Genomic DNA, 136,093 nt, shown 5'->3' with positions numbered 1-136,093 from the left:
AGGACAGAGCCCTGTGGCACACCACAAGACAGTGGTGAGAATAAAGATGGAGAGTTTCTAAGATGAAACCTCCGTCAATGTGATGAAAATAAAAACGGTGTGATGCTATACCTGATATACTGGATCAAAGGGCTGCCAATTCATTCAAAAACCAAAATAAAAGCAACAACAGACACTGCTTCAAATCAAAAGATAACGTGCTGTAAAAAGCCAAAGGAACTGTATTTACAGCAAACACACAGCAGATACACTTATGTAAGCACTGCAAAGTAAAAACACACAAACCCAGAACACAAATGCACAGAGGTGGACAGTAACAAAAAAGATTTACTTGAGTACTGTACTTAAATACATGTTTTGGGTATCTGTACTTTAATTGAGTCTGTACCTCGTGCGTCTCCATGGTTGAACGTCACTCAGATCAGGCAGTTCATTAGGAGGCGGTAATGATGGCTACGGCAGAGAAGGATGACGACTGAACACGAATGAACTCAACTGTAGTTTCAGTTCTTGTTGAAAATGGGTCATATTTCATGGAGAAATGTTTTCTGGTGTTAAGATAGCTTTGCTAATGTAACCTTCACTGCTAAGTCTAGCTGCTGTTAGCTAACTACCTTGGTTAGCAGTGCAGCTAGCTTAATCTGTCCACTCTGGTAGCACTGAACCCCGGGGGAATGTTTTTGCTGACACCTCTGACTGGCACAGAAGCTTTGGACAACAGGGACGATAAAATACCACCAAAATCAAGGTAAGCGCCCTCTACAGGCCTGGAGGACCTGCATCCTGTTGCAGGTTGTTTCCTGATGAAAATCTTGTGGGTCATTGCAGTGTGTTTGCCCTTGTCTGCCACTGCTGCCCTTTGTACTGTATCAACAAACAACTGTATTAATTAAATCTAGTCAATAACATTTAACCAAAGGACTCCTATATATGGACTCATGTGACCCCTGTTAAGCTCTGTGGAGCACAATATCTGGCCTCCTGACAGTCCAAAGGCCCATTCACTTCCTCCTGCACACTTTCCCAGGCATTTGAGCCACCAACCTTCCAGCTTCCTCTGTTCTCTCACCTCCAGGCTACCAGCAGCTCTCTGCGACTGTCTTCTTCTATAAGGTGAGAGGGAATTTCCCGGGACATTGTGAATCCATCCTCCCGGTGTCCAGCAGCAGTAACATGTCTGTAATGATGCCCTCAGGCCTCAGCTCCTGTGTGTGTGAACCAGCTCCACAGCAGCTACAAAGACTCTCATCACTACCTTTCTACGCTTCTTCTGTTCGCTCTATTGTGCTCAGAACACTGGAGCTAAAGGTCATTTCCTCTTTCTACTAATATAACCTAAACCTTTACTGCTATTGTGGCTACACTTGATGGTGTTACATGATCTGGGGACCTTCAATACTCACAAACTTGTGCGATATCATGTAGTATTATCTGGATATGCAACATATTGTTAAGGTCTGCTGGAGAATGCATGGCATGCTGTTGTCAGCCATGTGTTAGTCCCGGCCTGGGGCTACAGGAAGTTTCATTAAGGAGGAAGCTGAACTGGTTCCTGAGCATCACACTGTTCAAACCCTGTCTGCCACTAAATATGTTCACATACACTACTACCAGATACATATGATGATGATGTCCTGCGTTCCATTTGTAAGAGCCAAACCAACAGTGACTGTGTCCTACTGAGGCAAAAAGGGAAAACGGATAAACCATTAATGAGTGCTCAACTGAGAATAAAGGAAAAGTAACCAGAAAGCACACAGCTGGACCAGGACCGAGTGAGGTTCCGTTTGATGTCAGTGAATACGGTAAGAAGGTGATCCAGTGCGGCTCTGACACTGACTTCTAGGATGATAAAGACAGGTGTCGTTCAGGTGGACACAAGAGAGGAGGAAGGGTCCAGAACCAGCCTTTGGAGGCCAGAGCAAGTTTACAGGGTGCCAGGACCCAAACCTGGCAACAAACCCACCTCAGCATTGTAGAAACATCCACCTTAACTTTGTTAAAGTATGCTAGAATGGCAACCATGGCAACGGATCATGTCTGATTATTTACCATTCCCTTGTCCTCTGTTTGAAAAGAAAGTTAGCCGTAAACTGAACTTTTACTCCTCAGGGAGGATTAACATGCACTTTAACACCCGTACGTTAGATTAATAAGCTTTGAATGTAATAATAGTAATAACAATAGCTATAATAAAAATACAACAAAGTTTAACAGACTTTTTTAGTATTCAGTTTAAGCATGGGGTTCAGACAAATGGAAGGCCTCTGTTGTGGAGGTGAGAATGAACTGATGGGAGCAAACTTGTCCAGGTGAAGTGGGAAACTTTGAGGTGCAGGTTGTCCAGCTGGCAGACAGGTGCTGAAGGCTGAACAGAGGCAGGAAAGAGGTGGAGCCCAGCACTACGACTTCTACAACTTTTTGTTTTTTCTTGTCCTTTCTTCTCTCTGTGTGCTCGCCGCTCTGTAATTACACCAGCTGCCTGGAACCTGTGGCTCTTTCTCTTTCTCTCTCTGCCTCCCCTCTCACCCCCGTTTTATCTCCCTCTCTGCTGCTGAAATTCTTTTAATGTTCCCTCTCCTCCCTCACCGCTGTTCATTCCCACAAAAAAGTTTAGCACCTGCCAAGTGACCACACCTTTGGGCCTACAGCTTGTCTTGAATGTGATTACTGACAGCAGTAACTTTGAATGGGACCACTGGGGACAAGGTGCTGCTGTAGTTTCATGATGTACCGCTCTGACACAGGTGGTTCTTTGACTCTGCAAACTGTCGATTCAAATGTTTAAGCAAACAACTCTGTGGGTTTTATCCCTGACAGGCTAAATGTTATAATGCCTGAAAAAATTGACAAAAAAAAAAATATATATATATGTTATTAGACAGAATTATCCTTTTAGAAAAAGTTCATCCAAGAGTTTACAGAGTTAATGACGCTCATTGAAAGCTGCAGTTCCTCTGGTGTCCACTTGAGGCTGTCTCCAGCAGTGAGTCAGTCCCCATAGAGCCCCATGTTAAACTTTACAGCAGAAATAAACATGTTTACAGCCTGGTACAAAAAACAGTTCTCTATAGCTCATTTCTCTCTTCATGACAACTGTACGGGGAGAATCTTTATACAACTCACCTGTTTACATTTTATTAAGGCTTAAAGTGATGCAGCATTAGGGGCGTGGCCTCTTTGAGTGACAGCTGGGAGCTGCTAGCTGTCTGCTAGGTGTCCCCTCAACTAACTCAGTCACTGAACGTAACCTCTGGGCCGTGTTTGTGCTGTTGGAGCCTTTTGGAGGTTTGTTCATGTAAATATCAGACAGATAATCTGTGTGTGCACTTTATTGGACTAACAGACCGTCCAACACGTCTCACACACTGTTTTAACACTCGTTATTTTATCTATATGTTAGCACTGATCAGCAGCTAGCTGTGTCTGCGCTCACCATACCTAGCTTGTTTCATGCAGTGTTTATCATACAGTGATTTATTTGTGGCGGCCCGAGCATGGTGTCGGACTGTTTGCAATGTTCCACGAGCTTTCTTTGTGTTTTTGTTGCTAAATTAACAAATCCAGCGAGCTACCAAAGAAGCTCCTTCTGTTGAACCTGCCATGGTAAACTGTCTGACTGACCAGCTAATGTATTAGTCACAGGCACACACTGTACGACTTAATGTTTGCTAACCCCTCACTCCGTTTGATCTATGCTCTTGCCCAAATATGGTCACTTCCTGCTTCAGAAAAGATGGTGTAAAGAGACAAACTTGGGGCTTCAAAACTGACTTCAGTCTATGATTCATTCCAGTAGTGCAGCTGCAACCTGGGAGGATGAAGGTGATGAGTTTTTTGTGTTGATTTCAACTTTGGTGAACTTCGACTGCTGAAATTTCTCCTTCGAACAATAGCAGGGCAGCTTGACACTACTTACGTAGCTCTATATCTCCATCCAGCTTATCAAACCTCCTCTTTCAGGGTAAAAACTCTCCACGACAGAGACACAGTTTGCAGAAATTGGGCACATTTGTCTTCTGAATAAATTCTTAAGAGTTTAGTTTATCCTGCAGCGGAGTTATTGTAAGCAAACATTATTCTATTGTCCTGCTAGCAGCTGAGCTAACATGCATGCTAACTGAGAGCCATCTTAGCAAGCTTTTTTAGCATGGAGAGCTTTAACCTCTTCAGGAACCCTGAAGTGAATGAAAGGATCCTGAGCACAAAATGTGAGGGGGAGGGGGGGTGAACGGCCGAGTGCAGAGACAATAGAAAGAAGCTTAGGAGGCTATTGTGACTGAGGGGCCTGCATGCCCCGGCTGGTTAGAGAGTTAGCCATTACCCTGCTAACTACAGTTTATTGTCACAGCTAGTTGGTGAAAGAACAAGGTGTGGGGCGAGTCACTACATCACCACACTTTAAGAACATTTGGCCTTTTATCCAGTTTCCTGATGACCTCGTAAAGTGATAATGTTTTTGAGTCCTGCAAAATAAATAAGATAAAACCAGGAGGTAATGTCTGACTGTGCAAGCACGTCACAGAGACACGACAAGGAGGTACAGAGTACCTCTGGTTAGTGACCTGCAGGGAAAAGGAGCTTTGACGTTCCTACCTGAGGTTCCCACACTTCTCTCTGACCACTTTCAGACAGACACCCGCTGAGGCTCTGAGGTGTCAGAGAGGGAGGAGGGTCTGACTTTATTCAGTGTAAGTAGAGAGGGAGGATAAAGGCAGATCACATGTTTCCCACAGAGCTGGGACATATGGAGAGAACGATCTGAAACTCATCATTAGAGCGCTGAGAGGCTGATGGGACAGAGAGCTGCTGGAGTTTACATCACTCTCATGTTTCCACTCTGACGGACAGCAGAAGAAGATCTGCTCATTTACAGACGACATGCTCCAGGTTCAAACAAAAGGATTCAGGAAGACCAGGGCAATGTTAAAGATTTAGTAAAGACAACGTGTCATGTGAACACGCTTTACTGATGTGAAATAAATCTATATAAGAAGTGGACACAACACAAACACCTGCATCTTTTCTAATGTCCTGCAGGAGGAGACTCCACTGTCTGATCCTATAGAAGTCTATGAGAAAATGCTCCTCCTCCTCTCCTGATGTATTCCCTCAGTAAACATGTTCCTGATGAGTTTATGGTCTCAGTCTCTAGTTTCAAGTCTTCTTCAACACAGCATGATGTTCATTTAGTCACTGATGCTCCCGTTTAGAGTGAAAAGGAAACAATATCTTGTTTAACTATTGTTAAACAGCCAGGAGAGAGGTGTAGCAAAGACTGTCCACCTTCTGGTCCAAATGTGGCTCCACAAAACCAAAACGACGATGGCCAAAGTTCAGAACTCAAAGCTTCACATCTGTTGTTGAAGTCACAATGACTACATCCACTTCCTCTAAACTATGAGAACATCTTACGACTAACTTGAGTGATTAAACCATGAAATGCAGCTGAAGTGGACAGTTTGACAGCCAGAGGCATTGTAAGGATGTTGAAACACTGGGGGCTTAGGCCATCCCTGATAACTGAACCTTTTTCAGGTCATTTCATAGTAAAAGGAATATAAGATGTGAGACACTGTGCTCTGCCAGTGTGCAACACAGTTATCCAGAAGAGGCCTGATTATTAGATTTAATATTGCGATGAAGATCGATCCAGCTTACCAGAGTGTGGGAGGATATGAGGACATTGTGGGGCCTTGGACCACAGTCGGGGATTTTTATGATTTTTTTTTAATAAAAGGTTTTATTTTGATGAGATGTGAGGCTCAAGCCAGTGCCCCCCCAACGTAGCGCCCTAAGGCGACCATCTATATTGCCTATGCCTTGAGCCGGCCTTGAGAGGAAGCGTTTGTGTCTCATGGTGGATTCATGTAGGTAAATAATATAACAAAGAGTTCGCTCTAGACCCGCTCTGGTTGTAAAGAGTCTCGAGGCTATATTACTATATCACTTTTATGTCATCAATTAAGAAAGATGAAGGACTCTGTGGTCTTTATATGAATTAATTAAGTGTGAAAGAGATCTTTGCAAAGGCTAACCATTTTGTTGAAGTTGACACAGGACAGCTTTGGTCACATAAAATTAGTCACGTCAAATCTCTTAAACCAAGAAGAACAGAAGCAAACTTCAGTGATGAACTTGTTTACATTTCAAAAGTATGATTTTACTTCCTTGTTACATGATCCTTCATGTTTGCATATCATTAAAGCTATAAAGCTGAAGCCTCTGCCCTCTCTCTTACCTCTGGCCAGCTGGGGCCGACTTCCTGTTTGATGTCTGATGGCTCTAAACATGACGACGTCTCCTCTGTGAGATTAGGAGCTGACCCTCACCAGTATCTGTCACTCACAGACCTCCAGCTGCTGGTGACAGGATGTGTTTGTGCTGCAGGTCGTTACAGATCCACACAGACATTTTAAGGTCTCTCTTCAGTCTACATCACACATTTATATCATAATATTTATTATTAAAAAATGTATATGACGGTTATTGTAGTTTCTGTATGACTGACAGGACGTGCAAAGTGTCGTTGTGTTAAGCCTGAGCAGACGTCCGTCCTCTTGATGTCAGACATGAAGGACTCTCACACCTGCTGTGTGTGGCAGAGCTCCTCCTTCACTGTGTCCACCTGAAGCTGTGACATCACTCAGACCACTTCTTCAGGACTGACCTGAGGAGGGGGGGGCTGTCAATAAACAACCACCAAACACCAGCAGAGGGTGGAGGGCTGCAGAGGTTTATCCCTAGACGAATAGAGAAAATGAAAGGATCAAGATAACCAAATGTAGCATAACAGTCAGTTGAACAGCAGGTTGTAGACGTAGTTACAGCCTCCCCCTGTGTTTGTGCTAAGCTAAGGTTAACACACTCATCTTGATCTGTTGTTGTTGTTCAGATTAAGACAACAAACAAATGTTTCCCAAAGATGTCGAGCTGTAGCTTTAATTCCCTCTGAGTCCTGGTTCTGGGCTCTTGTGGACTGTTGTTTCAGACAGGTGGGAGGTTTGTGTGCGCGTGTGTGTGTGTGTTTGATTGAGTGTGCTTGAGACCAGCTGATGTGCTAGTGTACCATCTTTATCTGTCGGAGGATGAAAGGCTTAAAACAAACACACACACACACACACACACACACACACACACACACACATTGATTCTGTGTGTATTTTAGAGATTCTCTACCTGACCTTTACCTACCTACTTGACCAGTACTTTTTTCAAATTTAAATGACACAGTTTTCAGTTTTAATTTGAAGATTTGAAGATTAAAATGTTATTTCTGTAAATCCTCCTTCTTGCTCTTTCTGGACTTGTGACCACAGATGAGGTCAGAGTCTGCACAAACAACTGCTGATGAAGTGTGAGTGGTGAGGTTGACCTGTAGCAGCTTTTACAGGATTTCCTTTAATATCCTACGCGCAGGTGTCGCACATATTCTGGAGATGTTTTCACATAATGAAGGTTTAAATGATTATTATGAAAGAAAGTTTGTCTCAAGATAAAACTGAAGATTTGATTTAGATTTAGACTTTTGGTGCAGACGTGACCATATATGGACAAAAGGAGGAGCATAAGAAGTTATCAGCTAAAGCTAGCCTTAGCTTGGTTAGCACCATGCATCCTTAAGTCACTGTACCGGTGGTCTTAATTGAAGTGCTTAATTTGGCTACAAACAAAATGTACATGTTGAAAAAATGACGTCCGACTCCTCAGGGTTTTTTAACCAATCACTGAACATGTTAATCACAGGTAGCCCCGCCCTAAACCCTCCCCTCTTCCTGGTCTGTGTGACTCTCAATGGGAGCATCAGTGACTAAATGAACATCAGGCTGTGTTGAAGAAGACTTGAAACTAGAGACTGAGACCATAAAGTCATGAGGAACATGTTTACAGAGGGAATACATCAGGAGAGGAGGAGGAGCATTTTCTCATAGACTTCTATAGGATCAGACAGTGGTGTCTCCTCCTGCTGGACATTAGAAAAGATGCAGGTTTAAGACACTTCTGTGTTGGCTTCACTTTACAAACCCGGGAGCTACGTCCACGTCTTATAAACAGTCTGTGGTTTGAGGTTTAAACATGAGAACGAACTGTTCCTGCTGGAAATAAATCACTTTATTTGTTCTGATATCAAATATATATTTGTCACTCTGATCAACCTTTGACTCACGAAGAAGTCACAGATCATTTTACAGCCTATCGCCAGCATCATAAGTGAAACATTGACTGTCTTTGAAGCACATGGAAGCTCTAATATGAAGTGATACAGTATTCTCCAGCCTCACTGTATCATAAAGCAGATGGGCCGTCAGCACAGGAAAGATCTCTATTGAGATGTAAAGCAGGAAAAGATTTCTCTGATACATCCACAATAAGCTGTCCTGGATCTGTGAAAGGACCAGATGTCCACATGGTGCGCGCAGAGCAGCAGGTGCTTCACTCAGGCTGGAAGTGTGTCATCTTACTGTATCTGAAATACATACAGCACACAGCACAGGCTTCCTCTACGTGCATCTACATGAGCACTGACACGCGGGATGAAGCAGAGACACATCGGAACAAACATGTAATCATGATGTTGCTTTGCTGGTAGTAAATATAAGTTTGTCCTGAGGGGGCACCAGTAGTTATTGATGATGACAGTGTGATAAAAGGGGCAAGAGATGCTTCCTGCTGTTTAGTGACTGCAAACAGAAGTGAAGCAGCAGCGGGCAAATTATACCAACAAGTAGGGCTGATTACTTATCACAGGGATGCTCTCAGATCAAAGCCCGTTAATCATCCGGTCATGTTCTCAACAAACATCCACACACACATGCATCATAAATAAATCAGGAGCAATTAAAAATATGCTTTCATTTTTGTTCCGATGAATGCAGAATCTGAACATGAGAATCAATCCATCATCTACACCACTTATCCTGTTCAGGGTCGCGGGGGTCACGGGGGGCTGGAGCCTATCCCAGCTGTCATTGGGGGAGAAGTCACCTGTCAATCACAGGGCTGACACACAGAGACAGACAACCTTTCACGCTCACACTTACGGGTGATTTAGAGCCAGTGAACCTAACGAGCATGTCTCTGTGGGAGGAAGCAGGAGGACCCACACAAAGAAAGGCGCCCTATCTGTACCGGGATTCGAACCAGGAACCTTCTAGCTGTGAGGCGACAGGACTAGCCACTGAACCACTGTACAGCCCCATGAGAAACCGTTTCATAATAAAAACAGTCCTAGAGACCCTTTCTTTTTAAAACACATTTTATTGAATGATTTAATAATTTCAATAAGTGTGATGTTTTAAAGCTCTCTTATTGAAGTTTTTATTTGTCGTATTCATTTAATTTATTTTAGATCGTGTGGATCAATGTGATTGGCTTATTGACATCCAATAAAAAACATGCTTTTGGGTGGATTCTGATATATAATAATTAAAAAAACATCCTAGAAAAGTTTGGTTAAAATAGTTCCATAGAGCTGTAGCTGAGTTACTTTCAGAATAAAGGCCAGTGTCATGTTTCCCTCTTAGTCACATTACTGAATTTAACAACCAGCAAGAGGCTGAAATACTTCACTGAGCTGAAGAGAACTGTTGAGAGTTATCTAGCATTACAGATATTAACTGCACTGTTGCCTCACAGCTAGAAGGTCACTGGTTCAAACCCCGGTTTGGGCAAAGCCTTTCTGTGTGGAGTCTGCATGTTCTCCCCGCATGCGTGGGTTCCCTCTCCGGCTTCCTCCCACAGTCCAAAGACATGCTCGTTAGGTTCACTTGCGATTCTTAATTGCCCGTAGGTGTGAGTGTGAGTGTGAGCGTGAAAGGTTGTCTGTCTCTGTGTCAGCCTGTGATTGGTCCGGGGTGTACCGCCTTTCACCCAATGACCGCTAGGATAGGCTCCAGCCCCCCCGCGACCCTGAACAGGATAAGCGGTGCAGATGATGGATGGATTGTCATATGGACAGTGTAGATAACAGATATTCTGCAGGTGCCCGTGTGCCTCTGCCTCTGCAGCTGGCCCTGCAGGTGTTCAAACTGAAAGTAAAAGTCTTCTCTTATCTCACAGGTTGTTACAGTTTTTCAGGTGTGCTTTGAAACACCGCCGTTACTCTTTGACCCGCCAAACTTTTCAGAGGCCACATTGCATTTATAATAAACCCATAAATCTGTATCTACTGTTCATTATTGACTACACCTGAGAGTTACCTGGCACTCGTTTGGCAGCCTGAAAATAACTGTGTAATAAGTTTTGTGATTTCAAATGTACAACTTGAATATTTACTGGGTAAAGAAAAACAAAACCACAGATCAAACCTGGAGGATCAATCATGCTTTAAACTTTGAACAGCTTCAAGTTTAAACAGAACAAACATCAGAGTGTGTGTGGTGCTGTTTTATAAATTACAGTATAATGTCCCACCTGGTGCAGTCAAACATTTCCACATTTATGAGCAGGAAGTCATCCTGAAATGGACGACGGGCAAAGTCTAAAAACTGCAGGTAATCTGTGTCGACGTTTACAGTCTGAGTGTGAATTATTAGACAAGATGAAAAACTAGTGATAGAAAAAGAAAGTATTTCCCAATTTAACGAGCTGATCAGCCAACCTGTCTGAAGTAGGGCCTGTACTGTCCTCACCTGGGTCAGGTGGGCTTCAACATGGACTGGTGTTGGGACCCACATGGACAATACTGAAGAATATCCCTGGGCTACAAATGAGGACATCATTTAGGACATCTTTTCCAGCCAACGTAGCAAATATACACGGTGGAGGACTCTCCATATGTGCTCTGTTTGGAGCCCATCAAGGAGCCTTTATCACCCACTCTGAGTAAACTACTGCGGGCCCTCCATAGAAACTTAGGACAAAACACTCTGGGCAATGACTGTATATATAGATGGACAACGCGTCTCCATCTGTTCCCATTGTACGAAATTGGGAACAAAATAGCCCCTGTGACAGGCGCTGCCATCTTGCGATGGCGACGTCATATGGAGTCTGCGCAGTAGAGATCGGCGGGTGAAGCAGCCGTAGCCACTTCCGCTAACCCAAACACACACTTAACTTCACTTTTAGGGAGCTGTCATGTCGTACATTTTTTTATACAGTCTATGATTCTGGGCCCAAATTGGGCGTCCCATTTTGGTCCACATGCTGGTGTGCTGGTTGAGGACCACCTTGCACCGTCATGTGACTGACCAGAAACAATGGGTTATAATGGGTGATCCAACTGAGAGATAATTTTCTGTCAATGATCTAATTTACAAAAAGATTTATTTCCATATGTCTGGAAGAGGAGACAGGAGCTCGGTGTGTCAGATCCCCCCGGCAGTCTAAACCTATAGCAGCATACCTCTGGGCTAGTCCCAGCCTGAGCCAGGCCTAACTATAAGCTTTATCAAAGAGGAAAGTTTTAAGTCTACTCTTAAAAGAAGAGAGGGTGTCTGCCTCCCGGACCTTGACTGGTAGATTGTTCCAGAGGAGGGGGGCCTGGTAATTGAAGGCTCTACCTCCAACACTACTCTTAGAGACTTTAGGTACCACAAGCAGGCCTGCATCCTGGGAGCGCAATGTTTTAGAGGGGTAATATGGCACTATGAGCTCTTTAAGATACGATGGTGCATGACCATTAAGAGCTTTGTAAGTAAGAAGAAGGATTTTAAATTCTATTCTAGATTTTACAGGAAGCCAGTGCAGAGAGGCTAATACAGGAGAGATGTGATCTCTTCTCTTCCAGCTGAAGAGATGTAACTTATTAGAGCAGCCTGATAGTAACGAGTTACAATAATCCAGCCTGGAAGTCACGAATGGACCAGTTTTTCTGCATCGTGTTGAGACAACATGTGTTTGGCCAGTTGGGTTTGTGGAACACAGCAGGAGGGCTTCTTACTGGTATTAACAGACGACATCACATCTTTCTTTCCCACATTGGCTTCCTGTTTGTTTTAGAATTGATTTCAAGATTTTATTGATCACTTTTAAAGCACAGGGGTCTGGCTCCAAGCCACCCTTCAACCGTCTCTGCTTCCTTCACTGTTGGTTTTGTGGTTTGTGTTTAATCAGAGACTCGGTTTGTAAAGTGTGCAGCCTGTCATGCTGTTACACCTGCAGTGCTTTGTGATGTTTCCCTCTGGACGTTTTAATAGACCAGTTGGTAGACATTGTGTAAACCTTCTGCCAGACTTTTTGCAATGCTATATTGATATATTTTGTTGTGTTCTTTTTTTGAGAGCCTATTTCAACATCTGGGGACTACAGATGTAAACTAGCCTTTTGGCTAACTCTGACATATTTACAGATGTGTTGATTGATACGCATGGTCCCTGTAAAATAAACATGAAAAGGAGTTCCTTGGGATTTGTTTGAGGGAGTTAAAGGACATGCACTCACTTAATGTGGACAGAGCTCAGGCAGCCAGTCAGGTGATGGTAACACTTTGTCTCACTTGGAACAAAAGTGTTTGATCAACAACCTGTAACACCATTTGTTATTCACTTGTTGGATGTCACAGTCAGTCATGCTGGCTGTCTCTGCGGATGAGGACGTGTCTTTGTGATGTCATCCTGCAGAATCCTCGGTGCCTTCTGTTTTTAATACTAATCCTGGGATCGTCGAGAAATCTGAGGTGTGGTCATTTACACACAGCTCACTATAACTAACCCCTCCCCCCCATGATACAGAAACAGTGTGTACAGCAAACACAAACAGGAGTTTCTTTGAGTTCACACCAACAGAATGTAAACCCAGCCGTATACAGCCAGCGACGGTCTGAACAGTTGGTGTTACGTTCTCTGAGAGTACAAAAGCTGCTTCATACATATTTGTGAAGCTTCATCCAACTGCCTTTGAGACCCTGAAATTTCAAACATTTCTAAACCTAAAAAAAGTTTTTAAAACTTTTTCAAAACTTCCAACTTTGATGTCCAGCTGTAAATCAATTATCCGAGCCATGATGTGTGAAATGCAAATACTCTAATCTTGTGAACAAAGGATCATTTGGCCTACTTCATCGCAGAGTCTGTGAGCTATGTGCAGCATGTGTGTGTGTGTACATGTCGCACACACACTGCAGCGTACGCCATTGTTCAGTGAAATCTGTCTGGCCTGTATTGTCCTTATGTGATGGTATTGTTGCTGGTATTGTTTAAGCCAGTCAGTTTGTGCCGAGTTCCTGTGTATCTTGAGGGCCATTATGCCGCTGGAGGCCATGCCATGTCAGATCGATCGAAGCGTAGGGGAAACAAAGAGACAGCACAGCTTGGCTTGAACCACGGGGTAATGGGCTGAGAAAAAAGAAAGACGATGAGAAAGCAGAATGTTTGAGCTGGACGGGCAGAGGCATCATGTGGGTGAGAGGTGACACAGGCAGAGTGGGACCTGCTGCGGAGAGCCAGGACACGAGATAACACATGAAGTTTTAATGACACGTTATCACACGCAGAATATGAAGGAATGAATGGTGAGAAAAAGTCTTAAAATCATCAGAATTCAGACTTTAAAGAAGCGATCATGTTAAATGCAACTTTGTGCTAACCAGACTCCACTATCAGCTGAACGCACAATGCATTTGTCACTGTTTTATTATTGTTGGTTTAAATGACATAATGTCTGTGAGGAGTCAAAGACTCTGATGCTTACACAGAAACACTGAACCCCAAGATTTACAGCAATCAACCAATCAGTCAGTTTTTATTTATATAAAACCAAATCACAACCAAAGTTATCTCAGGACACTCGCACCATGCAGGTGTAGACCGTACTCTTTGTTATATTATTTAGAGAGACCCAGCACCATGTTTTTCACCATGAGACGCAGAACCAGACTCATGGTGAGCACACATCTGCTGTGACAGGCTGGGTTAAGAGAGGAAGAGAGGTCTAAAGCCGGAGATATACTCACTTTAACGATGCCTTTACGTGCACATGATGGCTGCCCCGTGTGTCTGTTTGGAGCGTCGGCTGTGCACATCCTCAGACATTAACGAATCCCCTTTCACACATGCAGCGCACACCTGAAATTAACATTGTCTAAGAGGGGCTGCCTGGCTCATTTTTCACCCCAACTTTATGCAGACTTCTTCATGCAGCCTCCTGGTAAAATGTGTCGGGGTGAGCCGATAGCAGCAGGTAAGAGTGGCGGAGGGATGAGGTTTATATTAAACAAATTACTGAAAAGATGTGTCTCTACTTATCTCTTTAGCCCTACTGACTGCAATGGTGATGATGATGGATGATGTGATAACTACTGCTTGCATATTTAGTGACAAAAAACCGAAAAGATGTACCTGCCTAATATCGTGTAGCTCCCCTTTAGCCACCAAAGCAGCCCTGACCCATTGAGGCATGGACTCCACTAGACCTCTGAAGGTGTGCTGAGGTATCTGGCACCAAGACTTGAGCAGCAGATCCTTTAAGTCCTGTAAGCTGCGAGGTGGGGCCTCCATGGATCGGACTTGTTTGTCCAGCACGTCCCACAGACGCTCCATTGGATTGAGATCTGGGGAATCTGGAGGCCAAGTCAACACCTTGAACTCGTCGTGTTCCTCAAACCATTCCTGAGCTTTGTCTGCAGTGTGGCAGGGCGCATTATCCTGCTGACAGAGGCCACTGCCATCAGGGAATACTGTTTCCATGAAGGGGTGGACTTGGTCTGCAGCAATGTTTAGGTAGGTGGTACGTGTCAAAGTAACATCTACATGAACGGCAGGACCCAAGGTTTCCCAGCAGAACATCGTCCAAAGCATCACACTTCCTCTGCTGGCTCGTCTTTTCCCATAATGCATCCTGGTGCCATGTCTTCCCCAGGTAAGAGACGCAAACACACCTGACCATCCACATGATGTAAAAAAAAAACGTGATTCATCAGACCAGGCCGCCTTCTTCCATCGCTCCGTGGTCCAGTTCTGATGCTCACGTGTCAACTGTAGGAGCTTTCAGTGGTGGACAGGGGTCAGCATGGGCACCCTGACCGGTCTGCAGCTACACAGCCTCATACACAACAACCTGTGATGCTCTGTGTGTTCTGACTCCTTTCTATCACAACCAGCATTAACTCTTTCAGCAGTTTGAGCTTCAGTAGCTTCTGTTGGATCAGACCAGGTGCCATTGTAACGAGATAATCAAAGTTATTCACTGGACCTGTCGATGGTCATAATGTTATGGCTGCTCTGTGTATAGTCTCAGTGATTTGTTCATGATTCAATGATTTCTATCCGTCACTCTGGGACGTATTACACCTTTAGAGGGGACCTGATGCTGGTGTATTTTTACATCTGTCTCACAACAATGACGTCAGTGGGAGTGAAAAACAAAATGTGGTTATATAAATGTGGACATAGACAATAACGCCGGCGAACATTAAGATGATGGCGGCGGCCTCATCAGAAGGAAACAGTCTCTGAGAAGGAGAAGGAGCGCTTGGCGTCAGAGGTCGCTGCTGCTTGTTTAGCCTCAGCGGGTGGCATGGCCTGCTTCATCGTCAGCTGAATAACGTCAGATAAAATTAATGTGTCTTATCAAGCATAGACGGCAGCATTGTGATGGACTGTGGATGCTTTTCCCATGCCTATCCTCAGCATGCACGCACACACACACACGCGCACACACACACACACACACACACACACACAAAGAAAGTCCTGAAGTCCAAGAAGGTTTGGTGGCATCTTCGGAGCCCACCCACACTGTTCCTCTCTGCAGTCTGAATTAATTAATTATTCAGAGCATCAAACTCAAACTGTGTGCTCTGAGCTCTCCATGACAGGCGATGACAAGACATGTTAGTGACAGTTCTGTTTTTAATACTTTGAATACCAAAAATGTAAACTACAGCATTTACCCAGAATTCATCACTAATTAGTTCTGTTTAAAGGGCAACTGTGTTCTGGGCCCCATTCTGACATACTTTGGGGATTGAAATGACTGACAGCTGCATCAAGTTCTGGATCTTTTCTCGAGTTTTCATTGTGGCTGCAGTTCAGTTCTTATTCCAGACAGGGGCTATGAAAGGTTTGCAGTAAAACAGCTGAAGGTTATTGACAGCTCACCTGGTTTAACATGAAGGCCACAGAGACGCCTGACCAAGCCGAGGTCATCGTGTCATTTTAATCTCTGTTGGCTTAAGCTAATCTTGCATGTATGATTCTTAAGTGTACCTTCACATCAAGCTGTTCTGGTACAATAAAAACGACCTACATCATCAAACAGAGAGCGGACATACAGGAGATGAAGGGACGAACACAGTTACATTCATACGCACAGGCGTGGACAGTGTGAGTGAGGTCACTGAGGCCATGGGGCTTCACTGTATGCACGGGATCTGTGGTGAAGACAAAGCAGCACCTGCTGTCAGCAGCACTGAGCAACACTTCCCTGTTTATCAGCCCGATGACACATCAGCCCTCATCTTTTAATATCATAACATTAGAACTTTTTCTATCACTGGCAATTTTATTAGATTTGTTTTCTTTTACTGTTATGCTTTGTGTTAATTAAAGGAACAGGTCAACGTCATGGGATTCACTCATTCAGAGAGATTTTCAGATCAATTTCAGTCTTTTGTCTGCTCGTCAAAGGGAGCTATTTTTAACCTGGGACATATTTTTAAATATTTTCAGGTCTAAATGTCTAACAGGAACACACAGGTGTGTGAATGTCTCCAGTCGACGTGTTCATCCTGCAGCAGTGAAACAGGCTGTAATGGCTGCAACATAATCCTTGATGGGTCAAAGGTCGTCCACTAAAAGTTCTTGTTGTTTCCACTGACAGGCTCAGATTGTTATTCTAAGTGTGTGACAACATTACAGAAAGGATCCTTACAGAGATAGACCTTTTTGTTACAGAGGAAGATGATTGTTTTAACCACAAACAGACGTTACAGCGCTCTCTGCACACACACCAGACTCCATTCATAAAAACACTGATTTAAGCTCACAGGACACAGGAGCTGCTGCTCTGCTGCTGCCTCCATCACTTAGTTAGTGTTATGCTGAGACATCAGTGTTTTAAATGTTTGGTTTGTGTTTCCAATTTTCCAACAAAGTCTTTAAATTATATTTTAAGTATATCTTGGAAGTATATTTTGTGCCTGTAACACATGACAGACATTTCAGTCATCACAACCACATTTATTGGTGGTGTCAAAAATGACAAGCTTAGGCAGCCTTCGGGCCGCTCTCAGGAGAGCTCTGTTTGTGTAAAACCAAAAGTCAACTTTTATTATTATTAAGTATTTTAGTCCAAAACATGATTTTTCTCAAAACCTAACCAACTCAGTTGGTGCCTTAAAGTATGTGAAGTAAGATTTGACAGATAAATTTGTTTTACTTTTTTACGTTGTGGTGCAACCACAGCACCATAACGAAGCTCCGCCATCTTGTCATCTTACATTGGACCAAGCAAGAAGCAAAACATGTGTGAGGTGTAAACAAGCAGAGCGTGCTTCAAATACACACACAGCGCTTTTCCACCCTGCCGGCTCCGCTGTTTACACAGGCGCCGTTACGCCTCTGTTACCACCTCTGATGCCGGCTCGGAGACGGGAAGACTTCACCCCACTGATTCCCCTCCGTGTGTTTAACATAGAAGACGAAACATAACAGAGGCGTAATAATCCTGCCTTGAACTGGCAGTGTAAAAGGAGCTGATGTCAAGTCAAGTGTTTGTTTGGCCCATCCATCGCCTACCAATCAGCAACCTGCAGTGGACTCTATGCTCCATACCACCTCACCTGACTTCCTAAAGGCTTTAGTTTAGCACCTTAATCTATTGTTTCAGCAGAGACCATCACTAGCTTTCAGTCTACTGAACACACTGGATACTGTGTTTTTAAATTACGTTTACAATATAACTTGAGAGGGTGTTCAGTCTCACACAGTCTCACACACACACACACACACACACACACACACACACACACATACTATTAAAGAGGCAGTGATCCCCGTGTTCAGCATGGTAAACCCCGCCATGGTTCAGTGGACAACCATAAAAGTTCTTCTCCTCCACATTTCATGCCACAAGCCCGGCTGGTTGCCAGGCAGGCAGCTGGCATCAGCTGGCATCATTGTGTGTGTGTGTGTGTGTGTGTGTGTGTGTGTCCTCTGTGCTCTGAGCGTTCAGCTGCTCCATGAGCACACACGTCTGTGTTCACACAACAAAGAGCAGAGAGCGGCGGGGCTCGAGCAGGGGAACTGTGAGGCTCAGGAACACGTCATTAGATGGTGAGCTGAGCGGTGACACAGCTGAGAGTCTCTGTGAACACAGAGCTGGTGTATTACAGATACAGCGTTTATACAGCAGACTGAAGTATGTCAGGGATGGAGGAGAGGGTTAGACAGAACAGGAAGGAGGCACACCAATGATTTTACAAATAACGTCCAAACTTTCTCTACTTGTTTCACGCTCACACTCACACCTACGGCCAATTTAGAGTCACCAATTAACCTAATGAGCATGTCTTTGGACTGTGGGAGGAAGCTGCACATGCACGGGGAGAACTCCAAACACAAAGGCCCACTACGTCTGAACCGCGACTCAAACCAGGAACCTTTTCTTTTAAATGGGTCATTAATATGATCCTTAAATCATCTGAAGGTGAGTTAATGTTACAAATATGTCTGACAACACACCTGGACAAAGAACAGAATCCCTGTTGAAACATAAACTCAGTGATGCTGTGATTTGATGTTAGCATCATAGGTTAGCATGTTCAAAATGAAGGGGTGTAGCATTGTAGCTTCTAAGGGATGCTGTCAGAGACCAGTGGCTGTTTTGTTGTTGCACATATCATGTAATAGTGTATTTAGTGCATTTAAATTTGAACTCTAGTTGAAATGTTAGCGTACTCACTTCCTGTCTTAGGTAAAGTTTTAGATGAACCTGTTGTGCAGTTTGTGGCTCATGTTCGTTGTCTGACTGATTTGTTCTGTGAAAAGCAGAAATAAGTAATAAAGACAGTATGACTTGAAAAGGAACTCCATATATGGGCTTCCTGCCTGGCCTTAGAAACCAGCAGGTATAAAGTGGGTTTGCTATTTAAACTTCAGCCTGTCTGACAAACATGCCGGCTGCTCTGTGATCCATTTAAAGGATCTGTTTTATGAATAAAGGTTATTTACAGGGAGCTGATAACAGAGATAAGATGAAACACGCCGGCAGTTTCCCTTTGTGACTCACTCTGCTCTCCCGCCCTGGCACTCGCTCTCACCCCTCACCTTCAGGATTAGCTCTGACACTTATGGCTCAGTTACTTTCCACACAAGACGTGAGAAATTATTCACTGTTTTAAACACTTAAACTTTTAATTAAAAAACTAGAGACAGGATTGTTCTCATTATATGCAAAGATATTTATAACAACAGCAGCGGTTCTGTCTGAAAGGAAGGAGAGCTTTCTACTTTGCTACAGAGCTACATTAGCTTATGTTGGCTACTAGCAACAAACTTATTACTGTATTTATTCAGAACTATTAAAGAATACTTCCATCTTAAAACTGGGAACACAAAAACATTAAAGGGTCATGTTGTGATTTTTAACCTTGGCGTTCACGTTTTGTTGTAGATGTTTGATGAAGCCGCAGCAGGTTGTAGATGCTGCCTGTTTCACTGCTGCAGGATGAACACATCTACTGGAGACACTCATCTGCACACTGAAAAGGAACCTGGTTTAGATACTCCGGGTTGCAGCCTTTACTTTCAAAGTGTTGGAGAGGAAGAAATCCTGGACTAATGGTGGAGTTAGAGGAGAGGTCAAAGGGTCAGCATTGACCTTCAAAATCTACAGACCATAAGATATCAGCATCATCATGTCTTCCTCCCTGGCCTGAGTTCACCCCCAACTCTACCCATCTTCTACCCCCTCCCCCTCCCCCTCCCCCTCCCTGCCTCGCTCTCTCTCTCTCTTCCCACAGTCTTGTGTATGTGACCTTTAGTCTGTCTATTGTTCTGTAAGTGGGCCAAGAGGAACCAGTCATCTGCTTATTGAACCAGTGTTGAGGCAAATGGGGCTGTGCTGAGTGCCAGTTATGGACTGTGTGTGTGTGTGTGTGTGCGTGTGTGTGTGTGTGTGTGTGTGTGTGTAGGATATGAAGCATATGCTGTTGGGTCTTAATCCCCTGAGGATATCCTGTTGTTTATTTAAGGATTATGGATAAGGAGCATGTGCATATGGTCTGTTACATAATTCTGTGCGTAGTGACAACTACACTAATCTGTTGTCTGATAAAATGAGATTTAACAGATTGTAAGACATGTCGTCACTTCTCTAACCACTTTTACATTTCAGCACATCTGTCATGTTGAAGAAGTGTCAGTGTCAGAGCTCACTGTGGGATGAAACTGAAATGTGAACCCACTGAGGGCCGTTTGCAGGACTGATATGCTCCTGACTTTACATCTTTTATTCATAGGGCCCTATCGTCCACCCGGAGCACAGCGCCACAGCACGCAGTGCAAGTGTCATTGCTATCTTCCACCCGGCGCAGTCCTCATTTTCATGCCCAGCGCCCACGTTGTGTAAATAGCAACTGATCTTGTGCCCACGTTAGCGCCCACGGGCGTGTTAGTCTTAAAATGAGGTGTGGTCAGGCAAACAGGCGTCGCGTCTTCAGGACGCAGAAAGTGACTGCAGCACAGACCAACAAAAACCTACCTAGTCTAAAGTCTATGGTGAAAACTCCTAATTATATATATATATATACATATATAAACCCATACAGACACACATGTGTATATATATATATATATATGTGTCTGTATACATATGACATACAGTATTTACACTCACTGTGTGTTGCGTGCATGGGCACAGTGGACAGAAAACTTGGTAGAGCTCCGTTTATAAAAGAAGAATGACTGAAATTTATGCCGAAACCACACCTATGAATAATCCAGGAATTTAAACCAACCTCTTTGCGCCTTGCACCCAGATTGTGCCCCGTGTAACCAGCAAAAGTGGATCGGACAAGCCCTAAATAACTTAGCACCATGCGCTTCAGACTGTGCGCCTTCCCCCATGTAAATAGGACCCTTGGTGTCACTAAATCCAGTGATCATCAGAGTGCAAACACTGCCATACTGCATAATGCAGCTAAAAATCAATGTTGGCGAATACAATAAAAAAGTCCAGACGCCGATGGCAGGCTGCTGAATTTCTGCAGTGTTTATTAATCCACTCGTCATTTACCCTACCACTCTTTAACTCACATCACTACAACGCGTGAAGAATAAGATACCATTTAGATTTGCATCAGCTCTGTACACTGGTGGCAGTATGCAACATATGACCATCATTAACTGCGTCGCAATTTTTGGACTGACCCTCGCTGTGTTTGTGGTTACACTGAAGCCGCTTTCCCACTGGTCAAAAAAAACACTAACACCCGCTTACACCCGCTAACACTCGGCTTCTTTACTTAGTGGGAAAGGCTACAATCAGCATTCAGACCCGGGTCACATGACTCTGCAGTAGATCCGGGTAATTATCGCGTTGGCTCCGTATCCTCGGTATTGATGGGAACATACCGATCTGCGACTCCTCGTCATCTTAGCTACAAACTCCGCCCGTCTCCGTCCAAGCAGCGCTCGAACACCGTTCCAAATTTGTCGCCGCCCAGTTTGATAAACAGACTGAATGAGTAATAGATACAATAAAGACCTAACCACCGTAACATCTACACTGGTTACCAACCCTCTCTCCGTTTGTGACGTCAGACGGTGACGCAGCAGAAAAGAGACCGACAGGAGGATACTTCACTGGCAATGGGAAAAGAGACAATTAGCATCTATAAGTGGGTCTTCCCAGGTCTGAAAAACCTGCGTCAACACGGTAAATTTAGGTGGGAAAGGGGTATTACTCTATTTGGTGAGTGGTAAATACTTCAATACACAGTCTTCTTGCTAACCGAGGAAGAGAGGCTAACTTTAAGAATATATCTGGTGTATAATATCTTAAAAGGAAGAATGAAGATCAGGCTAAAAGAACATGACGTTTCATGGACAAGAGCTGAGGAGAGATCCTCTTTTGTATGACAGCAACACTAACGGTGAGCTGCTGTGTTAGCCGCAGGTACTCCACCAACAGAACCTGCACGTTTGTGGTTGGGACTCACTGTCATTGTCATTTTGGACCCTGCTGACAAGTGTGTAAAAACACAACTCCATAACATCAGAAAATCCACACTAAACTATGACATTAAACAGGATCGTATTTTATGGAGACATTTTTGCTATCGGACAGAAAGCTTTGTAAGTAAGCCCTGCTGCTGTAGCTGCTGTTAGCTCAGTTAGCCGTGCAGCTAGCGGTAATGTTAGCTGACTCTGCTCGATGTCATGGCTGTGAGGATCAGGGAGGTGTTTGTGTTCACACCTCTAACTAGCACAGGAGAGAATGAGGTGGTTGGGCTCAACGAGGAACACTGCTGTAACGTTAATGTGTCAGCAAACAGGAGATTCACAGCGCTTCTTCTCGCCCTCGTTATTTATTCTCTCCGTAAAATGTTTCACCAAATCCAGTTAGCGCCTGCAGTTTACTTCTTGTTGTGTGTGTTTTTTAGTTTTTTATTGTTTTGTATCTTTTTGTGTGTTTTTAAATGTCTTTGTTTCTGAATTTGCTGCCTGTGTTTTTGTGTTGCAGCGTGTCAGCCACCGTACTCCACACTGTCACTGTACGCGACCTGCTCATCAGTAGCTAGTGAACTGTTAGCTAACACGTTCAACAAATAAACTATAAGAGAATCATATATCCTTGTTTTTGGCTTTGGCTTTGATGTTTTTGACAAAGTGTGTGAAGGACTCTCTCCCCTCCCGTGCTGCCGTTCAGTGGTGGGTCCGGACAGGAGGGGGGGTGACCTCTGACCTTTTCTCTTTCTCCGTCTAATCCTTGACAGCCATGAATCTAGGAGCTGAGAGAGATACATGGCTGGAAACCCCCTCTGCTGCACTCTCTTTACTCCTCTCCTTCCTCTTTCTGCTCCCGACCCTCCCCTCCTCCTCCCATGACCCTTTACTTCCATTTTCCCCTCACCTCCTTCTCCTGCACTCTGACCTCCTTTAGCCCCCTCTTCATCACCGACGCTCTCTCTCCTTCTCTTTCCCCACTGACAGGATTAAACTCCTTTAAATCAAATCTCTATGAACAGAATCCAAGTGACGTATTTACGGTTTGTGTTTTAAGACAGTTGTGGACTTGTTGCTAGTTGTGCTTTTTCTTTTTGACAGTGCTAAGCTAGCAGTTAAACCATGCTTCCTGTCTTTGTGCTAAGCTAGGCTAATTCTGTGTGGGACCGACAGAGACTCAGATCCATCTGATATTAATTACTTCACCTTTTAATGATGGGACGAACGGCACTTTTATTTTATGTCTGGTCATCTGGTTTTCTCTGCTCTTTGTTCTGAGTCATTCCACTGAGCTGAACTGTTTAGGGGGGATGCAAATCAGTTCACACACTTTTGTAAGTTTTAGTCACTTAGACCCCAGAATATGTGAAAATAGGGCCTGGTTTTAATCATACCAGAAATGACCTTTTTAATCTGTCTAAACATAACATTATTTCTCGATTTAGGAAGAATTTGTGGCTAAATGTTTTAGCTGCTATAAAAGGTTTGACTGGATTTTGCAGGTATACTTAAAAAAAAGCCAATTTCATCACACAAAACATTGTGCTCTTGATATCTCCTAGAAAAGATGGATATGCTAAAAGTGCATCATGTTATATTTAGCAGAGATGTTCTGGCTGACTGCAGCAGATCTGTATAGACCTCATTCACAGGCTGCTGGACTCCTCCTGCTCCTCCCGGACTCCTCCTGGACTCTTCTGGGACCCAAACTCTCCCTCTGTGTGTCTTTTTGGGGGGTAGAGACAGAGTGTGGGGCACCCACTGAGGACTGTATTGTCTTGGGGTTTTCCTCTTGTTAGCACCCTTGGCCTCTCAGTGAGCTGTGTCACACACACACACACACACACACACCGCCTCCCTCTCCACCCCTCCCTAGCCTGTCTTTTCGGATCACTTAACAGGACAATTACTCTATCCATCTTTTCATTATGCTCCATTGTGTTTGTACCCTCGGTTTAGAAAGCTTTTATGGGGAAACCATCTCTTTCTCTTCTTTCAAGCCTTTCTTCTTGGCTACATTCACAGTGTACCGTTTAAAACAGAGATGATACTGATTTAGGTTCAGGGTCAGAGGCAGACTCCTCAAGATTTAGTGCTGTCTTAGAGGCATGTTTAAATTATTATATCACTATTTCGCTTTCTTCTTCTGTTTGCATTTCTTGGGTGAAACAGTTGCAGCAGGGAACATGCTAACAGGTGGCTGAAGGTAGCAGTGCACTGCTAAAAACTCATGTATGACATTTTAGGAAAATGTCAGATAATAACATTGACATTTTGCATCACAGAATCCAAACATCTGCAGCTGAAATGAGCCTAAAAGTTAAAACTTTAATGATTAGCTCTGCACCTGCTAACTGCTGACCAAATAATGTTAGTCACTCTGGGCATGCAGCTGCATGGGGTGCATATTTACCGTTACCCTGTTTAAATTGATTTATTTAAAATTAAATTATTTTACTTTTATTGCAGCAAAATAAAAATAAGTCTTCTGTTTTCATTGAAAGGCCTCTTGAGTTCAGATGATTTGTGATAAAGTTGTTTAAACTTAAACTTAATTTAACTTAAAATGTTCTGTTGGTTGTTCAAAGTTCTAAAACACATTTGTGTTACGAGTGGAAACAGAGATCTCACAACATCTGAAGAACTCTTGTAAAACTGCTCTTTAAAATGTTGGTGCTTTCAATTGTTCCCCAACAGGTTGGAGCGAATTCTTCAGTTTAAACCCCCCACAACACAGTCCCATCCCCCCAGTCAGGAGCAGAGATGGGGGCTGGTGGCTGAGGGATGAAGGGCAGCGTCTCTGGGAGGAAGCCCTGGTCATTCTCTGGTGTCCGCAGTTGATAGCCGTGATACGAGGCCTTTCAGAGACTTAAAAGGGGCTGACGCACGTATCAGCCAATGGGAGCAGTCCTCTCTCAGCACACACGCAACTACATGCAGGGTGTGTGAGATGCTAACTGTTGGGTAGCACTTCTAAGTCATTAGCAGCTAATAGCCTGCTATTATGCTGCTAATGCTGTTAAGTGCTGTGTGCTTGCGACAGAATTGTGTTGAAACATTCTGCTGTTATGATCAGCTGCACAACAACTCCTCAAAATAAGGTAAAAAATGGTCATTTGTTTCTCGTCTTTGAAAGACACTTCTGATGTGACGGCCCAATCAAAGAGGACATCAGAACCTTTAATGAGTGTTCAAATGATGTGTGCAGCGTCACTCAGTCATAGTCACTGCAAAGACACAAATAGATGCAAGTCACGTGCTGTGAAAAAACAGATCCTGCTGACGTCCTGATGTTGCATCAGAAAATGTCGAACCAGACTCCATTCAAAAAACAGTCATTTTAAAGTAGTGTTCTTGTCGTCCTGCAGACAGACCTGACAGAGCATGAACTCAAACCTGCATCCTGATGTAGTTATCTCAGCATCCTCTCAGCCTGTTTATTGTCATTAAATCTCAGTAACATCTGTTTGTTTTGGCTTCATAGCGCTGTCGTAAGACAGATCTCAGCCCACGTGTGACTTGCTAGATACAGTGAAACTGCCACTCAGCGGAGACAGATGGACAGGCGCTCCACAGCTGAAACAGAACGCTGGTAGTTGGTGTCCATCAGACACATCAAACATACATTAAATGTATGTTTGACGTGTGTGTGGTTAGAGAAAGACAACGATCACATTATTGACTACGTGCTTCAGATTGCTGAGAGATCATTGTCATAAATAACTTAACCTGTGTTGACTCTCTGTAAGAAACTACAATTAAACCACACAGTCTGTGTTATTGACCCATCCATCCACCAACCTCCTCCTTCAGCAGACTCTACAGTAACGTCACAGGACTTCCTGTTACGATGTAAACGTTAGAAAAAGTACGAAACCAAATGTGATTGTTTTATTAAACCATACAAACTTTCAGTGTCTCAATGTGTTAATACAATTTTATAGTTTGTAGAAGAAACGATGAATATTTGTCAGTATTTTCATGTTACTCATGTAATGGTGATCACCATGGAGATCTGCAAATAACTGTTAGTCAACTGAATTCAAAGCTCGAGCAGCCAGCTGACGATCTCTCTCCCTCTGTGTCTCTGTCAGCTCTGTGTGTTTCATTAATCTGCAGTGAAAGATGGAGACCTCTGTGTGCTCTCTGACACATTCATCTTCAGCATTATCCCCGGGTTCACACACTGCAGCGCCGTCTCTTTCTCTTTACACCTGCTCTCATCCCAGCCACATCTCTGTACAGCTGTGAGTGACCTTATGTAGACTTCAGGTGGAGAGAACATTTAGATTCATTTAATCAGAGGGCTTGTTTGTCACACAGTTTTAATAAATCCATTTGGGTATTTAATCTAAAATCACATCAGTGAGCGTGTAGTCACAAGAAAGTTGATAACACTAAAACATTTCTTCTAACCTACACACTTTAAGGCCGTGATACTGTCTCCTCTGAGTGTTCAGCTGAAGCTCTGCAGGTCGAAACCCGTCCAGAAACGTTAATGGACGACGTGGCAGAAGGCGAGCGAAGCCGATCAGCACAGATCAGTGTCTATTGTAAGAGGGATCAATCACGACGTATCAATAGAAGCTATAGACTGCTATTGTATGCTGTGTCCAGAGTATGACCCTGGACCGGGCCACCCTGAGAAACTGAGGTGAAAGGTCACACACACAGACAGAGACAGAGACATGGCTACATAGATCTCTGTCTCCGTCTCTCTCTGAACACCATCTACACCCTGAGATCATCTGAGCACAGACGTGTGTGACGAGCAGCGAGATGTTCAGAGACATCAAACAGTGAAACGTAAAGGGAATCTGGTGTTTATAAACCTGGGACATATGACAAATTAATGAATGTAAAAAATCTTTGTACGTCTCCCGTAGGTGTGTTCATCCTGCAGCAGTGAAACAGGCTGTAATGGCTGCAACATAATCCTTGATGGGTCAAAATGCGTCCACTAAAAGTTCTTGTTGTTTCCACTGACAGGCTCAGGTTGTTATTCTAAGTGTGTGACAACATGACAGAAAGGATCCCTACAGAGATAGACCTTTTTGTTACAGAGGAAGATGATTGTTTTAACCACAAACAGACGTTACATCGCTCTCTGCAAACACACCAGACTCCATTCATAAAAAGAGACTCACAGGTCCACCACTGCTGAGTTATTCTGAGACTGCTGTTTTAAACGGTTAGTTTGGATCAGACACAATATTTTTGTGATGCACAATAGCAAAGACAAACTAACCGATCCAGGCAGCATAGACCTGAAACTCGGAGGTTCTGTGAGGTAAAATTATTATTATTAGGCTTTGTAAAGAGCCCTGTATCAGCTGATTGTGGTTAAAACATTTTCACGCTATTTGATCTCGTAAAAGTGAATTTTGCAGACATTAAAACATTCAAGAATGAAAGTAAAAGGTACAAACCTGTAAACAGAAAGGGTTTGGACTTATAGCTAATTATGACTTAATGACTTCTTGTATTTTGACAAGAACCATCCAATCCACTTTAAGTTCTGGGTGGATCGATGATGAAGCTGGTGCAATATAAATAAGTATATTTTATCAAGTGCTAAGGCAGACTTTTAAGGTGCTTTACTTAACTCAGTGAGTATTCTCAATGTATGCTATTTTACACTTTACACCACAACGCTTTGAAAAATATTGTACTTTTAAGTGCACTCCTTTGTTCCTCTGATTTACACAAAATATATTATCAGCTTGTTTGATGCATCATTATAGATTTAAGCCTTGTGGCTGTTCAGACCTACTCAGATTGGAGTTTTTTATTATGCGAGGTCACTGAACTGAGAATATAAACTAGTTTGTCGCCCAGCACTACATTTTATAGATGCTATATCATTGTTCTATATTTATTTATTTATATGTCATTATATTCCTATATTTAGATTTAGTAGATGTAGTAAACATGAAGGGGTCTCTGAGGAGGGTGCACCCAGTGTTAGCATGGCACGGGTTAGCTCCTGAGAACCAGTGAAAGTTCTAAAGACGGATAAAGGCAATGCCCACATAGATGCCTGCTAGCTTGTAATGCTAACACAGCTAATGCCTTGGCCTCAATCAGTGCAGATAACACAAACCACTGTTCGTTTCTCTTCTTTTTCCACCAGGTGCATGATGGGAAATAATCTCTGAAAGATACCCAGTGTTTGTAAAATCTTATCTGTAACATCTTTAGGTCCGAGGTGTGTCAGATGTTCATGTTTTTAAACTCTTTTCAGAGTCTTCTCGTCATCAGCAGAAGAATCTGTCTCATGATTTTGTGTATAAGTTTTTTTTAACATTGTCTGAGGACGGTGCTCGGGGCTTAATTCATGAGTACAGTGACATAGTGAATTAACTATGGATGCTATTGTCATGTTAAAACTGTGAGGCACACACTAACAATGTCCTTTAATGAAATTAATAAAATCATATAAAACAGACAATCCTGTATCATCTGTTGTCCGCTAATGTTAGCGAGTGAGCTAAAGTATAACGTTCTGTCTGTGGAGTCTGGACCTCTTCCAGAAATGTTTAAAGAGTGAGAGAGAGAATAAATGATTACGTCACTTAATAACGTTTTGAACAGAATAATTTGAGTGTGTTGTTTTGTCACATGACCCACATTCTCTGACTTGTCTTTGCCTGTCCAACCAAACTAGATGATTAAATGTTTAAACTAGGACGGAGTCATAATGTGCTCGTATCATTGTTTGTAGAAACAGAATTTATCCTCTGTCCACAAAGTCCCAACTGTTCTTTTTCTAAAACATACTTTAGTGTGATTTTAGAGTTCCAGCCAGAACACTGAAGTCAGAGTCTCCTTTCTGCCACCAAACTGCTTCAATATTCTGAAGAGGTTAATAATCTACATTTAGAGCTTTCACTTTAATCTATTGATTTCATGTAAGTCTCTCTCTCTCTCTTTCTGTCTCTCTCTCTCTGTCTCTCTCTCTCTCTCTCTGCTTATATTCAGAATCAAGTTAGCCAAGCGTAGTGCTCATACCGAAAGTAAACTACTTTCTACTTTAAAATAAGGAAAGTAAGAATAAGTTAGAGATTCATGAACAATAGGTAGAATAACAATAAACATTGTTGACATACAGTTCAATTCTTGCCTAAAACGTATCATATTCATGTCATATTAATCAACATTTTACGAAGTATTTATAATAATTAATCATATTTGGGTGAGTGAAAATACACAAGACCAGAACTAATCATCAAAAGTAAACAGTAGGCTATGAAACAGCTCAAGCATGGACCACATTTTTAATGTAATTTCTCAATAATTTGTGTAACAAAAGTGCAAACTTCTTAAAATGGTCTTCAATTAATATAATTTATCCCTATAAAAAATAAGGAATAAAATGTTGACGGACACAGGACGAGACAAAAAAATATACAACCTGTATGTAGGGGTTATTGTGAAGGTCGGACAAGCAACAAAGAAATATAATGTTTGACAAATGTCAACAGTTTTTATTGCTTACCATTCTTAAGTAATTTTTATTTCAGTGTCCGATTAAAAATGAAAGGGCCAGACGCAAATTTGAGTTCTGAGACTAAAAAACACAAAACAAGTGTATCTCTATCCTCTTTCGTAACTTTCGATATAAAAATAAAAGGTTCTTTATAAACGGTCTTTCAAACAGAAATTACATTTTATTAATCTCAGTATTTTGTATTGATGAAGCGAGGATGTTTTAACATTTCCGCACAAAACACCAGAATCATCTTCATAGCTGGATATCACACAAGATAAGAGGAAACGTTTAATAATGTATGATAGTTTTTTACTGTTTCATATACTTCAACAATGTGCTATACAGTGCTAGCTCTTTGAGGTTTTGTGTGTATACGAGTTTAATTATGGAAAAATAATAACCTTGAATAATTCAAGTATTAAACAGGATTTAAATTCACTTTCAAAAGTCATCTCATAGCCTGCAGCGTATTTGTGATCTTCGGTGATTTATGGGAAAGGTTGTTTTATTTTGAAATGATTCACCGGATGTGATACGCTGTTATCTGATTGTTTGACGCCATCCGCATATAAATAGGCGCAGCAGCAGCATGAATGTAGTAAACTTCACTTACTTCACTCTGCCGGTAGAAACCACCAACACTCCGGTCTGTCCGGTAACCGTGTGAGTGCAACAAAAGAAAGAAAGAAAGAAAGTGAAGAAATACCGGGGGAGCAGGAATAAGCGGACACACTGACACACCGGAGAGAATCAAGGATTAATTTAGTTTACCGGTAACTTTATTAAAGTAGAATAAAGTTGGAAGACGCTTTTGTCTCTAAAATGTTGAGCGGTTAATAAACGTTCATTTTGAGCTAATTTAAAGCTTGTTTCAAAGCAAACAGCTGAAACACTCAGTGTTACAGTGCTGAGGTAAATGGAAGCGCAGTTGTTGTGTTGTGAGGGGGACAGGCCTGCCATCCGGAGGGCCTACCGGGACTCCAACCTGTTGACTGACCGGGTCCTGAACGCTCTGCTGCGGACAGAAGACAAGTACCTCCCCGCTGCCAACTACTTCAAATGCGTCCAGAAAGAGATATCTCCGTACATGAGGAGGATAGTGGCCACCTGGATGCTGGAGGTCAGTGACTAAAGCCAATACTTTATGTTATACGATAGAATAACTTTCTCAAAGCTTCTCTATTTATCTGCAAAGTCATATTTTAGTTTTCTGAGCAATTTAATACCGCTGATAAATTCGGCATGCATGCCATAATAGAATTCATTATATAATCCTAACTTCAGGAATAGATTCAGACTGCTCTCTAGCACTGCTGTTGTGCCTGTGAAAGGGGACAGAGAGAAAAAAAGGTGTAATGACATGAATGTGAAAGTAAAGTATGCCGAATTGAGCTTCTTGTACTGAAGATTCTGAGGGACCAGAAAAGTTACATATAATGAAGCGTTGTCGTTAAACAAGCAGCATTGTTTTATTTACCGTATTTTTTCAATGGAGTTTGGGATGCTTTCGTGGAACGTACTGGAGTTGCTATCAAAAACATATGATAAACATTAGCTTGATACAAGTCAGCAATGTGTATTTAGTAACAATGTGTAGCAAAAGGACATTAAAACGGATGATGCCATGAGTAAAATGTTCGTTTTAATCAGTTTATGGAGTTAAAAAGTAGTCATTGCTTCAACAAATGCCCTGTCGTCGCCTTCTTTACCTAAAATAAACTTTCATACGCTCACATGCACGTTTTTCTTAACAGCGTAGAAAGCCGTTTCAAATCCATAGAACGAGTATACTTTAACGGTGAAACGATTCAGGAATATTTTAAGTCTGTTTTGAAAAAGTTGCGAGCTTCAGGCTGTGCAGACCACGCGCTGCCTTTGTGTTGGGGGCTCGTGGGGAACTAAAGGGTTCTCAAGTTTTACTGAGGCTCCTCAGACAATGCAATTAACATGATTTAACTTTACAGCCCGTATACAGACACAGAGACACATCCTGTGTAAAGCAGTCCTGTTGTTTACTGCTTGTTTGATTGATTTTTTTTGTAATAATACATCAGCACCATTTATCTATGAGAGTAACACTGTTTTTTCTTACTTTACTTACTGTATAGTTTTCTTATGTGGCTTCCAACAACTGAAAAAAAGATACAAAACTTCCAAGAAATATATTAATTCTGGAACTATGAGTAATTACCTGTTAATAATGTGAAACTAAGCTCGGGCAACCAAATCTGACAGTAATGAAACTGCAACTAACTTTGGATTTTGGTCGTTTATTGACTGAGATTATTAATTTGTTTAATATTTAATTTTATAAGTCAAGTATTATAAGTACAAGTTCTGTTTTTTTAATGACATTTCTCTCATTGTGACATAAATGTCCAGACGTCAGCCATATTTTGCACAGTTGTCATCACTGCACCATTCCCAATCTTTTTTAAAGGGTAAATGAGGCTGCAGTGACAAGAGTGAGTGTTGTCATGATATTGGTTAATACACAGTAATAACTAACAGTGTGGTTTGTTTGTGCAGGTGTGTGAGGAGCAGAAGTGTGAGGAGGACGTCTTCCCCCTCGCCATGAACTACCTGGACCGCTTCCTTTCAGTAGAACGAACAAACAAGACTCACCTGCAGTTACTGGGAGCTGCCTGCATGTTCCTGGCATCCAAACTGAAGGAGACAATCCCCCTCACTGCGGAGAAACTCTGCATCTACACCGACAACTCCATCACACCAACACAGCTGCTGGTAGGTCATCAGGAGTGGACAGAGCCTGAGCCCGATTCACACATGTTTGGGTTTATTTCACCTCACAGAACACAGGTGTCTGTGGTCTACTGCTGCCTCCATCAGTTAGTTTGTCTTAGTGTTGGATTGGATCTTAACTAAACATTTTAAAACCCTAATGTGACACAGTGACACAACTAAACCTGCCGATTGTCAGTGGAGTCTGGTGTGTGTGCAGAGAGCGATGTAACGTCTGTGTGTGGTTAAAACAATCATCTTCCTCTGTAACAAAAAGGTCTATCTCTGTAGGGATCCTTTCTGTAATGTTGTCACACACTTAGAATAACAATCTGAGCCTGTCAGTGGAAACAACAAGAACTTTTAGTGGGCGACCTTTGACCCATCAAGGATTATGTTGCAGCCGTCACAGCCTGTTTCACTGCTGCAGGATGAACACATCTACTGGAGACGTTCACACTGTTTGTACCTTTTAGTCAATTCGACCCCAAAATATGTAAAGTCAAAGTGGGGGCTCTATAATTTTCCCGCCTGCTGCACTTTACTTTAGATGAAGATTTCTCAGCAGCAGAAGGCTCTGGATCTGCGGCCCCTGGAGGATGCCTCCTGATCTTCTCCTGTATCCCTCTCTCATTGATCATCACTTTAGGCCACTGTTTGAAAGAAATGGCTGCACGATCTTCAAGTTATCTGTGTGCACATGGTCCCCTGAGGAGGAATCCTAACAGACTCGGCGACCCTCTGAGCTTTTCCTTCAGTGCTACCTTAAAGCCAAAAATCCCCTCATGCAGACAAAACCTAATGTGTGTTGATCCGTGCATCTGTCCGTGGATCACACTTGAACCTGGCCTTCTGTCCTCTCTGTCCTCACAGCAGATGGAGCTGATGGTCCTGAACAAGCTGAAGTGGGACCTGGCTTCTGTAACCCCTCTGGACTTCATCGACCACTTCCTGTCTCGGCTGGCTGTCAGGAGAGAGCACAGGCCGATCCTCAGGAAGCACGCGCAGACGTTTGTGGCGCTCTGTGCGACAGGTACGCATCACTCTAAACCTCTCGTGTTTGTATTTAAAGGGGTTTCTTATCCATGAGCTCTGCTTAGTATTTGTTTTAGAAGTGTGCAATCAAACATGAAATATGCAGAAAGTTGGGACATAATAAAGGTCACTTTCACTAGATAGTTGACAGGACAGCAGACGGAGCTTAAAATAAAATGCAAAAAAATACAAAGAAGGCAAAGATCGTACATGACAAAAACAAGATAGGATGAATGCACATGTAATATAGTAATGATGCTGCTGCAAAAATGAAAGTAGTAACCCTTCCAACCACACTTTGTGCCTCACTTACGGCCTGCATTAAAGGTATGTTTGCTTTTAAAGGACGACACTTTAGTCTGTACGTATGTTATGTTCTTCAGTATGTTGGAACTGCTGCAGGAGTTTGTTCAATGTCCCAACATGTGTTAGCTTATTACATTGTGAATGCTGTGAGTGTATTTGGACATCTTTAGAGTTGTGTCCCCGCTGCAGCTGTTCACAAAGTTTTAACTACAGTATCAGTGTGGATGCCTTTAAACCTTACCTGAGGTGCACCTTTAATAGTAGCAGGAACTATCCTCAACCTTGCTGATAGGAAACAAAACAAGTTCTGGTCGAGCCATGCAGTTGAAATGAGGCACAAGCACACATTCATAGTGGAGCACTTATATTTCTAGTTATGTATGTTTTTGTGTTTCCTTTGTGATCTCTAAACATAACAGATCAGATAATTGCCGCCATGATCACGTTTTAGTTTCTTTCAAAGTATTAAAAACATCCGTGAGTTTCTTTCTCCTTTAAACACAGAATCTGGACTTCTTGTTTCTGATTCATGTCTCACATTTATCTCCGTTTGACTCCTGAATGTTTCGGTTTCTCTGTCTAAAAGTTTCATTTTGACGTCCTGCAGATGTGAAGTTCATAGCCAGCCCCCCGTCCATGGTGGCTGCAGGCAGCATGGTGGCAGCAGTGGAGGGTTTACAGATGAGGATGGAGGGAAACACCACCATCTCTCAGAAACTGACGGAGCAGCTGGCTCAGACCATCAGGAGCGACCCGGTGAGCCCACCTGTCCGTCACATGATCGCTGTGGTGTAAATAACATGTCTGGTTATCAAACTAACCTGTCTGTCCCTCCTCAGGACTGTCTCAGAGCGTGTCAGGAGCAGATCGAGTCGCTGCTGGAGACCAGCCTCAGACGGGCTCAACAGCAGCAACACTCGGAGAGCAAGAGCGTCAGCGAGGGGCAGGACCTCTCTGCTACGCCCACAGACGTCCGGGACATAAACATCTGATGGAGGATGGGAGATGGAACAAGTCAAACTGATACAGTCACACACACACGCAGAAACACACATGGATTTGTTACACGTGATGTGGTGTGTGTGGTCTGGAGCGCTCTGAAGAGACTGGACTCAACGGTGTGTCCGACTGTTAATGTGACGTCCAGTATGAACTGTGCAGAGAGCGGGAGGAGGTGACCGGACACCAACACGTCCAGGACAAACTAAAGACTGATATATAAAGCAACAGTGAAGACGGCTGACAGAGGAATGTGTGTGTGTGTGTGTGTGTGTGTGTGCAGCTCTTTATCTGTGAGGAGCAGGTGGAAGCATGCAGACAGGTGTTTTAAAACCTGCGTGAACCTTCGGGCTCCTAAAGTGAATCTGTGTAACGCCTGAGACTGAAGCCAGGCTGCGTCCACACTGGTGTGATTTTGTTGTAAAAGCAGAACTCTTGTTTGGTGTTCTGTCCTGTTTGTTCACACCCTCATCACATGACCACCCGCACACAGAAGACAAACATCAGCCTTTAGTAAACATGAAGAACTCTCTACAGCTCTGCTGACCTTGTTCTCTTTGCTTGCTGCTGTTGGACGTCACGTGCAGGACGGAGGCTATGATTGGAGCTGTTCCATTCACACGCCAGCTGAGCGTTAGTGGTCATGTGATTTCAGGTGTGTAAGTTAGAACAGGTATGGTGTTCTGACCAGAGATGGTTTTTGTTCTGTAATAAAGCCGTAGCAGTGTGGCCTCAGCCTGATCGGTGTGTGTACATGTCTGTGGGCCTGTATTGATTCAAACATTAAAAATAACACATCAAATAATGAAGTCTGTGCTTCACATTGTGACACCGTAGCATGAGCGGGTCTGCTCACTGTGGGGCTGCTGTGTCTGTCAGGAATATGAAACAGAGCACGGTGTCATGAGAGAACTGCTGCTGTGATTTGGCACTAAAAGAAAAAATGAATTGATTAATATACATTTAATGTGAGATGTATTTAACAGTCATTTAGAACAGAGCTGAGGTGTGTGCTCACTCTTTACTGCAGCCACTTAGAGCCCAACTTTACGAGCATTTTAAAGGTAAATAAAAATGTATTCTAGTTTATATTTGGATCTTTAAAATGCAGAAGTGATTTTTACATGTACGTTTGTCTTACAGCAGTCTGATAAATACAGGCCCTGTCAACATGTAAAGTAACAGCTTCATGTCCAGACATTTTCCTCTAACAGAAAATTAAATGTAGAACATTTGGCAGGGCTGCACGGTGGTGAAGTGGTTAGCACTGTCGCCTCACAGCTAGAAGGTTCCTGGTTCGAGTCCTGGTTCAGACGTAGTGGGCCTTCCTGTGTTAGTCTGCATGTTCTCCCCGTGCATGCGTGGGTTCCCTCCGGGTACTCCGGCTTCCTCCCACAGTCCACAGACATGCTCTTTGGGTTCATGGTGACTCTAAATCGCCCGTAGGTGTGAATGAGAGCGTGAAAGGTTGTCTATCTGTGTGTCAGCCCTGTGATTGACAGGTGACCTGTCCAGGTGTAACCCCGCCTCTCGCCCAATGACAGCTGGGATAGATAATGGATGATAGAACATAGATGTTTCAAACCAGTGGTTCTGGTTCCTTGATTGGGCTCTGCAGCAGTTTATTCAATCTAACTTAATCAATAAGCAACAGAATGAATGTGTGGCTGTTTAGGTCATTGCTTTTATACACCATCATTAATAACACACCTCACAGGGAAAAGACTCTTACTAAGCAAGGGTCTGTGGCCCAGTTAGTTTCAGTTGAGGGTCATTGATGATATGTTTAAGATTGTGTTCTGTGTTCTCTCAGAGGTTTGGCTTCCTGAACTTTGGACCCCAAAAGGCTCTATAGAGCCACAGTGTAGTGCACAGGTTACACCACTAGAGGGAGCCACCTCAGCATCGTTTTGGTTTACCAGATGAAAACAGACACTGAGCTGAAGCTTTGTCTGATGAAATGATGTCTGACTTGGATTCTTCAGGCTGCATGTCACATGTCATTTCCTGTGTTCGTTATAAGTAAGAATCCAAACTCGCTGTCTGAAGCGTCTAACGGGGGCTGTGTGACTCTGCTTCTGATATTTATTATTCATACTCGTACTGGAAGTTTACAGCGTACAGTTCTGCTGCTCCTTCAGACACACCACAGGATGGGTCTGAACGGATCGGACAGCAGCTTCTGTCTGGTTCATGTTGGTGCTTTGTCGTTGTTTGAAGGACACTGAATTAAAGGTCTGATAAAACTCTTTGTGATGTTTGGATGATCTCTTTTCCAATATTACGAGCTGAAATCTTCTGTCCAGTTGTGTCCGAGATGTTGTTGCAACCTAAAACCAGCAGCTTTGCTCCAAAAGGTACGACTGCATGGTGACAGCAGTTGGCAGGTTCACCTTACCACAAACCTCTGCTCAGTGAAACAGCAGGTGGAGAGGGTGTGAAATACATCAGAGCCAATGCTTCAGTCATGGACCGACCCTCAAACCCCTGCTCTATGTCATGCAGAACACTGACACACCTGCAGCTGCTTGAGTTCTTATTAGCAGCGTCTGAGCTAACTGTAGCTAACAGAAAGACTTTCATGCATATCATACCAAACTACAAACATGTCAAGTTTCAACCATAAAGTTTGATCAGGTTTCTTTCTCTTCAGTCTGCAGACTTCAGGGTGACTTTGCAGAGATGGCAGCCATCTTGTTTTTACACTGATTAGTGTATTGTGCTTTTGCCACCACTAGATGGCACAAACAGGTCTAAGTTAAACCATGGAGTAAAGGATGTCCATCCATCCTTTATCGATACCGCTTATCCTGTTCAGGGTCCCGGCTGTCATTGGGCGAGAGGCGGGGTTACACCTGGACAGGTCAGCTGTCAATCACAGGGCTGACACACAGAGACAGACAACCTTTCACGCTCACATTCACACCTACAGGTGATTTAGAGTCACCAGTGAAGCTAACGAGCATGTCTGTGGACTGTGGGAGGAAGCTGAAAGGTTTATTATTGAGTTAATGGAAGAAGACAGCGTGCAAGACTATTATTGTTCTGTTGGTCCACTGATAACTGGTCGTTCAGTGTGCTCGTAGGTGCGGCTACCTGTCAGGAAAAGGTAAGTACGGTTTTAAAAGAAAAGATTTCCGAAAGAAACTGTTTCCAGAAAGGTACACTAAAACAATATGATGACAACTGAACATTTTTGTTTCAATTATATTACACACAACCCTACACCTGTCTTAGGGTAATTTAACTCCTCTCAGGCTCCGCCCTCTTGTCCAAATATGGTCACTTCAGGCTCAAATGATGGACTCAGATTAAACTTCTGTGCTTGTTTAAAGCCATGATGCAACAACATTTAACTACACAGGAGGATGTTGTGTCTTCAGCACGGTCAGCCTGTCCACAGTTACAACATCGTCCCTGCAGACAGGAGGAAGACTGTAGTGTCTTCAGTGTGCTAATGTCATTTTCCTGCAGCTGTGGGTAAAACCACAACCTTTCTACATCAGCTGACATCATCGCGAGTTTCTTGTTCTCTGTGGGACAACACGAAACTCTGAGAGGACTGATGGACACCTGTCTGAATAAATCTTTATACGTTCAGGAGCCAAAAATGTCACAGCAGGTTTAACAGGATGGCTGAGAAGGAGATCAGATACATGATGAAAAGAAATGAACAGAGTTTTTTATCCACACAGACGTGAGAGGCTCGGCCCGGCCTTCCTCAGAGAACACACCTTCACCAAGTGAGTGACTCACACAGCAGGAGCGTGGCAGCAACACTGAGCACACACACGTTCAGTCAGTGTCACAGCAGAGAGAGAGAGAGAAAGAGCAGACAGACAGACAGACAGACAGACAGCTGCTTGGCTCTAATCCACCAACATGTCACAGAAGCTGGACGGGAACATTTTGGTGACTGGGACCAACAGAGGGATCGGACTGGAGCTGGTCAGACAGCTGGCTCAGCAGGCCGGAGAGGAGACCCACCTGTACGCCAGCTGCAGGGAGCCGCAAGGGAGCCAGGCTCAGGTGAGACTCTTTCACACCTGACAGAGTTCTGAGAGCAGAAGAAGAGCTGAACATGTGACGATCAGAAGCTGTGTCTGTGTGGTTTCATGTTGTCTGAATTTAACCTCTTCAGAAACATATTTTTGTCTCTCGTTTTATCTCTAACTCTGAATTTAAAATGCTCATTTTAAGTGTGACAAACAGTTTTATGGCTTCAGCTTCTGCAAAGAAAGTGTTTCATTTGTTTTATCACTTTATAAAAAACAAGGTGCTCACACGCTGGATAAGTCAGTTGAGTTAAAAATGTAGCCACACACATACACACCCACAAAGCTGTGTATTAATCTGCAGCGGCATTAAACATTAAAAACCTCAACATGTATTTCAACAAAGGAGTCAAAGGATGAGGAACAGCTTGGTGGCCTTAAGTAATCAGGATGTTTACAGTCGTACGGGGTCGTTGTGTTTGTGTCCGCTGCAGCGTTACATTTTTTTTGATCACACATGCTGATGAGCGGGATGAAACCTTTGGTCACTTCTTTCTCCAACAGTAAGAGATCACTGTTGATGAATAAGAAGTCAGAATGAAGTCACAAAGGTATCGTAAACGTTTGGTTTGGTGTCAGTTTCAGAGACGTGCTGCAGTTTGGGTTCAAATAAGGACTGTGTTGTTTTTTTAAACAATAATTTTTGGGTTATTTTCAGTTGTAACACTGCATGTTAAATTTCATCAAATGAATAGGCAAGTGAATAAATGATAGTAATTAAACCAGCAGTAAAACGCAGATGTTACAGTAATGATGGAAATATTAAGTCACAAAGCAAACACGTCTCACCGGGGTTCATTTGGTATTAAATATCAGATGTAGAACATTCTGTGCACACTGATGATTTAATAATAATATATAATATCCTCAGAGTAACGTGCGAGTGTTGGATTACAAAGTGTTTTGAACACAGAGTTGAGTTACAGCAAATGTTCGTGTCATTTACCAACATAACAGCTGTTTGTGTAAACACATCTGTTAGCAGCAGAGACAGTCTGACTCTGAAGGCCTTCAACACGCACTCCTGATAATCTCCAGAAAAATGCAGGAAGTGAAGACGGCAGACACTGAGTGTAACTCTGATCAGCATCAGAGTCCAAACACACTGAGTGAGGCGGTCCTCCACACGCTGTCATTAGGTGTTAGTCCATAGTTTATGATGACATTTATGTTATAACATCTTCACCACTGTTTACCAGTTTCAACAAGAGTCTCATTTACATGTTCACCACCAATAACTCCTGGAGCCAATGAAGCTGTAAAGGAACATGTTATCTACATCACTGCAGATATCAGCTCCTCTGATCATCCTGTACAGACAACGTGAGGACGTTTCAGCCCCATTTAGCAGAATGACCAGAGGCAGGCAGAAGCTGCAAGTCTTCATCCATCAGAAGTTAAAGGGTCATTCAAACCTGGAGCTTTTTTTTACTGACTCTGGGACTGAAATGACCAAAACATTTTAAAACGTCTCCAGTAGATGTGTTCATCCTGCAGCAGTGAAACAGGCTGACGGCTGCAACATAATCCTTGATGGGTCAAAGGTCGTCCACTAAAAGTTCTTGTTGTTTCCACTGACAGGCTCAGATTGTTATTCTATGTGTGTGACAACATGACAGAAAGGATCCCTACAGAGATAGACCTTTTTGTTACAGAGGAAGATGATTTTTTTAACCACACAGACGTTACATCGCTCTCTGCACACACACCAGACTCCATGCATAAAAACACTGATTTAAGCTCAGAAGTGCTGGTCAACCGCTGCTTCCAATGTTTTTTTTATTGTTATTGTGTGACAAATATTGTGTTTGATCTAACTGAAACCATTTGACCATCAAAGTCACAAGTTTTGGTACACACGTATATTTCATTTTATTTATTGATCTAAACACATAGTGAGTAGTTAGTCTGCTTCTCTCCAGCCTGTTTCTGATACATGTCCTTATTTGTGTAATGAAGAGAATAAATCTATCTTCTGTCTTTCTCACGCTCCATCATGTCTCCCTCTTCTGTCTGTGTCCTGCAGGAGCTGAGAGACCTCGCCGCTCAGTATCCTGGAAAGATCACGATAATCCGAATGGGTAAACCCACTCTGAAACATGTTCTGTCACTGCCTCCTCACACTGGATCAGAAACGTCTAAACATCACAACTTTTTTATTCCTTCAAACATCTGAGACAAAAGTTACATTTGAGCTCTGCTCAATCAGCACACATTCATGTAGTTTGACAGACCTTTATAATAGATTCATTTATGTCGAGATAACAAAGCTGCTTTCCTCGTGATAATGGAATTCTCTGAAAACTGTTTTGTGGTTTTGCAGCTCTGGAGAGTAGCTGTGCACGCTACAGTGTTCCCGCTTTGTTATCACGAGATAACGAACAGGCTGAGGCCTGCCCGAGATTTAATCTGCAGATTCACTCAAAAATCGGCTTCAGGAAACACTCTTTGTTTGATGGTTTTGCTCGTTATTCAAAGAGTGAGGAGACAACTTAATGTGAAAACGAGCATCAAGTGTGCATTAATCAAAATGTTGTAATCATTAGCATTATAGCTAGGCTGCATTTAACACACAGCTGCTATTAGCTTTTAGCTTTACAATATCTGATCATATAAAAAAGGTCAGTGGTGTTGAGTTGAAGGAGCTGTCATGCAGGATATCTATACAGAATAACACCAGAACCAATGCAGTCTCATACTTACTTTAACACTGGTATTTATTATTATGGAACAGGGGCTTATAGTGATTTATTAGTTTTATTAAACAATATAGACAATGTTAAATCCCTAAATGTATTTTTGGCTACTGCCACTAGAACAGAAGAGGCCCGGGGATGGATCCCTGGAGAACTCCCCGAGTCACTCAACACAAAGTTCTGTTGTCTCTGGGCTCAAACAGAGCCCAACCCTGTTTACCAGTCTGTATATAAGCAGAGAGAAAGCGACAACATGTTTTGTGCTCTGCAAAGACCCTTTTTTATATCCTCAGCATGTCATTTTTATTTTATTTATAAAAAATAATGTGGACGACACAAATATAATCTTTAAGCCCGAACCCTAAAGAGACAGTGTTAGTGCTCGATGTGCTCGAAACCCTGTCTGGAAAACATCCAAACATTTCTCACTTCCAAGAAGGTATTTAGCTGCTGAAAATGAGACGTTTTAATGTTGTTATATTCAAATGAGGTTTGATATGAGCCTGCATGTGTTCATTGGTGTTGGAAATATCCTGAGGGAAAGGATTTGATGCCATGCAGTTAAAAACGTTGAAACAGCCGAGGAGGATTTTAGTTCGATTGTATTTGTTCTACTTTTGATTGATATGAACAAATGATATGATCTCCCCACAATTCCATACCATCAGTATATGTATATCTCTTTGATTATCAAGCGCCTCTGCATGTGGTTGAGTGTGTGTGTATGAACATCTGCAGACTTGTCAGATGAGGAGAGTATCTCAGCTGCTGTCCGGGCTGTGAGCGAGCAGATCGGAGACGATGGGTTGAACCTTCTCATCAACAACGCTGCTATAAACAAACCAGCCGCATCAGCCACGCTAGCGACCACCGGGAAAAAGGACATGATGGACGCATTCGAAACCAATGTGGTCGGACCGTTTCTGCTTGCAAAGGTTGGTTAGTCTGACTCCTGACAGGATCCACATCATGTCCTCATCACTGCTCAGGTGTTACAGATCAAATAGTAAAAGCACAATAAAAAAAAGACAACAAATTAGACAGTAATAGATTGTGGAGAGCTCAGCACATGCAGTTACTTTATTTTAAACGATTGAGATAAAAAAAACACTACTTGTTCACCAGTCAGTAAATGGGATCTCTCTCTTTGTCTTCAGATGTTTCTTCCACACCTCCAGAGAGCAGCTGAGACATCACCTGAGAAGGACAAAGGTAAACATCTCCATCATGTCGTTCAGTCTCAGACACAGTTAGAGCATTATATGAATACAAACAGGGGTTAGAGCCCCACTGATCAGAACCGTTGTGTATGTATTGTTTGTCTGCAAGGAGGGCAGATTACAAAACAATCTTGTTGATATGCAACCTTCACATATGGACCATCTACGGTGGCCCTGTAGTTCAAAACACTACAGCATCTCAGAAAACACACCAGCAGAACAAGCAAGACTTAAAACGGAGAGGTTAGGTGCGTGTTGGACATCGATCTTCGTTCTGATTTGATGCACTGTCTCTCAGTCCAGAGAGCGTCTGATAGGCTACACTGTCCGCAGTGTTTAAGTTCAGTTTCAGTCCGGTTGATAAGTGGTGACGTCACATGTCTGCATTGAACTGTTTCTGGTCCAAGCCGCTACAACTTCTCCTATCCACAAAATGCCTCAGTGCTGTTTTCCTCTCTGTGTTAACTAAGTCTAAATTATACCTTCAGTTGTCTTTTATTGATCTCCATGTGTTTGTGACGTGTCTCTGACGGGTTTGTTGTCACAGATGGTAAAATAGATAAACTACGAGGCGAAACAACGTTTGGCTTTTAGCGGTGGATGCTACCGTTAGCTAACTTTAGCTTAAAAGCACAGAAATGTTTGGCAACCCAAACATGAAGAATGGGTTCACAGCTTTTTATACAGTCTGTGGTTCACAGCAAAAACAAGCCTTATAGAAACGTTCAGCCTTATCAGGAGTGGGTCAGCTGATTACACGAGTCAGATTTACTCCTACATTTTAAGATAGGTGGAAAACAAAGCCAAACAGGAAGTCAACATCCAGACAACTTGTGTTTAACTTTGTTCTGTGTTAGCCGAGCTAGCGCCTTGTGCTAGTGTAAACCTTTACGGTGTTGGATGAGAAATGTTCCTTTTTCTACAGGCATACATCGTGCATGATAACATGTTGACTTTATATGTAAGTGCTCCTGAACAGAGAGCAGGGAGAGGCTACGTAGTGACAATGATTTACACCTGAGCTTCATAAAAGTATCGATAGCAGACCTGCTCACATCTGAGCTACTACGGTCTCTAACTTAGCCCCGGCCCGGTACCCATCATTTACATCATTTATAACTCACTTACCCTCCAAAACCTGGTTGTTCAAACTTTGTTTTTCATGGATGCACAGATTTCTATCAGTCCTGAATGTTTATATTATAAATACATTAACAGGAACATCTGTGGAAGGCATCTCGTTAGCTTGCTAGAAGAGTTGTGAGAGGCTTTCATGGAAAACAGGGTTGATGTGAGCTAGCTGTTACAATGAAACGTGTTTAGTTCCTGTTTGACTCTAAAAGACGCCTCAGTATAAAAAAGTGATTCACAGGTTCTGCTCGTGTTTACTTGGTAGTGTCATAGTGACTGATGAAGCGTTTGGACCCAGGAGTGGATTCACGTCAGACTTAAGATGATGCATACTCTTTCTGTTTGAAGTCTGCTGTGTTTTGTGATTGGCTGTAGTGTTTTGCCCTTCAGGGCCACCATAACCATCTAACATGCCTCTGACTAAAGAAGATTACGTAACTCAGCCATAATAAACTCCATAGATTTACTCATAAACTGGTCTTGAATACAGCAGCATGAATGCAGCATTTTAACTGATACGCTGTTTTTTTTGCTGCTCTGAAAAATGCTTTCAAAACTCTCACTGACTGGAGGTATCAATCTGAGCGCAGTGTCGCTGCATCCTGACACTTTTTACTCTCTCATGGCAGAGTGGTTTTCATGAGTATCCTCCTGATGTACAATTCTTTTAAAATTGATTAAGATTGTGTTTTTTGTTTCATTAAAATGTTTGGAGCTGCTTGGATCCTGAGAGGGCTCCCTCCCTCAAAGAGAGGAGCCATGTTCATCAACTCTTTTGAGTGTCTCTGACTGAAATGTTTTCTGTTGAGCTTTTCCAAAAGGATCTGATCTGGGTGAAAACCTTTCAATCATCCTTGACTCCTCACCCAACCCCGCAGTAATCCACAAGTTATCGCCCGCTGCACGCCCTCCCCCCATCATCCCAACATCCTCCCTACATTTAACGTTCTGGACGATCGTGGTTTGGAACGTTCTGTACCGCGGAGGCGGGATTGTGAGAAACAATCCTCTTTCACTGACGCCTCCTGTCCCAGACCTTGCCCACGCTCTGTTGGCTAAACAGATCAAAGAAGTAAGATAGGCCCATTTCACAATCCTCCTTTAACTCTGTTCCTTAAAAGCCCGTTGGCGTTGCCTCTACACAACATACTCCTCTACTCTGCAAAAAGAGACTAATACTAGCTTTACCTCTTTAACAATCAAAGCCTCAACGTCATCATTCCTAGTCCAGACCTCTCCTTGAATATTTGATTATGGACCACGCCATCACCCTGACCTATAAGGCCATGGATCTCTTCTTTCAAAACTGCACGTCACTGCTGCATTAAAGTTTTGTCCATCCACCCAGGCTTCGAAAAGAGCCTGTTGTTTTGCAGTACGCCTCACTTTGACTAGTAGGCCTGTAGCAGCTTTCAGAAGTCCTGTCTGATTCTCATTTACAACTACAGACCCCTCACATTCTCCACGTTTTTCACAATGCTCGTGTCTGCCCCTCATCATTACCTCGGGCTGACCAATCCCACGGATCTTTCATGAATCTCTTTGTTCTTCTTATGAGAAAGCCTTAGGGCCCTACTCTCTCATACAGCTTTAGGGACATCTCCTATCGGGGATTCGAACACTCAAACTAGCTCCAAGCTGCTAGCTCGTTGGCCATCGCAATTATGCCACACACGCACACACACACACACACACACACACACACACGATCCCTTTGAGAACACTTTGTGTAAAATCTCCTAACCCAAAGCAGTGTTTACCATTCTTATACCTTTCTTATGACTGAAGTCTCCACGCCTCTGTCTGTGTCTCTCAGGTGATAAGATGTCGTGCAGGAGGTCAGCCATCATCAATGTCTCCACGCTCATCTCATCCCTACAGAAATGTCCAGAAACCTTCCCCTATGCAAAGATGTATCCTTATAGGAGCAGCAAGGTAACATTGACTTATTATTCCTGGATTTATTGGCTAATTCAAAATGATCGTTTGAAATATGACAGAATCATTGTTATTAATGTAGAGGAATTATAGAAGACAAGGCTCTTTTATTTGACATCATCAGGCAGGATCAAACCACAAGACAGACCAGGTTCAGGATCCACGTCAGCTGAGGTTGTAATCAATCGATCAAATCCATCCATTTTATTTATATATATATATATATATATATATATATATATATTAAACCATGTTTGACAAAAATATGTTTGACGTGTATTTTGATTTTATAGTTTGACTCATGTCCCATCTGTTAACATGGAGGAGGCGGGCTTTATGAGCTATACTGCAGCCAGTCAGCAGGGGGCGATAGAGAGGGTTTGGCTTCACTTTCAGGGAGCTGTCATGTTGTCCATCTTTTTATACAGTCTATGCAGTAGACCAGCTCCTGTGTTCTGTGACTTAAAATTGCTGTTACCAATGGAGTCTGGTGGCTTTGAGGAGACCGATTTAACAGCCGCTTCTGGTTTTAAAAAAAGGATCTTTACTCCTAAAGAAAGTCTGCAGGGAACGGGCACTTTAAGTGGACGTACTTAGCAAAGGTACAGTTCCCTACATGAATGAAGAAATCAACTGGAGCAATTCAGAAACTTTTTGTACCTTTTAGTCATTCAGACGACAAGATCTGAAAACATTGGGCCAAAGTTAAAAAATAAATGGATTTCCTTTCAGGCAGGATGGGGCTTTTTTCAGATGAAACTTGAACTTGAACTTTGACATAAGACATACTGTGCAGCTATTTCATTATTCCAGGTTTAATCATGCCCTCGGCAGAACAAATAAGGAAGTGTTGCAGAATGTTGTCTGGCTAAGGATGACACGAGCGCTGTGGGTGTGGAGGAAGGGAAAGTATGTAAAGTCATTGTGTCTGGGCTCTAATCCACTCACACAGGTGTGTTCACCTGTCAGCTGTGTTTGTGTGGTTACACTGCAGTTAACAGTCAGTGTATGAATAAATAAACAGCTATTGTTGTGCTGCACTGACATCTCCCTGCCTCTCCTATCGGTTCTGTTGCACCTGTTAGGGCAGAACAACTTTCACATTCATCACTGTTGTCAGGACAGAGTTCAGAGAGTCCACAGCACCTCCAGCCTGAGCCCAGCTCAATCAGTCTGAATCAATCACTGCTGAGTTTAGAGACTTTAGTCTCTGCATTTTATCCATCCTCACTGCACTGATTAACATGATTACCTTACTGCTGTAAGCTTGTTTGGAACTAATAACACGACTGCTGGCATCTCACCAATGTGTGAGTAAACCATGCACCTCAAACCAGCCAGGGCCGTGGAGCCGACACGCCTCAGTGAGAAGCAGCAATTGATGTTATTAGTGCAGAAATAACTCAGTGTGTGTGTGTGTGTGTGCGCGTGTGTGTGTGTGCGTGTGTGCGTGTGTGCGTTTGTGCGTGCGTGTGTCTCTGAGGCTTAAGTGAAAACATGACAGAGACACTTGAACTTGCACTGTTACACCAAATACTCATCTGTTAAAATAATTAGCTGCACTAGTGAACACAGAATATGATCTGCTCTGATTGAAATGTTAGTGAGAGGCTTTAGAAACCCTTCTTCAAAGAAACATGATACTTTACTTTGTCATGCTTAAATTGTTGAACTGCTGTCGTCACAGGTGGCGCTGAATATGCTGACTTGCTGTCAAGCCGAGGACTTCAAAGAACACAACATCCTGGTGACGGCCATCCACCCAGGCTGGGTCCGCACTGACATGGGAGGAGAAAAGGTGAGGAGTATTTAGTTTAGCTTGGAATCTAATCCCTATTTTAAAGTGTAACATCATCAAACAGTAATGTTAGTCAGGAAGTGGTTGCAGCTAACATTAGCGGTTTCGAAGGATAGTAAATAAGTTAACTCTATTTGTCCTGTCTTGTGTCTGTCGTCTCCTCCAGGCTCCGATGAGCGCTCAGGACAGCGTGATCAGGATGATCAGTGTGATGTCATCCCTCAGCAACAAAGACTGTGGGAAGCTTCTGGACTGTCAGGGCAACACGATCCCCTGGTAGCAGGCGGCAGGACCACCACAGCAGGACCACCGCAGCAGGCCTACCAGACTGAAGATACTTCCATATGAATATAAACAACATAAATATAAACAGCAAATATAAAGCAGGCTATTAACCAGGTAACAGCCACCTTTGTCTGACACCAGGAGTCACATTATTTTTTGTATCTGTATGTTGTTGGTAACTTCACATTTTGAAATACATATTTTTTTGACCATCTTTCTTTGATCGCGTCCTGGATGAGCTCTTTGATTTCAGGTGAAGAGATTCTTTAAAGCAGCAGTAGATGTGATGCAGTGCCATCTAGTGGTGAGGCTGCAGATAGCAGCTTACTGCTCCCTGACCCTCTCCTTCCAAACATGCAGGAGAAGCTGGAAAATCAAAGATCCTCTTAAGCGCCCTACATCTTACTCACTGGACATGTGATTGTTTTTCTCTCTGCATGGATGACACTGTATGCATGAAGTTATTGTGATGTTTGTTATTCTGTAATCAGCCTCCTGTCCTTATTGGCCATGAAGCGAGTCCTGAGTAGACAGTAGGGTCACTAAGCGATGGGGATGAGATGAAATGTCCTTTTTCTTTTTTATTCAAAATTTTTGCTCAAGCTAAAGTAGGTTTCAGTGATGTGAGAATGAGAATGAGAATTGTGAATCTTACAATGTTAGTCAGTTTAATATAAACTTCTGTTGCTGTGCTTCACCAGAAAGAGCCCTTGTTAGGCTGCGTCAGGTGTAAACATCCGGCACACAACTGACAGAAAGAATACACCTTTAATCCGTCCTTCAGAGCTTCACATCGCTTAGACTCAGGACCACAGGTCATCAGAGCGTCCCTACTTGTTATTCAGTCAAATTAAAAACACTGAGAAGAGGAATGTCGACACTGATGCTACATTAAAATAACTATAGCAACATCGTCTGCACCTCTGCTCGTGTTGCTGTTTAACTGTATTTGCTTTTTACTACAATAAAGTATATTTTTAAACATTGTACATTGAAAGACTTTTATTATTGTATGATTCCTAACAGGTATCCCGAATGCCCCCCCGGGGATCAATAAAGGATTATCTTAAAGGGACCTTGAAAACCTTTTAGCCAACTCGGCTGTATTTTTATCTGTTTTGATTTAAATTAATTCTCCCTTTTTAAATGATAGAAAATGTAATTGTAGCTGTAAGAACACCTTTGTTTACAAGTTATTTTCTCTGTTTTGACCTTCTTGCTCGTGTTTGGTGCACTTCAACCCCACATTTCAGGGACCTTCATTTAGTCACTGATGCTCCCATTTAGAGTCACACAGACCAGGCAGCAGTGGAGGGTTTCGGGCGGGGCTACCTGTGATTGACAAGTCGTTACCACAGCAACCTGAAAAATGTCTTATGCAGTGTTGAGTCGTACATAAAGACGCTAAGAGGAGTTGACTGGTCATATAATTTAGCATCCCAATTATCATAGCAATATACAGTTACCATTGATCATGGATTCACTTTGCTAATCAAGCTAGCGCTGGTGGTAGCAGATTCTTTAGAGTTAGCTAATCCCTCACATCTCACCACCTCCACCGTCCAAATATGGTCACGTCTTGCTCCAGAAAAACAGGATGGCCAACATGCCAAACCTGTTGACCACAGCGACCTGAAAAAGTTCAGAGTTCAGTTTGACCTAAAGACACTGTTAGCGGTCTAACATTCATTTTTAGGTGCTAGCCAAAATTAGCATCCCAATTAATAACACAGTTACATGAGTGAAAGATGCTAACCATGCTAGTACTAGCATTTTTGATAACCTCTCGCTCACCTTTAGCTCCACCCTCTCGTCCATGTATGGTCACTTTGGCTCCAAAAAAACATGTTGATGGCAAACAGACTTCAGAACAAACCAATGTGTGACGTTGTGGTGGCCACGCCCACTTCTTACATACAGTCTGTGATTACTTCAGTTAAGATAATGGTGATAAAAGGCTCCTGTGCATCATCACAGTGTCTTAATAAAAACAGAATATCAGCGTCAGAGAAAAGAAGGAAAGCAGGTTTAATTTCATTTGTAGTTTTTAACCTTGTACACTCCTTTCCTCTTACACATGCCTCTTACAAAACAGCCTACGTATATTCCCCCAAAACAGTTATCTGGACATCTTTTGGCAGCAGTGATGCCTGCACTGAGTTTTAATCATTGTGGACGACTTTATTGATCCACAGGCGCCGACACACAGAGGCGGCATGTCGAGCTGTCAGTCTGTCATCAGGTGGAGGTTAAAGACGGGGTGTGTGTGCTCCAGTGTTTCTTATCTGTAAAGTGTGCCTTTGTCAGGGTCGGAGAAGAGCGTCGACGTACTACAACATACAGTCATACATATCATCTGGAATTTACACATCCATAACAAGAAGGATACAAGAATCAGCCATAATTATATGGTATAGTCATAATAATAACAATTATTGATATTGTCTAAAAACTACACTTATGTTTTCATCTTCAAAAAAACAGAACCATATATTTATATTTATGTACTGAAGTCTTTTTCTGACTAAATATGTAACTTAAATATTTACAATGATTATTTTACAACCATTGGCCCAGCCCACTGAAGATAAAATGTTCCTTTAGCTTGTGAATAAAAAGTGTGGAGGAAGGAGGGATGAGGGAGGAATAGTCCCAGTGAGGGGTGAAACATAAGGTCAGTGACCCCGTTCCCAGACAGGGTCCAGCAGACCCCCAGGATCCAGGCCGCACAGGGTTTCCCACGCTACATGTCAGGAGCATTAGGGACGCAGGGTCTCGGTGCTCCAGGGGAGCCCCGGCCCTCTTCCTGCTGTGGGGGCGCACAGGGTCTCCCACCCCTTGTTGCAGGGAGGGTTTGCTCCCCGTGTTTCTCAGTTTGTGTCACTGTTTGGTGTCTCCGCCTCCTCCCCCCTCCTCCCCCCTACATGACCAGCAGCTGTCCCAGCACCATCCTGAACTGCTGCGTGCACCCTGCCAGCTCCCTCACCCGCTCCGTCATCTCGCGGGCGGCTCCGGGGGAGGGGTACTGCAGCGCCGCCGTCTTGGTGCTGATGACGATGTCTTTGAGTTTTTCACAGAGCGTGTTGCTGCTCTGGGCCACGTGCGCCCTCACCTCGGGGGACTTCGCCTGCCGGGACAGCGTGTCACCGATGAACACCAGCTTGTGCGCGCTGAGGATGACGAACTTGCTGTGCGCCACGAAGATCTTGGGCGGCTGGTTGGAGTTGACAGAGGTGAAGAAGGCGTCGATGGCGTTGGTGACGGTAGTGACGTTCTGCTCGCACTGCTCCTGGTAGAAGAGGAGGAGCTGCCGGTCGCCGTGGCACAGTTTGGAGGAGGAGGGGCCTCCGGAGCCGTTCTGGCCCAGCTGGTTGGCCATAGGGTGGTGTGGGGGCGGGACCCAGCCCGTCATGTCGTTGTTGATAGGCCGGCTGACTTCCTGTTCGAGCCGCTCAAACTGTTTGATCTGGAAGAAGAGAAGAGGAGGAGGAGGAGGAGGAGACATTTACTACTTCATCACTCAGACAGAGCTGGAACAATAAGCCAATCATTGTTAAAATAAGGATGAAAAGTCTTTTATCTTGTAAAATCAAAAGTCAGGACGTGACTGCAGTTTGTGTCTGTATGATGGTTTTAGACCAAGTAAGTGAACATGTCTGCCCCCTGGTGGTAGGGCATGGACTAAAGCAGCTTCTCATTATGACACATTTTTAAAGTGAGTGTGATGAAGGATGAGGACACATACACACACACACACACACACACACACACACACACACACCTGTTGCTGTGCCAGTTGTGTCTTGTGTCTTGTGATGTTTCCTTTCTCCAGCAGCTGTCTTTGGTTCTTCTCAAACTCTTCCTTTCCCTGACGGACAAACACACACAGAGTTACAACACTGTCAATAACGTACACGAAACGTTGATAACACATCTCACAGAGCAGCCTCTGACTCCCTCTGGTGGTCACAGACAGGAACTATAATAACATTAGTGGATCTGACGCTCCCTCCCTTGAATCGACTACTGCTGTGTTCGAAATGCTACACAGGCAAAGTGACTCTTTCCTGCTGCAGAGGATTGTGGGTCAGAACAGAGCAGAAAGCATGCAGGCTTGAATGCTGCTGATGGCTTTCCCACCGTGGATAAATAAAGTCTTTCTGATTATGACTAAAAAGTATGGCATTATGTTGTTGTTGAATTGTAACGCAGCTCATTTGTCACTTAACCTTCTGACATACACAGACTTTTCCAGCTCCTCACCTGGGCTCAAGCACACAGAACATCACCTTTCATGTTGCAATAGATAGTTTCAGCCAAACACAAGCATATTGTCTCTACTCAACTTCTGACCAAATGAAATGTCCTCACGATAATGTAAAAAGAGGGATGTGTGAGCGGTGTGTGTGTGTCTGTGTGTGTGTGTGTGTACCTGTAGATGGACATAGTCGTAGTCCTCCATCCAGCCTTCCTCTGTGGTCTCGTACGGCCGGTCCACGCCCTCCTCTTCCTCTGCAGCTGTAAACTTTGGCGGGGAGGGGAGGGGCCGTGACTGAATGTTGGTCTTCTCTCCTCCCTGATAGCTCCCACTTCCTGATCCTGTCATGTGACCACTGACGTCCCCTGGGATCGGAGGAAGTGGCAGCTGCTGCTGCAGCCGGTTGGTCCGTTTGAAGAGCAGCGAGGCGTTACCGTGGAGGAAGGAGGCGAGCTGCTTGGCGTCGTCTGGGATTCCTCTCGCCGTCATGATTAGTCGGTCTAAGTCGTCCCCGCCTGGTGGGGGCGCTGTGAGCGCTGCGTGGGACCAGGAGATGGTGTCTAAGCTCTGACTGTGTCGAATCAAACTCTGGAAGACCTCCTCCATCTTCCCCACCTGTCGGCCCAGTTTGGTCTGCAGAGAGCGGTCGGTGGCCTGGGCTGCATTCGCCACAGCACCACGGGCGAACTCCAGGAAGTCCCGTACAGTGGCACGGACCCGGTCAGCCGCCTGATGGATGGCCGAAAGGTTCCCCTCCAGGTGAGCCGGGCTCCTCCAGTTGCCTGTGATAAATGACATCATAAGGGACACGCTGGACTCCACAGCCTGCTGGAGGCGAGACAGACGCTCCATGGCCTGCTCCAGGTCCAGGATGAGGGGTTTCCCTGCAGTGGAGCCAGTGGCAGGAAGTGAGGAGGAGGTGTCGCGGACCGGGACCATGTCTAAGGATGAAGCAGAGTGGTTGCTCCGTGTGCTTCCTGTGCTCGAGGCCGACAGACGCTTAAAGGACATGGTCAGCTCCTCACTGGTGGACTGAGCATCACGCACCACCTGACACACACAAACACACACGTTACCATACATCACCACAAAATAAACGGTTGAGACAATCTGATATAAGAAAAAACTAAGATGGTGATGGGTAGTCTTATATCTTAAAACCTGAGCCTGATTTTCACAGATTTTAAAGTCTAAATGACTAAAATCACAAATAAACTAACTGATGGAGGCAGTTAGACAAACAGCTCCTGTGTGCTGTGAGCTTAAATCAGTGTTTTTCTGAATGGAGTCTGGTGTGTGTGCAGAGAGCAATGTAACGTCTGTCTGTGGTTAAATCAGTCATCTTCCTCTGTAACAAAAAGGTCTATCTCTGTAGGGATCCTTTCTGTAATGTTGTCACACACTTAGAATAACAATCTGAGCCTGTCAGTGGAAACAACAAGAACTTTTAGTGGACGACCTTTGACCCATCAAGGATTATGTTGCAGCCATTACAGCCTGTTTCACTGCTGCAGGATGAACACATCGACTGATCAATTACAATCTTTTTGTACATTAGTCATTCAGACCCCAAAGTTTGTAGAAATGAGGCCCAATGAGTTAAGTGCAGGTTTTATCCTTTAAGGCACTTTAACTGTCGTACCTGTGGCGGGACGTCGTACACATACTGGTCTCTCTCTCCTCCTTTCTCCTCTCGCTCTCGGGGGAAGTCGTACACGTCCTGGGTGTGATGCCCTCCGGTCCGCAGGCTGGCCGGGATGTCGTATATGTCCTGGCGGGCCTGGCTGACTCCGCCCCTGTCTCCATGGTACAGCTTGTCAGTCAGGATGGGCGGCGGGACGTCGTACACGTCCTCTGGGATCGGCGGCTCGTCGTCGTCGTTGAGGTTGTTGTGCAGGTACTGACCAGGGGGGAGGGGTGGTTTGAGTTTGGCAAAGTGGGGGGGCACGTCGTAAGTCTCCTCTCTGATTGGCTGTGAGTCAGGGACGTCTTTACTGACAGACGGCGGGAAGTCGTAAACCTGAAGAGAGACAGAGGGAGAGAAATATCCTGTAAGTGTTACATGAAGTCGTTTGGTTTGTACTTATTACAGTTACAGCTTCAGCCTCATGTCAGGAGCAGATTATTGGCTGTTTGAACACAACGCCCGATATGCATTTAGACCATGCACTATAGAAAAGGTTATTCTTATAAATATACATTTATTTCCCAAATCCAGGGAGAGAACAAATCTATCGTTCTGTCCCTTAGAGCCTGACACATAATCTTATAAATATACAGGATGTTTTAAATCATATTTACACTGAAAACTACTGAATTAGCCAAAGATGCTAGATTGTCAAACTGTTCTCCTTCAGGGCAACAGAGGGACTAAACTCTATGTGATCACTTAACTTAACTTATCCTGAAGTAAAGTTGGCCAGAAGTGATTTAAATCATGTGACTGAACATGACAGTAGGAGTACACAAACACGGACACAGTATATATTTAAGTTACCACCATGAATCTATTATAACACTATCTCATTGTTCATAAAGTAACTGTGACGTATGAAACATGATTATTTTACCGTCTGCTGTGTGTTCTTGTCTGTGCTTGGTGGGGTGTCGTATATATCCTGACCACTAGAGGGCCCCTTCACCACCATGGGAGGAGTGTCATACACCTGAACACAGAGGAAGAAGACAGACGTCAGTAACATGTTCCTATCAGTGCACTGACACACACTGACCTTGTCTGCTTTATTTTGAAAGCCTAAAAGGACGTTGCCTATTTATTAATGGACAAATTTATTTTGAAAGTCTAACCTTACCTTTTGTATTTATAATCACTAACTTGCCCGCTTTATTTTGAAAGGCTAACTGGACGTTGTATTTTGATGATTGCTCAGTTGACTGTGAAGCTGTGAGTGCAACACAGACTTTCAGGCCTGACTGCAGAATCATATTCTGGAGCTTTGGGACACAGACTGAGCTGCTGTATTTGAAGAGTGTTTCCTGGACAGGTGTGACTCTGCGTGTTGAGTCCACCAGCTCAGTTTGTCTCCCTGAGAGGAACAAAGAGCCGCCGCCGCCTCCCACCCGGCCCACATCGTGATGAGCTGAGTGTTCATTCTTCTTCCTCTGACTGCTGACGTCAAAAAAAGCCCCTCAACCACATCTGTTTGCACAGCTCCTCCTCCTCCTCCTCCTCCTCCTCCTCCTCTCCTCACATCCTTCATCTTTTTCATCGTTAACTGTCCTATCATTTTTCTCCACACTTCACTTCTGTCTGTGCTCCTCCTCCTCCTCTTCCTCCTTCTCTTTCCCTCCAGCTCATTCTCCTCCTCCTTCTCCTCCTCGCTCTCTTTCCCTTCAGCTCATTCTCTCTTCCTCGTCCCTCTCTTTCCCTCGTCCTCCTCGTCCTCCTCCTCGTCTCATTCTGCTGTGTTTGTGACCTTTCTCTTTTGACTCGTCAGCATCAGGATTCTTTTATATGTACATTTGTGTGTGTGTGTGTGTGTGTGTGTGTGTGTGAGAGTGTGTGTTTGTGTCAAGTGATTACTAAGCAGAAAACATTGTGAACAATATGTGTGGAGTGAAATTTAAAGGCACATACACTCTTACAGTAGATGAATAACATCAATAATCTTCTTTAAAGGGGAAAATAAAGTTTGTCCCTGTGGAGACACACACACACAGACAAACACGCACACAAACACACACACACACACACACACACACACACACTTGACCTTCACTAAAGATAGATGTAATATTTAGAGAGGGAGAGGCTGAATGTTACATCACATTAAATATTAATATTGAACAGGAGGGAAGATGACTTGGTGCTAGACAGAACCTGTGTGTGTGTGTGTGTGTGTGTGTGTGTGTGTGTGTGTGTGATGGATGAGAACACTGTGCTCTGATATGACACTCCATCATTTATAAGTGTGCACATCCTCTCACATATTTAAAGCTCTTAAACACGGGCCTGTCACTGAGTCCACGCCTGCAGCTCTGCATGACTAACAGTGACTGAACTCATCACTTCATCAGACGCATTTGGCTTTCAGAGATAACAATTAAGATGTTGGTATCTTGTGCTAAAATACTTTATGCCTAGGATCGATCATACAATACACACAAACACAGACACCTACATAATCACACAAACACACACACAAACACACAGCGGGCCTACCTGTGTGTTGTACTGCTGGCGAGTGGGCGGCACGTCGTAGATGTCCTGCTGGGTCGGAGGCTGATGTCTGGGCGGGACGTCGTACTCGTCCTGCTCGGGTTTCAACGTGTCGTACACGTACACCTGTCCAACCCGAGTGGGAACGACCACCTGCACACACACCCACACACAGAGGAGAGGCAGGTGAGTAACACAAAGATACAAGGGCTCAAGCAAACATCACTGCCACCAACAGACGGTTGAATTTAAACAGAAAGTATCTACGCCTGTGCTTTTGAGACTACGGCAGCCTGCAGGGGTCACACTGTTCCACTAAGTCTCTCATCAGACTCTGAAGTGAAAACGCCTTCTTCACCTTTAAACGATAATTTATTGCCTCTTCACACTGACTGAACAAAGACTGTAGGTTGTTGAGTTTCATTAGAAGAAAAAGCTGCTGACACACGGCAATAAAAACAGAGCAGGGGTCCTGTCAGAGCTGTCGTGGGAACCGGGCTGCCCTATTGTGAGCCTGTTTAAACTGTGTATTATGTGTGTGAGTGCAGAGTCAACCAGCCAGTCTGGAGCACAGCAGCTGTGAGACACAACAAACACAACAAAAGCAGCTAGAACACAGCGATCCATCTGAGTATCACTGCTTAAACTAAATATTAACAGCATAAATAAAACGCTACAGTAACCACCTTATTAGCTAGCATGCTAATTAGTTTATTGAGACTGCATCCATAATTCACAATTTCCTACTTTACAAACCCTAAATAATTTCCTCTGTAAGAAGCACGCAACAGAAACTGAAAATATATCTTCCTTACTTATATCTTTCCTTTATAGTTGACTTTTATCACAATCAGAATCAGAAATACATCATTAATAATTAAAATACCTTAAATATGTAGTTCACTTACAGCAAAAAGGGATCTAAATGGACAATTCTGAGATGCTACAAGGAAAAACAGCAGTTAGCGCTCTTTTAAGAGTTACCAGACTCCATTAACAAAAACAGTTATTTTACCTTGTGAACACTGAAGTTGATCGCTGCCTCAATCGCTTGGTATGTTCGTGTTACTGTGTTACTTTGATATGTAAAATGTTAGTTCAGACGCAACATAATGTTTGTGTAATACACCATCGCTCAAACAAGCTAAACGACCCAGGCAGCGGTGCCCAGCAGCTTCTGTATTCTGTGGGGTTAAATTGCTGTTTTTTTCAGTGGAGTCTGGTGGCTTTGAAGGGAGCGATGGAACAGATGCTTCTGGATACAAAGAAGGAAACTTACTTTCACAAAAATGTCCATCTCTGTAGGGATCCTTTCTAAACAACATTTAAATGAGAAATTCATGCATATTGTTGTGAGCTAGCCTTGTAGCGCCCCCTGCTAACCTGTATGTCAGCGAGACTAGATGCATCTTTATCTGATGCTGAAATCCAGCCAACTTTCATATCACCATACTAGCCACATGAATGTAAATATACAACACAATTAACAGAAGAAGTATTTGATGATGTATTCTGTGCAGATGTAATCTAAATGTTTAATTCCACACACATTCATCATCATCAGAGCTAACATCCTGTATCAGTCACATCAGCGTGTAATCCCCCTCAGCTGCGTCTGATGGATGAAGCTCTCTGATAATATTTGCTCAGCTCTGCGGCTGTCAGACGAGCGCCGAGTGTGAGACAGACAGAGACAAACGATCAAACCCTCCATCTGACAGCCTGTCTGCGCTCATCTGCTCCCACTCACACACACATTAACACACACACACACACACACACACACACACTGCTTCCTCACACAGGACAGTTGAGCTTTGTTTTAATAAGAACAAATTCATAAGAAGAAGTGAAACATTATAAATAATTAAATTAATAAATTAATAAATATGATTATTTCACATCTCTGTGTCCTGGTGTCTCCCGCTCCTCACACACACACACACACACACACACACACACACACTCATGTAAACACCCACTCCTCATTGTCAGAAAGCTTTCAACAGTATTGACGACATTTGGCTAAGTGCCAGATGTGTCCTGCGCGCACACACACACACACACAAACACACACACTCTCTCTCTCTCTCTCTCCCCCGCCCTGTGTCAGATTGATTACCCATGTTATTGATCGCCTGTCTGTGTGCACCCGAGAGAATAGACACACACTCACACACTAACGCTAAGTGATCTGTGTGTGTGTGTGTGTGTGTGTGTGTGTGTCCAAGGACTAGTCATAGTAATAGCCTGCTGAGCCTTTTAATCCATCTACGAGATCAGAGCTTAGGGTCAAAGGTAACCACTGGAGAGACATCCTACTCTTATGATGCGTGCGTGTGTGTGTGTGTGTGTGTGTGTGTGTTGTGTGTGTGTGTCACTCCTGGGACAGTCACCACTATTAACTAATAACATGACTGAACAGCATCATCAGTGCTCCGTGTGTGTGTGTGTTACGTGTGTTTGATCATGACGGTGTTCTTTGAAAGCATCATCCTGCACACACTGCTCAGCTCTTCCTTCACTTATTGATCTGATGTATTATTGTTGTTGTTGTTTTTTTTTACATATTTTTATTGTTTATTTATATTTCTGATGCAGCCAGTGAAGACAGCCTATATGTTTTAATTAGTGAGATTTAGACGCTCACTCTGTCACCTCCTTGTGTGTCCCTCTGTCTCCTGTCTTTATGCTAAGCTAAGCTAAGCTAAGCTACACCTGGCAGTAGCTGCATATTTACTGTACAGACACTGTACTGTACTGAGTAGTATTGATCTTGTCACCTGACTCTTCTAAAGAAAGCAATAAGCACATTTCTCAAACCTATTATTGCAGTCATTATTGCAGTAACTAACGGCACTCATTTGGCAAACAGGAAGTGATCAAACTCCTTCAGCCATGTGGAAGTTCAGTTTTACCCAACGCTTCAAAATATGACGCTGCAGGTTCTCCTGTAGGCTTATCTCTGCACGCTGCCCTCGAGCCGTTAAAGTCAGGAGGCGTAGTATGGAGAGACGTTCATCCAGGACACGGGTTCAATCAGGGTGAGAAACAAACAGTATGTTAGTGTGCTACATAACCTGCGTACACTGACACCTATTTAAACCAGAACCATGATCTTTTTCCTGAAGTGAACCATTTCACAACTTTAACCTGGTGTAATCACTGTAACATCCATCAACATAAAATGTTCTCATCAAGCTTTACTCTGAAAGTCTTTCTGGCCGTTGCTTATTTGTGATCGCTCCTTTGGCAGCATTATTTTTAAAGTGTTACCAGATAATGCAAATATATGTCCTCTAACTTAGCTGTGAGACATGTGCTCGCGAGACGGATACCTACGGCGTCACACTGAAGCTGTGTTCACTGACCAAGCTGCCATACTGGACGATGTGGGAGTGAGAACGTGTTGCAGAAGAACACGGAATATATTTTGTCTTCTTGCACGTTCTGTGCTTTAAACGACAAATAAAATGTCAGTTATTAAAAAGAAACGTTCCTTTTCTAAATGTTTTTCTTGCCTCTCTCCGGGCTGCTCTTCCCTTGTCGACATGAACGTCTGATTGGCTTTGAGACACCTTGACTGGATCATGTCGACGTTCAGTCTGAGACTCCAGAAGTCTTACAGCCCGCTCTCTGCACTCAGCTGCATCTGCACAGCCTCGTCTCTGCTGCCTCCTCACAGAAAGTCTGTCCTGAGGACAGCGGTTTACTTTCAGATTTACTGACCTACATATCCACCAAAGAGAATCTGTGTGTGTCATGTTCTCAGAATAAATCAGTGGCCTCATAAAAGCTGCAGCGACTCTGACCCACCAACAATAAAATGCCTCCACACACAGTTATTTATGAGGCTTCAGTGAAGGAAAATTCCTCTACATGCACACACACACACATGCAGTATGACAGAGAGGCCATGTGTGGCTCAAGCTGGGATGTTCACGCTTTTGTTCCGTGTGTGAGATGACGTCAAGCAGAAGTCATTGTTCAACAGATGACCTTTGCCCTGAGCGATGCCCCTCCCCGCTGCACCTCCTCCCTCTCCCCGTCTTCCTCTCCTCTCCCTCTCCTTCTCCCTTTCTTTCTTTTTCTCTGTTTAACACTGAACAGGACAGAACATGAGACAGCAGGCGTGGGCTCTGGTTGAGAAACAGAAAGTAGGCTGAACTCTCCTCCGCAGTATCTGGTGGTCGATGCACAACATCTCCAAATGAAGCGACCACGGTGACCACACACAGAAAATGGACTTTCTATACATGCAGCTGCATCAGAGAGAAAATACATCCTTACACACACACACACACACACACACACACACACACACACATGGAGTTCAAAGAGGACGGAGGTAAAAATAGAGAGAGGCATAATTACAGTAGGAGGGTGGTGGACATACTGAGCTCTCTAAGAGGAGAGATCCAGAGCGCAGGGTGGAGAGGCTGAACAAAACCTCTGCTCATACAGCTGCTGCTGTTCTCAGTGAAGGGAAAACATCCTGTACTACACAAGAGCGCTTTGTTAGCATGTACGTCTAAATGTACGTACTGTCTTCTTACTTTGTTCTGTGTGCTGATAGTGAACACTGACTTGGAAATATATTTGACTTCATTATATTACTTGTGTTTGAATACAACATTTTCTTTAGTTATATACAAGGCAAGAAACGTACATGTCAGCTCTGGAAAATGTATCTCTGCGCATGACCTTGACTGAATCTTATTTAACCACAATTGTGTGATTGTCTCTATCCTCGTGAAAGAGAACCAGATGTGACATTTGTGGACTACAGATTTCACATTTTGGCCGTCACCATCTTGTTTTTTGGAGGCTTAGAGTTAGGGTTAACTCAGGGTTAACCCAGGGTTAACACTAAACCCGGCATTGCTTGGTCCAGTGTAGACTGGAAAACGCTGCATGATGGCGAGCTTCGTTTCGGTGCTGAGGAGGAACCACAGTGTGGAAAGGTTTGTGACTCTAAACGGGAGCATCAGTGACTAAATGAACATCATGCTGTGTTGAAGAAGACTTGAAACTAGAGCCTGAGACCATAAACTCATCAGGAACATGTTTACTGAGGATATTAGTTCTCAGCAACACGTATTCAAACTCACTTTGACTTTAACGGCCGCAGAGGTTTGAAGTGTGACGAGTTTATGTCAACGAGCACAAAGACAAAGAAGCAACAACAAAAGCAGCTACAGGAGAAACAATGAGCGACACAGAGTCAGAGACAGACTGTGAATACCATGCCAGCTATGTGGGGCATGTGGCAACACAAACACACACACACACACACAGAGGCACCAAGAGGCAGTGCGGGGGGCTTAACAGATTAGTGCAGTGGGGGGGCATGTCTCCAGGAGAGCACCAACACACTCTACCCCCCACTGCACTGGATTCCAACACCACATGGCACGACTGGTGTGTGTGTGTGTGTGTGTGTGTGTGTGTTGGGTCCATGTGTGCATGCTCAGACTGGCTGTCTGGTAGCTCTGGCACAATGCAGATAGACTGATTCACCTCGAGGCTGCAGGACGATGACAGTGTCGGGGTGTCATCATTGTGCATGATGTTGGTGTCAGAAGCACAACACATATCAGGGGCACACAGCAGACACTGTGCTGCTTCATGAGTCTGTATGTTAACCTGTAAACCTGCAGAGCACCTCACTGTGAACGGGACACCTGTAAGAACCGTCCTGCAGCAGGCTCTCTGTCAGCGTCCTGTACACTGTCCAACAAGACAATCATCACTTCCTGTCTGAACAGGCATGGAGACATTTAAACTCTGACTGACGGAGATATACTGCACGTAAACTATGAGCAACACAGAGGACAGAATTTCTCCTACTGCAGTGTGTGTGTGTGTGTGTGTGTGTGTGTGTGGACATGGTCAGATATGTGTGGGAGTGTGCCAGACAGCTGTGTTGGCTTCATTAGTCTCCTCTTAATCTCTCAGCATGTGGTGCTGCAAAATGTAGCCTCACCACTCTCCACAGCTTCCAGCAGCAAATCCACTGATACGTTTCATCATGTGAAAGTGGGGTGTGTCAGTCTAATCCATCAGCTTTGGTCAATTTCAGCGACTATCTCCTCATGGACCCTTCTCTGTGTGCTTAAAAACAACTGGTGTTTGTACGCAGCCTGGCTCTGTGGATGGTTAAAACAAAGATGGCCGACTCGTCTCTCTCTGTGTGAACTCTCTGTGATCTACAGAGTTTCCTGAATGTTTGAGTGAACCTGCAGATTAAAGAGCTCAGCCTGACTGTAACGTCACACACACATCATTCACCATCTATTGATGAAGACACTCTGAACTTTACTGCTGCACGGCTGCAACAAGACCAGACTTCCTGCAGATTTTCAAAGTAAAGTTACCTGACTGTTGATCAGTTCTCTCACTGACCATCAGAACGCTGCTCAAAGCTGCAGAGAAACATTAAGCACACCATTTAATAATAGAAACACACACACACACACACACACACATATACAGATTGTCTTCAGCTGTTCCTGTGTGTATCTGAGTGTTAAGATCTTGGGGTAGCCACGGCACGTGGCTGCTGACACACCCTGCTAACACATCAATGCCTTTGATGACAGCTGTGTCAGCTGACAATACTGCAGACATCATGACACGCACACACGCGCGTGCACACATGCACAGCTTTGGAAAACAATCCTAAGTTTTTCCTTTAAACTACGTCTGCCAAGGTCACGACTAAACCTTAGAGCCAAATGTTTGACAATGAAACAGTAAATGTTTTCAGGGCTTCTCCAGTATTTTCAGACCTGGGCCATGTTTTCATAACTTTTAGCATCTAAATGGCCCAAAGCTACGCACAGCTTTGAATGTGTTTGATACTTGAATGAAAGTGTGTGAAGACAAACTCCTGCTGTGAGCTGCACTCTGTCAGAGGCTTCCTCACCTCCCTCGTCCTCTCTGCCTCCATCGTCCATGTTGAAACAAACACGTTTCATCACTCTGCAATTACTGCTCATCCATCTGTGTGTGTGTGTGTGTGTGTGTGTGTGTCTCTCTCAGCAGGAATTATTTATCTTAATGACTAACTGACACAACTCTCTCTCTCTGTGTGTGGACTGGGAGGTGAGGGAGGTGTAATAAGAGCATAAGAGCAGCTCTAACAATGAAGGGCATTGGCAAGGTAAGTACATAAAGCGTTGGACACACACACACACACACACACACACACACACACACACACACACACACACACACAATAGAAGGTCTAAATACAAACGTTAGCTTGGTCTTTCTTCTCGTTGTCCTGATGGGAAACATCATGCAGTCAAAGGAGCACTGATAAATGATCTATATAGTTTGTCTCTTGGTGTCACCTTTACACCTGTCCACACATCCACAAACACCTCATCTGTCAGAGTGAAGTTGGCATTTAAGGGTTAAAAAAAAACATTTCTCAGACTGGCATTGTTTAGAATCGGAGCAGAGTTTCTCTCCCTGTCTTTCACTTTAGCAGCACATTGAGCACACAACACAAAGCTCTCTTGTCCTTCCTTACTCTGATCTGACTGTCAGTGAGATCAGCTCATGTGAAACTCTCATCCCTTCATAACATCTCAAACAGGCTGTAAAACACAGCCTCTCACGTCTGATGATCTTCTTCTCACCTCGGCGGCTCTAAGCGGTCCGTCTCCCTCACACACCTGCAGCCTTATTTCTCCATCACGTCCTCCACGCTCCCCTGATGTCGGTTCCTTAACTACTCTGCATTATTATGACCTTTTTTTCATGCACGTGCACGGAGAGGAGGACAGCTCTGTTTATGCTTTCTGCTTCTCTTTCACTATGACGCCATGATTACCTGAGAGCCCACATCACGTCTGTTTGTCCCCTTTAAGAAAACCCTGTTACGGTTATGTTGTTACAGTTTATAGAAAATAAGCTCATCTTAATGTCGTCATCATATTTAGGAAGATCTGCTTCCTGTTTCTGTGACTCCAGAAACATGTGACCACATTAAAACCATCGAGACAAGTCCAAGGTTCACTCGCTCACCTTATTGATTTAAAGTGTGTTTGCTTTTAATATTTCAATTCTTCTTATTGTTAATATTGTTTTATTAATTATTTTTTTAATTCTTGCACTTTAACATTTGAATATTGTGAATTTTCCTGATCCGTGTTTTCTTTCCGTCTTGCTGCTACGAGCCTTCTCTACCTGCACTATCATCACTTTGTGAAATCACCATTGTTGTAAAGCACGACTGGAAATGAGAGTTTTCCCTCCATGTTCTTTCAGAGGATTTAAATGAATAAACGATATTTGCACATTTACCTGTGTATCTCTGTGTGTGAGTCTCTGTTGTACCTTTACCTGATGTGTTTTCTTTTCTGTCTTTGTGCACTTCAGTTAAACTAAAGTTAAACTTTGTGCACAGTTAGTGTTTGTCCCTGTGCACTGAGCGGCTCCATGAAGACACGGTTCTCTCAGTTTGCTGTGGAAGAACCTGACCCGTCTGCACAGCCTCCACTTAAACTCCATCCAGCACCTTTGGGATGAGCCGTAACGCTGACTGTGAGCCAGACACGATCACCAACATCACTAAAGCTCCGGGGTCTGAATGGGATAAAGCCCCTGCAGCTAGGATCCAACATCTGGTGGAAAGACTGTTGCAGCTGCACGTTACTGCCTACTGTTTGAAATGACACCTTTAAATATCACGTGTGGCCGCACTCCTTGTGTCCATGCAGTGTACATAATAAAGCAGGCTGTAATACAGAAACAGACTAGAGGCTGCCTGGAAGGTTAAACACGTTCAAACATCTTGAACGCTGCAGCGATGATGTACAGTTATTGTGATTTGTTAAAGACTGCAGGCTGGTATCCCTCTTTAAACTCAGGTTAAACTATGATGACATAACACATGTGCAGGTTGCAAACAGACACAGTGTTCCTGTCATTCCTCTTTCCCAACAAATTTAGCATGTTGACGCAGGTTTTTCAGACCTGGAGAGACCCGCTAATACTCTCTTTTCCCATTGCCAGTGAAGTATCCTCCTGTTGGTCTCTTTTCTGCTGCGTCACCGTCTGATGTCACAAACGGAGACAGGGTTAGTAACCAGTGAGGATGTTACGGCGGTTAGGTCTTTAATGTATCTGTTACTCATTCAGTCTGTTTATCAAACTGGGCGGCGACACACCTGGAACGATGTTCAAGCGCTGCTTGGATGGAGACGGGCGGAGTTTGTAGCTGAGATGACGAGGAGTCGCAGAAGTTACCAACAGAGCATAGCATAGCGCCAGAGAGGGGGCGGAGATTAGCGTGTCGACACGGGATTTTTGTTCCCATCAATGCCGATCAGAGCCGAGGCGATAATTACCCGGGTCTACTGCAGAGTCATGTGACCCGGGTCTGAATGCTGATTGTAGCCTTTCCCACTAAGCAAAGAAGCCGAGTGTTAGCGGGTGTTACTGTGTTTTTTGACCAGTGGGAAAGCGGCTGCAGAGTATCCTCTCACTCATTAGAATGTGTTTCTGCTCAGACGCAGCCCTCTCTGTGTTATCTCATTGTAAAGCACATATATGTGCTTATATACTGTATACTGTAAACATGTGCTGACCTCTGAGGCTGCACTGCTTCTCTCTCTGCAGAGTTCAGCTACACGTCGACTTCACTGTTACTCATGACTGCCTTCAGAGGTAATTAAAGACACTTTCAGCACTACGAGCCCTGCATGGGAAGTGGCTGCTAAAATCATGTCATATGATAAGAAGATTTTCGAGACAAAAAGGTGATAAAATGTTGTTTTCTCAGGATGTGAGCAGAGAATGGGCCGTAGCTACTGACCAATCTCAGATGAATAACTAATAGACCTTTTTGTTACAGAGGAAGATGATTGTTTTAACCACAGACAGACGTTACATCGCTCTCTGCACACACACCAGACTCCATTCATAAAAACACTGATTTATGCTCACAGCTCACAGGAGATGCTGCTCTGCTGCTGCAAGTTTGTGTTTACTTGATCGAAGTTTTCCATCACATCTAACAGATTTAGTTTGAATTAATTCATGAGAATACATTGAAAGGATCTTTAAGCGCAGATAAAAGCAGTGATTTTACATCACAGCACACAGGAGCTGCTGGTGAACAGCTGCAGTTATTGTGTGTATGTTAATTTTATGTACATACAGTTACATGCAAAAGTCACACAATAACATAGAATACAAACTGATCAAGTCAGAGGTAGAGCAGCAGCTCCTGCGTTCCTGAGAGGTAAAATCAGTGTTTTTCTTAATGGAGTCTGGTGTGTTTGCAGAGAGCGTCTGTTTGTGGTTTAAAAATGTGCTAAAAACAGATTTTCTTACAGAGTAGTTTTAGTATGTTCAACTTGGTGGATGGTGCAGTCTGACCCTGTTCTGAAAAACACATATTTAATGTCCCATGATGCACCACGGTGAAGCATTTAACTGGCTGTCACATCTCAGATCCTGCAGATGAATTTATTATGAAGCAGTTAGAGACAGACAGAAACACAGATGAGGTCATATGTTGGGAAGCGAGGGAGCAGCTGGACCCAACATCCACATCATCACTGATGCACACACACACACAGTGGTGCTCACACACATGGCTCAGTGCATGGCAGCGAGCCTGGAGGGGCTCCCCCCCCCCACCCCCCGAGTCCACTCAGCCCGTCACCTGCTGCTGCAGTGAAGTGCTTACTCACCCAACCACGAGATCCCAGCTGAATTATTAACAATCTTATTATTTCACTGGTCCAAACACACACACACACACACACACACACACACACACACACACAAAGCCTACTGTTTATTCTTCTGTTGTCGTCCTGTCTCTTCCCTCTCTCTCTCCCTCCTCTGTCTCTCAGCTGTTTAGTATTCATGTCGGCCTCTCCTCTCTCCTCGGTGTAAACGTTCAGCAGGTTGTTTCAGTCCACCGCGGCTCTTTGATGTGAAGACTGAAGACTTAAATTCATTAAGGTAAACGTCACAGTGGGACTGTACCGTGAGGACGAGTCATTCTGTAGTTCTTACACGATTTAAGGGAGGAATTGTCCTCCCTCCATTTTCTGCACCTCTCTCACCAGCACTGATACAAGTGACCTGCTGGCAGGTGACTAACATAAACCTGGAGGGACATGTTTGATCTGTTTGAAATCCTGTTCAAAAGCTAACATTACGTTCGACCTCTTATGGAGACGATAAAGGTCAATAGGTTCATTTGTGTACCAGGTAGCAACTGTCAATCTCCTTTAATACATGTGTTTTTGTTAACACACCTTTCACCACCCAGTGAAGTGTCCTGCTCAGAGATGTCCACAGAGCAGCAGACATTAAGCTGCCACTCTGACGCCCACCGATCCCAAACACACTGAGGAAGTTTGCTGTGACCTTAAACCAGCAATTAGCACACCAACATACGGTGCACGGCAAGTCGCTCACATCCAGCAGACAAACAGGTGTTTTTACAGCCTCTAAGACTTTCCATCGTTGTATCAAACATTTGATGAACACAAAGAGTCGGGATGTGGAACAAACTGATACTGAGTGAGCTCCAGGATATATGCAAGGGTCACATATCTGCAGACCTGGTCACGCAGCTCAAGGACAAACCTTTAGTGTTCGCTCACAAGAAACAATCACACACACACACTTTGCATGTTAGGTTCCATAAACTATGAAAATTCTTCCATGAAACATTTCAATCAATCCTTTCCTTCCTTCCTTTCCTTAATTCCTTCCTTCCTTCCTTACCTTGCCCAGCGGCTTGCTGCTGCTGTCCCAGTTCCTCTTCTCCAGGGAGGGGGGCACCTGGTACACATCCTGCCCGGCTCCCGTCCCCCCTGCAGGGACCCCTCCCTGGCCGGGCACTGGGCCTGCAGAGGGGGGCACCTGGTAGATGTCCTGCCCAGGCAGCGTGTACTGTCTCTGGGCCAGAGGCGGGGCCTTACTTGGCAGTCCTAGCTGGGCCTTTGGAGGGGGTCCAATGGGGCCAGAGGGGACCTGGTACAGACTCTGGGGGCTCGGTTTGGGGCCGTGGGAGGGGGGCATCATGTAGACCGAGTCGGGGGTGGACTGTGCGGGGCTGGAACTGGAGTAGGCGGGGTGCATAGACGTGTACTGAGCAGAGGGGAGGGGCTTACTCACAAACCCGGGGGAGGAAGTGGCGATGGATGGCAGGGCAGGTGTCGGTTTGGAGTAAGCGCTCTGAGGGAGGAGGGGTCTCTGTAGGTGGGCGGGCGGGGCGGAAGATGTTGGATCTGGCGTGGAGGGCGGGCCCTGTTGCTTGCTGTCGTACATGCCCACCAGGATCTTTAGACGGTTGCCGGGGACGATGCCTTGGCGGCCGTGGAGGGAGCAGAGCCACCAGCCGTCCAATCCCTGCGTGTCGCGCTCCAGCACGGTCATGATGTCACCTTTGCGGAACGACAACTCGTCCGGGGACTCCGCCACGTTGTCGTACAACGCCTTCGCCAACACATTCTGCAGGAGGAGGAGAAGAAGAAGAAAACATAAACAGATAAATATAAACATCGACATGAGCATCACCAAAACAAGGCAGCAGGAAAACACGGCGTCCCTGAGGACGAAGATATCAGTCGCTGTGAGGATGTTTCTGTGCAGAACAAGAAGAAGAAACACGGCGTGCTGAAGCAGGAACACAAACAGCTCAGGGTCTGCTTTGTGTTCTGATTAAAGGAACGTGTTCTCCGTCTCCTCATCATGTTTGTTCATTATTTGTTGGTGTCTGTTCGGCTCCATCACATGACAAACATCCACAACAGCAGCCCAACGTGTGGAGACTAACTCAGCAACATTTACACATGAGTCATTCTGCAGCTGATCCACAGACACAAGTGAACGGTGTAAAAATGTAATTATTTATGCTGTAAAAAGTCTGTAGTTTGATGCAACTTCCAAATTTGACCAATTGAAGCTAAAGTAAGGAGCTATGACGCTGCTAATCAGGAAATATTTAAACTTTATTGATGCAGGGAAACAAGCCACTGGGAATAAAGCAAGTTACTTATAATTAGTACAATCAGCCGACAGGGATATTTTTTTATTCTCATTATAAACTTCCAAGAAAAGTTTCAGAAGCAGAAAAATGAATAACTTAACAAAGCGACCTGATTGGGCTCATTTTATTTATTTACATCTTGTTTGATTCATAAAGAAGTGAATAAAGTGCAGCAAACTAAAGTCATTGTGATCACCCTCTGAAACACACGTACGCACATGTTGTGGTCTGAGATTTACTCGCTTAGCGTCAAACAGAGACTGGTTCAGGACAAACCATCGCTGACTGTTCATGAGGGCTCTGTGGTGTCACAGGCACAGGTCTGTGTTTCTTTCACACTTACTGAACTGAGTCACCTTTCACTCTGTTATTTTTTCCTTCAGGTGAGAGTGCCTCGCCTGCTTCCTTTGTGTCAAACATTCAGGGAGATATCTAAAGAGACTTCTTTAGTTTCTCTTCCATGTGAACGCACTGCACTGAAACGTGATGACGGAGTTTACTGTGTGGATGTGAACCAGTTAAAGTCCCAGCAGCAGCTGTGAACGTAATTAAGATGGCAGCTTCAGCAGTGAACCACATATTCATTCATCTTCATAACTGACCCTCTGCTGCACGTGTTACACACACACACACACACACACACACCTACACACACACAGGGCAGAGTACAAGGACACTGAACTGAGCAGAGACAAAGTCTGCAGAGCAACCAGGAAGAAACCAGATAATACTTCTAACACACGAGAGTGTTTCATTCAGAGGGACCTGATTCTAACATCGTTCTAACAACAGAGTCAAACAGCTGTGAAGGTTTAAACTGCACGCACGTTTAAATCCTGCAGAAAGAAAACTTTCATTAAGAACAAGCAGAAAATAAAGTTACTGCAGTTTCAAACACAATACAACACACACACACACACACACACACACACACACACACACACACACACACACACACTCTCTGCAAACAGAAACACCTCCTCCTTCTCTCTTTGAAACTAAACAAATATTTGTCGTCCACGTCTGAACTCGGCCGCTCTCCTCCCTCTCCGTCTCTCTGTTCCACCCTGACTATCTCAGACTGGTACAGCCTGTACTGGCCCCATGCCACACACACACACACACACACACACACACACACACACACACACACACAGCACAAAGCACTGCCCGTTTAAACAAGGCCGTGTAATTGGCTGCATGTAGATTTACACTGGGACTTTTCTCTCTCTCTCTGAGGCCTGTTCACTGAAACCAGACAGAAGCTCTCGACCCAGATATCCTCACCTCGTCATCTCCACTCACCGGCTGTGTGAAGAGACAAGCCTGACACACCTCAGTTATGTTCACTTTGTGTTTAAACGTCACATTTCTTAGTCCACTGCTGTTCCTCTGATGGGAAGCTGCTTAGATGGCTGCTTTTTTTGTTCAACCAACGGAGAGATATGTCGGACTCAGAACACACAGATACTATCTGAACAACCTGACACTAACCCTATCATATGTCCTACACCTGGACAGGTCACCTGCCAATCACAGGGCTGACACATAGAGACGCTCACATTCACACTGTGGGAGGAAGCCGCATGCACGGGGAGAACATGCAGACTCCACACAGAGAGGCCCACTACGTCTAAACCGGGAATCGAACCAGGAACCTTCTAGCTGTAAGGTGACAGTGCTAACCACTGCACCACTGTGCCGCTCCCATCTTCACATAAACACACAGATCCTCAACCTGTGCACGACACTGACTGGAGCAGTGAAAGTAAGCGTGTACATTACAATCAGCCCCATTTGTGATCACAATCTTGCTCGTGTCGTCCACACGCGTCGTGTGTCTCCGCTTACAAACACCACTGAGCATCTTAAAGCAGGACCTAGCCCAGGGCCCTCTGGTAGCTCTGCCTGTATCACTAATGAAGATGATCCTCAGCTGACAGAGCAACGCGGCGTGTCCTCGCCTCACTCCGCACTCACTTGGTCTGGAAAGCAGAGCTGCTTCGATGTGAGGTCGTCGCCTCGTTTAAACTGAGTCTGTGGCTTTTAGACAACACGCTCTGTCTGAGGTGGGAAACGCTCCGAGGTTATTGGCAGTGAGGAGAGATCCTATAAGACCTGAGGACCTAATGTTACGCTCCTGACACAGGATGCTCTCTAACTCCTGACCTGGAACAGCTGACTGATTGCTATCGTCGTCATTTTGTTACGTCTTTATATTGGTGCATAAAAAACATATACATATGTTGATATGTGATACAACATGTGACCTCTTTGACCCTTAACAAATGTTCTGTCGGTGTGTCTCAGCTCTCGGCGCTCTCTTTCGGTGGTTTAAACAACAGTTTCAGTCACACTGACAGAGATGAAGCAGACATCTCGGCGCTGCAGGGCTTCCTCTGGTGCTCCTTACGGTCCTGATTCATAAAGTCTTTGTGATTGTAGCTGTCAGCAGGAACAGATACGTGTCAGCATCATCATGTGTTTCCTCTATCACTCAGTTTAGCAGCATGGAAGTCGGTGATACACACTCACTCAGATACACTGCATGTGCCTCTATCTCTCTCTGTTAATATTGTCCCTCTGGGTTTCCGTAGTATCACACTGTACTGTAGGAGCACACTGAGAGGAAGATGAATGCACGTCTCTGTCTGCTCTGTCTCTCACCGAGTCTCTGCAGAGGAATGAATAGAGCTACTGAGGCCACGCTGAGGTCACACACACACACATACACACATCAGCAAGTATCATTATGTTAGTAACTATAAAATACACTATGCAATATCTGTATGAAGTTTACACCTGAGCAGGAATCATTTATAACTTATAACCTGGGGATCGAAAAAGGATTATCTTATCTTATATTGCCTTCACATGCACATGCACACACACACACACACACACACACACACACACACACACACACACACACACAGCTCAGAATTCCCCCTCTGTAGTCGGGTCCAGAGTCCAGAGAAACAGGAAGTGCAGTGAGGATGATTCACGGAGCCTCCTGATTGGACGGAGAGTCAGTGACTGAATGGTGAGGTTCTCATGCTCTCTCTATTTCTGTCCCTGTGTCAGGCCCCCTGTGGGCTGTGCTCTCCACATTAACACACACGTTTGATGACGTTGCGGTAAAAAGTTTATTTTGAACTTCAGCCAGTTTGTAAAAGCATCAGAAGTTTCTTTGAAATAAACGAGATGAAATGATGTAACTGAGAGTTTCCTGTGTTGAGGCAGACGATCTTCTTCATCTGACTCACAGACTGTCAGGCTTTACAAACACTGGGGAACGTGCAGGGTCACTATTTACAGAGGACAACCAACTTCCTGTTGAGATTATTTCCCATTGTGCTCCTGGTGGAAATGTACAAGAAGAGAAACAGAAGCAGCTTTTGGCCACAGCTGTCTTTCTAAGTGTGCAGAGGTTTGTTAGCATTAACAGCTAGCTGGCCAATCACGAGGCATTTCATCCCTCCTTCTGTGAACTTTCACTGGTTCACCTGAGCTAACCGTCACTGTGCTAACACTGCGTGCTAACAAGTAATGCTCATGATGACAATGCTCACGATGTTTGCACGAGCCAAGACTCAGAACTCCTGATAATGTTTCACATATTTGATTTAAACGGTGAGAAACAGACTGAAGACAGCTCAGACGACAGGAGCAGCACAACTCCAGCAAACGGTGAAAGAGCTTAAAGAGTTGTTAAGTGTCGGCATTAGTCCGACCATTCACTGTGTTTACTGTAAGCAGCATGAGACTACACATTTCAGGTCAGGGGTCACCAACAGGGTCAGCATACTTCCTTCAGTTTCTAAAGTCAGTCAGAGTGAAAGGTTCAGTAAACATTCGTAAAGCAGTCTGATCGTTCAAACATCCTGATCAGCTGTGTGCAGCGACGTCACACTTCTTCTTCTTCTCTGTTAATCAGCGTGAGAAAGTCACGGAGCAGACCGCCGCACATCCTCAGTGTGAGTGTGGAGACATGAGAGCTCAGTGGGACATAATCACATTAAACACAGCAGCAGGCCCTCAACAATGTCTTGTTACCACGACAACCCGTCAGGACAACCGGCCGACACTCAGAGACGCCAAGAGCTGAATGAGTCGTCTGATCGGGAGACGGCAGGACGGGGGAGCGAGGAGGAGGACAAAGAGGAGTTTAAAGGGCTGAAGAGACGCGCTGAGACTCACAGAGGAGTCTCCTCCTTTAAGATTTCATTCAGCTTGTCTTGTTATCGCAACACTTTTGATTCTTATTATTTGTCTTTAAATGTTTTTAATGTTTTCTTTTGACTGTAAATCACTTTTCTTTGTCTCCTGTCTGTCAGGTGTTTGAGGTCAACGCCTCGTCTGTGGGATCTGAACTCATCATCAGCCAGTGTTTCATTCTGGTTAATCATCACAGCCAGTCAACATGAGTGAATCAGTTTTCTATTTTTACAGCAAAGGAAGAAATAATCAACCATGTCATTTATTTAGTTCGTTAAGTTCAGCACATCAGTGACTGTTCTGTTTCAGCACCGACTGTTATTACAGGATGAAACATCACGAGCAGACTCCATGTTCACCGTGATGACTTTACTCAGCTGGACTTTCATACGTCATCAAAAACAGAGAAAGCAGACAGTGCTGGTTACCTGACAGGTAAGAGAAACACTCAGAAACAGTGACATCTTTTTAAACTGAACATGTTCAGGTTTCCTCGTTGGTGAAGACGTGGTGACAGAAACGCTGTGTTCTGACAATTAAGTCATGAATGAACCTTTAAGCTGATTAATAAGAGAATGAACAGGTGAACACTGCTGTTTACAGTGGGATCAATATCAAAGTAAAAACACAGAGTTTGTCAACACTTTTAAATTGATATGCTGAGAGAGGGAGAGAGGGGGAGAGAGAGGGAGAGAGAGGGAGAGAGGGGGAGAGAGAGGGAGGGGGGAGAGGGAGGGAGGGGAGAGAGAGAGAGAGAGAGAGAGGGAGAGAGAGGGAGGGGGGGAGAGGGAGAGAGAGGGAGGGGGAGAGAGAGAGAGGGAGGGGGAGAGAGAGAGAGAGAGGGAGGGAGAGAGGGAGGGAGAGAGAGAGATAGGGAGAGAGAGAGAGTGAGAGAGTGAGAGAGGGAGAGAGGGGGGAGAGAGAGAGAGAGAGAGAGAGAGAGAGAGAGGTTCACTGAGGAGGAAGTAATGTGAACAGCTGCTGGTGTGAGCTACAGACAGGTTGCTCATCTGTGTGTGTGTGTGTGTGTGTGTGTGTGTGTGTGTGTGCTGCTTTATGTCCTTTGTCTGTTGCCTCCAATGTGACCCCTGAGGACAAATAAACCTGCCACGAGAACTTGTGTGTGTGTGTGTGTGTCCACCACTCTGCAGAAAGCAAACAGAATCGGTCACTTCACTGCCCCCCTCGTCTCTGCACTCAGCTCTCCTCGGGGACGCGGCTGCACGCACCACCCTGCTCCGTTGTGTCTGTAATAACTCTGACTGCTTCACGCTTGTCATCAACACTGCTGCGCTGTTCCAGAGCCGCTACATCAGAGCGCTGTGGAGACGCCGCTGACCCTGATTCACTCACAAACTGTGTTTTGGTTGTTTACAGGCGGAAATATGATGGAGACACACATTTATCGTTCACAGCGTGGTCCTCTCTGATTGGTCACACCTCCGTCATGTGACTCTATTCCAAAAGAAAACAAACATCAGCCTGACTGTGAGCGTGAACTCAACATGAATAACTGATTTCAGGCTCTGCTGACCTGCTTTTCTCTGCTCCCTGCAGATAGATCCCACTGCCTACATGCAGGAGGGAGGCTCTGAGAGCTGCTCCTGAGTCCAGCAGAGTCAGCCCGGCAGACAGCCGCTGCACAGGTGTGATATGCATCGTGCATGGACCACGTGCTGAACGCTCACATATCAGAGCTGTCAGGCTGTGAGGAGCGTGATGCTCGGACGGGAAATAAGAACAGGAATATTAGGAAGAATAAACAAGCAGCGTTTCTCTTCCTGTTTTGGAGTCACTGTCGTAGAGGCTGCACAACAATGTTTGTTTCCATCTGCCCCAAAGACCCACACACATTCTTCATTTGCCTCCTGAACATCTGACAGATCTTCTTTCAAACACTCACATTTTATCTCCAGGCACCGGCGGACAGCTCATGGAGGGAGTGTCCTAAATGACAATATTTAGCTTATCTTTCTCTGGACTTAATAGCAGGACACACACACACACACACACACACACACACACACACAGATAAATGTCGGAAGCAGGACGTCTGACATCTCTGTCATCCGGTGTCTGCAGCCAAAGCTGATGTGAAACCAGATTTCATTGATCTGATGAGAGGATCAGATCAGTGGAATCAGAGCTCAGCACACTTTGATCCATCACATGTTTCATGTGTGTGACTGACATGTTCAGACTCTGAGGGAACCTCACACAGCCGCTCCTCACCTACAGTCAGAACAGCCACCTTACAGGACACGAGTTAAAACTACAGCATGACTTTATGTTGTTAGAGTGTGTGTGTGTGTGTGTGTGTGTGTGTGTGTGTGTTTCTTCTCATGCAGACTCTGTGTTGTCTCTGTAGTTAGTTTCCTGACCTCAGGAGGGATCAAAGTAGAGAAGTTGATCTTCTTATTCTTACAGCGAGTTGTTCAACAAATCAGAACTAAACCTTCAGTGAAGACGAAACAGAAAGCAGAACATTAAAAATAATGTTGTAATTAAAGGTCGTCTTCACTGTGCCACGCGTCACTGTGCTCTGTGTGTCAGCTTGTTCACACTCGTCTCATCTAAAGGGAATATTGCAGTTATTTTTCATCCTTTCAGACACATGTATTAAAACACATCTTCTGTCTTTGAAGTTTCACGTCCTCACGAGGATTTAAATGAACTTATGGATTAAATAAAGTTGTGTGCTCGGCATGTCTCTGTGAGGACTTTGGTGTTTATGGTTCACTTCCTGTTTGAGGACTAACCTTTATTTAGACAAAAAGTTTGGAGTTTATACTCCGACTTAGACCTGTAATGTCTGACAGAGAATGTTTCTTACAGGCATGTTTAGATGTTACAGACTTCATGTCCGTGCTGCTCTGTGCTGATATCTAACACATGGATGCATCATCACGGAGCAGACACACACAGCAGTCTGACATTTAGACTTTAACTCTCACCATTTCTTTTCTCGCTCAGTCTGCACAGTGTGATGTTCCTCCTGCAGACTCTACTCAGATGTATCGTTGTCTATAAGGCTGCTCTCGGTCTGCTTCCATCTGACCGACAGCCCAGCATCGTTTGATGTTTGTGTCTGCAGGACTTGTTCATAACAAGCCTGTCTCTGAATCAGCTCCTCGTGTATTTGAATGTTCAGAAGCTTGGATGGAAAAATATCTGTCTGTAGATGTTCTGAATGTTTCGGATGTTTTATTCTGTTGTTTCTTCTTTGTTTGAAATGGTTGTGTTTAGTGTCTGTGGCTGTGGAAGTGTGCTGCTGCCTGTCAGCTTCCCTTTCAGTCCTCCGTCTCATGTACACAATGTTCCATCACAGGTCATCAGCTCCTGCCAACACATTTAGCTACTTTAAGGTATCTTATCTCATCTCATCTTATCTTATCTTATCTTATCTTTTAAAGGACAGAACAAACAAAAACAGATGATTGACAGACAAAGAGAAAACATCCTCTGAGAGGGATTTAGTCCAGGTGTGTGTGTCACTGCAACTCTGCTATTACTGAAGCGAGCCTGGACCTGTCTCTCCTCACACACACACACACACACACACACACACACACACACACACACACACACACAGACCCACTTACTACAGCATTCCTCTGCCTCCACATACAAACACACAACTCTCCTATTACAGCACATTCCTGAGGTGTCACACCAGACACACGCACACACGCACACACACACACACACACACACACACACACACAGATTCTTGAGTTTCATCATAAAGAGAATAAAATAAATAAAGCACAGTGATCCTGTTTTTCCTTCCTCTCTTTGTTTCGTTCTCGTCTTCCCTCCGCCTCCTCTCTCTCCCATCCTCCACTTCTCTCTCCTTCAGCCCCCTGCTCCTCCTCCTCCTCCTCCTCCTCTTTTCCTGTCTTGGCATGTCAGACTGTTCTGGAGAAATAGTTGTGCGAGCACGGCTCGATGATTTGTAGAACAGCAGAAGGAATCCTCCACCCTGCTGCAGGGCACCGACCTCTGCAGCGTGTTTACAGGCCCGGCCTGCACGCACTGACCGTCAGGCTTCATTTATATGTTAGTCATGCGTCAGTTAGAAGGTAATTATATTACTCTCTCAGTGGGAGCAGAACGTAACGTTTGAAACGACGTGTGTCAGTATAATGTTCAGAGATTGCTGCTCGATGAGAGCAGCTCTGAGGTAAAACAAGGTGTCAGTAAGCTCTGCTTGAGAGGAGTAACGAGACATGAATCAAACCTACACAGTAAAGAACACTTAAAGGGGCATTCCAAAGATTTGACTGAAAACAGGAAACACTGTTTAATGTCTTTAATGTCTTCTGAGCCTCTGGAGAAGCTTTGTAAGAAAACAACACCGGATGAAGTCCTCACAGACGACAAGTTTGGGGGCATTAACCCGACATGCACCGTCTAAGAGTCCTGGGGAAAGTTAGGCCTTTAATCTGCCTCCATGTTCAGTGTACAACGTACACATACAGACCGGAGGGAGTGATGCTGTTCCACCTTTAAAGCAGAACACAGCCCAGTCAAAAAGTGACACAGTTTTAGGACGTGCGACGTGTGCGACCAGCAGTTAGCAGCTAACTCCAAGAAGATGAGGAAGAAGAAGACGCAGGAGAAGAAGAGGAGGAAGAGAAGGAGAAACAGGAGAAGAAGAAGTTCTCAGTTCCCCTCTCTGATCAGAGGAGCAGACCTGATCACAGGTAAAGGCCCAGTGTTCAGAAGCATGTCTCCACCTGTAGCTGTTGTGTCACCGCTTGCAGAGCGTGTTTGCTTCAGCTCAAAGCAGAGACAGCATCCTAACAGGCCTTCATGGTGTTACTGAAGGATCTTTGTGTACAAAGCGTTTGAAGCTGCCAGCTGCTGTTTGGTCGACAGAGCAGGAGAAACTCCTCTCCTAAGTGTGATTTCTGGTCGGGGCTGTGATTGGTCGGCTGTGCAGGTGAGCTGGAGTCTGTAGCTCTCTTTATCCAGGTGTTTTTGTCACGTCTCATTTGTGGACCACGGCTATGACTGTTTGAAATCCCTGTGTTTAAACGCTGAAGAGTAACAGCAGGCTTTAAACTCTGCCTGCTGTGTCATCATGCAGAGGGAACACTGTTCAGATGCATTATGGGATTACTGAGAGATCGCTCTCTGCCTCTGTGTGTGTTCCTTTACCTATTCAGGTGGAGAAATGTTCTTATGCTGTTTGTTAACAATAAAGACGACATGTGAAGGATCCTGATAAGAAGGACGTGTTTCTAACAGACTCACAGGTGCTCACTAACAGACTCACAGGTGCTCCACTTTCAGTCCTCGTGTCTTTCATCGAGTCCCTCTAAACATATTAATCATTGTAATTGTTAATGGATCACTGTTTCACTCTTTGTTGCTAAAGTCTACAGCAGCTCGTGTGTCTCCAAACAGCCGACGCGCTCTGCGTCCTGCTCAGAGCTGCTTTTAGTCTCAGTTTAACGAGCAATGATCCCAGCGGAGGAATTCCTGCCTGCAGGCTGCGACGAGCAGAACCAACAGCAGCAGGGATTGTGTAGCCTGCAGCTCCACAGAGACTCACAGAGGCGTGGTCACACTGTTGCTTAACCTGTTGACAGACAGCGGTGGAACTTATGAAGAGCTGCCAGACACGCACGCACGCACGCACGCACACACACAGATAGCTGGCTGGTTCAAAGCAGCTCCTCCTTCCACACCGCAGCGGGAAATGAAGCGGCAAAGAATCAGAACATCTGACACAAAGAGCCTGAGCTGAGATTTACCTGAAACACAGTTTACACCTGAAATGTAATAAATAATAATAATAATAATATTTGTTTAGATACATTAAACAGGATGATGCAAACACGTGGACTATGACCCAACACCTTCATAAATAAGTATGTGTCATAAACAGGAGTGCTCGTCCACAGAGCTGCACACACCTGTGTTTAAAGGCTTTACTGCCCTGCACTTACACAGGTAACAGAGAGGTGCGGACACACCCTCTGATCACTGTGTGTGTGTGTAATAATGACGAGCTGAAGCCTTCATCTTAACACAGAAACACAGCGTCAAACAGAAGCCAAACCTCTGTGTGATGAACACATGAGTGTGTGACTGAGCTCAGAGAACATCAGCAGAGTGAAGGTGTTCTGTGTGAAAGCTGGGAGCATAAATCTGCCCTCTGCTGAACTGTGACACTTTGATCGCTCACATAAATCTGCAGAGAAAGCTGCAGCTGAGACCGCAGCGCGGACTCTGTGATTCAGCACTGAGCAGGAGGAAAACAGGCGGTGATTCATGGCTGCTTGTTTGTCTGTAACTGTACTCGACTGTACGCAGGAAACACGGGCAGGAGAACTGAGGAAAGCTCGAGTTAGACTGAACGTAGTCTCGATCTGAGTCATCAGAAGAAACATTCGTCGATTCATACATGAAAAAAAACAAGCTTTAGACTTATTCCTCGATTATTTAACCTTAGTTATCTGTGTCTAAAACAGGCTGTAATGGCTGCAACATAATCCTTGATGGGTCAAAGGTCGTCCACTAAAAGTTCTTGTTGTTTCCACTGACAGGCTCAGATTGTTATTCTAAGTGTGTGACAACATTACAGAAAGGATCCCTACAGACACCAGACTCCATTCATAAAAACATTGATTTAAGCTCACAGGACACAGGAGCTGCTGCTCTGCTGCTGCAAGTTTGTTTGTGTTTACTTGATCAAAGTTTTCCGTCACATCGAACAGATTTAGTTTGAATGAATTCATGAGAATACATTGAAAGGATCTTTAAGCTCAGTTTCTTTGCACACTTGAGAAAATATTCTATTTTTAAGTAAGAAAAGGAGAAGCCTGACGGTGAGCCGACGTGCTGCTTGAATCCTGCTCGAGACAGATGAGATGGGAAATGTGAACTCGCAGGATTCATGCTGTTTGACAGAACGAAACCGTCTGACCTGTAAACCAGTGAAGAAGTTCACTTTGATCCAGCCTCTTTAATGTTGCACTGAGTGTTCTGTCTTCATGTTTCCTGTAACAGACCGTCTGTGAGAGTCTTTCAGTCGGTCCAAATCTCAGAACGTCTCAGAGACACTGAAGGATTAACAGATAAGTGAGCAAAGTCTTCTTCTTCACACATGGCTGCTTTGAGCAGTAAATACAGACTGCAGGGCATCCTGCTGCTCTGGAGGATGTTCTCATGATGTTGCTGACGTCCACACTGATGGAGATAAAACATGCTTCATGCTGGATGCATTAGCTCACACTGAGCACGTGCTCACATGCATCAGCAACAATAATGACCACTGTTCTGTTCGGAGATCTCTGTGGTTACAGAGCATCCTGCTGGGACAGAGGTCTCTCTCCGTCCTCTGTAAGGTGGCTCTGTTACACCTCTCCAAACACACACAACAGGTCACCTGTAGCACATGCAGAGTGAACGATTGTTCAGAGAAACTAGGAGCGCTTGCTGCAGCGCTGCAGAGGGGCGATGGCGTGCTTTGGTGTGGCTCGGGGTTTTCGATCCAGTGTTAGTCGCTAAGAGGCGGACAGAAGAAGGGGCTGATGTCGAGCTGGCACATTCACATTTAGGACACACAGTTACAGCCGCCTGTAAGCGTCTTATACAGACAGACATGTGTGTGTAGGATCCTGATTCATTGTGTCCCACAGCCTGATGGTATCTGGGTCAAAGGTCACTGTGTGCACTGAGTCACGCCTGCTGGCAGGTATGAGTCACATCAGGACGAACTGTCAGAAACACTCAGATCCACAGGAGAGAACAGAGAGCACATATTTACTGACTGACTGTCCTGTGCTCTGATTGGCTGATTCACTGCCTGCCTGTGTGTGCGTGTGTGTGTATGTGTGTGTGTGTATGTGAGTGCTATAGCTCCAGGATCAGTGAAGCCGCGTGTGGATCTGTATGTGTGGGGGTCAGCGACTCGTCACCGGTGCCCTGACAGGGGCTGAGGATTTTGGGCTTGTGTGCTTGTGTGTGTGTGTGTGTGTGTGTGTGTGTGTGTGTGTGTGTGTGTGTGTGTGTGTGTGTGTGTGTGTGTGTGTGTGAGCACATGTGTGTGTGTGTGTGCTGCAGGAGACATGGGGAATTCCTGCTATAAGCCTCCATGACTCAGTGAGTGAGTCAGGAGAAAGACTCGGGCAGAGAAATGCGTTCTGACACAATGAGGACCACCGACATGAAGGAGCCGTAAGAACAGAACGTCTAACAGGAAGTACGAGCGTGATAATGATTGTCACACAGACCGAGCTGTACACAGATAAGAGTCACCAACTCACCACAGCATCAAATGAGGATTAACCCGCCGCTGAAAATAGTCCAGAAAAGAAGAACTGCTTCCTCTTTGTTTGATAAAAACAGCTGTTGTAGGAAGTAACTGAGCCTGCTCTTATATTTGTTCTACATCGACTTTCTTTGTACATCTCAAGTCCAATGTCTCTTACAGGAGCACAGCAGCACGTCCTGAGGCTCTCTAAAGAACGTCCATCCTCATGACACACACACACACACACACACACACACACACACACACACACACACACACGTGCAGGTGTTTCTTCATTCAGACTTCATCAGTCTGAAAACACATGAAACATTTAATCCATCTTATCGGTCAACAGATTAAACCAAGAGTTTAATTATTCAGGATGAAGTTCGAGTCAGTGCTTCTTTGGATGAATGAGTGAATCTGATATGTCTCACTCACACACACACACACACACACACACACACACACACACACACACACACACACACACACACACACACACACACACACACACACACACACTCATGGCATGAAGGGAATCCTCTCCATCTATTTAAAGGCAGCTCTGTTTCCTGGCCCCGTTCGCTCGTCCTCTCTCCTCAGACTGTGTCGTGGATCTGAAGACAGTTTCCACAAACTTCCACAGACCTCTGAGTGTTTGGGGTAAACCTGCTGGCTGAGTGAATACACCATACAACACAGTGAAACGATAGACTGCAGACGACCCCACAAATCCAACAAGAACACAGGAAACCGCTCGTGCTCTTGAACCATAACAAACATGGACGCCAACCAGCAGCTTCACTGGTCTCATGCAGAGATACTAACGAGGGAGATACGCTCCGAGCTCGTGGATCCTCGATGTAGAGGTGTGCAGCTGTTAGTTTAGCTGACCACTGCTCCTCCTGTCAGTCACTAACATCTGAAACATCCATCCATCGTCTATACCGCTTATCCTGCTCAGGGTCGGGGGGGGGGGACATCTGAAACATCTCTCTGGAAACACTGGTCTCTTTACACATCACACACGACATGATGTTCACCTGCAGACTGGAGCAGACCCAGTCCACCTGGGTCCCATCAGTCGTCACGCTCAAACCAGCATCATGACCTCCCTGAGAGTCGTCCTGCGTCGTTTGTGGACCAGGAGAGAGACTCTGGTTTCTTCTACCGTCACCTCACAAGGACACATCTGATGCTGATGTCTAACCTGTGTATGTACGTGCATTGTCCTCAGTACTCACTAAACCTTCTTCATGATGATGTTCTGGGTCCTGGTGTACGCAGTCCTGATTGGATGGTTTAGTTAAGTGTTAAGTGTTAAGTGTTAAGTTTAGTCTGATTGGTGTTTACAGGAGGACAAACCTGAGACAGACACATCAGCTCTGTCTGTCCCCTGTTCACACATGTAACACGTCGTGCTGACGCACCACTTTGAGATTTCACTCGTGTGATGGATGTGAGCGGTGAGTCGTCATGGTGAGCAGGAACATGAACCTTCATGAACTCTGAAGACTTTTAGCACCGCCCACTGCGAGTGAAGAGGCGGGGCCACACAGAAACACATGCTCACAGCACCAACACCGAGTCTCAGCAGGTCACAGGTCCTGATTATAACCAGTCAGATATCATCACAGCGTAACTATGTTTACTAATCAGTAGGTCAGCTCCACAAGTGAGACTTAACCTGGACGGAGCATCTTTAGATATAAAGGGAGGTCACAGCTCCATGAGTGCTGTTAAATTCTCTCCATGTTTCTCGTCTCTGCGTTCCCGGACAGTAAAGTCCTCTCTTGTGCTGCTGACACGATGCAGATCAAACGCGACGTTAAACACTTTCTTTAAAGAAACAAACTTAAACATGTCTCTGATCGTTCCCTCTCTCTGTCTTCTTTTCTTCATTTCTAAATTAAACGAGCTTCTGAGGCGACAAATAGTAATTAGCAGCTTTACTGAGCTCCACATTGATCCAATTAATTTCCTCTAAACTGAATTAAATCTGAATAAACAAACGAGGAGCGACACGACGTGAAGGCTGCTCAGTCAGTGGGAGAGCTTTGACACGGCTGCAGCCTTATTTTATATTAATTACACACTAATCACTGCGTGTAATTACTGCACACACACACGCACACACAGATCTGCTCCACAGTGTGTGCCACATTCCTCACTGTGTAGTTACCCCAAACACACACACACACACACGCACACACTGAGGAATGACATGAGCCAACACTGACGCAGAAACCTCTCAAACAATAGCAGTGAAGGACTTCTGCTGCCCGTTTCTCTCCATCTGTCCTCCTCCTTCTCCTCCTTCTCCTCCTCTCCCTCCGTCTCTCTCTGTTTCACTAAATCAATGTCACATTCAGTCCTCTCACACATCACCTTGTCTCTCTCTTTCTCTCTCTGCTCTCGTTTTTACTGAAGCATTTCTCTCTCTCAGCCCACTGATCGCTCCGCTCTGTCCTCCGGCCATAAAACCTTCATCTCTCTGCACTTTCCTCTGAGTCAGCACAAACACACACCACAGCTCTCCCTCTCCCTCTCCCTCGCTCTGCCTCTCCTTTCTTTCTTTCTTTCTTCCCGGAGCCATAATAACTCGGACGTCTGCTGTGTGCTCAGATTCTGTGCAGCGATGCATTCAGGGAGCAAAGAAAACACGAGCAGAGGATCTTTAGGAGGAACAAACATTCAGCGCTTCTGTTCAGAAAGTTTTCACAGAATCAACCCAGAAACGTCTCCTCTACGTTCTACTAAAGGTCTTAGATCCTTACATTAAACAAACTCAGTAACACACACACACACACACACACACACACACACTCAGCTGGGAGAAAAACTGGAGGAATTTAAGCAACTTTGTCCTTTTTGTCCCTCCACATTCCTCTACAGGAAAGTGAAGTCTCCTCGACCTGTGTGTACTCTAATCCCTTCTCCACAAACACGCACACACTTACACATACACACACACACACACACACACTCCCCTCTGAGCACCAACAAAAGGTAGGAATCTGCAGAGAAAATGTGAACTCCAGTCTCCCTCTCCTCCCCCTTCCTTTCTCCATACTCCCTCACCCTGCCTCCCCCCTCACACAGCTGGGGAGTAGGTCCTGCTAAAACACTCTCTCTCTCTCTCTCACACACACACGCGCACACACACACACACAGGCTGAAGGAGCATTTGAAAAGAGCACACACACACTCACCAGATAGTTCATGTTGTCGTGCTGCAGTGAGGCGGCTCGGCTGATCTGGGGCAGGGCTGTAGCTCAGCCCCTCTCACACTCTGCCAACTAGATCCTTTATCGTAAAGTAGATCCCAAAAGATCCCAGAAACTCCTCCAGCTCTCCACCTCCCTCCCTCCTTCCTTCCTTCCTTCCTTCCTTCCTTCCCTCCTCTGTCCTTCTGTCCTCCCTCCCTCGCTCTTCTCCTCGCTCTTGTTGGCTCTAGTTTTCAGGAGAGGAGCAGATCCCGACACATTCTGCCGCTCCGTGATCTCACACAGCAGGAATGAGACGGCTGCTGCTGCTCGCCCATTTACTCCTACCTCGCTCGCCCTTCTTCTCCCTCTCTCTCCCTCGCTCTGCCTGAGGAAAAAGAGGGAGGAGTGTGTAACCCGACACGTCACTTCCTGTTGGATCCTGATATTCCCTCAGCCCACTCTGACCACTGGCCTGAGGAGCTCTTCTCATGCAAATACGCTCTGCCCTCCCCCGTCTGACTCCCCCCTCCTCTCTCTCTCCCCCTGCCTGTGAGAGCCTGTCACTGCGTTTGGATGCTGCTCAGACACAGTGTGGTGCTGCACATGTGCAGAACTTATCTTTATATGTCTTAATATATTTCAGATTATTATTAACCCTGAGACTGTCTAAAACACAATCATTGAGTGTGCACAAGCTTCAGTAAGAGACTATTTAACATGCCTCATGTTTAACTTTAATTACTCTTTAATTATAAGTTAATAGGAAAATAAAATGTGACAGTATGTAACTTCTTTAGAGCAGCTGCAGCAGCTCAGCTGAACATCCAAACGTTTAAAACGTGTCCCTGATGCACAAAACAAAAGCTTTCTGACACACGCTCGTCTGAAGCACCAGGAGCAGAGCGCTGCACGACGTGCTGCTCGGCGTGCTGCAGGGACTGTGCTGCAGGGACTGTGCTTCTCTCTATACATGAATAAAAGAATGAGGAACACTTCAGCAGAAGGAGCCAGCGATGTTTTCTGTTCTGAGAAGAAGCTTAATTAACTGACATAAAGACGGCTATCGAATCAGAAGCTGCAGAGACAGCCTGCTTTCACTTGAAGGTTCTTTAAGCCTGTTTGGGCTGAGCACGATAAACAACATGACACGCTGACGCTGCAGCGCTGTAACAGTAGTGACAGTAAACACAGGATGTTATTCTGTTAAAGGTCCCATATTATACTCCTTTTCAGCAAGTTCACAGAGGTCTCAGAGGTCCCAGAACAGTCAGTTTGAAGTCTGTTGCCTAAAAACCCAATTTGTTCCTGGACTTCAGCCAGCCTGTAACTCCTTCTACTGAGCTCTACTGAGAACAAGCTGTTTCTGTGTCTGTAGCTTTAAATGATAATGAGCTGTGCCTGTCCACGCCCCTCCCGCTCCGGTACCATGCGCTAATTCGGTTGCTATTGGCCGGCTCTGCCTTCAGTCAAAGAGGGACAGGCACCTTCCTTCAACACCGACTCTGGTTGGCTATTGTAGGCTGAGAATCAGTAATGGAAGCTCCTATTGGTTCACATGAGACCTCTATAGAAAGCTAAGAAGCTCGCCTCCACTGTGATAGTGGAACGGAGCGGCACTTCAAAGGGAATATGAAGTTATTACAGTAAATACACAGGGAAATGCGGCATTTCTGACTGCCGATTAGTAACGACGAACGGCGATCTATGGATACTAATTGATGGAATAATGCTTTTGGACTAAGTACTTATTATATCATCTGGACCTTTAGCAATGTACCAGGAGGGAATTTATGAAAATAATATGCATCAGTGGAATACAGCGAGCCTTCATCGGTGAGTTACGTCAATTTTGTAAATGTTTGTTTATGTTCCGTTGCCGTTGATTGCACCCGCTGTGGTGATTGGATCTTTTAATGGTTAATATCAATCGAATCTTGAGCTTGATTGTAGCTTTCCAACAATGTGACACATGAGTGGCAACATAAAGTTATCATCGTAGCTGCAGGGCAAATGTTGTAGCAATCGCGATGACGGCCCGCCGGCGGGCCGTAGAGTGGTAACAGGTTTTAATGTAGTATAAGGAAACTATGTTACCAACAGTAACTTACGTTAGCTGCTATGCTAAAACCACATTCAACAGGCTATCACGCTCGGTAGGCCTATACAGTAAAGCAACATGACCTCAGACGAAGGAGGTAAAAATACACTCCTGCGCTCGTTTGTGCAGCCAACAACAGAGCAACTGCCGTGCTTTGCCCGTACCTTCGCCCTGTTTATTTTACCGGAGCAGCGTTTGCGAGAGGAAAAAAATAGTGCCCGCGAGGAAGTTTCAGGGGGCAGACCAAACATTTATCTGGGGCGGGGTCACCAACCTGGAGGAGGTGTTATTGCCCTTCATGACGTCATGTAGGGAAAAGCTGCAACTGGGCTGTTTCAGCACACATTTTCTGAAAAGTGGAGCAAGCAAGAGAGGAGAGGATAGACTTTTCTCATTTCGGGGGGGTTTGTAGACAGGCAGGGGGCGCATATTATTGTTAGAAAACCATTCCAAAGGGAATTTTGCATAATATGGGACCTTTAAAGGAAAGTCTCTCATTTAAAATCTTCCTGAAGTTAAAGTCCAAAACATGAACATCAAGTTATTCTTCAGGTATCGACAGTCTCGTTCTGCAGAACGGTCTGATTCAGAGGATCAATAAGGATCATGATTATTGATGTTACAGGAGGAGGAGTTAGGGCGTGTTAACCAATGATCACACACGGTCACTTATAGGCTGGTGATCAATAGTCTGAAACTATAAAGAAACTCATATTTCACATATTCATAGAAGAGTAAAACAGAAGGGACCGTACTTACAGAGAGCTTTTCTCGTCTTCTGACCACTCGAAGCACTTTTACACTGCATGTCACATTCACCCATTCACGCTCACATTCACTCACTGATGCCAGAGGCTGCATGCAAAGTGCCAATCTGCAATCTATGCTTCAATATCTCGCCTAAGGACACTCGGACATGTAGACTGCAGCCACTCTGCCACTGAGCCACAGCCTTCAAAAAGTCTACAGTAAGTGATAACATGAAGTCTGATGGGTCTCTGTCTGTTCCTGAACGAGTGAACACATGATTGATGAGAGGATGACCCTCTGATAAAGCTGCAGCATGGTCAGGATCATAACTGTGTTTGGAGCGAAATTAAGGAGAAAAGTGACAAAAGGTAAATTTATGCAAATGTCCTCGTGATCGACGAGCAGACGAGCCGGGCAGGAAGTCAGACACAGGAACAGTGTGTGACTCTGAGCAGCTTCAGAATAACACATCCTGTGCACACTTCCAATCATACATCACACAGCACGTTTATCCACATGGCGAGGAAACAGTGAAAGCACCAAACTTACAAAGTAAACCAGGGGAAGGACACGTCAGAGCTGCTCTCTGTCGGGTTCTGTGCTGCATGGAGGACGGAGCAACTGTGGAGCCACGCTGTAATCGCACCTGCACTACCAGGTAAGCTACTGAGCATCCCACAATGCAACAGCACTCATGCAGACTGAGCATCAAAACCTTTTCCGTAAGTCAGTCGAGACTGCAGAGCTGGCCTGCATACACAAACTGTGCAACCACAACACAACTACACACAGCAGCTACATCAGGATACGTGTGTGTGTGTATTATGTGTTCATGCAACACACACTGTGAGTGGTCGGCTCCATAAGTACGGTCCAGATAGCCTGACTCAGTCACAGGGAGCAGGTCTGAGGGGTCGTCCACAGGACAGAGGAGCAGGCTGGAGACAGGAAGCAGACGCTCTGATGGGAACATGTCTGACTGGCTTCTAAAGGCAGCATCAATACAGATTCACTTTAAACACATCTCTCCCTCTCTGTCCCACAGACTGCTCTGACATCCTCTCATCAGAGAGACATGCAGACAGAGGACAGGAAGTGTCCGTACCTCTGCTCCTCCTCTCATATCTGAGCACAGTCATCACATTGTGTCTGCTGCTGCTGACCAGCTCTGTGCCAACTACCCAGCAGCACATTCCTCACACCTACACACTCACACACACACACTCACACTCTCTGACCTGGGCTCTGCCCTCTCTGACCGCCACCCTGACAACAGCAGCCTCTGTCACACTGACCTATAAATGTGGAGTACATACCACAGAGAACAGAGAGCATTCATTGAGGATTAACTGATGTGGGTCAAAGTGGATCTGAATATGGAAGAGGGCTCATAAACACTCTCTGTCTTCACTCTCAGTTCAGGTTAAAGTCATCCTTACTGGAGCTCTGTGGTGTCACCTGACGTCTTTAAAGGTGTGTGTTTCCTTCAGCCTGTATGTAACACATGACTGCAGACAGGGTGAAGCCACACACTGGTACAGACTGCTGCTCTGAAGGCTCCACGTGACATTTTGGCCGTCACCATTTTGTATTTATGGAGCCAGAAGTGACCATATTTGGACGAGAGGGCGGAGCTGGAAAAGAGGGAGGGGCTCAAAGTTATCAGAGCTGTAAACTCTGTGTTGAGGCTAATTCATGAGACTAAAGAAGCTAAGAGAGCTTCTGTAACCGCTCGTCACTGCGGCCCTCGATATTAACCTGGCCTCAAATGCTCGAGCTGATACAAGTAAAGCACTGTATGACAAACAGTTAACAAGTGAACAAGCCAGGTGAGCACAGACACAGCTAGCTGCTGATCAGTGCTAACATATAGATAAAACAATGAGTCTAAAAACAGTGTGTGAGACGTGTTGGACGGTCTGTTAGTCCAATAAAGCGCACACACAGATTATCTGTTTGATATTTACATGAACAAACCTCCAAAAGGCTCCAACAGCACAAACACGGCCCAGAGGTTACGTTCAGTGACTGAATTAGGTGAGGGGACACCTAGCAGACAGCTAGCAGCTCCCAGCTGTCACTCAAAGAGGCCACGCCCCTAATGCTGCATCACTTTAAGCCTTAATATAATGTAAACAGGTGAGTTGTATAAAGATTCTCCCCTTACAGTTATGAAGAGAGAAATGAGCTATAGAGACCCAAACTGTTTTTTGTACCAGGCTGTAAACATGTTTATTTCTGCTGTGAAGTTTAACATGGGGCTCTATGGGGACTGACTCACTGCTGGAGACAGCCTCAAGTGGACACCAGAGGAACTGCAGGCTCCTCCGGCTTCATCTCACAGCCCTGAAGGGTAACACTTGTCCCCAGCTCTTCACCTCAGTGAAGCTGATCTCACATTAAAGCAGAACAGATGAATGAGTGAATTAGCATCTCCATGGTTAATAACTTCATTAACCCTGTCAGCTCTCTGCTCCGCTCCAGTGGCTTCACACACTAATTGATGAGCTTGGAGTGTGTGTGTGTGTGTGTGTGTGTGTGTGTGTTGATCACTTCAGCTGCTGGTTCTAACAGTAAGTGATCTCTGCAGCTCTGAGTCAGTGTGTTGCCGGCTGCCTGTCTGAGCTGTGTCAGATCCTTAAACACATTCTCAAACAGCCGTTTGTTCCTCTCAAGTTTTAACGCCACATTCGGAGCTTAAACCTTCGGCCCAACATTGGGGCTCTTATTTTAATTCACCACAAGCTGCAGCGAGCGGACAAGAGGATCATTGTGTCGATACAGAATGGCACACACACACACACACAGGCATAATAGGATTGGTGTGTGTACCAATATGACATTCATTTCCTGTGATTGTGTTGCTGCGTCAGAGATTTTAAAACCTGGAATTCTATTGTTGGGTCACATTTGGGATGTGTCACATGGGTGTGTGTGTGTGTGTGTGTGTGTGTGTGTGTGTGTGTGTGTGATTGTGGAAATGAATCCCTAATAAAAAGTGAACACTATATTTATATCTATACATGTATATGGGAGAGAGGGATGTCGGGCATCAGTTTGTGCAGGGGTTCGGTTGGGAAAGCCCACCAATGCCAGGAGCAAAACGCACCAAGAAAACCAGCACACTACTGTCCTGTACTCAAACTGAGCTCTGTTGCTCTGACTGTATCGCAGCGCCCCGGCTGAGTCTTCCTCTGCAGATTACTCTGAAGCTCCTGTGTGGGTGAGTTCACACCAACCCTTCACTGTGCTCAGACACCAGCAGAGTCATCTATAAATACTGCTGCATGGCTAATTGAAGCTACACTTAGCAGCTACACTTAGCAGCAGTTACTTTACAAAGCTATCTGTCGATCAGGAGCCGTTTCTCTACTAAAGCTGTGACTTCTTTGCTCTTGTTATAAAGTTGTGTGTTTGTGCTGCAGTCGGTGGTACATGAACAACAGAGACACTCTGCTCCAGCAGCAGTCTCGTGTCCCTCCCTCTCGCCTGTCAGTAATAAAGCTGTTACACTGAGCGCCCCCTACAGGCCTGGAGCACTTCTGTTGTAATGACTGGGTCTGCATCGTTTCGTTTTTTGCAGCATGTTTGGTGTTGATGCATTTGTTTCGCCTTTTTACAGCACGGTTATCTCATCTGCAGCGTGTTTCCGTGGCTTCATCTGTTTCGGACTTTTGCACGTGTTTTTGAATTTGCAGAGTCTCTAAACTTGCAGCCTGTTTCTTATGATGGAATCTGTTTGGGCCGTTGTAGTGCGACTGTCCTTGTGGGCCACCGTACGGTTTTGACATTATGGGTACAATTTAAAGATGATCTCCTCTAGCCACTCAATCTTTGCTACACACTACAGCCAGCCGTCTGTGTGCATTTGTCATTAAAGAACTTGATAAGCTTTAGGAGTGAACTCCAACTAGCTACAGACCATGCTGCAGGAAAGATCAGAGAATGACTTCAGACACAACTCCTGAAGTTGAAGGGTAAACGAGTCCAGAGTGAGGGTACATTTACTGTACACACACACACACACACACGCACACACACACACACACGCACAGAGAGACTGAAGGGGTTTTTGCATAAACCGTCCCTCTGTGAGTGATGTCAGAGCGGAGGTCAGGGGTCAGAAACAAAAAATGATGTGACCTTTAGATTAAATGACTCCCTGCACAGATATCTCTCTCTCTCTCTCCCTCTCTCTCTCTCTCTCACACACACACACACACACACACACACACACACACACAGATAACATGAAGACCCTCAGCTGTAATAAGACATCATGAAGTCTGTGTTCTCAGAGCGCCTGCGGCAGCCGTGTCTCTCCTGCCTCCTGGAGGTCATCTGTCTGTCGATCAGCTGAGATCTGTTTCAGTGTGAATGCTTCTTATTGACTGTCACAGCCGCTCACAGCCGCCCGCCCATTATCATCAATCTGTGGCATGAATGTATGAAAGCATGAAAGCATGAAAGCATGAAAGCCAGCCTGTCAGAGCCACAGAGAGAACACAAAGCATACTGGACACTTGTGTAGAGAAATGAACACTTTACAGTTTTTACAACCACAGCACTCCAGGTTTATGATTCAGGCGTGTACCATCTTGAGTTATTGGGCAGCAACCCTCCTGACTTTTTAGGTTCTGCTATAAATATAAAAGATAAGCAGCACCTCAAAGCTCAAACTAACTAAACGCTCTTGTTTCTTTAAATAAAACAGCTGGCCGTCCCTGCTGCTGATGAATCTGAACTTGTGTTCAAAGCTTCAAACAGAATATTTCACATTCTGTCAGACTGACGCTGCGCAGGATCAGAGATGCCGGAGGCGACACTTTGTTCTTCTGAGTGGGACAATCAGCTCTTTGACCGTCAGTAGAATGACAGACACTGTGGGGAGCAGCACACTCAGCCTGAGGGACACGTCAACACGGACCTATTCACCTTCCGTGTCACACACCATCACACTGTCTGTGTGCACCGAGCTGAGTCGGACTCTGCAGGGGGCACTCAAATCTCTCTCAGGAACATTTGTGTGTAATCACATCAGTAAAACACATCCTGCTAATATTCTGCCTTCATCCCTTTAGTCTCCCCTCCTCCTCCTGAGCTGTGTCTGATGAACTCTCCTGCTGCTTCCAGCTCCTTCAGGCTGACCAGTGCCCAGTGTGATGAGCTGTTAGCTCGGATCAGTACCAGGATTTCTCTGATGGACACCAACTACCGGCGTTCTGTTTCAGCTGTGGAGCGCCTGTCCATCTGTCTCCGCTGAGTGGCAGTTTCACTGTATCTAGCAAGTCACACGTGGGCTGAGATCTGTCTCACTACAGCGCTATGAAGCCAAAATAAACAGATGTTACTGAATACAATAAACAGGCTGAGAGGATGCTGAGAGAACTACATCAGGATGCAGGTATGTAAAGAGCTCATGCTGTGTCAGGTGTGTCTGCAGGAGGACAAAGACACAACATTTAAAATGACTGGTTTCTGAATGGAGTTTGGTTCGAACATTTCTCATGCAAACTCTCAAAACTAAAAAGCTTTTGCAAAAAAACATCTTGCAAATTTCTCACAGAAAAGATACAACTACTGCTTTCCTATTACTCCCGCTCAGCACTGTATCTTATACATCTATTTGTGACCATTTCCTGTTCTGATATAATATAATAATACTCCCCATGTATGGGGGCTTTTATTGCTTGTTATAGAGTCTTCTTTCAGACTGTGACCCTCTCTGTTATGACATCTATTCATCGTCTTTCTTTCTACCACCATCAGCCAAAAGGTCCTCCTGTAACATCAGAATGAGCTAAACAAGACGAAAGCCATCCTGACACACAGGTTCAGCTTTGGACTGTTGAAAACATGCAGAATGTAAAATGAGCCTTCATGTTTGAGTTTTGATCAACGTGGTGTTTTTCACTGCTGAAGCCTGATCACGTTAGAAAAGATGTACTTCACCTCTTTGGCAGCTCACAGAGACGAGCTCAGGAGATCAATAAACCAGTCCTCCTTACATATGAGTTCACATGAATACAGACTGTAGCAGATGCACACGGTCAGTGTCATTCAGCGGTTATATCACCCTCACACTGTTAGCACGCTGAGCTCACTCTCATGCAGTGAAGTAAAGGTGTGAACTGATGTAATGACAGGTTTGGTTGGATTGTTTCAGTCTAATGACTGTTTATGTTGTGGACAGAACTTGTCCTGTAATTATGAGTTCTTACCAGCCGCGATGAGAACGTACGACTTCTGGCTTTAGTTTTAAAATCAAAAACGTCTTATTAATCAGATGCAGCATTTTAATGTGTCAGGGTCACGACCTTCTTTAGTTCCAGTCAACATGCAGGACAACCTGACCCACGTGACTCTGACTGTGGAATAACATGCAATGTAAAAAATGATGACACTAAAGCACCGTTTACTTAAAGCCCAGGACGGCCTGAGATCTCCTGCACCGCACACATGGCTGCAAACCAGAGCTGTCACTCCTGACTCAGCTGCGACAGGTTGGTGACATGATGGTGCCTGATTCTGTCCATAGATGTCATTATAATTAACATAGTGTATTAAATGATGTCGCACAGTGCTGCAGGCGCTGAGTGTGTAAAACAACATCACACAGCAGACGTTCAGTGTCTCTGCTTCACTCCATGCTGTCTCACCTACCTCCACCTGTGACGCCCCCTGCAGGCAGTCAAACATCCTGCAGAACACCTGGAGGGACCACACACAGCACACACACATGTGAGCACAGAAACACACACACATAGAGGTAAAAGTGTGTGAGTGATTCTAAGTCCTTTACGCTGACGTTTTTTTAACACGATGGGACAGAGCTGGACACATTTAAAGTGAGCCTCACAGAGAGATATCATCTGATACCTGGCCCCACACACACACACACACACACACACACACACACAGGGAGGTTACTATGGCAACAGAGCCTGAAGGGGCCGGTGAATCAGTCTGGACTGATCTAGATTTGCTGATAAAACACACACACACACACAGATGGTTGAGCACACACCAGCAGAGAGGCTAACAAAGCAATAAATGCTTTCATCAACCTGGAGACAGAGCAGCTGCAGACTGAGGACTGATCGATGCTGTGAGTCATCTCAGATCTTAAGAAAGAGAATTATTTCAAAGTGGTGAAAACGATGGTGTCAGTCAGGATGTGCAGGTCTGCAGACTTCAGGATGCTAAGTGAGACTTCTCACCTCCTGACCGTAACGAAGCTCCTCCATGACTCTGCTACTTTTACGCTGAGCGATAAATCACACCTTCATCGTCATCGTGATAAACACGTGTGTGCGTGTTCATATGGCCCCATTATGCGTGTTAAACACATCGCAAGGCTCATGACCCTATGAACATCCTTCCCTCGCGCTCCGCCCCTCCTGTACGAGCAGGGTCACATGCTCATCAGAGAAACACACACACACACACACACACACACACAGACGTCCACTGGTACGTGCCTCCTGTATCGATTACAACATGATAAATATGGACCTTCTTACCTGCTTTAAAAGGTATTACGTACAGCTGTGTAGTGACGGTGTCATTTATAACCATGTCAGGAGTAAGTGAAGAAGTTTATGATTTATTTACTGTTTAGTTTTTTAGTGTTATTTCCTTATTGTAGTCCTTATAGTCGTGGTCATGAGGATGAATTAGCTTTGTTAGAGGATGAATATGTGCCTTACATGCGTCACTGTGTAGCTGTGTCTCTTCTCTGCTGTGGTCTGCAGTGAGTCTTTCTCTGTCTGCTGTAGTCGCTGATAAAAACGACCCTTTGCTATTTTTACAGAGACAAGACAACTGTTCTATTTTTAACTACAACTCCCATGAGGCATGTTTGAGTTGCTGGAGAGGTGACAGAGTCTTTGGTATCGGGATAAAAAGATTGAACAGTGATGAAAGAAACAGGCTGAAACAGTCGCTCATCATTCCCTCCTCATCCTCCGGGTTTACTGGGTTTGTTGTCAGATCGACGTCTGGGACAATAAAAATAAATCAAACCTCTAAAGAGACAAACATTCAGATTTAACGAGCCTCAAATTTCTCCCAAACTCACTGCATTTGGCTTCACATCACTTCTTATGAGTGTTTCAAAGGTAGATCTCATGAGTCCAGAGTCATTACTGCTCCTCTTTTATTCAGCTGTGCAGGACGGTGTCTCATGACGGCTTCACCGCAGCTCGTTAACAGGACAGAGAACATATGCTTCAGCAGAGCTCGACTGTGTGAGAACGTCTGACGGTTGTAGTTTAGATTTGAATGAAACATATTTGAGTGTTTCAGAAGCTGATTTATCTCCAGCACAGGAACCGATTCCTTATCGAGCAGCTGGGATCTGTTAGAGGCCCGGATCACAACACCGGAAACACAGCATTCCTCCGGCCAGACAGAGGGACGGGATCCAGACTGCACCGTGTGTGTGTGTGTGTGTGTGTGAGAGAGAGGTGTACACACAGACACACACATTCCTGACCTCGCTGCAGGAGCGTAGCACTGAAATTAGGTCAGGATTATTCCAGCTCACATTACAGTCGTGTCCCTGCAGCCTTACGTAAGAAGACTTCCTCACACTGCTGGAGCTCATCATCAGCTCGTTGGTTTCTACTGTACAAACACACACACACACACACACACACACACACACACACCGGGTGTATCAGTGATGTCATGGATCCCGTCCCTTCCTGGTCAGATGTCATGACACTCAGCAGAGATCAGGCTCCTCAGAGGATGAATCCTAATGATTGTTTATGACCCTGACCTTTCCTCCTGCTCCACTCAGGTCAAAGGTCGACTCTGCACACAGGTTACATGTTCATGGTCCCAAGAGGATCAAGACTTCGATTCTTTGATGATCATCCAGCTACAGGTAGAAACATATTTTACTCCAGTACAGAGGATTCAAACTCTGTAGATTTTGTTATGGTCAAAAAACTGTGAGCTCATTTCTGCACACGAGAACACAAGAACATGAGAACACGTGAACACGAGAACACGAGAACACAAGAACACCAGAAAACCAGGACACCAGAACACCAGAACACAAAAACACAAGAACACGAGAACACAAAAACACGAGAACACGAGAACACGAGAACACAAAAACACGAGAACACAAGAACACAAGAACACAAAAACACAAAAACACAAGAACACCAGAACACGGGAACACAAAAACACCAGAACACAAAAACACCAGAACACCAGAACACCAGAACACCAGAACACAAAAACACGAGAACACAAAAACACCAGAACACCAGAACACCAGAACACCAGAACACAAAAACACCAGAACACAAAAACACCAGAACACCAGAACACAAAAACACGAGAACATGAGAACACCAGAACACAAGGACACAAAAACACGAGAACACAAAAACACGAGAACATGAGAACACCAGAACACGAGAACAACAAAATGAATCCGGACTCCTCCCCCTCTCTGAGCTCCTCCCCCTATCCGGACTCCTCCCCCTCTCCGAACCCCTTCCCCCCTCTCTGAGCTCCTCCCCCTCTCCGAACTCCTCCCTGTTTCCTCTGTGAGTCTGTTCACTCAGCTGAACCTGCATCAGAGGACAGAACCCCGTTGAAGCCATCTGGTGTCAGAATGGATATTGTAGGAGAAATGACTACATGTGTAAAAATGTAATTCTGCAGAAACATAAACGTCACCAGCTGTAACTGTGCAGGGGAACATTTAGCTTCTACAGGCTTCAGTGAGTCCAAACTGCTTCTTTGTTTCTAGTGTGAAATGGTAAATGAAAATAAAGCAGCGAAGTAAAAAGCGTCACAGCTTCATCGCCTCCTCTCCTCTGAATAATGTAGGTCAGTCGTGTTCCTGTGAGCCTCATCCACACTGACATGTTGCTTCTCCTCCCCCTAACTCCTCACTGCTCCTATTTTAAACCTTAGCTATATTTTACACAGTCAGAGTGTGAGAGAGGGAGGAAAGCTAAGTGCTATGATGACGATAAAGCTAATGTACATCCTACTGGGAGCATGAACATGCTCAGCGTGTTGGTGCTGCAGGAGAGGTCGTGATCCTGACTTTAGTGTCAGTGTGTCTGTTCTGGACGGACGTGTCGGTCTGCAGTTGTTGAAGATAAAACGAAGATTATGCTGATTAGTAGAAGAAGTAGAAACGACCTAATCACCTGCAGCAGCTTCTGTAGCAGCGCTGACTGTGATAATCCACATTAATCCATGTAAATCTGCTCTAATATAAACGTTATGAGGATTAAACAGCTGACAGTGAGCGCTGCTGGGGTCAGAGGTCAGTAACTTTCTTAATATCCTGCAGGGAGGGGGCTGCAAGCGGAGGCTGGGAGGATCTTTGTGTTGTTGTCAGTCCTGTTCCTCAGCAGCAGACTGAGTCTCTGCTCGTCTATATTAAGCCTAAATGCTAATTAGCCTACTCCACTTCTGATGGCCTATAAAAAGACAGCTCAGCCTCTGGAGGACTCTGAGGGACACATCTGTCCTTCTGACTCCCTCCTCTGCGATGTGATGACGTCGATGGATCTGTGTGTTTACTGTCAGACTCACATGACAGCATGAAGAGTCCAGATGTGCAATGAGGAGAAACAAGTTACTGTTGCACAAAAAGAGAAGCTTCACAGATGCTCTGGTCTCAAACATGCACACACTACAGATATAACAGGTCATCACTACAGGATATTATTAAGACAACTGTGTGTGCCAGAGGGAGCAGCTAACACTTCACGTGATCTCACGTGATCTTGTGTTGAAGCAGACGTAAACAGAGACTGAAGTGATGCTCTGCAGCGAGTGGAAACTGAAACGATGAGAAAATGCTTGTGGAGACGCGGTCAACATGAGTCAGTGATGTTGTTAGGTATGCGCCATGCGGCTCTGACGCGTTTAAATCTAAAAGGACGCAGTTAACTCTCCATCAATGTGTCCCAGGGACGTGCCTCATCCTTCCCATATAGAACGAGACATGAGCACTGACTCGTGTTAAAGTAATCAGCTAAAGAAACGTGTCTGTCAGAGCGCCGCTGTTTCTACCCTCTGCACATCTAATCAGCAGAGACGAGGTCGCGTGTACGGCCTCGCAGCTACGGCAACAACAACTTGAACAATGAAGGACATGAACTTCGTAGTGGTTGACAAAGTCTCGTTTCCGCCGCTCACGCTGTGTTCACTCATGTCGCTGGTGTTTCACCGTCTCAGAGCCGCGCTGCAGTGAAATAAACAAAACAAACTCTGCTGGCTGTCAAACAAATCCTTCACGATGGAGGCCGCCATTTTCTCATGCTCAGACGACGTCTGCACAGATGTTACAATGTTACAATTTCCTTTCAGCGACGTACATCTGAGAGTTAACGATCTATGCATTCAGACCCGATGGCTCTGACACCAGGAGCTATTCAGGGTTCAGGGTGTTGCCCAAGGACACTTCGACATGTGACTGCAGCAGTCAGGGATCGAACCACCGACCTTCTGATTGAGAGACGACCACTGAGCCACAGCTGCCCCATATATCCTGTTACTGCTCACTATGATGTAATCATTGACTAATGCTATAGACTTGATTCCCAGTGAGGCTGCTCACAGTGCACCACAAACACCTGCATCATTTATTCTTATGCAGACTTTCCACTGTGTTAGTGAAGTTTCATCTGTGTGATCAAAGTGTCACAGTGATCGATCCTGATCACTATTAATCACATCTGAAGATTTCTGGTCCTGTTGATAATTATTTTGGTGCTATGTACAGAAACACTATGCAGAGGGGAGGAGCTGACAAATCCTCCACACTGAACATTCATCTCAAAACTTTTGAAACTGCGTCTGCACAAGATAAACTGAACGCCTGAAGGCACGGCGGCTACATGATGCATCATGTCGACTAAAAACGTGGAGGCCAGGTCGGTGGAGATGTAAAAACAGCGTCTTTGATGTTTGTTCTCCTCCTCACCTCTGATGTGAGACCAACATCGGCAGGTAAGAGACCCTGATCTACAGCTACCTGAACGCCATTTTTGTTCTGACTTAGCTAGTTATTTTATTAGTGCTACTGACCAGTGTGTGTGTGTGTGTGTGTGTGTGTGTGTGTGTGTGTGTAAAAGATGGCTGACTGAGTGTTTTTTCTCCCTGTCAGCACAGACACAAACTGTGCTCCTCTTCTTTATGTCGTCCTCTCTCTCACTGTGCATTGTTACACACATTAGCAGAGTGCATGCAGGACACACACACACACACACGCACGCACACACACACACACACACAGGTCCTAATGAATGTAACATGTGGGGCTGAAGCTGCGTTGTTACTGGAGCCGTCAGCAGAAAATCTCCATGTTAAAGCTTCACTCAGCAGAAAGTCCTCTGATGTCGTCCACGTGAAGCTCCTGCTCTGTACACCGCAGTGCATCATAGGGAAGGCCTTAAAGGTGACCTTTGACCCGGGCTAACTCTCACACAGTGGTATGGATAAAATCATATCTGAGAAAGTAGCCCCACCTCTGATCAACCATCATGATCGTATTAATGAGAGAGTATGAACAGACAACAGAGAGAGAGCTAACTGAGCGATCTTGTTGGCCATGACTTCTGTTTCATCGTACGAGTGTCACTGAGGTGTGAAGCACGTCTCGCTGAGGGTGGAGCACAAACAGGATTCCAAACGCTCAGTGATGACGAGCAGCAAATACCAGAGAACGCTCTGAGCACGTGTAGTGACTTCATTTCTTCTTTGGGAGTTACTGAAAAAAACGACATTAACAGGAGCTCATTTATTTAACATAAGTTACCAGCACGGCTAATTAACGTAAACAAACGTTTATGTTGGCGTTGGCCCGTGCTCAGCGCACATCAGTGGGCACGTGTGAATTACACTGAAACAAAGGTAACGTGCACCTTAGAGACTCACTGAGACTCTGTCGGCAGAGGAGAGGGTGACATGTTCACAGTTTGTGGGTGTACATGTGTACAGGTATGAATGTTTATAATATATTTATTATTTTATTCCAACACATTTTATTCTCAGTTTTAACATTAAATACATGTTTTATGTGTGCTGAGCAGGAAACAGCTACGACTAACAGAACAACTTATATTTCCATCAACGATGCTGAAAACTACAAACATTTAAGTCTCACTGAGGTAAACCAGAAGAATCGTTCAGACGGGAGGAGGATGAAAAGAATCAGTGAGGCAACAATCTGTGTGACAAGTAGTTCCTGCAGTGTGAGCTTTAACACACACACACACACACACCTGGACGGACTGAAGCACCAATCAAATCCTGAGCTGAAACAACTGTACACACACACACACACAGATGGACAGACAGATAGACAGACAGACAGGTGACTGTAGCCTGTGTGGTCTGTCATGTATACACACACACACACATACACACACACACACACACACACACGCAGTGAGTTTAATCTGCCCAGCTGCCATCCTGTGAATTGGTTGTGAACCAAGAGGCCAAGCAATTTACTCCTCACAAAGGCCATTCCACACCACTGAGCAATGTGCGTGTGTGTGTGTGTGTGTGTGTGTGTGTGTGTGTGTGTGTGAGGCAAGAATAGATGGGATATGTGAGGATAAAGAGTCCTGTAGGAGGATGTGGAGGACTGGACAGATGATGGGACTGGGAGGACTGGGAGGAGGAGAGAGGGATGATGGGAGTTAAAGGAGGGGAAACGAGAAGAAGGCACCTTTTAGAGGGAGGTGAGGAGAGACAGGAGCAGGGGATGTGTGCTCTCCTCTCTGTTAGATAAATCTTCCTCCTGATGATGACATGATGAGTTCTACCTCCTGGTGTTACGCGCTCTGTGCTCAGTGTCTCACTCTGAGCTTGTTACTAACCTAACGTAGTGTGTGATACAAGAATACAAAACTAATAAATCAAATGTTTGTGGACGTGACAAACCGTGGATCCTGACACTCAGACAGAGAGGATGAAGCTAAGCTAAGCTAGGTCTGATGTTTGTTAGCTTGAATGATGATCTGACCTGCTGAGTCCATCAAACAGTAGTAAATATAAACGTATCTCACTTGTGGAGAGTCAGTGGGATCATTTCTCCAACACGGTGAGGAGCAGAGACTCTGAGATCATATTCTTCCTCTCCTGTAGACAGAAGGTGCTCCGCTGCTCCTCTGACGTGCTGACAAGTTTTTAAAAAGGATGTATGTTGTAGACGGTTTTCCTCTGGTGGGCGTTGTTCACAGAGAGTTACCTGTTGAGCTCTGTGTCTGTCGGTATATATAAACTTTTCTTCTACTTCTACAGGCAGCCAGAACGCTTTAACACGTCTCTGCAAAGGCTGCACCCAAACATTTTCTTTCAGACCACTGATTCCAAAGCATTGGTTTCATAACAGCCTAAAATGCAGTAAACACAGTAAACACAGTAAACTACATGGTAAGAATAAAACCTGGTCCGAGATGTGTCCCTAAACTCTTGTGTGATAAATCTAAACCAGGCTGATGCAAACTGAAACGTTGTCTGGACACTGCCGCTCCCTCGTAAAGCCAAAACTAATAATCTGGTCTCTGCACGCTCCTGTGACTGCTCTTGTGATGAAGTGGTGACATGCTGACATGACACACACAGGAGGATACTTAGCTAGCTGCCGGCTGCGTTTCAGTGAGCCTGCAGTAAAGACACAGACCTCCTCAGTGACGTGTTCCTCTCTGTGCATTAACACAGCAGAGTCTCTGTAACACACACAGTTAACATGGAGCTCAGAGCTGCATCAGAGGTCACAGCAGCAGATTGTCCCACAGGAGCTGCTTCTGTTAGCCAGCTGCCTCCCTGACTGCAGAGCAGAGCCGACTGCAGCCTTTAACTGTAGCAGAGAGGAGCCGGAGCTGCTGACTGAGCCCGACTGCACCACAGCTGCACACAAGACTTCTGAGTGGACAGGAAGTCATTACAAATCCTGCTGCATGTTCTAGCTAACAAAGGCATGTTCATTTTCTAAGGTATGTTACTTTGACAGTACATTACAACACGTGTGATCAGTCAGCTGTGGCAGGGTTAGGTTTCCACGGATGGGAGCACATGGAGACGCAGTGTCAATCTATATATATATATATATATTTATATCTATATCTACAGTCATTGGTCAGACAATGTGCGTGACACTGTATCGTCGCAGCATCTACTTTGCTGCACAGCAAAAGATGAGTCTCAGAGTCAGCCAATGGTAGCTGTGATTGCTGGTCATAAGTGGGGGGGCAGTGACGCCAAAAAGTGTGCAGTCTGCCGGAAACAGTAGAAGAACACAACTTTGCAACCGACTTGTAGACTTATTTCTTGATTGTGCATAAACTCTGAATCAAATGAGAATGAATGAAACTGATTGGTTACCCAGATGTTGAGGAAATGTACAAGAGCAGTCAGTGGCTCTCTACACTTCACTGACGCGCAGCAGCGAGGAGAAACAGACTCGACATGTAAAACGAACGGAGCAGCAGAAAATGACTGGCGCATTGCAGCCGCCTCCCGCGCAGCATACGCGGCTGCTGGAGATCGCAGCGTTGAATAACATTGGAGCGGCTCTGTCCCAGCACATGCGTGTTAAAAATATGCTTCAAATACGACAGCTGTGTAGATTCAACGTTTTAAGTTTGTGTTTATTTTGCAGTGTAGAGAGAGCCTTCTTCCTCTTTCTGTGGCTTTAATACTTTTACTGTCTCATTTGAACGTCACGTCGACCACATCAAGATAAATGCCTTTTCCCATCTCAGAAACACATCCTGTCTTCACCCCAGACGTTCTCAGCATTGAGCACCTTTAAAGCGCTATATAAATAAAATGTATTATTATTATTATAATTACTTTCACACAAGTGTGTGTGTTACCTGTGCAGATGAGTCAGTGTCATTAACACCATGCACATGCTTTGTGTCAGTAGTTTTCATGGCTGTGATTGATAGCTGCTAACAATCCCCATCCTTCATCCTGCCCACAAACCTCTGATTGGTCCTTTATGTCTTCAGCTGCCAACAGGCTCAGCAGATTATTAGAAAGTGTGTGGATTATCCAGAGTTACACAACCCTTAAAGGGGATTCTGGTATTTATAGTCGTTTCTGAAAGTCTAACCGATGGAGGCAGCAGGAGACCGGACGCTCAGTGTTCCTAGAGAGATGAAAATAAAGACGAGTGCCGACAGGAAGTGAGAGATGGTCGAAAAGAAAGAAAGGATCCATAACCAGAGAGTGAAAAAGTGTCTGCAGGGGAAATCACATCACGCCCTCCATCTCTCCGTCTGCTCACAGTTACATCTCTCTCCTCACATCATTAATCTCTCTCCTCCATCCATTTACTCTTTCATTATTCCCCTCTCACTCCCTCCTTACAGCTCTCTCTGCTGCCCCTCCCCCCTCCACTGCACACTGTGTAAATCATCCAATCAGGCCTGATGTAGACCCCATCATGACGAGGTCAGAGGTCAAGCACAGACAAACTGGGATGAGGCATTTCCAGCTGAGAGGAGGGAAGGAGGGATAAATGGAGGGATCCAAGGAGAAATGAGACAGGGTGGGTAGAGACGGTTCTGCTGCTTCAAGATGAGATCAATGAACATTACTCAGTTATTGATCAGTCTGTTGATTACTTATTATTTACTTTAATGATTGTGTCATCGATCAACATGTCAGAAAATAATCTAAAATACGTTTTAAAAAATGTCTGAATCCAAAGACGAGACATTTAAAAATGTTGAAGCAGAGAATCGTTGGTTCACTCATCAAACAGTGTGTTTGTTCAACTGACCTAACAGTGAGCTCGTCACACCAGCTCGGGTGAGGAAAACAGGACAGTTTTTAGGGATGCACCATATCATCAGCATGTTATCTGCAGGTTATGGCTCGAAAATGACACATCGGGGGGCGCTGTCTAGCTCAGTTGGTAGAGCAGGCGCCCCACATACAGAGGCTACAGTCCTCGTCGCACTGATCGCAAGCTCGACTCCCAGTCTGCCGATCATTTGGCGCGTCTCATCCCCCACTCTCTACTCCCAACATTTCCTGTCTATCTTCAGCTGTCCTATAAATGAAGCCAAAGGCCAAAAAAATAATATTAAAAAAAAAATTAAAAAATGACACGTTGGCAGTTATGCCATTTTTCTGCCGATATTTTCCGCTATAAGACATTTCTGATGTCTAATGTAACAACGCTTTAATTCTTTAAATGCTCGATGATTCCTAAAAAAGCTTGGCGTGATGCTACGACATTAGCTCTGGCCCAGTGTGCACGCACTGCCTGAGCAATGTTATCAACAATATACAAATAAAAAGCAAACAGTCACAGAAACTCGAGCCAATGAACCGAAGTTAAACAGCTTTCACAGCTCTTATCTAGCTCACAGTTAGCTCACGTTCTCCTCATTTTACCGACTTAATAAATAAATCAGACACGCCGAACATACACTCGTGGCCAACGGCGCTAACAGAGAGTAACATAAACATCAGTGCAAAATGAACTCACATATTCATGGACGCACACACGAGAAAAAGAGTCCGTCTGCGATCACTGATGTCTCCATAGTAGGTGCAGGAAACAAGTCCGGGCATGTCTCCCTCACGTTCAGGTGCGCTCAGAAACACGAGTGATCAGACACGTGACCTTTTGTACAACGCCTCTTCTGTCAAACGTGAAGAAGGGTGCAAGAAGTCAGTGGTATGGCAGTTTGTGGCCACGACAATAAGAGTAGGCATGATATCATCTCCACTACAGGGAGACTTGATGTTCTCTGCAGTTAGGTGGAAAAAAAACATGTGTCTAATATATCGGTAACAAAATCGGTAATCGGCAAAAAGGGTTGGAAAATATCGGCATATCGGATATCTGCAAAAACTCCAGTATGGTGCATCCCTCACAGATTGCTTTGCCTCACTTACTCAAAATATACTTTAACACATTTATGGACTCAGTTTGATTCATGAACGACGTCCTGCAGGGCTTTGTTATTCAGATGTCTCGTTCAGGCCCAAGAGTTCGATCAATAATCTGATCCATCAGCAGTTAGTGCACTAAAGATGTAATACTATGTCATTTAGAGACAGTGTGACTGATACACAGTGTATCAACCTCAGAGCCACGACAGTGTACGTTGGAGTCTCTTTGAGATTGTAAATATTGTGTTCATGTAGAATAAATCACTGTCGGCTGAAGCTGTCAATCATCTCTGTGATGAGTGACATAAAAACACAAACTGAGTGAGACTGAAGCTGAGTTACAGAGACTCATGCTGACGGTCAACTGCAAACTGGATGTCACGTTGGTGCACGACAGCCAGACGGTAAAGTTAGGTGAGCTGAGAAACAGTTACAGGAGACGTCCAAAGATCCTTCTCGTCCTCTGTGACTGAATCAGCATGTTACGCAGCTTCCTCACACAAGGACAGGCTTGTGTCGGCTCTCTGCCTTTCTTACTGTTTAACTATCCTCCTCATGCCATCAGAAGCTGATGTCTCTTTACCGACTGCGTCAGCCTGAATCCATGAGAACGCAGAGGCAAAGACGCCAACGTAAAGGAAAGAGGAGCCCTTCATTTACACCTGATGAGAGAATCAGTGCGAACAGAGTGCAGCACAATCATCATTTCTCTTGTTTCATCGTCATCTGAAGCCGAAATCACAAGTCAATATAAAGTTTAATTAAAGCTATTCCAAAAGTGTCTGATTATTCTGTCCCTGAGCTCGTGTTGTTTCTCCTGAACGATCCACATTCTTATTCAGAGTGTGTCGGTGTGCGCGCTGGAGGAGGAGGAGGGAGCGGGGACAGATGGAGGGAGCAGATACAGGAGGTTAGGATGATAACAGTCTAATTTACTGAAGTCAGGGGAAGAGAGACGACTGCAGACAGACAGGGAGGAGGAGAGATGAAGAGGAGACGGTCAGACAGAAGGACCAGGCTACTTCTTTGTGTTTCAGTATCACATATATCACCTGTGTCAGGTAAGACTCAGCTGAAGCATCAGATGTTTCTGTGCTCAATGTTGTATTCATGAAAGAATCTAATTTCTTTTTTCTTCAAACTGTTAGAAACAAGCATCGTCAGGCTTGTGATGATGTCTTTCAGGTTTATTAAATAGTAAAAAATATGAAGCAAGAACGTTGAAGAACACAGATTCTCTCAAACAGCGAGGAGATGCTCTCAAAAAACCTTTTAAATAACAGATAGAGCACACACACTCGCGCGCACACACACACACACACACACACTCGCACACACACACAAACACACACACACGCACACACACACACACACACACACACAGTAAAGCTACATTAATGGGACACTCAATATCATAAACTGCCTCATTGCACAGAACGACCGCTCCTTGCCAGCAGGGTTTTCAAAGTGTTGTTGATCGATGCCAGTTCACTGCGACTGAGCCAGGCTAGCAGTTTCCCCCCACCTCCAGTCTTTGTGCTAAGCTAAGCTAATGATGTAGCTGCAGAGACACACAGAGATGAAGCTGGTATAGGTCTCCTTTAAAAGGCTGTGTGGACTTAAATATTGAGCCTGATAGCTGCACAGCAAGAGGCTTAAATAATCCATATAGTGACTGACGCTGCTGATAACAGGAAGCTTTCACTGCTTTGAATCCTGAACTGTAAATACAGCCTACACATCTATCAATCAATACAGCTGTGTACTAGCACACCGGATAATCAATACTAAAGCATTTATGGCTAATGGAGGCAGGATTGATATCACAGCCACCAGAACACTGAAAAATAAAGAATGCAGTACAAACAAGGGTTCTACTGTTTTTCTTTGAAGGATCCGATTCAAATTAAACCCAACAAATAAAAAATGATCCTCAGATTTAAACCCAATGTTACAGAGACATGACATCTGTGACAGGCTGACGTGGGCTGATAACGACAAGTGACATGTTTGGTCTATTTAAACAGCCTCATGTGACTTTGTGCGTTCGGGTTGGGCGATTGTTTCTATTCTTATATCGTCCAAACACTGTTACTACAGATCGAGTGTCTGAGCTTTGTGTGACAACATTACAACATTTATGTATTCATATTGTTCACTTGTTTATTTCACTTCCTATAATTATTCTTTAGAATATTGGATTCTTTATTTGTGCTTTTATTTTGAAAGAACTGGGTGATTTGGGAACCAGGTGAAGTATAACTGTTGGTGGAGACGGGATAGGAAAGCAGCAGGGAAGGTGTTTGTTTTTACCAGGAGGAGGAAAGAGAAGGACGTCTGCTGTTAAATAAAGACCTGAAATACTGATCGGACCCTGACTCTTTAAATCCTGTTGGATCCACTTCCCATGTGCCCCAGCGGCCGGTTTGAGATTTCTTTGTTAGGTGATATGAGGACACTCGCCTGCATGTCTGCGCGAGTTATTGGGTGGTAGGAGAGGGAGCCGGATCTTATGGCTCCGGTCCTTTCCTTTTCGTTCTTTGGTCAGACTCGTGAACGTGCCTGCACTAAATTCTTCAATGTCAACATGCACATTTAAAATTCTGCGCTTTTAAAATGTAAAAGGAAACAGCAGAATAATGTAGGAACAATTGATCTACGTCACTGATTTGCCAATAATTTATGATATAACTCTGTGTGACGACAGAGATGTCAACAAAAAAAGCAACAAACTTGGTGAAGGGTTATAATGTTGCTCACCGTCGGCACTTTGTTATGGTGACATGACTCCGCTGCACGTGACCTCGACCAGCAGAGTGGCAGCTAAAAAGAGCTGCCTGTGGTAATTCAGCATGAAGGGGAGTGGATCTCTCTCACCTACGACTCGGTTACCATCGTTTACACCAAAGAGCTGTTCAAAAGAGTCGGATCGTTCATGAACGTCACAACATTAATAGGAGAAGATGGCCAACAGCCAGAAGAAGACATGACAGCAACAAGAACGTTAGTAGACAAAGAAGAGAAGAGGAGGGGACCCACAACTGAGCCCTGTGGAATCCCTGTATCTTTCTGAAAACATCAAACAGAACAAAAGGCGGATATTTAAAGTCTCGTGTGAACCCAAACACACTGGGTCTCTGCTGCTCTGACTGCAGCCGAACACTCAGACGGGCTCTGAACAGTCGGCTCGGACTCTGCAGCTGTACCGACGCTGCTCTAACACACAGACAGTTCAGTCAGCAACAGAGTGTGACGGCTTCCTCTCAGTCTGCACCTCTCCTGCTCTGCGTGTGATCCACCCAGCTGTTAAACACAACTCTGCTGCTTTCCATCCATCTGTGTTTAACATTACTCCACATGAGTTTAATGCATTAAACTTTTGACATGTTTACAGGCCTACATTCACAGACAGGTGTCGTTTGGAGGGAGTTCATATTCTTAAAAAAACAAACAACCAAACAATAATAACTGAGTGTTCCACAGATAATGTAGTGAACAATTACAAACGTCAGTCCGTCCTCTATCTTTAAAAATGATTGACAGTTTTTATCGCAGCGTAAATGCCACGCAATAGCCAAGGATCTCATTTTGGCAAACTGTCTGAGATTATGATAATTGGCTGATAAAATGTGGTGAGATAAAAGATAAGAGGTCAGTCCATCATATGCTGTCAACTCCCACATCACTGTCTGCCTGAAATCAGAGCAGAGCAGTGTTACTCATCAGGAGGAGGAGGAAGAGGAGGAGGAGGAGGAGGAGAGCTGAGGAAAACAGGAATCACATTTCAGCCTTTTTCATTTAATAAATTCCATTATATTTATTTTAAGTCAGTCAATACATGGATTCAACCATTTTGGTTGGTCAACTCAAGTATCATGTCGACAACTTCATCAGATATGCAGCAACTATCCTCCAGAAAATAGAGCCATGACGCTTATGTCAACCGGTATTTATGTTTAATGTTTATCAGGTCTCATTTAAGTGGACAAGAGCAGGACAGTACAAGCACACACACACACGCACACACACACACACACACACACACACACACACACACACACAATGATGGACACCTATGGTGACGTCCTCCTGCTATCTAAATGATGTTTGTGACTCGTGTCTGCCTCCCTCATCACAGCTCACACCTCCTGTACGTGACACGCAGAGAGGACCCTCCTGTTGCCCCTGGCAACTCCCCACCGAGAGACAGGCGAGCGGGAAGAGCGGGGAAATTGAGATGCAAGGTGTGTGTGTGTGTGTGTGTGTGCATTGGGATGGAGGCAGGGCTTCTTTCTCTAAGTAGTGATGATTAATATGGAAGTGAAAAGCTGCACATAGACACAGCGAGCGCTGCACCGGCCAACAGTCCCTGAACACAGCCTCAGGAAACCCCGCCTATCCTACTACAGGCATCTGTCCTCTAACACACACACACACACACACTAGAATTCATAAGACGATTCTGACTCTAATGTAACATGTGGACTGTCTGTGAGCCCCGAGCAATAAAAACATATGTATTGATACAAATACACACATATACATATCTTTTAAACAGCTGGCTGTGATATGATGCTTTCATTGTTCAATGACCTGGCTCCAGTAAAGCCGTTTGTAGGTCTCTTTCTAACAGCTAATAAAACACACAAAGTCTAAGTGTATGTATTAATGTGCACTGTCCCTTAGCTTTAAAAAGCAGCTAATGACACATTCATAGAAATAACCACGTAAACGTGTTGGTGCTGCTTCAGTCTGACTTCATTCATGAGCTTAATGGTGGCTTGTGTTAGCTCAGGTTAGCTAAGGTTAGCTCAGGTTAGCTCAGGTTAGCTTACTTTAGAGACATGTTGATGTAAAGCAGACATTACTGAATCAGTTCACGTCGCTCCTGTTGCCTTCATGCTTCACAGTATCTCATCATTATATAGCTCACAGGCTGAGTGTGACTCTGATAAGAAGGTTTGTTACCATTTTAAATATGAAATGATAAAGACCTTTAATTGAGCTACATAGAGCTGACGATCAGATGATCCATCACTCAGATACTGAAAGCTACATTTAATCCATTAATCGTTCACGTTCTCCAGTTGTTCTGATCTGCTGCTGTCCTGTCTGTGTGAACTGAACATGTTTGGGTTTTAAAATGATGCTCAGACAAAATAAGACATCTGAACACACCAACATGACCTTACTGAAGTCATGAAGAGGGAGCGTTTGCTCTTTCTTGTGGAAAAAAAGCCTAAAATTATAAAACAAACCGACTTTAACTAAAACGTTGTGTGCATGCTGGTCATTTCATCACATAAAGAACGAATGGCTTCACGTGTAAAAGTTCAAGTTGAACTGTGTACATGCACTTTTCTGTGTGTGTGTGTGTGTGTGTGTGTGTGTGCCCCTGTTCAGTCTAAATATATCTGACCCTCCTCTGCTCTGCTGCAGACGAGTGTGTGAAGAACAAACACACACACACGAAGAGTCTCTAAAACACAGCAGCAGAGAAACATCCAAACACATCCTGCTTCCTGCTGACATCAAACACGCTCACTTTAACATCACACACACACACACACACAGGTACTCAAAACCCAGCCAGCCACATGGACGTCATGGAAAGCATGGCTGTGTGTGTGTGTGTGTGTGTGTGTGTGTGTGTGTGTTTGCACAAATAAACGTGACAATGACCAGGTGAGAGGGATCATGGCGACGGTTTCTGTGGAAACTAGGAGGCCCTGCAGGTGTGGTGATGTCACTGATGATGTCATTAACAGCGGCTATATGATATGATGCTGTAAAAAGGGGGCGTGGCCTCATGATTGACAGCTCTGTTGACAAATGGGGCTCCTGCAGCGTTCTGTTCCTGAGTAGCAGAGTGGAGGAGGAACGGCGAGAGGAGACGTAACGAACACTAACACTGAGGACACCTGAGGGCTCCAACACGCCAAGGACACCTCAGGGCTCCAACACGCCAAGGACACCTGAGGCCTCCAACACGCCAAGGACACAAGGTAAAGGTGTGTGTCAGGCAGAGGAAGGAGAGGGACGTCTATACTGCGGCTCCACAGGCCGATCTCTACTGCACACACTCTGGATACAGACGATGGCAGCGCCCGCTCCGGGGAGTTTAGGCTTCACTTTGTACAACGAGAGGAGGAGGAGACACATCGTCAATGGTCAAAATGCACAGCCAATAGGAGAAGGGGATCTTCTTGTTTCATGTGCTGGTGCATAAAAATCTTAAATAGTTCCAAGACCAATCAGAACACTTGACATTCTGTTATCGTGCAACACCTGCTGGAGTGAAAGCTTTAAGAGATTCAGTGAAACACTTCCAACCAGAGTTGAACAGAACCCTGCAGAGAGGTTGAGACGGCCCTGAGCTGCTGAGGAGCATCCTAATCTGAATATATGTCACAGAAACAGTCTGAGAAGCCTGCAGCTGAATATTTGCTACCATGTGTAGAGAGCAGACCTGTCACACGGCAGGAGGCAGGAGGCCCTGTCGGATCAGAACCTCCTGTCTCAGTGGGAGGAAACTTTTGTGCACTGAGACGGATGCAGATTACAGAGGTGACAGCGGTGCAGAGGGAACATGCAGCTGTACAGTCTGCAGCTCTGCTCTCCTCACAGGTAATCAGAGAAACAGGTGTTTATGAAGAAAAGGTTTGAGTTTTCACGGGACCACTGAACTCTCCTACAGCCAGGAAGGAGCAGACAGCTGTCAATCATCCAAACACCCGTTCGTTTACACCAGTGTACACAGAGAAGGTATTTTTGTTGTGTCCTAATTTGCAGAATCACACACGATCAGCAGCAGACTCACATGAAACTTTAAAGGCTCCAGAACAGAGAGCATCATGTGCAGACGTCTGTGAAGTCCCAGAGGAAGCTCTGCACTAATGAATCAACACATAAAAACACACAGAGAGCAGACAGCGGGACAGGTATACAGACGACAGGTACACTCTGAAACAAACCGTGCTCTGCTGATGAAAAACAGTACATTATTATAGTAGATAATAAAGACAGAGAGAAGTTGGAAAGACTCCCAGAGACATAATCGAACCATCAGAGGGATTTAGCCTGTAAAGTGAGCATGAGATACTTTACTATGTTGTTAATTATGAGACTAATTACCACAGAGCAGGGACTACTTTCTGAAGAGGATGTGGGGAACCGACAGTAAACTACAATCATTGTGGACAGATGATGATAAAAACCTCAAGGACACAACCTTTAAATTAAGAGAACGTTTTGGGATTAATCTACTAGAAAGATAAAATCATGCTGTGTGACAGGTAAGAAGAAGGTGACACGGAAGCAGCCGAATCCAACAAAGCTACTGTTAGTATGAAAACCAAAGCAAATGATGGACGAGTGAATATTAATCTTTACACCCAGAAGTCCTGTTAAAATATGAAATCACCCCCGACACCACCATCCCACTATTTTACTTTTTGTTCAGTCCTTGCCTCCTAGTTATTTTATATTAAATAACTGCGTGCAGACAGTGCTGAGACGAGTCAGAGCGCCCTCTGCTGGATCAACTACCCTTTCGCCATCACGCCCAACATTGTTTCCTGCCACATTAACATGTTGTGTTAAATAAGTTTTTATTAGTGCTGTCAAAATGAAAGAGTTCATATTTGCGATTAATTCGAAACATTTAACGTGTTAAAAAAAACTAATTCAATTAACGCAGCTGTGTTCACTTCCTGTGGTAATTTTGCAGGTGTAGAAGCCTGCTGATCTTTTAAAAGGCATGTTTGTGTTTAAATAAAATATCTGTGCACGTTAGTTTGTCTCTCGCTGTGCTGGTCTGTCCTCTTACAAGAGCACAAACAGATATTCAAATAGTTCCAACATACGTGTTTGTTTAGAGGGAATAATCGAACATCATATTTGGCCAGTGTCTACAGCACCAGTTGGTGTGAATCACCGATGATAGGCCGATGATATCGTCTTAGTGATCGATCAGTCAGGTCTCATTCTTACAGTGGACATCATCGTTATGAGATGTGACGAATCAGGCAACACTGAGCTCTTCTAACAACTGAAGTAATACAATAGACATGAGCCCTTTTCCATTTGAGGTGTGACTGAGTACACACACACACACACACACACACACACACACAGCTCACTGCAGCCTGCAGGCACAGTTTGTGAAACAGCTCCTGAGGAATGTGATAAAAACAACACAACAAGCTGCATCAAGACCATTTCAACCAGAAACATGTGAGTGTAGGAGTGTGTGTGAAGCACTCTGCACACACACACACACACACACACACACACACACACAGATCAGCTGTCTGATGTGCTGACAGGCCTGCCAGGAATAACCCTGTCACCCAGAGACTCTGAACCACAGAGCTGAACTGAACTGCACATTCATGCTCCTCAAACAGAGCCCAGCTGACAGCTGGAACATGTTATTATATGATTATTAAATACACACACATTATTATCACTGTAATATGTGACTGATGTAAAGACAAACAGCAGCTGATACACGCAGAGCTGCTGGCTGTAACAGGGTGTGTGCAGGATCGAAGAGGAGCTGTCAGTGTGTGTAACGTGTTCAGTCCTGCTCTCACACATGAATGTGTGTGTGTGTGTGTGTGTGTGTGTGTGTGTGTGTGTGTGTGTGTGAGTGTGTGTGTGTGTGTGTGTGTGTGTGTGTGTGTGTGTGTGTGTGAGCTGATAATATGAGAGATTAGAGCGCATAAAAAGCGTCCGGAGGCTGAGATACTCACAGGCACAGACATCTTGCTGCTGTCTCTCTCTCTCTCTCTCCCTGTCTCTCGCTCTTCAGTCGTCTCTCTCCGCAGACCGAGCTTTAGTGTCGCTCCTTCCTCCCTGTCATGGTTCTCTGTGTAGGAAACATCCAGCTGTGAGAGCGGTCGTTGGGTTCAGTGTGTCCGCAGCAGAAGGTTGTGTTCGCGGCCGCAGCAGCAGCAGTGAGGCCGCCCCTCTGTCCAGCAGCCCGGGCTGTGTCTCCTCCGTCCTCCGCCTCCCCTGCTCCTCTTAGCGGACTCCTTCACCGTCCCTTCTCTTGAATAATCTTAATCACAACGCAGGAAAAGACGCAGAGACGTGTGAGAGATGAAGCGACCTCCGTGATGTTGGCAGCTCTGAGCGGGAGTGAAGGCAGCAGAGCGCCGCCTCTCTGTCTGTCTGCGTCCGTCCGTCCTCCGCAGACACGCGCCCGTCCGGCCTTAAAGAGACCGCTCACTGCGAACACTTGACAATAAAACACAGCAGGAGCCCCGGGGGAGGGCTGATGGAACCACACTTCAAAGGAGCAAAGCAGCGCTTATTCATGGTTTATGACATTTAATACAAATCATTTATTCTTGATTATCAGGCTGATTACAAGTTTTATTTTTAAATACATGTTATATATTTTAACTGGCTACAAAGAGTACTGGGCCAGACAAAAAAGAACCTATCTTTAATTCATAATGAAATCAAAGGGACATGTGTGTAAAGGAAGAAACAGGGCAAAGAATACAAGTGAATGAAATGTTTAGGAAACAGTCACAGTGTGGAACATTAAGCTGACATGCCAAAAGGTAGAATGAAACAACGTTAGAATATTTAAAATGATTATGAATCAAACTTTCAAGAGTAAAGTTAAATAAACATCAACATGTCAGTGTTTCAGCCTGGAAGAAATAAAATAAACAGAGAAGTTATTTTGTCTTGATAAATTGTTTTTTAACTTTATTCTAAACATGCGTCTTGTGTATGAAATCTTAACTATCGTCACAGTGAACAGAGCTCCTGTGCTGCTGTCTGAGTTATAAACAGGTATCCCACAATGCACCAAGAAAAGCAAGAAAGTCACTAACCCACTATATCCCATCATGCATCGCACTGAAAACTGATGAGTTCATATAGTCCTCTGCATCCACACAATTTATTGACTGTTTTCCTGTGATAACGAGTCATTTGGGTTGTGTTCTTGAGAGCTCGACTTATTTATCTCGTTTATCTCGACTTATTTACCGTAACGTCAGGTGATCGTAACTCGTATCCTCAGAGCTGCAAAAGCACCAAACAAACACAGAACAGGCGTCACTGACCTCATCAGTGTGATGTTTTCACTTTATACTCAGCCTTTGTATTTTTCTGTTTAATCAGATCTATGAATTCATACCTGATCAGGAGCAGTTTGGGGTTCAGTGTCTCACCCAAGGACACTTGGACATGTGACAGTAGCAGTCAGGGATCGAACCACCAGCCTTCCACTTACAGTTTCTCTCAGTGGCTTTGGTTCATTTCTCAGATCAGAATTGAAATTCTCAAAACTACTTGTTCAGTCTTCACATCATTGTGTCACACATCAGAAAAGCAGTTTGTCATTTCTTTGAACAAGTTGCAGATGCTTTGGTACATCCATGCAAATGATTATGTACAATTCTCTGCTGAAAATGAATATGAAGCAGCTGAACACTGTTCCATTTGAAAGAAATGGGCAAAGAGTGAAGGAGCTGCGCTACCAGTATATACAGGTAACACATGTATGAGCATGCAGTAACTATACCTCACAGTAAACAGTACAATATCGTATAGTGACGTACAGTACAGTAAGTGTGATCTTTACAAATTTGCTATGGCTGTAGAAAAGAAGATGCAATATGTGCTCTATACATTTGATGTAACTGTATCCTGTCCAAAATGAAAATGTATGTAAATCATCAAACTCATTTTGTGTCTTCTGGTTATAGCGTATAATGGAACTGGAAGCAAGTGAACCACCGCACAACTTCATGTACATGGATGAGGCTGGCTTCAAGCTAACGTAACGCAGAAGGCAGAGCTACAGGTGATGAGCCAGGCCAACGGGCGGGAACATAACCATGGGTGCGTCTATCTCGGAGAATGGTGTGCTCACGCATATTCCCTTTATTGGGCCATACAATACAGAGCGTCTTCTCACCTTTGTAGACACTCTCTACAGGGATCTCATCCCTGAACAAGAGAGGGGTCAGACTAGAGATGACTTGCCAAAGTACGTGATAGTTTGGGACAATGTCAGTTTCCATCGCTCCAACATCATCAGGCGATGGTTTGCGACCCACAACAGGATGCTGATGGAGTTCCTCTCACCCTACTCCCCATTCCTTAACCCCATTGAGGAATTTTTCTCAGCATGGAGATGGAAAGTATATGATGGCCAGCCACATAAACAGATGACCTTTCTGGCTACCATGGATGCAGTGTGTGATGACATCACAGCAGATGCCTGCAGAGGCTGGATAAGACACTCTAAAAGACTCTTTCCACGCTGCATCGCAAGAGAAGATATTGGTCGTGATGTGGATGAGAACTTGTGGCCCAACAGACAGGAACGTCAGGAGGTGTAGGAAGACTGCACTGTAATTCCTACAGCACTGCATGTACAGTGTTCCCAAAGGAGATTGTCCGATGTTCACATTTCTACTTTTGTTTTTTTCTTTGTGCTATGCAGCGCTGTCCTCTCCTTTCTGTATCGCAATGACACGGTCTGTCAACAAATCACAGTACAAACAGTAAAGGCATAAATGTGAATATCCCACATACACTAAGGTGTAACTTACAATTTACAATAACTGTCATCAGAACTTCAGCCATAGTTTACATCAGATCACCCCTCCAGGGTACACTGTTATATTGACAACATGACTAAGCAATCTGACTGTCGTAGCCGTACACAATGACACAAGGACTTGTCATTCTGATGGCACTGACATGTTCATCGACACAGATATTTACTTTTGAGAGATGAACTCAGGATTATTATATATTTATATTTAATATTTATATTATATATTTTGAGCAAGAGACTGGCTTTTGCAGGTAATCCATGCTGTTGTGCTATTTGTACGAATTGTTTCGAGAAACGCACTTACTGTTTTACAAATGTCGAGGATGATTTGAGAAATGTACCAAAGCGACAAAGCAAGTGTGAGAAAAACTGTAAGAGACGACCCGCTCTACCACTGAGCCACCGCCGCCTGATATACTTTCCCACAGTGAGTATCAAGTCTGCATTCAGTCAGTCACATCAAGAGAACATGAGAGACACGGTATAAAAAAAGGTTAATCTGCAGCTACAGTGACTGTGTCCTTCTGTGTGTGTGTGTGTGTGTGTGTGCAGAGATTCACAGTTTGTGCTCATTTTAACAATGAAGTCAAAGTTTGATCATTTTTACTCAGAGACAAAAACCAGAGTTTATTACTGAGACACAGAGAGGTGAGACATGAGCAGGTCATTAAGGAGAGAGGGATATCAGGAAGGTGTGTGTGTGTGTGTGTGTGTTGTGGGCTCCTTGCTGTTTTAAACAACAGCAGCTATTTTCAGTCACACCTCTCTCACTAACGTCACACACTCACACCCTCGTCTCATCCATCGGACAAACAACGTGTGAACGTGTGATTGAATCAGAAACTCTGTGACGTCACTAACTGATGAATCTGCTGCAGTTTGATACACACTTGATTTTGTACCAGACAAAAAGGCAAAACTCAGAAACTCAAACTTCAGATGTTTCCCCCGTCAGAAACACACGCTGAACTGTCACACAACCAGCCAGGTGCATTGTGGGTTCTTTTTCTGAAGGGGGGGCTGTCCCAGTGTTTTTGGTGGAATAGGCGAGGATGCAGATGTCTGTCATCATTATTTCTTTTTTCATCATTTGGAATTTAAGATAAGAAAAGAAATTAAACTGTTAAAGTGAGTTCTGTTTCTGACTGACCGGCGGGGTCAGCCCTACACATGGGTCTGTATGTGACTGACTGACTGAGTGACTGACTGATGGTACTTCCAGAGCCATAGAGAGTAGGCGGAGTAGGCGGGGCTGCTCCTCTGCTGCTCGTCCACTGTCCTCAGCAGCGTACATACCCAGGCGTAGTTTCAGGTCTTTGTTTGAAAGATTTCCGTGGGTTTATCTGAACAGAAAAAGGTTGTATTTACAGAAACGGGATTTTAATTAACACACACAGCGAGAACAACCGTATGAGCCGAGACGGAGAGACGGAGAGCGAGCGAGCGAGAGAGAGGGAGAGATCGCTCCTGAGTTACGTCTGTAACATGACATGAATTTGAGTGTGGGCCAGAAAGATTAAAATGAGTGTCAATGCATATATCATAACACACACACACACACACACACACCCTTCCCTGACCTGTTAACTCCATGAGGATAATGTTATCCTGAAGTCTGACCACATACAATGTAAGGTCTCATCCTGTGACAGTCTTTGTTGTACTTTGAGGTGTGGGGCAGACGGTAGCTCCGTCTGTAGGGACTCGGCTTGGGAACCGGTTCAAGTCCCGGTACGGACCAATCATGGAAATTGTGGCTGGTAGCAGGAGCGGTGCCGTGTTATTGAGCACTGTCGAGGTGTCTTTGAGCAAGGCACCTAATCCCCACTGCTCGGGGCGCATGTGCATCCCCCTCACCCTGCCATCTCTCCATGAGTGCGTGTGCAGCATGTTTGTAATGATAGAAATTATGAGTTATTTCCTCTCTGGGATCAGTTAATTATTTCTTCTTCTTCTTCTTCTGTAGTTCATTTTCTTTCAAAAAGAAGCCTTTAACACATCATCAAGACAATCACGCACTGCACTTATTCTAATGTTCATCTCCTGTTATCCTTATCATTAGTGGTGAATAAATCAGGCTTCAGTGTGTCCCTTCAAACACCTGTAACCTGTGCGTGATGTTACAGATAATGAGATGCTTTGTTGTAATTTGATGAATGTTTTATTCTCGATTAAGGAAATTAAAGTGATAAATACCTTCAGAATAAAAGCCTCCCCCTGACAGCAGGTCTTAATCCTGCTCCTCTGCACAGGCACATATTCAGACTCGTGTTACAGCGATCCGTCCTCTGAGTTTACTGTAAATATCAGAGGTCACAGTTTGCTGTGGTTTTAGTGGAGTGTAATCTGGTGCAGTCAGAGGTCAGACGGCGACATACTGCAGCTGAGGGATTGTTTCCATCATAATGAGAGATTACTGCTCGTCTGGGCTCAAACATACTGCGAGTCACTTTGACTGGAGTGCAGTCTGAGCGTGTCATGGTGGTGTAAACGCTTCTTCTTCTCCGTCCTGTCAGAATAAAATTATAGCAGCACGCACTCACACACACACCTTCAGCCATTATAATCTGTACGTGAACATGTGTGGGATAATCTCCTGTCAGCCCCACGCTGTAAAAATCCCACCGCTGTCTGTGTGTGTGTGTGTGTGAGAGAGAGAGAGAGAGTGTGTGTGTAAGGATTTAGTATAATCACAGTCTGTTTTTTAGGCGACTGTCAGGAGCGGTTCAGTCTCTGCAGAGCTGCTTAGATGAGGATACGTTCAGCAGCCTGAGAGCAGAGTATGATATTCTGTGAGGGATTATATTGGGCTGAATAACCGAGCGAGGGTCAGGTGCTTAGGCGTTTAAAAATGTTTCTGCTCTCCATTTTTAAACAAGAAGGTAACAATCCTTTTTTTCATCTGACAAATTAAAGTTATTCTGAAGTTTTTGCACTGAAGAGAACTGTGTGAAGAGCAACTCCATGTATGTCAGTGAGTCACGTACAAGGACACACATTCACACACACGAGCATGCAGGAGACACATTCCTCCTGATGCTGTCACAAGACTTGACAACTGTCGCCAAGTGTCAGAAACATTGTGAAAGCATCAACAATGGAGGCTGTTAAAGACTCGAGAAACACTCTAAAGTAAAAATAAGACAATATTTAATTAGATTTCACACTGGACTTAAACCCGAGCCCCTTTCACACATGAACTCAGACAACTTGCATCAGGACGTGTCCACAAAACAGACACAACAGGAGAAAACATCACGCACACACCTGAGAGAGCAGGAAAGAGGATGAAGCACAGAGACTCCGCCCACTGTGAACCATCGCTCCGCCCACTCAGTGCATGTTCCATCACCTGCTGTGTTCACACACCAATTTCACACATGCTGTGTTCAAAATCAGATTCTAAACCATATACTACATACTGTGTTCGGCAGTAGTCTGTAGTACGGAGCTGTTCACATGTATTTAGCAGTGTGCTGCACCAGGAGCCAGTTTCCAGTTTTGGAAAGCAGAAGTAAACGACAGCCCGCCAACAGCAAAAAAACGCTTCTTTAGCTACAGCGCCCCCTTCTGCTGGAATGCTGCTGCTGTCCTTCATTTCAACTGCCACTGTGATGTTCCAGCGCTTTGCATTGTGGGATACAGTATGCGAGGTAGACTGTTCCGATGCACACTGGAGATTTTTTCAGAATCAGTACGACATCCGGGTATTTTAGGCATACTGCACATTTTGAAACGTCTCAGTAAAGTCAGGTACTAGTATATAGTATATAGTACGGATTTTCGGACACAGCCTAAAAAACTCCTGTGATTAACCCGCGAATCCATCGTCACAAATTCTCCCTCTGAACATTCTCGATGCGGGGCACACAATATTAAACAATGCATACAATTACACAAACTGATCTATGGTTACCGTCTGATATCAATTATCTCTATTGTTGTTTCTCTCTAGCTTACTGAAGCTAACTGGCTAACTTGGGAGCAGTTCAGTTACTGAGTTTGCTCTTTAAGATACAAAGGTGGTACGTGATTGGCTGAAAGGTGAGAGGACGTCATGACAACCAGAGGTGGCTTCAGTACAAACATTCTTTACTTCCTGTTTGTAAGGTGATGGAAAATCTAAATGTAGGGAATAGAAGGTACAAATATTTAGTATAATGTACGGGTGAAAGTAAAAAGATGTTATAAAAATCAATATTCAAGTAAAGTACAGATAGCTCAGATTTACAGGTACAGAAAGAAGTATTTGTGACGTCCCTTCTGTGAGGTCGTAAGAGTGACCTAGTGTTGCATTATAAAGTGATACAGGAAAATAAAACCAACGTTGGAAAGTGGTGGTAAAGACTTTTTCATGATGAACTGAGCTGAATGTTGAGTGTAATGATGACATCATGTCTTTATTTTATATTAAACACTTCAGGGATCTGCAGGTGATCAGTGTGTAAGAAACAGAATCACTCAGGTGTGATCGAAAAACGTCGACCAACTTGAAGCTGTTTACTTGAACAGTTTGACGTCTCAGAACAGAAACAGAAACATTGAAATGTGTGTGTGTTTATTGGATGTTTAATATTTACATGAACAAACAGACAGCTGGACCAGACTGCAGTGTAACCCCCACACCTGAGTGACAGGTGAATATCAGCCCTCACACCTGCTGCAGTCAGTGCGGTCCTCTCTGATATGACCGATGACACACAGCTGATTGATCACACGTCTGCCGAGGTATTGATCAGCATGACAGTGTTCGATTAAGTGTCCACACAAACCTTTTCACCTGATCACATGAAAGCAGAATCTCAGAGTACGAAAACATGACTGGATAAACAATGAAACAATGAAATCTAATGATGTCATGGTTTTGACCAGACATTAGACACACTGGACCTGCACCATCTTTATGAGGAGCCTCCACAACATCTCTTATTCTTCATCAGGTCATTTAACTAAATGTTAGCATGGACTTGTTTATCAGAGGAAGGTGTGTTGCTTTCTAACAGGCAGCTTGTGATAGCAGGAGGAAGTGGAGTTACAGGAGACGTTTAAACTAAGATCAGCTTCAATCAGAAGTAAACAAGGTAAACAAGTATAGATGCTTTCTAAACAGAAGGTGTCAGGATGAAGTTTAGGGTTTTGGAAACATTTAGCAAAAGGACTCGGTTCATTTGACACTTTTGGATGGTTTCAGCAGCTGCGTCGTGTCGCTCTCTTCTTAACGTTGAGAATATGCTCCAATTCAGCTCAGATGAGACCTCCTCATAGAGGCGGCTCTAAACATAATGAATACTGCAGGATACCAAACTAAAAGAGGAGACATGATTCCTCAGAGTACAAGCTTAAATTATTCATCAGCAGTAGCTCCAGCGTACATCATGCTTCAGTTCACTTGGAGTCTTTGTTTCTGTGTTTAAGAGCAGGAAGTTTCCCACAGTAAACAGGCCTTTGTATTTACACCTGCTGTTAACGAGTCTGTTTGATTCTGCCCTCATCTGTCTCACTACAGTGCTATGAAGCCAAAATAATCAGATGTTACTGAGATTTAATGACAATAAACAGGCTGAGAGGATGCTGAGATAACTACATCAGGATGCAGGTGTTCATGCTCTGTCAGGTCTGTCTGCAGGACGACAAGAACACTCCTTTAAAATGACAGCTTTTTGAATGGAGTCTGGTTTGACACTTTAATGCAACTTAACGGTGTCAGGAGAATCTCAATGATGAGAGACTTTCTCGAGCACGTCAAGCTAATTTCTCTTTGAGTTGAAAACATTTTGTGTGATTACATGAATTCATCACGTCGCCTGCATCATTTATGTATCCCTGTCTTTGAATTGATTTTGTATGTGATCACACTGTGCTTAAAATCTGCTTTGCTTTTGGACTGGACACATTTTAAGATGTTACCAGAGCTGATGAGAATCTGTTCGCACTAACCGTAGCTACTCCTGTCAGTCACTTGACCCTGGTCTTAGACAGTCAGTCTTTTTAACGAGCCGCCAGGAGATCTTTAAACGTATAGTGGGGATTCTTTCCAGGTGCACTGTCTCTCCAGCATTAACATATTTTACACTCATCCAGGTGTCCAGATGTTTATGCTAGGTGGAAACAAAGCCTGAAATTGAACTTCCAAATGACAAAAAATACAGTGCTAAAAAATACTTCTGTAGCGAACAGTCTGCCCACAGTAACAAACCCTTAGCCAGATCACAAATACAAAAACTTGGGTTGTATTTCTGTATGAAATAATCTGACGTGACAGATCGGTGTTTCTTAACCTGTCAGACTTGATTTTAATGACCTCAGTTTGTTTCAGTGTCTCCTCATTAACCTGGTGAGTAAGGTGTTAAAGGACAGAAATAACAAACTAAACTACAGTTAGACACAACTTGTAATAAACCAGAGATATACTTTACCCATCAAACTAAGAAGTAAATCAGCTCCTTGAGGACGTATGACTGAGTGACTTCACGTCCCAAAAATGTCCTGAGTGTGAAGTTTGAAGGTTCTCACAAGTATATACACCCATCAGGCCGTCATCACACACACACACACACACACGCACACACACACGCACACACACGCGCACACACACACACACACACACGCACACACACACGCACACACACGCACACACACACACACACACACGCACGCACGCACGCACCCACACACCCGCACACACACACACACGCACACGCACACGCACACACACATACACACACACTCACACACTCACAGTATTAACACCCGTCCTGAAATAGATCCAAACCTCAACACCAGTTTGAGCTCACTTTGCTGGAGGAACAGCAGCTCTGTCATTACACACATACAGGAAGTCTGTCCCTGTGTGTGTCCGTGTGTGTGTGTGTGTGCGTGTGTGTGTGTGTGCTGTCAGTCCGTGTCATTGTTTCACGTTGCTCAGTCGCACTGCTTTTTCTAACTCAAACTGCCGATGGTCGACACGCTCCAAGAAGTTCTTCCGCTCCACATACCTAAAGGCACACACACACACACACACACACACAGAGAGAGAGACACACACACAGAAACAGAACATTAGTTATACTTTTATCATAACAGCACAAACACACACTGCATACACACACACACGGTCCCACCAAACTTAACCAAATCCCCCCCCCCCCCCCCCCTTGTCCCACACAGGAAGTAGTTACACAACTTTTCCTGCAGTTATGTGTGTGTGTGTGTGTGTGTGTGTGTGTGTGTGTGTGTGACATGCATTACTCATGTTGTAGGGAGAAAAATCTGTTTACACTTTATGGACGACATTGTCCTTTTTGGGTCAGAATTCCAGTTCCCATAAAGTCATCTTAAATCGTGAGATTTTAGAGTGAGGTTTGGTTGACGGTCAGAGTAAGTGTTAGGAAAGCACTGGTTATAGGTCTGGTAAAACCTGATTTATGTTTCTGTGTTGAATCTCTGCTGTAGGTACGGCTGAGCCGGGACAGGACGGCGTTACACGACCTGAAATCTAAGCACATGTAGCCGCTTCACAACACAACCAGGGCAATGTCCTCACACACACACACACACACACACACACACACACGTTTCCACACTTTCGAGTGGAAGTGTGGAAACGTGTGTGTGTGTGTGTTTGAGACACACTCATGTTTTTTCCCTGCAGTAGACGGTCTCCATCCTGCTGGTAATGCTCCTTTGCTTTCCTCTCACTGCTCTCAGTCTGCTGCTTCATCATTCAGACACTGTGTTTCTGCATGTTCTGATTCTTGACTTTACCAAAAGCTTTAATGTAGGACGGAAAAGTCACCAATCTGCAGACAAAATTATTGTCGACATGAAGCAACTAACAGCTGTTACATTTAATAATACAAATACAAGAATTCACTGAATTCAAAGTGAATAACCTGCTGTGTTCTTTGTATAACATAGACTTCTTCACAGTGTAACATTAGAGTATCTGTACGGGAGATTTATGCGAGGTAATTCAGCAGGTCTGAGTGATCAGAAAGCTCAGCAGAGCTCGAGCAGGATGTAACTTGAACAGGTATGTTCAGTAATTGTTTGGACACAGAGATATACTCACCCCTCTCTGCCTCTGTTGTGGATGGCGAGCTCCTCGGTGATGCCCTCCTCTGATTTAAAGGCGTCCCAGTCCATCTTGGACTTCTCCAGCGTGCTCATCTTCTGTTTCTTTCCCCCGATACGATTCAGCAGGCTGCTCATACCTGCAGGGCGCTTCGCACTGAAAGCACAGCAGAGAGAAGCTCAGGTGACACACTGCAAACACACAACAGGTGACAGAAGCCGAAGCATGGCTGTTTATTCAGTCACAACTTACTGCACACAGTTGAACAGCAGCTCATCACTAAATGTGACAGGTGTGAAAACATGGAGTGAAACTTTGCCCATGATACAACAGTCAGTACAGTTTTACGCAGATCTGCTCTGAGCCCTGTCCGACTGTCTGCAGCAGTTTAAAATGTCTGCGCTCAGCTAAAAGCCGCTCCATAGTGAGAACACAAGAGTTTCATATTTAAAGTCAGAGCGGTGCAGGCAGACGCTCTTTGATTAGCTGGTGTACCTCACAGGCTCTTGTGAGTGGAGGCAGATGTTTTATACTTGCTGGGCGCACACTCTCAGCAGATCCAGGACACTTACACCCATCAGCCGTAACATTATGACCTCCTGTCTAATATTGTGCCCCTAAGAAGCCCTGCCCTGTCGAGGCATGGACTCCACTAGAGCTCTGAAGGTGTGCTGAGGGATCTGGCACCAAGGTGTGAGCAGCAGATCCTTTAAGGGACCGGACCGGACTTTGGACCGGACTTTCAGACTTTATTCTGAAAAGTATGGGGCTGTGAGGGCGTCCATCCTGACCCCTGTCCACCACATGACCCTGTCGCTGGTTCACTGGTGTTCCTTCCTTAGACTTTTGGTAGGCCCTGACCCCTGCAGACCGGGAACACCCCACAAGAGCTGCAGGTTAGGAGATGCTCTGACCCAGTCGTCCAGCCATCACAGTTTGGTCCGTGTCAAAGTCGCTCACATCCTCACACGTGCCCATTTTTCCTGCTTCAACACATCAACCTCAGGAGAACATGTTCACGTGCTGCCTGACATATGCCACTGACAGGTGCCATTGTAACAAGATTGTCAGTGTTACTCACTTCACCTGTCAGAGGTCATAGTGTGATGGCTGATGGGTGTATGTCACTGCTTTGTTCAAACTGAGACAGTGAGGCATGTTTGAATATCGCACAAAAATCACGAAGGAACACACAACACACGAGCACACAGCCAGTAACTCAACACAACAACACATACACAGGAACATCCATCACCTGCTGCATGTGAGTAATGGTTGTGTTTGTATGGAGCTTTACTCCAAAGAGAGGCTGGTATGACAAGGTGCTAATGTAATGTCCTTCTACACACACACACGTTTGTCATTTGTCACTTGTCACACATACACGGCTGACAAGCCAATCACAGGGCACATTAGGCCTTCACCGCTAAGCGTTATGTTTACAGGTTGTTTTCTGTTTTTCATCAGCTCCGTCCTTCTTGTTTGACACTTCACTGTGCTTTTATAGAGAGTTAAATAAATCCATAATTGACCAAGTTGAAGGGTGTAACTTTCCCTGTCGACTCTTTGTTCAAGAGGAAATAATGGAGGCTGCAAAAGACATGTCTGACTTCACATTTTGAACATCTCAACTTTCAACAGAAGGAAAGGGAGAGCGAGCAAGTTTAGACACGGCGACAGAAGCTCCCTGTGAAACCGGGAGATGCTTCGTCTTTGAGGTCTAAGCTAGCTACCAAACATCCAGCTGTCCAACCGCCAAGAGGCTGCAACACAGCCGTGAAGGTAACAGGCATAGAGGCCTTACAGCTGCTGTTAATGAACAATAGATCGGACTTCAACAGGAAATAAATCAGGATAAACCCAGTGCGTGGTGCATACAAAGCTTTTTGCAGCATCCTAACTCACTGCAGGGGAAATTCCAACACCACGACAGCCCCAAGCCTCAGCAGCTTTATAATTTAAACCTAGAAAATACAACATTTCAATTAGAGTTCAGCTCTGTAATGATCTATTTCTGCTCCTCAGAGTGTTTTTCCTTCTTCAGTTTGTGTCGGAGCTTCTAACTGGTCACTTTTCATCCTCCTATCCCTGCCGCTCTCTCACATGCTCGTACTCTCGTGAAGCCCTGTGGTCTCCATGAGTGAGGAAGTCCTTCAGTGTTTTAAAGCCTGAAGAGTCTCTGTTAAAGAAAACCACTCATCATCCTTTAGTGAAAGCATAATGATGCTCCATGTGAGACCACAGCAGAGCCAGCTTCTCATTCCCTGCACCATAACTGGACTCAGACCATGTTAATTACTGTGACCGTTTAAACACCACTTCATTATGGTGCTCCACAATTACACACGGCCACGAGAAGCTCAGGGATGCACTGAAATGTAGCGTGTTAATGTTTGGTTTCCTCATCCAGGCAAAGGCCAACATTAATCCCAAACGTGTTTACAGGACTTTAATGCAGCTCTGAAGAGGAAACATCCAAATAAGCTTCAACACACTCCGAACACTCGGTCAGGAGCGTCCATGGTTCTTCCTCTTCTTAGCTTGTCCTGTTGTGTGCACGTTTCATCCAAACTGCTTCACCACACACAGCCAGGCCAGCTGCTCCAGTGTTCCTTCTCCAAGTGTGCGTGTGTGCGTGTGTGCGTGTGTGCGTGTGTGCGTGTGTGTGTGCGTGTCATTGTGCAGGCTGAGATTTCCTTCCTGTCCATGAATACTCCAGTTACTCCGGTACAAGCTTCCACTCCATCCACAGCTGGATTTTACCATCTTCTTACCATCGAGTGTTTCTGTTTTTCTGTCTGGATGAACATCTGAAGTAATCTGACAAATCTTCACTAAACATTTTCATCTAATATCAAATCTCAGGCAGGTTAACAAGCGAGCCTATCTTGCCTTTGTGTTAACACTTGGGAGTCCTGATGCTAAGCTAGGCTAACAACATCCTCATTCAGCTATGTATGCTTCCTGAAAATGTCCCAACACGGTCCAGGTGGAGCTGCATGTGTGAAATATCCGTTCACACCAGCTTCAGAATCAGAAACACCTGGGGAGCTTTAATCACGTCTTTCAGCAGCTCTCAGTAAAAAGAGTGAAGTCAGGGTGAGTCGACATGTGAACACAGGACTCCCTAAAAACACGGTGGGCGTGGCTTTGCAGGACGTAACAGTCTTGGCGAGCTCCATGACCTTCAGCTGTTTCAGCGCTAACTGTTAGCAAGCTAACTTTATGATAACAGGTTTGAAACAAGCCTCACATACAGAGCGCTTGGTAATGTTTGCCCCATGGGGCTATAAAGAATGAAGTTACCCAAGTCTATCGATAACGTGGGTTAAATGCTAGAACCCAACTCCAGCAGTTTGTCAAAAAATTTAAAGTGCCACACCTTGCTCATGTACATGGAAGCTAACTGCCCTGTAAGCTCATCTGGGCTGGGCATCTACTGATGCGGGATACTACACTGACATCAGAGTACAGATGTCACTATATCTTAGCACTATTTAGTAGTTTAGTAGTTATTTTTCAGTACAACATTCTGATGGTCTTGGTGGTAATTTAACTGTCTCCACTGTCAGGCAGAAGTCATTTGAAAGTCTGCAGGGAAGTCTAGTCACAGCTGTAGCCGTGTCAGCAGAAATAAACAAATAAAATCTTCTCTGTTTAAAGTACTGGGAAAAGCACCAGGTGTGAGCTCACCTGTAGGTTTAATCTTGGAGTTAAGGCAGATATTAGGTTAACTCACAGCCTAGCAGGACACAGTTTTGCTAGCTTATCCGGAAACTGATGAGAGGAGATGAACGCGAGCCGACGAGAACACTCAGCCCTCTGTGTGACGCAGGACGTAAGGCACCGCCCCCGGGAAATATAACGTGGTTCCATGTCCTGTGTGAACACAGCAGGTGACAGTCTGGAACATTCACACAGTGGGTGGGCGGGGTGATGACATCATCCACACTGGGCGGAGTCTCCCTTTATCCTCTATACCCCTCCCTCAGGTGTATGCTGTTTTCTACTGCTGAGTCTGTGCAGTGGAAACGTCCCGATACATGTTGGAGAGATATTAACACAGAGACAGTCACATGACTGAGACTCCTCCTCCTCCTGCACACTGTCATTCTACAGTGAAGAAACTCTGCAGTCTGACCCCGCCCCCAGGCCACTACAGAGCCCCACCCCCCAGACCCTGTACTGTAGTAAACACTCTACTCTACTGTACTGTGTGTGTGTGTGTGTGTGTGTGTGTGTGTGTGTGTGTAAGTGTGCACACAATCGCACAAGGTTAATTAGGGAGTGGTGCTGATGGCTCTTTCCTGTTGTGATGGGTGTCCCCTTTCTTCACACACACACACACACACACACACACACACACACACACACACACACACACACACACACACACACACACACACACACACACACACACACACACACACACACACCAGAGATAAATAGGAAATAGCTTGTGGACACACTGTACTTCCTGTCTGTTGGAAGATGATTTCCTGTTTCCCGTCGGCCGTCTGGGGTTTTGGTGGGAAGATGTGCACACCCCTAAATGATTTATTACCATGGCAACAAAACATATTTAAAGAGGAAGGGAAACAGCGCAAACACACACACACACACACACACACACACACACACACACACACACAGGAGCTGGTCTGAAGCTGCTCACTGATCCTGACAGTCAGGATGTCATATAAATCGCTGAGTAAAAATATATTTCTTATATAAATAAGTTTAACTTTAACTAAAGTAAGTCAAAGGTTTAAACCATAAACTCATCATATTTCATGTTGAGTTTATTATCATTACATACCATCGATATCTGGTAGCTTTGTACATCACGTGGACATCAGGTGTGTGTGTGTGTGTGTGTGTGTGTGTGTGTGTGTGTGTGTGTGTGTGCGTGTGTGCGTGCGTGCGTGCGTGCGTGCGTGCGTGCGTGCGTGCGTGCGTGTGTGTGTGCGCGTGTACCTGGGGCCTGGAGGAGGAGATCTGCTGGGTGACGAGCTCTTCTCTTCGTCTTCATCTTCGTCCTGGTTGGTGTTCTGACTCTTCAGAAAACTCTTGGCCTCCTTGGAGTCTGCTGACACCTCTTTATTCACCCTGACACACACAAATTAATAACGCAACATAAATACAGGAATCAGAAATAAAAGGGGACAAAGTGGAGAATTAATAGAAAGGTAAATAAATAAAACTATTAAATAAAGTCAGATTTTATCAACCAACTGACGCTTTTATCTGTTTATTATATTATTTTTGGTACACTTGGTGGCATACTGACTTATTTATCAAGGTTTATTTATTCATTTGTAGATTTCAGCAGCTTCTCTCCTCCATAATTTACCACTTAAACTGGGTCTAAATAAACACAGATCAAATACGCAATACACAGCGACAGCAGAACAACAGGCTGAAGGTCTTCAGTCGAGCTACATTCATTTATTTAATTCATTACAATGTTGATTTATGTGCAATTTCCATTACAAAAATATAAAATAACATCCCTTTTATGCAAAGCCCCACATCCATCAACACGTATCTGTCCCTCCACACGCGTTAAAAATGAAGGACACACACACACTGTGTGTGTGTGTGTGTGTGTGTTACTGCGGGGTTACACAGTGAGGCTATATGAGGAAGAACCGCTGCCTCCTCTGGGAACATCAGCTCTGCACAGACTCCACAAACACTAGCATCCATCATGGCGGCTCTGAAAGCCTCTCCCTGATATGTATGCTAATTATATGCAGTCATAATTACACAGAGAGCGCGCAGCACTGAGGAGGAGGACGAGCGTTTAAAGGTCTCCTCTCAGGCAGGAGGAAGATCTCTGAGTTTAAAGGAGGATGAACACGCGGGCAGCAGCGGGCCAAGAGACGGACAGCTCGTACCAACTTTATTGAGAAAGAAGAGTTGAGACAAAAACATGGGAGCGGGCAGCTTTTATTGTAGCTGTGGGAATATTTTACAGCCATCCTCCATGTGCTAATCTTATGCTTGTGTAATTACAGAGCACACAGCTTCATGCATAATCAATCAGAGCAATTATACCCAGCATCATGTTTGGTTACAGAAATAAAACCAGTCAGATGTAAACACTTAGGACGGGACATAACTGGCATGTTTTCTGTCTGCTGGGCGTGTCTGTGTGAGATTTACAGTGTGATCATGTGACAGAGTCATAATTACACTGTTTTTATGGGAAACACTCGGCTGTGAGGATCCTACTGAAGACACAGGCGGAGGTGATTCATTGAGATATGACTGCAGCCTGATGCTCACACAGCCAGCTGAGGCTGATGTTAGACCTGCCTTCAGTCTTCACTTACTGACTAAAGGAAAACATTCCTATGCTGCTGCTGCTCTGAGACTACACCTTAGTGAAATGTGTCCAAATGGTGACAGAGAGAAAGAAATACTGGGGCATGAAGTCTGTTGAGCACAAAGTGAAGATGCTAAATCAGTGAAAACAAGGACGCATTTAGACCTGAAGGTGGCGCTACAGCTCAGGGCAGAATGATCAGGCAGAGCTGTAAATGCTCTGGTAAGACTTTTAAACTTCATCCTCTGCGGCTGATGTAAATCTATCATTAAGAAACAACACAGAGTGACTGACACCTTCTGTGTCTGCTGACGATGTGACGCCGTGTTTAGACCTCAAACATCACGTATCGTGTGACAACACTGACGTGAGTGTCTGTACCTGACCAGTCTGCACATGTCAGGCAGTGGAGGAGAGACACAATTACTGGTGTTCATTCCACTGTTTGATCCCTTTGTTTAAATATTTAACAGAGCTTTATCCATTCTTAATATTTCACTGTTAATTGTTGTCATTTTGAACCGTGCATTTATTGTTGTCTATTTCTGTCTGGGCTGCTCCGCTCTCTGGGCTGCGTGCTCGTGTGAGAGCTGCTTCATAAATAAATCAAGTTCCGATGAGTTGTTGAGAAACATGGAGATACATAATGTACTGAAAATCTGTACACGCTGCACCAGAGACAACGAGTTTCATTCATTATTTACAGAACACACTCATCATCCTGGAACACAAAGAAACAATGGGAACATAACAAGAAGCTCAGACTACGAGAATCCTGAACACAATCATGTCTGTCTCACACACAGAGATCTCGTCACTGCTGCGACGGCGCTGGAGACAGGTCGGTTAAAGATATCAGAGTTTCTTTGAACCAATCACGCTCTTCTCTGGGAGTCTGAATAATGGATCAATTAGTTCAGACGGGAGGATTCAACATGTGGTACTTTGTCCTGAAGACCTTTACTTGGTTTTGGGAAACAACGCAGATGCTGGACTTATTTCATGTTGCCGGTCAGGTTATGAAGTCATCAAAAATATAGGTCCAGAGGTTGAAGGTCAAGTGATGCACACACAGTAGCAGAGCCTCGAGTTTGGTCGGGTAAGCCTTGATTCAAAAGTTCATGTTGGAACAGCAACTAAATGACAAAAATGTTGGTACACGACTTGTTGAGCTGACAGTGTGTGCCGAGGAACGGGGCAGATAAAAGGATGAATTCATGTCTATTAGCATGTTGTGCTCAAAGGTCGTCGGTAGGATGGTAACTGTTAGTTACTGTCCACGTAGAGCGACCTCGTTCAGTTCAGATCAGTCCCTCCATCTGTCCAAAGAAGAATCTACACATTACATTTCAGCTGTTCTACTTCTTACTTCAGGTGCTATGCGTGTATGAAACCACTGATCAGAGACGGTGATTACTGTCTCTCTGTACAAACACTCAAGATCAACACTGACTCACATTTGTAACAGAGCCTCTGATTGGTGGAAAGTTAAAGGCACCAGGAAGTGAACAGCTAACAGTTTTCAACATGGACAAATAATCACAAGATGCTGAGTTTTGGATTTGTTATCATGGATTCACTGTTTAGAGTCTCACTAAAGAAGCTCATGAAAGACTAGAAATGTAGCATCTGTTGGCAGGGACGTGGATTTCTGGGAAGGCAAGTGTTCTGTTAGAACTACGCTTGTAGTCCGAGTAATATTGACCAATCACGTATAAGCAGGCTGCAGCGTATGCAGGAAAAACAGCCCGTGTGGAGAGCAAAAGAGGAGGAGCGTAATCCGCCGTAATGACATCACAGCTCCATCAGCGTGATCTGACGATGATTTATCTTCTTATTAATCTCTATAATCAGACGTCTGCATGTTAACAGCTAACAGCTAACAATCTGTTCTAGATCTAAAATTTAACTGGAGATGAATTCCCTTGACGCTGTGTCACCAAAGCTGTTCAGCGTTCAGATTTCCCGACTTCCTTGAATGCATGAGATTGATCCGCCCTTCGTTCAACAAACGAGCATTTTAAAAGTGTTCTTCTCCTCTTGAGGACAGACCTGACAAAGCTTCAGATTTTACTTCTTACAAATCTGCATCTTGATGTTGAAGTTTGGGCGAAGAGCCGTTAATAACAAGAGAACGGTTTCTCTTTCTGTAACGATGCAGCACGCGGGAAAGGAAGTCTACACGGGAAGTATATTATCGCTTACCGCCCGGCACATTCGCCGGTGTCCCCAGAGGCTATATCGTCTCAGACTGTAGCCAATGGGACGATCACAGCGGAGCCTCTCTAGCACAGATCAGCTGTCCGTCTCTACACACTGCAGACATATGAAGATCAGTGTTTCCTGATTGAGACGTTGACGCCTGTGGAAATAGGTTGATTGGTCAACTTAGCCAAAACTGCAAGGTGGTGAAAAATTCTCTGTGAGTGTTCACGTTGTTTTCACATTAGGATCTAAAGCTCATGAATGCACCAAAGATGGAAGAACGACATCCCAACTCTGAAAAAGGGACCCTCCCATGAGCACATGAACGCAGCAGAGCTAGGCCGCTAGCTTGGAGGCTCTTTGTTTTTTCACTCGTGTAACGGGGCTGTCACTTTAGAATACAAATCAAATATTTGTTCCAAAGAGAGGAAAAAGTTCAGTTTGTTTACATTCAAAACGTAAAGTCCGTAAGCACAACAGACAGCTCGAGGTAGTTTGTCGGATGATCCAGCAGAGGGAGCTGTTAAGCTTCACTTACAGCTCGACCTCTTGCCCTACTGACCTGACAGTAAACTCATGTTATGTTGTTTTCTGTGTAGATGGAGGACATCAGCAGGCCTGAGTGGACAGTCAGGACACCATCATCTCCTGACACTACCTCACTACCAGAGTGAGGCGGCAGAAGCACACCAGACAGACGAAGCGACCTCGTCTCACTTCAGACTGTTCGCTGTGTTTCAAGTTTCTCCAAGAAAACTAATTATTATAGATTATACTCTTTAGCATAGTTAGAGCCAAATGTCTGCTTCTTTGTGGTGACATTAGAAGTGATAGTGGTGGACACTCACACCAGGTTCAGTCTGTGATGATTAACAAGATCCGCTCAATCATTCCAGTAATGATCCAGATCCATAAACTGTGATTTAAAGAACGTTTGGAGGTTAATGTCTGAACAGAATAACTCTGTCGCCGTCATCACACTAAAGCAATCTGCATCTGTGTGTGTGTGTGTGTGTGTGTGTGTGTGTGTGTGTGTGTGGCACCACCTAGTGGTCAATGTGAAGAGCCACAACTAATTTGACAACAACTACATCATTTACAAATGTTTTAAACTACATTGTATGTAGATCTGACAAATAATGTGATATTACTTTTAGTGCTGTCAGGAGATTAAAAATTAATCTAATTGATTAATTAATTAATTACAGGCTTTGTAATTAATTAATCGTGATTAATCACATATGTCAAAGAATTCTGTGAGAAGCTCATCACATGACTCAGTCTGCATTACCCTGTTTCTAGATGTAATAGTTTACACTTTACTTTACTCTCTTCTTCACCTTACTCAGTGTTAACTCACAATCTACTTTAATCTGAACACTTTGCTTTGCTTCAGTCCCCCAACACACCTGCACCTGTGCACACAGCTGCTGGCCCCGCCCCCTCTTCCTGTCTGTCTGCTGTGTTGACTGTCTTCATCAGCAGTCTGTTTCATTAAGTCACAAAAGTTACTCTCGTGATTCAGTTCTCACAGCACGTGAGCCGCGTGTTATTAATGACAAGGCGTCTGAAGACGATCGATCGTTACCGAATGATATCTGCACCTTTACAAGCTTCCAAACAGACACATGTGGAGAGCGAGGGCAGATTGTTCACTTATTGATCGATCTCAGATGGATAAAATAATAAAATATTAAAGGCCAGGTAACGTTGTGTCATGTTTATAAAGCTGGTTGTATAATCGGTGACGTATGAGGTCAGGGGGGAACAGAACACTTACCTCACTTCCTCTCCAGCAAAGTCAAAAACCTTCGTGATGGTGACTGTCGCCGGTTCTTTGGTTTCTCTACTCAAAGGAGCAGGCGTCAATAAAGAGGAGCCATCCTGAGGATGACAACAAAACACACGCACACGCGCACACGCACACACACACACACACACACACACACACACACACACACACACACACACACACACACACACACACACACGCACACGCACACGCACGCGCACACACACAATAATGTAGGGTTGATTACTAACGCTCAGGTAATCTGGGTTCTAATGGAAGCTGTATCTGAGGTCAGAGGTCCCGCACACATTTTGTATGTGTGGGTTAATCCCTGTTTTTTGACTGGTCACCACCCTGTGAATGATCC

General features: G+C 44.6%; 4 protein-coding genes across 5 annotated transcripts in view; 2 read left to right on the top strand and 2 right to left on the bottom strand.

The window, feature by feature from the left end:
- The first annotated feature begins 30,404 nt into the window (after window positions 1-30,404).
- LOC138612938 (G1/S-specific cyclin-D1-like) lies at window positions 30,405-34,957 on the top strand. Its single transcript, XM_069686471.1, has 5 exons — window positions 30,405-30,721; window positions 32,131-32,346; window positions 33,217-33,376; window positions 34,292-34,440; window positions 34,524-34,957. The coding sequence occupies exons 1-5, from the start codon at window positions 30,518-30,520 to the stop codon at window positions 34,674-34,676; spliced, it is 882 nt and encodes a 293-aa protein (XP_069542572.1). The 5' UTR covers window positions 30,405-30,517; the 3' UTR covers window positions 34,677-34,957.
- A 3,485-nt stretch (window positions 34,958-38,442) lies between these two features.
- On the top strand, window positions 38,443-48,793 carry LOC138613081 (C-signal-like). Its single transcript, XM_069686659.1, has 7 exons — window positions 38,443-38,712; window positions 40,765-40,819; window positions 42,173-42,369; window positions 42,592-42,646; window positions 45,602-45,720; window positions 47,411-47,521; window positions 47,688-48,793. Exons 1-7 carry the CDS (start codon window positions 38,566-38,568, stop codon window positions 47,799-47,801), a joined length of 798 nt encoding a protein of 265 aa, XP_069542760.1. The 5' UTR covers window positions 38,443-38,565; the 3' UTR covers window positions 47,802-48,793.
- A 1,016-nt stretch (window positions 48,794-49,809) lies between these two features.
- Window positions 49,810-114,847, bottom strand: bcar1 (BCAR1 scaffold protein, Cas family member). Of its 2 annotated transcripts, none has more exons than XM_069686390.1 (8): window positions 114,488-114,847; window positions 68,008-68,736; window positions 56,248-56,397; window positions 54,635-54,730; window positions 53,707-54,084; window positions 52,239-53,114; window positions 51,588-51,674; window positions 49,810-51,272 (listed from the first exon to the last, which is right to left on the bottom strand). In XM_069686390.1, exons 1-8 carry the CDS (start codon window positions 114,497-114,499, stop codon window positions 50,727-50,729), a joined length of 2,874 nt encoding a protein of 957 aa, XP_069542491.1. In that variant the 5' UTR covers window positions 114,500-114,847; the 3' UTR covers window positions 49,810-50,726. The 2 variants fall into 2 exon arrangements, with proteins under 2 accessions (XP_069542491.1, XP_069542490.1); XM_069686389.1 differs by lacking the exon at window positions 114,488-114,847 and adding an exon at window positions 84,974-85,429.
- A 7,030-nt stretch (window positions 114,848-121,877) lies between these two features.
- Window positions 121,878-136,093, bottom strand: part of cfdp1 (craniofacial development protein 1) — a 17,596-nt gene continuing 3,380 nt past the window's right edge. Inside the window, exons 4-7 of the mRNA XM_069686491.1 lie at window positions 135,715-135,818; window positions 130,376-130,507; window positions 125,396-125,554; window positions 121,878-124,319 (exon numbers count right to left, since the gene is read on the bottom strand). Coding sequence (XP_069542592.1) covers window positions 124,229-124,319; window positions 125,396-125,554; window positions 130,376-130,507; window positions 135,715-135,818 — 486 coding nt within the window. The 3' untranslated portion in view covers window positions 121,878-124,228. The remainder of the gene's footprint in view (window positions 124,320-125,395; window positions 125,555-130,375; window positions 130,508-135,714; window positions 135,819-136,093) is intronic.

This window comes from Semicossyphus pulcher, unplaced genomic scaffold (genome assembly GCF_022749685.1).
Source record: "Semicossyphus pulcher isolate SPU_LCO1_2020_fin unplaced genomic scaffold, fSemPul1.0.p SCAF_8, whole genome shotgun sequence".
NCBI classification, from domain to species: domain Eukaryota; kingdom Metazoa; phylum Chordata; class Actinopteri; order Labriformes; family Labridae; genus Semicossyphus; species Semicossyphus pulcher.
Note: the sequence above shows the minus strand (reverse complement) of the source record. Positions and strands in the feature narration are given on the sequence as shown.

Coding starts and splice junctions, on each gene's coding strand:
- LOC138612938 (XM_069686471.1), top strand. CDS start 30,518: ATGGAAGCGCAGTTGTTGTGTTGTGAGGGGGACAGGCCTGCCATCCGG. Junction 30,722..32,130: donor TGGCCACCTGGATGCTGGAG/GTCAGTGACTAA, acceptor TTGTTTGTGCAG/GTGTGTGAGGAGCAGAAGTG. Junction 32,347..33,216: donor TCACACCAACACAGCTGCTG/GTAGGTCATCAG, acceptor CTGTCCTCACAG/CAGATGGAGCTGATGGTCCT.
- LOC138613081 (XM_069686659.1), top strand. CDS start 38,566: ATGTCACAGAAGCTGGACGGGAACATTTTGGTGACTGGGACCAACAGA. Junction 38,713..40,764: donor CGCAAGGGAGCCAGGCTCAG/GTGAGACTCTTT, acceptor TGTGTCCTGCAG/GAGCTGAGAGACCTCGCCGC. Junction 45,721..47,410: donor ATCCTTATAGGAGCAGCAAG/GTAACATTGACT, acceptor CTGTCGTCACAG/GTGGCGCTGAATATGCTGAC.
- bcar1 (XM_069686390.1), bottom strand. Junction 56,398..68,007: donor GCAGCAAGCCGCTGGGCAAG/GTAAGGAAGGAA, acceptor GTGTGTGTGCAG/GTGGTCGTTCCCACTCGGGT. Junction 54,731..56,247: donor GCCAGCAGTACAACACACAG/GTAGGCCCGCTG, acceptor CTCTGTGTTCAG/GTGTATGACACTCCTCCCAT.